The sequence below is a fragment of the Lepidochelys kempii genome, chromosome 2 (assembly GCF_965140265.1).
Source record: "Lepidochelys kempii isolate rLepKem1 chromosome 2, rLepKem1.hap2, whole genome shotgun sequence".
NCBI classification, from domain to species: Eukaryota; Metazoa; Chordata; order Testudines; family Cheloniidae; genus Lepidochelys; species Lepidochelys kempii.
Genome location: NC_133257.1, coordinates 167,993,951 through 168,115,846, shown reverse-complemented (window position 1 = coordinate 168,115,846; position 121,896 = coordinate 167,993,951). Strand labels below are relative to the sequence as shown.

The 121,896-nt window shown below is 41.9% G+C and overlaps 2 protein-coding genes across 6 annotated transcripts; one reads left to right on the top strand and one right to left on the bottom strand.

The window, feature by feature from the left end:
- Positions 1-365: 365 nt before the first annotated feature.
- ZPBP (zona pellucida binding protein) lies at positions 366-70,278 on the bottom strand. Of its 5 annotated transcripts, XR_012157019.1 has the most exons (10): positions 69,952-70,032; positions 60,480-60,665; positions 58,398-58,478; positions 56,595-56,720; positions 31,596-31,745; positions 29,233-29,451; positions 22,548-22,624; positions 15,850-16,027; positions 1,794-2,014; positions 511-594 (listed from the first exon to the last, which is right to left on the bottom strand). XR_012157019.1 is itself a non-coding variant. In XM_073329476.1 (8 exons), exons 1-8 carry the CDS (start codon positions 70,091-70,093, stop codon positions 503-505), a joined length of 1,065 nt encoding a protein of 354 aa, XP_073185577.1. In that variant the 5' UTR covers positions 70,094-70,278; the 3' UTR covers positions 366-502. The 5 variants fall into 5 exon arrangements, 2 of the variants coding, with proteins under 2 accessions (XP_073185577.1, XP_073185578.1); XR_012157018.1 differs by lacking the exon at positions 60,480-60,665 and having other exon boundaries at positions 69,952-70,278; XM_073329476.1 differs by lacking the exons at positions 1,794-2,014; positions 60,480-60,665 and having other exon boundaries at positions 366-594; positions 69,952-70,278.
- Positions 70,279-76,306: 6,028 nt separating this feature from the next.
- SPMIP7 (sperm microtubule inner protein 7) lies at positions 76,307-110,787 on the top strand. The gene is made up of 9 exons (XM_073329649.1): positions 76,307-76,739; positions 82,174-82,271; positions 83,417-83,493; positions 87,171-87,309; positions 89,131-89,198; positions 90,284-90,325; positions 90,856-90,963; positions 106,619-106,726; positions 110,570-110,787. The coding sequence occupies exons 1-9, from the start codon at positions 76,307-76,309 to the stop codon at positions 110,691-110,693; spliced, it is 1,197 nt and encodes a 398-aa protein (XP_073185750.1). The 3' UTR covers positions 110,694-110,787.
- The last annotated feature ends 11,109 nt before the right edge of the window (positions 110,788-121,896 follow it).

Here is a 121,896-nt window from a genome sequence, read left to right as displayed (position 1 = left end):
ATTTAGTAGAATATCACATTTGGATCTGTGCCCTGGGGTCCTCCTCCTCTGAGCAACTGCTGTGGAGCCTAGGCTCCTCACAGTCCTCTAACAGTCTATGAAAGGATTGGATGATCAGGTAGACTAAATTACATGTACACTCCTAGAGGTGATCCTTCTAGAAAAAGCAGAAGCACATTGGCAAGAAACTTGTAGGAAAGTATACATGCCCACTGCCGGTACTCTGTCTGTTCTGTGAGTAACTAGAGAGCTTTAGTCGTCATAGCAGTCAATCTGGCATATTTCATAAACACTAAATGTAGTTTTAAAAAAATCAAATACTCAAAAATGGTACAAGACGTAATATTTTATTAAAATGACTAGATATTACTCCTTTTTAAAACAAATTGATGGAACCAAAATTCACTGTACAAGTTGTTAAAATCATTTTATTGATATTACTATATTAAAAATGAAATACATCAGAGCTACTGAAGAGCAATGTATTCCTACTGACATTCTGCTAACATTTTGCCGCTCCATATATCAAAGTATGGTTGCACTGAAGACAGTGAACTCCATCGTGGGGATTATATGATCCTGGGCTGCAGACAACTACAGACAAAGAAAACAGAACAAAAGAAATTTAAAAAAACTAAGTGAATGATTTCTAAAATATTGCTTAGATTAGAAATGTTTAAAACCCTTTCCTTGGGATGTAATATTCAACTAATTGGCAAGATTAGATTTTTCTAACATTCTAATATTTGAATTTTTAAAAAAAGGACAAATGTAAAAATCTATTTTTACATGCCGTCCATTTGTTACATATAATATTCTTCTCTTCACAAAAGTAGTTTGTATGACGTTCTGATTCCCCATTGCTCTACCCCAAGCAAGTTTTTTCACTATTGAAAACCAGTGAGCAGCAGCTGCCAACGGATTCTAATGTGGTCAACACCCTGTAATGTTTGAACTAAATTGCTTTAGCTCCACCTAGTGGACACAGATGTACTTAAAAGGAAATTTAAAACAAAACTGATGTTTAAGAATCTATTAATAAGTAGCAAGTGCACAGAGAATACAACAAACAAGCAGACATCAATGTGTGGGGCCAAAGATGGTGTTGTGAGCAGAATAACTTTTCTACTGCTTAACTCATGCTATGCGATTCTGTGAAATCAATACACACTCAGCTAAGGACTGACTACAGCCCTACCCTGTATAGGATATGTTAGCCCCCAACATAAGTCATCAGGAGGAAGCAAGAAGGATCACAGCCAGGTGACTGGTTTGTCTGTGGTTCTCCTGGCTCCCTTGAACATCACTATACTTTGACAATTATAGCATTTTTAGAGGAAAAGGGGGACAGTGAGGGTGTTAATGCTCAGCCCCACTAGAAACTGGGAAGCTCCTACTCCTGTAGCTGGAGCACATCTGCTTCCCCACTTTGTAGCCCAAAGGTGGCCACTAGGTCTTACCCTACCTGACACCTATTAATTAAACAGGATTTGTGGAGCTTCACCCTGCCTATTCCCATTTTTATAGAACCTTAGAGAGGTTCATCTGACCTGTGGCAACCACCAGGGGTTGCCTGACTCTGCTTGTTCCTTTCTGGTGACTCAAAGGAGTTTTAGAGGTCTTCTCAAATGCCATTAGAAATGGGCAGAGCTTATTCACCATTTAGCAAGAGAGGCTTGCAAGTGGCCCTTCATCCCAACCCCAAAAATCACTGTATTAACTATTTGGATTATGGTAGTGACTAAAGGCTCCAAACAAGAGCAGGGTCCCATTTTGCTAGACACTATACAAACCTTATACGTGTATTAGACAATCATCATCCTTGATTCAGACATTTTCATTAATAAGCATAAGGGAAGCATCACAGTAACGATGATTGGTAGGAGGATTCAGGAGCCCCTCTCTCTCTGCAGGAGAGTCACAATTTTTCTCCCACTGCTGGGGAGAGTGAGGAAGTGTGTCTGGAAGTGGTACGTGAAGCTCTGTATCCACCCTTCAGCACATCTCTGTGGTTCTGCTGGAGGAAACCTTAGATATACACGCAGCTAACAGCACATCCCAGTCTCCACATCAGCTGGGCTGGTAAATAGCCTTCCTTCTCCCCGGAGTGTCTCAACAACAGAAGCAAAACTGCACTCTCCCCCCTTCTTCTCCCAGAGAATTCCGTGTTATATGATAACAATCATATAAAAAGTTATTTGTGAACAGCTCAATCTCAGTCTGCCATCTAGGGGAAGGCATGAAAAAGGGAAAAAATCTTAAGCAAACAGCCAGCTGCTTGCTGAGCTGGCTGCCAGGAAAAGATCTAAAGTTTCTTACAGTAAACAAAACTTGCCTCAGTCTTCCTTATTGAGCATAAATTCCCACTGGCCTAACTTCACCCTTCATGTATAAACATCTCCACAAAATACTTCACCTCGTGTATTTCATTTGTCTATCTAATATACCATTTCATACCTCACAAACTTTTAAGTGCACTTGACGTGTTAATTTCTTCTTGAATTCTATGTGCTGACATTTTCTGCTCTACTCCAATTTTTTGTACTATTTCAATATTTGCTTGAGCAATACATTTTATTTAGAACTTTGAAATGATTATTCTTCAGTTATAGTTTCTTTTTTTTTTAATTCACTTTTTTGAGAGAGCTGGAGAAATTCAAATTACTGTAATGGCAAGCTAAATTTGTACCTAGTCCATTAAAGCAAATTACTACAGGAAATCAAACTATAAAAGATAATGAATGAGGACAAAGACTACTAAGTTATAAATCAAGTGTGGGTTTTTGATTATATTATCCCATGGGACAGAGGTGGGCAAACTACGGCCCGGGGGCCACATCTGGCCCTTGCAGATGTTTTAATCTGGCCCTTGAGCTCGCGCCGGGGAGTAGGGTCCAGTGCTTGCCCCACTCCAGCAGGGGAGCGGGGTCGGGGGCTTGCCCTGATCGGTGCGTGCTGTGACTCCGCACAGCTCCCAGAAGCAGCGGCGTATCCCCCCTCCGGCTCCTACATGTAGGAGCAGCCAGGGGGGCTCCGCACGCTGCCTCCACCCCAAGTGCTACCTCTGCAGCTCCCATTGGCTGGGAACTGCGGCCAAGGGGAGCTGCAGGGGTAGTGCTCTGAGCACACAGAACCTCCAGGCTGCACCGCCACGTAGGAGCCGGAAGGGGGATATGCTGCTGCTTCTGGGAGCTGCTTGAGGTAAGTGCCATCCAGAACCTGCATCCCTAATCCCCTTCCCGTGCCCCAACCCCCTACCCCAGCCCAGAGCCTCCTCCCGCACCCTGAACTCCTCATTTCTGGCCCCACCCCAGAGCCCGCACCACCAGCCAGAGCCCTCACCCCCTCCCACACTGCAAACCCCAATTTTGTGAGCATTCATGGCCCGCCATACAATTTCCATACCCGGATGTGGCCCTCGGGCCAAAAAGTTTGCCACCCCTGCCATGGGATGAAATCAAGTTGCTAGGAATATATCAGGAGACCACAAAAGATATGAATTTTGGTACTGTATTTCATCTACATCTGTAGCCTAACTCCTGAAGGAAAATGAAAACATTGCAAGAACGTTTTTGAGACCAACCAATCCATTGTAACGGGGATGGGGAGTGGGTCATGGAATATATATACCTGCAACAAATCTCAGAGCCTCAGTTAATGTAGTAAATAATTGTTTCATCTTATTCTTCTTAAGTGCTTGTACACGTTTATATTCTAATGAGATTCCCAAGCAGTTCTCTTTTGGAGATGGAAACTCACTGAGGTCTATTTAAACTGCAACTGAAGAACTGTCGTTTCAAAGTTGGCCTCAGCTCTGGATGCTTTCACTATGGCATAAAGTTGAGTGAACGTATGGAAGTAGCAACTCTATAAATGTCCACGAGGAGAATGCTCCTCAGAAGGGCCACAGCAGCAGCCGGGCTCCAGTTTAATGCACAATAATACTTGGTAATGGTGTCAGATTTTAACAACTCATAATAAGTACAGATAGAGGAAGAGATCCAGTTAGAAATCCTCTGGGCTGAAGTGGCCTGACCTATCATTCTTTCCGTTTAAACTACAAAAAGTCTTGTTTGCTCTCTATAAAATGAGAGCACCATATGGACATCTGAGAGTGCAGCTTTTCCTCATCCTTGTTAGTATGTGGTTTCAGAAAAATTATCACTAGTGATATAACCACATTTAAGTGGAATTTCAAGACCATCTATAACCAGAATTTTGGATGAGGTTCTAAGGAGACCTTATCTTCACAGATAGGCTTGGAAGGATTAGATTTTTATCAGTAATTGTTGGTAAATGTTCATTTCACCATACACACAAACCAGTGCAAAACCCTTTCCATCGATAATGACAGAAATTTACAGATCGACAGAAGAAGAAAAATGATGCTTGAGAACTTAGAGTTTGATTTAAGGAGATTTACTTTATATATTTTGACATGTGATACTGCCAATGTGTGTGTTAATGGTTACAATGCTTTAACTTTTTGAATCTACTATTAAATAGTTATTGTCCCCGCCCCCAGAATTTCCCTCCATCATGAAAATTTAAATAGATACAATTTGGGGGTGGGGGGGAGTGTAAACATCTAGATTATCTGTCAATTACATATAAAAAACCCCGACAAATTCTGCCAAGACTACTTATAGAAGACAGTATATGGAATTCCTGCCATTAGAGCCTTTAATTTTCTCACTTTCTTTGGTGATGTCATTGCAGCTAGAAATGCTGTCTTCGCTAATAAGTGAGAAAGGCAGCAATATGCCAGCGGTTCAAAGGGCAGTCCCATGAGGCCTGTGAGGACTAACTTAAAGTCCCAGAGAAGGACTGGTTTTCTTGTTGATGGATCAAACTCTTATTAGGTCTTTTAGAAGTCTTCCTACTACAGGGATGAAAAAAACAGAACATCCCTGAATAGGAGGGTGAATGGTGGAGTTAGCTTGCTGAAAGTTGACCTCGCAGCTCACTGATAGGCCCAAATTCTTTAGTTCCAGTAGGTATTCCAACACCTCTTGTATCTGCGCTTTGGATGGAGACAGTTGATGATGCCAGGCCTACACTGAAAACCTCTTCCAATTAGCCAGATAAGTCTTTCTGGTAGAGTCCTTCCTCCTGTTAATAAGGATATTTTGAACTCTATGCAAACAGTTTCTTTCTGATAAATTTAGCCACTCTGATCCCTGCTGTGAGGTGGCTATTGCAAGGATTGGGGTACAAAGTCTGACCGGGTCTCAGCAATTGCGTCCAGGAATAAAGATAAGGTTATGGGAGGCTGCACTGACATAAGAACAGCCATATGAGTCAGACCAAAGATCCATCTAGCCCAGTATCCTGTCTTCCAACAGTGGCAATGCCAGGTGCCCAGAGGGAATGAACAGAATAGGTAATCACCAAGTGATCCAGCCCCGTGTCCCATTCCCAGCTTCCGGGAACCAAAAGAAAACACTAACCCAGGAACCTATCCTTGCAACAAAGCCCGATGCCAACTCTGTCCACATATTTATTCAACTTACACCATCATAGGACCTAATCACATTAGCCACGCCATCAGGGGCTCATTCACCTGCACATCTACCAATGTGATATGTGCCATCATGTGCCAGCAATGCCCCTCTCCCATGTACATTGGCCAAACTGGACAGTGTCTACGCAAAAGAATAAATGGACACAAATCTGACATCAGGAATCATAACATTCAAAAACCGGTAGGAGAACACTTCAACCTCTCTGGCCACTCAGTAACAGACTTAAAGGTGGCAATTTTGCAACAGAAAAGCTTCAAAAACAGACTCCATGGGAAACTGCTGAGCTTGAATTAATATGCAAACTAGATACCATTAACTTGGGTTTGAAGAGAGACTAGGAGTGGCTGGGTCATTACACATATTGAATCTATTTCCCCATGTTAAGTATCCTCACACTTTCTTGTCAACTGTCTAAATGGGCCATCTTCATTATCACTACAAAAGTTTTTTTCTCCTGCTGATAACAGCTCATCTTAATTAATTAGCCTCTTACTCTACCTTTTCATGTTCTCTGTATGTGTGTGTGTGTATATATATATATATATATAATTTATTTGAGCATAAGATTTCATGGGTTACAGTCCACTTCATCGGATGCATAGAATGGAACATATATATAAAAATAAAAGCTTCTTACTATATGTTCCATTCTATGCATCCGATGAAGTGGACTGTAACCCATGAAAGCTTATGCTCAAATAAATTTGTTAGTCTCTAAGGTGCCACAAGTATTCCTTTTTTTAAAAAGAAGCACTGTGTACCGGTAGTAGCAGACTCCAACTAGAAATTTTATATTTTCCATGGCTTAATTGGCTGACCACATGAAAGTAGGAATCCTGTAGCCCAACAGCAGTGTACCAGTCATTCAGATCTTAGGATGGGATGATGATGCCAGCAGGTTTGCCTGGTGCCCTCAAATTTGACGGTCTCACTGGTACGAAGGTGGATACTGAAACTACTGTTTGCTGTGGGACCTGTTGGGCCACAAGCAGAAGAGTGTCTGGGACCAGTGAACACAATATATCTTTGGCTGCTATGCAGGCCCAAGGAGAAGACAGTACTGATAGGATCGGTAAAATAGTTGATTTGTGCCAACAGTGAAACTGGACACAGCATCAGTACCAGGGCTGTCAGTACTGGAGGAAGAGATGGAATAGTCGGGGCTGGCCTCATTGGTACTGACCACCTCGGTAGCAGAGTCATTGATACCACTGTATACTGAGTCCCTGGAAACAGTACCTGAGTTAGTGACACCTGTCCCCTTTGATCAGCCAGATTGGTACCTGACAGCTTATAAGGCAAGTTTTCACCTCTTGCTGAAGCATGATGTTCAGAGCCAATGGTTCTTGAGGAGCCTTTCTTCGGTCTTGAGCTGCCCTTATGCTCTGAACAGCTAGAAGTCTTAAGGGCTTTAGATGAAGGTCCAGGAATGGATTGCTGCCTCTTCTCTCTGGAATTTTTGTGGGGCTTCCTCCTTCTGTCAGAGGCAGAGTCTTTTGGTGACAGAAGAGCAACTGAAGATGAGGTAGCTGCAGGAATGCTTCTGGAGGAGGCATAATCAGAATGATCAGCCCTGGGCATACCAGGATCAGAGCTCAGGCCATCAACCTCTTCATGAGGTACATCACAAGTCAGGACTCTCCAGCTCTTTCAGGTTCTTTTCCAAATCAACTCAATATAGCACAACTAGAACTAACAGATTAGACGCCTAGCATGTCTGTCATTTAGTGACATTACTGCCTCACGTCAAGCAATTTTGAAATCTGAGGATTTATGTACCAACACAACTAATCTGTACAGGAGTGTGGTGGAGCGGTAGGTAGATGGAGGGTTAAAGCAGCCTGCAAGGAGGCTACGCAAAACCAACCAATGGGAGGAGAGCTTGTAGAGAGCCAATCAGGAGAAGGCTTGTTGGAGCAGCGAGTCAGGGCCAGGGAAGGCCATATAAGAAGGGCTGCTCAACAGAGCAGGGACAGTCTTGCCCTGGAGTGCTGCCTTAAAGGAGTACCTTAGATAGAGCAGTGCTTGGCAGGGTGAGGGAAGCAATAGGGAGCTCCAGCCTGAGAACTGCCAGACTGAGGCCCCTGATACAAAGGACCAGGAAAGTGCTAGGGCTACCAGGAATGGCGCAGGGAAATAGGCGGCGGGAGTTGGAGCAGCATAACGTGGCTGCCGGCTATAGGGTCCCTGGGTTGGGGCCTGGAGCAGCGGGCAGGCCCGGGCTCCCCCTTCCTTTTTCCCCCACTTGCCACAGAGGGGGTGGCTGGTATTTGGACTGCAGTTTACCCCTTGTGGTGAGGGGCTAGACCGAAGGCTGCAGTAGGCCACAGTAGCAAGTGGATGGACTAGAGACAGCCAGTTCCCCCGGAATGGGGGATAAAGTGGAGTGAGGCACAGCCAGAGGGCCGTGCCCAGAAGAGGACACCGCGGTCCGGGGAGTGACACGGCTCTTAGAGGTGGAGCAGAAGTGATGATGGCGAGACACCACCAGAGGAAGGTGCACCGGCCACCAAGAGCTAATTCCCAGCACACCCAGCAGGAGGCGCTGAGGTGGTGAGTCCCACCCCGTCACAAGGATTACCACCACAAGAGACAAATGAAAGAAAATAGCCTCCTCTTGAAAGAGAACAAAATAAGCTCTTACTGAAAACTAAACTACCTATCTACTACCATGCTAAGCACTAGCTATTTACAAAAAAGCTGCTGATAAGCAAGGCAATAAATTGTGAGCTAAGAGGCATCACTGGGAGCGCCATCGAAGAAGGAACTGAGAGGCAGCTGGAGCAGCCTTGCTCTTTGTTCCCACAGTTGGAGGCACAATGATACTCAGGGCGCATGCACGGCTCCACACAGTACTGATGACTAAAAGTCTCTGGTGTGAATGCACCAGGCACACATACCCCAACAGTGGAACATATGTGTACAAGCATTCAAAGAACAACCAGAGTTTGTTAAAATACTAAATTAGCTTCTGACAGAAGTGACATCTTCTGCAGGTGCAGAGAGACTATTTTCTTTATTTCAGCTCATTCAACAAATTCAGAGCTAAATGATTAGTTCATTCAAAGTTAAGAAACTGACAGGGAATTGAAAAAGCAGCAAAGCTTGTTCTCCTCTTCCTTTCTTAAATTAAAAACTGTGTATGAGAGAATGAGATCTACTAGTTCTAAAATCTTGAATGACATGATGACCAATTCAATTCACTAACTACAGCGAATACTTCCTTTGTTTAATACATCAGGTTTTAAATGCAAAACCTGTTTTAATAAATTTATGTTTTTCTTATGTATCCAATACATTTAAAGGTAATTTTTAATAATAAAAAATGCTGTTTTATGCATTTTAATTGTATTACTATTTGCATCCAAATGCAGCTTAACACAAATCACGAGTAAAAAATGAATCCTATACTAAATAAGAAATATTCACATTTTCTGAAAAAGTGTAAAAATTAAGAATCTGAATAAAAAAATCTTAAGCTACAAACTGCTTAAATAGATGTGCACAGACACAGTTTATCCTCCTTGTTAGCAAACAGTACCAAGCTTAGAGTAAAACCTATACAGTAAAAGCTGTGTTACTCAGCAAAGCTCTATAAACCGGCATTTCTGATCTTCAATGAAAGTCCGGTTTATAGTCCAGTTGGCGCAGGGCTGGCAGGCTCCCTACCTAGCTCCCTGGAAGCGGTGACATGTCCCTGCTGCTCCTAGGCAGAGAAATGGCCATGAGGAGTTTGGAGCGCAGAGTGTGGGAACCTCAGCCAATCATAGCTGCGGGGGCAGCACCTGCAAACAGAGGCAGCGTGCAGAGCTGCTTAGCTGCGCCTCCGCCTAGGAGCAGCAGGGATAGGCTGCTGCTTGCGGGGAGATGCCCAAGGTGAGCACAACCTGGATCTGGCACCCCGCACCCTCTCCCATGCCCCAGCCCTGAGCCCCCTCCTGCAACCAAACTCCCTCCCTCTTAGTTAACCAGAATTGCTGACTTACTGGCACCCCCCATTCCCCCAACATAAGAAAGCTTTTCCTGCATTTAGTTACAAGTTAAGTTCTAATGGTTACCAACCAATGAGAATGAGCTTTTCTTTAGGAGAAAAAAAAAAGTAAATGAAAAACAAGATTAAAGTTGATCATTTAAATCAAATTTTCTAGCTTGTTGATTTAAATCATGATTTAAATTAGTGGCTCTCAACCTTTCCAGACTACTGTACCACATTTAGGAATCTGTGTTGTCTTGCGTACCCCCAAGTTTCACCTCACTTAAAAACTACTTACTTACAAAATCAGACATAAAAATACAAAAAATTGTCACAGCATACTTTTACTGAAAAACTGCTTGCTTTCTCATTTTTACCATATAATTATAAAATAAATCAATTGGAATATAAATACTATACTTACATTTCAGTGTATAGTATAAAGAGCAGTATGACCAAGTCATTGTATGAAATTTCAGTTTGTACCAACTTTGCTAGTGCTTTTTATATAGCCTGTTATAAAATGAGGCAAATATCTAGATGAGTTGATGTATCCCCTGGAAGACCTCCAGTTGAGTACAACTGATTTAAATCAATCCACCCTTTATGAGGTAGAAAGGCTTTACTGACCTTTAGTAACTCATCTTCAAATGTATTGCCTCTATAGCACCACCCATTAAGAGTGCCTACCCACATGGCCACAGAAACAATTTTGAGTAGTAGTCTGCAGTTATGAGTTCCAAGGGCATAAATACTCTGCCTCCTCTAACCGCCCTTCAGTTACTCTCTACCTCAAGAAGTCTTACTTGGAGCTGGGCCTTGAAGTTATGTTAACAGAGGGTGACTGTGGCTCTGAGATGGCAATACATTCAGAGTATAAGAATTACCTCTAATAAGTTAACAACCTTCTGTAGTTTCATGACATTGCCTCCACAGAGCCCTACTGTAGGAGACTAGCTAACCGTGACATCCCTTAAAATGCAAGCTTGTTCAACAGCAACTGAAGCATTGTCCTTCTCAAACCAGAGTCTGCTGTTGACAAAATGTCAAGGGAGTAAGCTGAGAACAGAACTCCACATATATCAGCCCTAAAATAGTTTCCATGAGTGCTCAAGTTGGCAACAGAGAGGAACTGATGGATGGTTAGAAGGAGTACAGCAATTATACTCTTGGTCCATAGAATGTAGGGCTAAAGGGAGATGTGTGTGGACCTCCTAATGCTAACTACTAATCAAAAAGGTTTTATGGCCAACCATGTGGTTCCTACAGTGGGGCTCTGTGGAGGCAATGTCATGAAGAACTATGTTTTTGTAATGTCTATATTTAGATTGTTTGGGGACCTGGGAAACGAAAAGATCAGTTTTACCAAGGGGCAGGCTAAAGGAAGATCTCTGTATTCAAGTGTGTTGCCAGAAGGGCATTCAGGGACAGTCACAGGGAGTAGCCACAGAATTACTGGGAGTCCACTCAAAATACAGAAGCTCTGAATGGGAGGCAGCCAGCAGAGAGGGGTTGAGGTGCAGGATGGACTCTGCCCCTTCTTCAGGGCTGAATGCTGCCCTTCCCAAGTGGGGTGCATAACAAGTGAAAGCTTGCTGTTGTCTCTTGTGAAGTTACCAGCAGGCAAAGGGAATTGGCTCAGGAGGAAGGCATATTCCTGTAGGGAACCCAGAGACAGAGAGAATGAGCCTCTCTCTGATGTTTATTTAACATCATACAGTCAATTCTATGATCCCAACTAATGTGAGATAATAGGGTCTATATAGCAACTACTTAGCACCAGTATGTAATCATGTGCTAGTTCTGCCTGCTTCAGGAAGGATAAGGAACAAGGCAGCTAAAAGGAAGTGTTTGAAAATTAGTATTGTTCTCCCGTACATCAAGGCTGAGGAAAGAGGAAGATTTTGATGTGAGGAAGAGCAAATAGGACCTGGTTCTGGGAAGGAAAAGGGCTTCAAATCTGGGGCTGAGACAACAACATTGCTTGGATCTATATTAAGGGAAGAAGAAATGTGCGTTAGGTAGAACAGATATTTCTATTCAGAGCAGGGTGCTCAGCTTTGGAAAGAGACTGGAAAACAGAACATTGGGGAATCTGCTTGAGCTGGTGGGAACCAAAACTTCTGGTGAATCTAGGCACTAGTTATTCTTGGGGCTTATGTACACAAACATTTAGTTTGTGGCAAGTTTGAGTGTGAACCTACCCCACACTAGCCTGCCATACACTAACTAACTGTTCACATGGACTCTGTTGATGTACACTAACGGTTCATTAATGTGCTTTATTCTACTCCCGTTTCAAAGCAGCAGGCTAGAATGAGGTAGATTCACACCCCAGCATGTCACAAACTAAATGTGTGTGTAGACAAGCCCTTGAGTTTTACCTCAAAACTCTAACAGAACATAACGAAAATATTTTTAAGAACAAAATCTGTTTTTAATTATCAAAATTATAATAATCTTTTAGCATGCACCACGTAGGAGCTGACAACAACATTAACAAACTAGGGAAATGCAACCTAGATGGAGATACCATAAGATGGGTGTAAAACTGGTTGGAAAACCATTCCCAGAGAGTAATTATCAGTGGTTCACAATCATGCTGGAAGGGCATAACGAGTGGGGTCCTGTAAGAGATAAGTTCAGTATCTTCATCAATGATTTAAATAATGGCATAGCGAGTACACTTATAACATTTTTGGACGATACCAAGCTGGAAGGGGTTGCAAGTGCTTTGGAGGATAGGATTAAAATCAAAATGATCTGGACAAACTGGAGAAATAGTCTGAAGCAAATAGGATGAAATTCAGTAAGGATGAATATAAAAGGAAAATAGGATGAAATATAGGAATATATAAGGATATATAATAGGATGAAATATAGGATATATTTCATCCTATTATATATTATTCTATATATATATAGGATATATATAGAATAATATATAATAGGATGAAATATAGGAATATAAAAGGAAAATAGGATGAAATTCAGTAAGCAAAGTACTCCTGTGGTGGGACGGCTTCCCCACACAGGGAGAAGAAGGGGTTAAAAGCAGCACCAGGGAGGCTGCGTAGAACCCACGAATCAGGAAAGGGCTTACTGAGCCCACCAATAGGGGAAGGCTTGCTGGAGCAGCCAATCAGGGCTGGCGAGGGCCACATATGAAGAGCTGCTTAGGACAGCAGTAGGTAGTATCTCCCTGGAAGGCAAAGGTGGAGGACTGGCTGCCTGAAGAAGTGCCACAGATAGAGTAGTGCTGGGTAGGAGCAACAGAGTGTGAGGGTGAGCTGCTGGCTGACCACTGCCAAGCTGGGGCCTTGCTACAAGGGCTGAGAGGGTGCCAGGGCTATGTGGGGAGTAGCCCAGGGAAAATAGGCAGCAGGTTGGAGGAGGACAGTAGGTGACTGTCGGCTATAGGGTCCCTGGGCCGGGATCCAGAGTAGCAGGCAGGTCTGGGTCCCCCTGACCTCACTTGCCAATGAGGAGAGTGGCTCGTATCCAGAATGCAGTTTGCCCCTGAGGCAAAGGGCTGGACCTCAGACTGCAGTTGGCCGCTGAGGCAAGTGGTGGGACTAAGGACTACCAGTCCCCTGGAAGGGGGGAGATACCAGAGTGGGGGCACAGCCAGAGGACCATGCCCAGAAGAGGACGCTGCGGTCTGGGGAGCAATGCAGGTCCAAAGAGTGGAGACAGCAGTGACAGCAGGCATGACACCACTAGCTGAAGGTGGACTGGAAGGGCCTAGAGCTAATTCCCAGGACGGCCAGCAGGAGGTGTGGTGGTGGTGAGACCCACCCCGTTACAACTCCATTTAGGAAGGAACAAATCTGTTGCACACATACAAAATGGAAAATGAGTGCATACGAAGGAGTACTGCAGAAAGGCATCTGGGATCATAGTGGATCACAAGCTAAATATGAATCAACAGTGTAACACTGTTGCAAAAAAAGAGAACAGCATTCTGAGATGTATTAGCAGGAGTGTTGTAAGCAAGACACGAGAAGTAATTCTTCCGCTCTACTCTGCATTCATTAGGCCTCAACTGGAGTATTGTGTCCAGTTCTGGGTATCACATTTCAGGAAAGATGTGGACAAATTGGAGAAAGTCCAGGGAAGAGCGACAAAAATGAATAAATGTCTAGAAAACATGACCTATGAGGAAAGATTGAAAAAAAAAAATGGGTTAGTTTACTCTGGAAAAGAGAATACTGAGAGGGGAAATAACAGTTTTCAAGTACATAAAAGGTTGTTACAAGGAGAAGGGAGAAAAACTGTTCTTCTTAACCTCTGAGGATAGGACAAAAAGCAATGGGCTTAAATTGCAGCAAGGGAGGTTTAGGTGGGACATTAGGAAAAACTTCCTGTCAGGGTTGTTAAGCACAGTAATAAACTGTCTAGGGAGGTTGTGGAATCTCCATCATTGGAGATTTTTCAGAGCAGGTTAGACAAACATCTGTCAGCAATGGTCTAGATAATACTTAGTCCTACCATGAGTGCAGGGAACTGGACTAGATGACCTCTCGAGGTCGCTTCCAGTCCTATGAGTCTGATTTCCAGCCCTTACACTGCCCCTGAGTGCAAGGGCCTGTTAGGACTATTGTGTTTATGGGAGCTAGCCTCTGCAAAAGGGAAGAGGAAGTGAATTCATGATAAAACTGGAGCGCTGTATACTATAAACCTTCCTAAGAGATAGCTGTACCATATCCTGGAGATTTACTCCCAAGAAACCCACAGAGCTTTCATTGTAGTTTTCCTCATGATTATGTAAAACTATAGTTATGGATATAAGTAAAACTTTCAAATGCTTCACTACATTCCTTTGGAAGAAATGGAAGAAATTCCCCTGTATGGTTAAGCTTCTTCTCACAAATCAGAGCAAATAGAAAAATCTCATATGCAAATATATTGCAGATCCTGCAGTTTTCAGGTCTTCTCATTATGTTTTCTATTTTCTTGAATAATCTTTGTTTCTTTTTTTAAAACAAAGACTCTAGATTGGATTACAACTGGAAGGCTGCGTTCTTTCCCTATTCCCTAGCCATGCAGGAAACTGCCTTCACCAAAAGACCAAGTGCAGCTTTATGCTATTCTTCTGTATATTTCTACATTACACCACACTATTGAGATTTCAGCCTCAATGTCTAACTGGAATAATTTGAACACTATTAAGGAAAACAATATAAGAACAATTTAGAGTCAAAGTAACTTTTTTAAATTATGATCCAAACCTTGGTCACTTTACTCAAGTGTGATAGCCCACTGATTTCAGTGAGAGAACTTGTATGAATAAAGTGAGCAATATTTGGCCCATTCTTTGTTTCCCCTTCTAGTATATTCTAGAATTGTCTCTTTTGCTTGGTCATTCTACAAATCTGGGGGGGGAGGTTATATATGCGCCCTATGCTGGGAAAAACTGGAGGACAAGGAAGTCTTCAAGGAACCTTTCATCTTTCCAACTTTTATTTTTGGTTTTCTAATTTCTCCTGTGATTAAAAAAATCTCTGTAAATATTTTCCTCAAATTTTGCATTAATTTTCCTGGTTTTCCACTAGTGATCTTTGCACATATTCTTTGCAAAATTCGTTAACTTTACCAGGAAGCTTCAGATAAATGATCAGCACTATTGATAAAGATCTTACATTCTGATGGATCAAAAAGTTCTATACAATGTTAACTTACTGATATGAAAGCTATTCACACCTGGATCATTTCATCCACAACTTAAATTTCAACCATTCTTGGGGTGAAACTTGAACAACTATGTAAGAGTTTATTACACATTACATACTATTTAGAACAGGAAATGTGGCATAATTTCAATTGCAACTACAGAAGGAATTTGAGTAAACCAAATGTAATTACAAGACTTGTCACATGATCAGGACACTGTGTTAATACTTCTGCTGTTACAAAGAGTGTCATAGGGGCCTTTAGTAACAACAAAGAGCAGTCAGCCTTTGTTTTGGTCTCACTGGAAAGATGGAACCATGAACAGCACAGAGACCCTTTAACACTTTGCAGGGTTATATGTTTAGCCTTAACTCACAAGGAAGAGTGTCATCTGAGGATCTGATCCAAATACCATTGACTTAAATGCACTGTGGATAAGACCCTAACTTATCAAGACTGCTTTCTGCAGTATCATGATGTTCCTTGAAAACATCAGTCTAAAATGGTAAAACAGGTCAATCTTGATTAGCTTCAGAAAGAGCTGACAGGATAATACCATAAGGTGGGTATGAATGACTACTCTGAAGTTAAACAATGTATAGAGCTCAATCAAAGTGAAAATTATCTTGAATTAACATGTATTTAATAATGTGTATGATTTGTAAATTTATCACATACCACAACAATCAGGACAATCTGGATGTATCAGAGTATTTATTCCATATCCTGGATAGCAGCGATTAACCCATACCATTTGCAGAGTACCTTCAATATAGTATATTTCAGGTAAGGGTTCAGAACGTTTCCCCAGCACTTCCACTTGTTGGTTAAAAAATCTCTCTATAAGGTTTTTTGCCTAAAGTAAAACAAAAAGATGTTGTTAAATCCTCCATTCAAAAATAAGTAAAATTATTTTTTGTTTTTTTTCTAGTGTACTTAATGCGGGAGAGGTCTTAGGGTACAGGATCTGGGAGATGTATTACTGTCATTATTGATCATTGCTGATGGTGGGGGGGATAAAGCTGGCTGGCTAGTCTATCCTATTTTAAATTCAGACTACTATAACAGTGAATTTTAATTTCCAGGAAGTGGTCAGAGCTTTGGCAGGCACTAATAGCTGTCATGAGTCAGCAAAAGTAAAGAGTACCAGCAAAAACATTCTAAAAATGAGTGACAGTTTTTCCTATATTATAATAGGGATTTCTATGATGCAGCATCAGCAAAATAGACTCATGGGTCTTCCATCTGCACAACTACTGACATACAGGATGAATCACACTTCAAATGCTCTTCTCACCAATGACAGGTCATCTGTTCAAGACGCAGACAATGCAAGCATCTCCCCAGAATAAAGCAAACTACAAAAAATTATGCTATTGTAACCGTCAAATATAACATGGGAGATTATTCCCATTGCTGGAGTGGTTTCGCAGCAATCCAATTCTAGGTAACAAATTATTTTTTCTCTTAATGCATCAATTTTAGCACTGAAAAACAGGTGGAACTCCATGGTCCATAAGCTCCAAGTAGCAATGCCCATCAAAGTGAGCCCTTCTTCAGTGCCGGGAGGAGGAGGGGTTACTTAACTGAACAGTAAGTGATGTTCTTCAAGGTGTGTAGCCTGTATTTGTATTTCACAGCTGGTGGTTACACATCTAGAGCATATGCACCAGAGATCTTTCTAGTCAGCACTATCTGCTGGGGTGACACATGCTCCATTCACATCCTTGTGTGCTCAGGTGAAGGTATAAAAAGGTATAAGGTGTGCTCCTTGTGTGCTCAGGTGAAGGTATAAAAAAACCTCAGTTCCTTCACCACTTCAAAAGCCTGTTGTCTGAAGACTCCGAAGTAGGGATGGTGGATGGGTCATGCAATATGTATACTGACTACACATCTTGAAAGACGTACAGATAAGTAAAGAATGGTTAGTTTGTACAGTACATAAGAACGGCCCTACTAGGTCAGACCAAAGGTCCATCTAGCCCAGTATACTGTCTTCAAACAGTGGCCAGTGCCAGGTGCCCCAGAGGGAATGAACAGAACAGGCAGTCTTCAGGTGATCCATCCCCTATAGCTCATTCCCAGCTTCTGGCAAACAGAGGCTAGGGACACCATTCCTGCCCATCCTGGCTAATAGTCATTGATGGATCTATCTTCCATGAATTTATCTAGTTCTTTTTTGAACCCTGTTATGGTCTTGGCCTTCACAACATCTTCTGGGAAGGAGTTCCACAGGTTGATTGTGCATTGTGATGGAGTTTTGAGAGGTATTATCCCTGGGTAATCCCTGGGTGAGGCGTGAATATGCTCCCCGCACCTGAAACTAGAAGATTTTTCATTAGTAGTGTCTATTGGTCTGTGCCTCTGCCCTTCTCCTTTTGCTCCCAATTTACAGTATTAGCAGCAATGTGGACCGACTACCTCTCCTGTTCTTCTCTACCATGAATAACCTTAAGCTAATTATCTGAAGCAGAGGGGAAGCAGGCAGGTGATGGAATATACATAGGGACCACACATTTCAAAGAATTTCTGTTACTGTACAACGTAAGTAACATTCTTCTTCTTGGGATAGTCCCTATGTTTACTCCACTCAAGGGACTCACAAGCAGTATTCACGGAGGAGGAGTGCGTGAGAAACCCTGCACTGATAAGTGGTATGCTCTGCTGAAGGAGCTGTCTGCTGCTGAAGCCTGCACCAAGGTGTAATGCTTTGCAAAGGCATGCACGGAGCCTCATGCTGCTGCTGCTCCTCAGATCTCTAGAAGAGGGATGTCCTATAGTGAAGACACACAAACTGACTGGGCTCTGAGTGTGCTCTCACACCCTGTTGGGCAGGTGTATGAAGCAAAGCACGATGCAACTCAGAATGACTCTGAATGGAGATAGCTTCTCCTGTCATACATTCAATGAAGGAGACAAATAGATCTTAAGGGTTTTGTCCTCTATAGGTAGAAAGCCAAGGCTAGTCAAACATCCAGAAAATGGAGCTTCATGTCCTCTCTGGTGGCACATGGTTTCAGGTAAAAGGCAGGTAAGTGGATGGCCTTCTTCAGATAGTAATTCCAAGATCACCTTCCAAATGAACTTAAGATGTAACCTTTGGGAAACTAACACTATGGAAGACTGTATATGGAGGGTTGGTCATAAGGACTTACAGCTTTCCTACTCTTTGCTGAGGTCTCTGTAACAAAGGCGGCAACTTTCACAGACAGATGACTGGAGGAACATGAGGCCAAGGGTTCACATGGAGGATTCATTCAGGCACAAAGATTATACTGAAGTCCCATATCAGCATAGGTTTCAGCACCAAAGGAAAGATTCTGATAAGGCCCTTCAAAAATCTCTCTGTAACCAGAGAGATAAAAATTGTATAGTTGTCCACCGGTAGGTGAAAAGCACTAAGTGCTGCCAACTGCACTTGTAAGAAGCTGAGTGACAATCCCAACATTTTCAGAGGGGAGAGAGACGCAAATATAGCTGAAATCTCAGAACCTTTTGGGGATAACTGTCAATGCTGGCACTGTATAGAAAAATTTCTTCCATTTTGCTGTATAGCATTTCTCTGTAGAGTCTCTTCTGCTGTTGCTAAGGTCTGACTATAGAGCAGCAGAACACAATTGCTCTAAGTCTGTTGTCCACCCAAATACCAATCTGCCAGCTGGGGAGCTGCTGGGTTGGGGTGGTAGAACATGGTTTTGTTCTGGGTTAAGAGGTCTGATGACATTTGAAAGCAGATGGTGCACAGTCATCTGGAGAACGCTAGTGAACCAGAACTGTTTTAGCCACATGGGAGTTACCAAGGTTACTGTCACTTTGTGCTGTCTAATCTTTCTCAAAACTTGCAGTAAGACTGGATGAGTGGAAATGTACATTACTGTTTGGGACAAAAAATATATCTTCTTTGGAATTCTGGCCTTGGGCTATTAGGAGCAGCAGGCCAGGCATTTCTTGTTCTCATCAGACACAGAGATTTCACAACAAGGTCAACACAACACTGTTGAAAAATGCTCCACATCACCAAACTGTGTAGTTTCCACTTGTGTTCACTGGCGAAGTGTCTGCTGAGGCTTTCTGCCAGCTTTTTCTGCATCACAGCTAGGTTCTCCACCTCTGACCAACCAGTTATTTAGACAGGGGAATTCCTTAATGCCTATTTTTCAGAGATAGGCAGCTACTACCACCAAGCACTTGATAAATATCCCTGATGATGCAGAAAGCCCAAATGGCAAAACCTAGCATCAACAATGATTGTTGTCTACAGTGAAACTCAGGTAGCATTTCTGGGCTGGGGGTATTGCAGTGTGAAAGTATGCATCCTGAAAGTTAAGGGCAGCATATCAGTCCTTCTGATACGGGAGATCAAAGTGAAAAATATCATCCTGAATCTGAACTTCTTGATGTAAACATTCAGGTCTCTGATGTCCAGTATTGGCCAGAGTTCCCCTTTCTTCTTTGGAATGAGAAAGTATCTTGAATAGAACCCTCTCCCTCTTTGACAGAGGAGCACCTCTTCTGTTGCATTGAGAACTATGCGGGATTGTGCCTCTCAATTGAGAGGGATCACCGAATACAGATGGGGAGGATGAGGTGGGTAGCAGGATAAGAAAGGAACTGTATCATATAGACGATCTCTATCCACATCCAACACCCCAAGATTTGAGATGATGTTGGACCAGGTGTGGTGGAAATGAACCTGATGGTTGCCAAAGAAGGGAAGTGGGGAGATATCCGAGGCTCAGAAACAAGATGTACGCTGTCCTTGTGCACAAAATCAAATTTTCTGCCTTGGGGAAGCAGGAGAGTGCTGGAACAGAGTGGTAGTTGCACCCAAGGACTTCCTTCTTGAAAACCTTTGCCTCCTTCTAGTGTGCTCAGGTGGCCTATATTAGTAGCAAGGAGGCTGTCTCTGATGCACTGGAAGCACAGTGTGCCTGAACTGCAGTTGTTTGAAAGCCAGGCGTAGACCACTAAGGATCTGAAGATAGCACTTGAGTCCCTGAGAGTTCTGATGGCCTCATTAGTCTTGTAGAACAAAGAGCATCCCTCAGAAGGTAGATCTTCAACCATTGACTGCTGCTTCTTAAGTATCCTGGGTGAGGACAGCCACAATGAGTGATGCATCATAACTGTTGTCATCATTGCCCTGGAGGCCATATCTACAGTACCCAATGCTGCCTATGCTAGGATAGCTTGAAATTTACTCTTGTGATAGTTTGTCAATAAAGCATTGCATGGTACACCAGCTGAAGTGGTGGTACTTTACTCAGACTGCTTGACAGTGTAAGGACCTGGGGAATAGAATCCTGGTCTGTAGAGCATAGAGCAACTAATATTCTCACAATGCCACCAGAAGGCCTTGTTAAGGCATAGCCAGGGAGCACTGTGGAGAATAGACACTTCAGGAAGGACTCCCTGTTGTTTTTGCTGCTACAGACTAACACAGCTACCCCTCTGAATCATGTTCTAGTGGTTAGCCTACTTACCTGGGATGTTGGTTCAAGTCCCTGATCTGCATCAGGCAAGAGGAGGAATTTGAAACTGGAACTCCCACATCCCTGCTGAGTGCCCTAACCACCACGCTATTGGCTTCTGTCTCTCTTTCTCTCTAACAACGCTGAAAGCAGCCAAAACCACTTGGACAAACCTAGGACATGGGCCACCTAAGCAGATGACCTGGTTCAGATGCCTAATTCTAGAAAGAGTTTAACAGCTGAGCCTCCCAAGGAGAGGGAGATACCTATCTCTGGGCCATCAGCCAGGTACAGAAGGCCTACATTAATGAGAATGACACATCTAAATATCCTTGAGGATCTGGGCCTAAGCCACACACTTTCTTCAGCATTTCAGTCATGGCCAACTTACAGAGCTACCTGCTCAGCTTGTTGGCTTCTGAGGATCCCTTCCCTAGACAGCTAACTGTATCCATGCATTGTGGGCACCTAACTAAGGGCTTTAGATTCCAGTAAGCAGCAGGCCACCTCGGGGTTAACATTGCAACACTGAGCAGAGCAACCCCTACATACCTGTGTGGATCTGGGCCTAAGTGCCAACAGTCTAGATCCTCAATGGAATTTGGACACCTAACTCCTAATGAAGTCAATGAGATCTGGGCCCCAGGCACTTTGAAAAATTTTACCCTAAGCACCATTATGGGCTGTCTTGCAAAAGGAGATAAATACTGAGTTGTGCTCCCCTCACCTTTTAGTTGTTATTGTTTTCTAGTGATGCATAAATGAATTAAGGACTTCTTTTAAAATTTTGGTTTTTTACCATAAGAATTATCAGGAATGTCAAGTCTAGCATTTCCTGGTTTTGCTGAAGGACTCATTTGAGAACTTGGATATGGACTACGAGTTCTTTCAGCACTCACTTGAAGAGCTAGAGGATGTTGAATTTCTAATAAAGATATTTTTCTCCAAGTGTTTCTCAGGCATTTTGGATAAACAGATGTTAAAAGTCTGGGGGCGGGGAGGGATCTTCAGACAGTGTACATTGGCACAGATTCGTTGTCCAAAGAGTTTTTTGAACAATCTGAATGATTAAACCATCTCGAGCTTGTTTCATTTGCTTGTTTTTTCTGATATTATTAATCCTACCAGTTCTCCAGTCATCCACAAAATCTTCTGGGGAAAAAAGTGGATAGATACACACAAATTTCTAATATATTAAGATTTTTTTCTGTTTATATCAATGATACAAAAATGCACAAATTCATTTTTCCTTTTGTCAGATTAAGTGAAAATCTCAAATAACTGAATTTTGAAGGTTAGTTTGATAAAACCTTTTCTGGAATAAAGAAAAACTAAAAAATATTTGTCTTCTTTGTCTTTGTCAAATATTTGTCTTTGAAATGTAGTTTAATAGTCCACAGTTCTGAAAAATATCCTCTCCATCTTATAAATAATACATTAATTAAGGCAATATTTAACTTTTTCTATTTTACTGTAGCACTTTAAAAAGTAAAGTCATGGTAAGCCACACACCAACATCAGGGTTACTTTCAAATAACGTAAAGACATGCTTTGTTGCAAACTATGGTTAGATTTATAACCATACAAACCTCTTTTGATTGTTTTACTACTATTCACACTCAATATCTTACTTTTGTGTAATTATCTCAACACCTAATATCAAACAGCTCAAGCCTGTTCTCCAAATAAAGCACAATGCAATTCACCCTTTTCACGTGGCAAACCAAAAATTAAACAATATTAATAGGTGATAAATTACATGTAAGTGCTCACTGGTACATCCATTTGCACATACGTTAACGTTTTTAATTATTATACTCATTCTTTAGATCAATTTATTGGCACTAGAAAGAGTTAAATAATTATTTTTGCTGGTCTTCGTGTTTTTTGATTTATCTACAGTACCTTCTTTAATCTCTTAGCAGTATCACAACTCTTTTGCTGACATGGATTGTTGTTTTTTTCTGTATCTAAAGAAGAAACTGTAACAAAACATACTTTACTTTACAAAGGAACAAATACACTGAAATCAACATTAAACTTGCTAATATCCCAAAAATATACTTTAAGATTTTCTTTTCAAATTTATAAAATTACATTTCTGATTATGCCTGAAGGAACTATACAGACAATATTTTTTGTATGTTCAGATGTCTGACTAGTATTACTGCCTTAAAGAAATAATCAGAATTTTGCTCTCATGAACATATAATTAGATCATGGTGCACTTAAATATTATATGATATCTCCTTTTTTAAAAAAAGTGTAATTGAAGGCAATACGTATTTGCAGATTTTGATCGCTAGGAAATTAGTAATCTTAGAAATCTACCAATGTTGTAAATATTCTAATTCTATAAATTCAGATGAGTAATCCACTTGAAAATTATTTAATTACAGTGGCTGTTTAATCATGGTATAAGTCTTAATATATCACTTTTGGGTTGAGTGTGTAGCCAGACAGGAACTCCAAAAGCTCAAAGTTCTAATCAATTATTTCTGCAAGGACCATCTTGAGCCTCCCCTGAAGAAAAGCCATGATAATCCCTAGTGCTTCCAATGATCAGTTCCTTTCTAGTGAAAGACCAATAGTACAGTAGAATATAACAAGGATTACTTCATCAACTTTAGTTCTTCAAAAATGATTGCCTTATGGATCTACATTCTTGTGAAACATGTATGCTCCGTAGGTACAAGTGTCTAATGCCTAAGCCTGATTGCATAACAATGGATTGCAGCCCTAGTTACCACTCTGTTCCTTCCATTTTCTCAGGAATCCTTATACAACTCTGACATGAAGGATGGTGAGAAGCCTGGATCCAAATAGGCAAATGATTACACTCATGCAATCATCTGCCTGTACAGATCCCCATTCTTTGGAGATTAACAAGCATTAACAACTCAGTATGATGGAGGGCCAGAAGAAATATTAATTAAATAGAGATTGAAGTGCTCCTCTCCGCCCTTTTACATTAGAGTAAGTTGCCAAATGAAGAATATGAAATGTGTAAATGTATGAATTGAACTCCTTTTACCAACAGCTTTACATTGCTCTGTAATGGAAACATTTCTGAAATACGCATTAGAAGCTGCTTAAATCTAGTAAAATATGTTCCAAGACACTGGTTCACAACAGGTTTGTTTGCACATTTTGATCCCCTTAATCTCGGATAAGAGATCATACAGTCTGTGATTTTGATAAGCCTCAGATAGTCTAGGACAGGGGTTCTCAAACTTCATTGCCCCATGACCCCCTTCTGACAACAAAAATTACTATACAACCCCAGGACAGGGGATCGAAGCCTGAGCCCACCCAAGCACAGCTGCCTCGGGTGGGGGTCGGGGACAAAGCCAAAGCCTTAACTCTCACCACCCTAGGTTGGGGGGCCAAAGCAGGAGGCCTGTAACCCTGGGCCCCACCGCCCAAGGCTGAAGCTCTTAGGCTTTGGCTCTGGGTGCTGGGGCTTGGGCTTTGGCCCCGGGTGGTGGGGTTTGGGCTTTGGCCCCGGGCCCCAGCAAGTCTACCGCCAGTCCTAGCGACCCCATTAAAATGGGGTCACGCCCCGTCTTGTGGTCCCAACCCACAGTTTGAGAACCACTGTCTAGGAGACTTACATATTGTCTTAGTCCTATCTGCATAGTCTAGATAATAGCTAAGAACTCTCAATATCTAGGTTATATAATCTGAACTCCCCCCCATAATGACACAGATTTAGAGGAGAAAAACAGCAAACTATTAATGACTGGTTTGGTGAAACATTTAGGGTTTGTTCTTTCAAATGCTTCATAAAGATGTTACAGCTATTGTGAATGGAGTCTTCAGGGGGAAAAGTAGTGCAGTCAGCATTCTGCAAGGACTTCCACATTGATCAATTTTTTAAAACCAGTTCAAATCCCAAGAATGATGTGATTCATCAACAACAGAAATGGAACTGGAGAATTAATAGAAATTTCAGCCTTCTGAGAGAATCCTTTCTACTTCAAAGTATTTCTCACCCTCCAAAAAGATCTGCTACACCTGTAACTACAACCACAATCTAAGTTGCACAACAAAGCAGCAGACAAACCAACGAGCTCATTAATTTCAGCTCTAGGTGGAAGAATTAGTCTTGATGAGATGGCAAATTTGGGAAACAGAATAACAGAACAGGAGAGTTTCAATGCAAGAGCCAGGAAATCTGAGAAAATATAATGACATGCCACAGTTGCAGCTATTACGAACTCATGGACTTTGTCTTGTTTGATCGTTCTAATGATGGCAGAAGAGCTATTGGAAGGAAGTAATATAGAAACTCCTGATGCGAATCTAGTAGAAAGTCACCTATCAAAAATTTTGGACCTCTGCTACTCGTGTATGAAGACATTTTGCATTCTCTGTTGTGACCACCAGGTTTATTTGTGCTGTTTCTCACACCTGAAAAAAATGAGTAGTTTACATTTAACACTGACATTTGACTGGAATAGACTACACAATGGATCCCTCTTGAAAACTGAGCTCTCAACAAGAAATCTGGATAGAGACCAATACAGCTACCTTGACATCTTACATCTACTGACAGACACTTGATAAATATTCTTAAGGAAAAAGATGTAAAGGAAAATACCCTATATTGAGAGAAGTTTTCACCCAAGCCAAGGTTCATAGTTTTTGATCAATAAGACAGATGAAAATATGAAAGTAGGCATCCTTTACATTGAAAGCCGAAACCTACTGAGTGAACTCTCTTCTTAGATCCAATATGCCTCTTATTTTCTCTTTTTTCCCCCAGGGGATAAGAAACAAACAAAAGAATATGGATCTAGTCCAAAGTCTCAAATGGGACTTGGACTCAGTGCTGCAGTGCCTAACTTTTAGGTCCCTGCTGCCTAAGGAATTCCACAGGCCTGGATTAGCTACCCAGGTTCCTTATATAAGGGGAGCGTCAGGGGCCTAAGAATGGGATTCACAAAAGTCAGCATACTGAATAGAAAGCTACCTAAGCTAGCCAATAGCAAATTTTGGGGAGGGTGGCAGGGCCTAAGCACCACCCCTCAAAATGAGTTACCCACCTAATTGGTGGCACGTCCCTCTGCTTGAGGTTCCCTCTGCTTGAACATTCTACCAGAGTTAGGTGCCTAAACCAAGGCAGTCCTTTCATGCAAAAAGTGGTGGTGGTGGGGCCTGTTGCCCTCCCTCCCCTGTGGTTAGTGCATTCACCCCAACTGGGGAAGACACAGGCTCAAAACCTCATTCAGCCTGCTGTTGAACAGGGACTTGAACATGGGTCTCCCATACTCCAGGAGAGTACCGTAACTAGTCAGTCATTCTCTGTCTCCCTGACCCAATGAATATTTATGTATTTTACAAAAAGTGAAAGAAAGACTGAGCTTCACCCCAAAATACCACATAGCTCAGGGTTTAGAGAAAGGAAGATCTGGGTTTAAGTTTCTGCTCTACATTAGGAAGTATAGGGATTTGTATCCAGGCCTCTTACATCCTCTGTGAGTTCTATACCCTGTAGTCAAGTGGTTGGAGGGGACACTACCACCATCTCCTCCTCCAGGGACACGTACTGGACCATGATGTGCAGATGATATAGGAGGGGAATGCCTAATTTGCAGATCCATTGGGACGTAAGAGATTTTACACATATCCACCAGCAGAATGCTAGGTGCACAGGATTTTAGGAGTCTACACGGTTAGGCAGCAGCTGCATGGGGGTTTTCAGAATCTAATTTTTTGCACCTTTGTGGATCTAGCCCTCTGAGTCTTATTTTCTTGTGAGACAGATTTGTAACAGTTAGGAAAGAGCCAGTGATGAGCTGCCAAAATCTTAACAACCGGTTCCCTATAAAAAGTTCTGATTTAAGGGATGTGCCACATTATGTATTTTTTGTACCTTTCTCCATAAGAAGTGGCAATGCATTGAGTCACTGGGAGTCATACTTAACAATAAAAAAAAATTTTACATGTGTATTACAATAGAAACAAAGTATTGCTTTATTAAATGCATATCAACATAATGAATGAGGCAAGTGCAACCCCTGTTAATAAAATAATAAACTAGACCGGGGTGGGCAAACTTTCTGGCACAAGGGCTACATCGGGGTTGTTAAATTGTATCGGGGGCCAGGTAGGGAAGGCTGTGCCCCCCCAAACAGCCTGTCCCCGCCCCCATCTGACCCCCACCCACTTCCTGCCCCCGACTGCCCCCCTCAGAACCCACAACCCATCAACCCCCCCAGCTCCTTGTCCCCTGACCACCCCCTCCCGAGACCCCCCACCTTAACTGCCCACCAGGACCCCGCCCCTACCCAACTTGCCCTGCTCCCTGTCCCTCTGACTGCCTCGACCCCATCCACCACCACAACAGACCCTCGGAACTCCCAAGCCTACCCAACGCCCCCCACCCCATCCCCTGACCGCCCCCCCCCCCCCGAACCTCCGCCCCCTATCCAACCCCGGCCCAACCCCCTTACCATGCTGCTCAGGGCAAGCGTGTATGGATGTCGCATGGCCCACTGGAGCTCACAGCCCCACCCCCGTACCAGGCCGCTCAAAGCGGCAGGAGCTGCAGAGCCGCCCAGGAGTGGTCCAGAGCGCTGGCGCCAGCAGCACAGCACACGGAGGCTCTGTGAGGGGGGGAAGCCATGGGAGGGACTGGGGGAGCCTCCCTAGCTGGGAGCTCAGGGAGCCGTAACAATTTTTAACAACCGGTTCTAAAACTGTTTCAAAATTTAACAACCGGTTCGCACAAACTGACTCCAGCTCACCACTGGAAATAGTGTGGAGCCACCTGGAGTAGTACTGGACAAAATTTCTTTTGTTAATTACAGGATTTAATTGTCCAATGAATTTTAAGGAGAAATTACATGGACAGCTGTCAAATTAGAAGATATGCAAGATAACTGAGGCAGCCAGCCAGTACAGCAACCGCTGGAAGCTCATTCATCAGCTATAATAAGAAAGGAACATAGGAGGCAACTTGTATCTCCATAGCTGTTCTGCAGGGGCTGTTTGTAATGCCCCTGCAGGAGCTGTAACTTTATGCTGTATAAGTTCCCTCTTGGCCATGTGCTTGGAGCCTGGGCCAAAGAAGGGGAATCAATTAGGATAGGTATCATTTTCTCATCTCTTGGTGATAGTTTCAGGTAGCTTAGCAATTCTTGACAATTTTTCCTGATAAAAATATACATTCTAAAGGTGATGTAATATACTCTTATTTCCACAGCTCTCCACTCAATGCTAAATAACGGAAAATGGAGTAAAGCTGGAGCAAAATGATTTTGCTCCAACACAACTATGCTGAAGCACACTGGAGGCAGAGGGATGGATTCTTCAATTTGTGATTTAGGGCTCTTCAATCCACTATCCCTCACACCCAGTTAATTTGGGGATAAAAACAGTAGCAGACTGTTAAACAGATTATTAAAGCTTTGTCACAAACCTTGCCACCAGGAGCAGAACAGGAACTGTACTGTGACTCTCAGTCACACAGTGGTCCCTCCTTACTTCAGGGAAAATCCACACACCAGCCACAGGCCTGGCACAGGTTACTTCCCCAGAGGGCTGAGTGGTGGTGTGTGGGGAGATGGGCGGGGGACACAGTGGAATGGTTTTGCTAACTCTTCGACCATGGCCTCCCTTCCTCCACACATATGCGTAGGAGGGGGAATAACAGTCACACAGTAGCTGCTCTCCCAATGCACTGCTCCTCACAATATATTAAGGGGGCATATTATATCCCTTTACTTCCCTATGTGGGCATGCCTCAGGGGTCACAATCTCACTCTATGATAAGACCAACTAAATAATTGTGTCTGTGGGTAGAATCATAGAATATCAGGGTCGGAAGGAACCTCAGGAGGTCATCTAGTCCAACCCCCAGCTTAAAGCAGGGCCAATCCCCAACTAAATCATCCCAGCCAGGGCTTTGTCAAGCCTGACCTTAAAAACCTCTAAGGAAGGAGATTCCACCACCTCCCTAGGTAACCCATTCCAGTGCTTCGCCACCCTCCTAGTGAAGAAGTTTTTCCTAATATCCAACCTAAACCTCCCTCACTGCAACTTGAGACCATTACTTCTTGTTCTGTCATCTGCTACCACTGAGAACAATCTAGATCCATCCTCTCTGGAATCCCTTTCAGGTTGTTGAAAGCAGCTATCAAATCCCCCCTCATTCTTCTCTTCTGCAGACTAAATAATCCCAGTTCCCTCAGCCTCTCCTCAAAATCATGTGCTCCAGCCCCCTAATCATTTTTGTTGCCCTCTGCTGGACTCTTTCCTATTTTTCCACATCCTTCCCCATCCTGTGGGGCCCAAAACTAGACACAGTACTCCAGAGGAGGCCCCACCAATGCATAAAAGCTCCTAACTTGGTTTGTGGGCTATTGTGAAGGATATTTTTTGGAGTCAGACATCTGAAGTTTCATAATTTTTACAAGGATTTACCACGTAAATTATTTTTGTGTGTTTTGTTACAATCTAGATAACTCTTTATGAATTAAACATGTAAAATGCTTTCAATAGGAATAGTGAAGATAATCCAGGATATAAACTTTGCTTCACCATGAAAACACTAAGCAATCTTTAAAAGATCGATAATTTTTACCTGTAAAAGTAAAGAAGATTTCATTTTGTAGACCTGCTTTCTGCATTTTCACATGATGGCACTCTGACTTGAGTAAAGTAACCTCACAAGAAAGTTCAATGACAAGTTTGCTTAGTATTTGAAGCAACTTCTTCTCAAAAGAAATATTGTAGATACTGTTGCAGGGGGCTGCATGATACCGGGCTGTAAACTCATAGTAAAAGTTAGGATCAGAATAAGCTGCAGGTGAAAGAAAATACAAGATACTGAGAGATGCACATTTAAACATGAAGGTTAAAGTTAAAGAGAACGCATTTTTGTGTAGTTCATAAACAAAATTGATTTACATCCCCACTAAAATTTTAATGAAGGATTCATGTGTCAGAGAACAATGGAAAATACTTTATAATTCATCATTCCTGTTTGTTTCCATAGATAAATATCACCTTTCATTTTGCAAAACATATCCTAACAAGGACAACGCCCCTATACATTTTTGTTTCACTTTCAAGAAATGAAGAGACTATAGTATAAGTGCTTAAAAATATAAAGGAACCTAAGGACAATAGCAGTTTCAGAAGACAATTCAACATGAGGTGCAATTTATCGTCACAGGCACTGCATTCAATAATATATAATTATAATACAGTATTTTGCACCTTTCTAGTGACAACCAAAAAAGCTTCAGGATTGATTCCTGTCCCCCAAAATGAGATATAAGAGAGCTCTAGCAACTGAGTAGTGGCTCAACAACATGTCCCTCTAGATCAGTCTCTGCGGGTCCTGCTGAATAGCTGATACGGCAGAGGGAGGTGAGGAGAGTATCTTCTGCTGCAATCTGTACTGAATTGAAGTTAGCTACCCCTAGTTCCCCACAATCACAGTCTTGCTCATGGTGAAGGGGGTCAAGATGACAGTAGGGGTCAGATATTAAATGGATGGATCACAAGGAGACAGAGGAATAATGCAAGCTAAAGAAAAAGAAGCAGGGAGGTGTCAGAGCAATAGAGAATGAAGGAAGGGAGAAGGGGAAAATTAGGGATACGAAGAGTACATGACAAGGGAAAAGAGAATGTGGAGACAGTAGAGAAATCAGGTAGCCGAGTTAAAATACAATGCCATACAGACTACATGATGGTGTATTGCTACCCATTTAAAGATAACTCACTAGACAGTTCACTGCTTGTTTATAATGCAGTATCCCATATTCATTCTGAAATTTTTTAAGCCATACCATCATGTATTTTAATACATTTATGTATAAATTATTCCTGTACATTGGGAGACCACATCTGCTTCTGTGCCCAGGTCCCATATATTCTGGAAGCCCTGTACATTTCGCTTTCTAATATTTAGATTGGAGCCTTGTTGTGGGGAACAAGCAAGCTGTAACAAGACTGGAAGATAACACTGGAAAACATGCTGGAAACAATAAATTTTTCATGAAAATTTTGATCATGAAAAAATAAAATTGAAAAGAAGTTCCCCCTTTTCAGCTATGTTCAGCAAGTTGACAAACTACTAAAACAATCAGACTTCTTTTTTAAGGTTGGAGATAGTGGGCCAAATTCAGGTGAATTTAAAATCAGGAATTAATTTGGCTTATTCTGTTCTACTCAATGTTTCTCAGCTAACACTCGCTTCAACCTAGCTCCAACTGAAGTCAACAGCAGTTTTGCTATTGGCTTCAGTTGGAGTAGAATCACGCCCTAAGAGAAGAAAAGAGTAATGAAGAAATGTAATTTTATCTGTAATACTTGTATTTCAGTAGAATCATGGGGCATTCTGCTATATTATGCAACAAAATTTACTCTGAATAGTGAAGCAGAATTAGCACGTTCAAAAAATGCTAACACTTTATATTTCATTACACAATATTCACTCAGAAGAGCAGAACTTACTTGTCAACAATGTAAAAACAAAACTGAATCAGAGCTTTACATTGGTGTAAAGTGTGTCCTAGTGACTCTCCTGGAGTCCCAGGAATAGGAGGTAAAAAAGACATTAAAATAAATCTCCAAAGGAATAATTCAGCATGAAATGAAGTTACTTTGGCATAGTTTTTAAGAATTTTCACCCACCCAGTTTTTCAATCTTCTATTTTCCAATTATGTTCCATGTCTCTTTTTAAAAGCAGAGAGCCATGCTTAACAATTTCTCAATCAAAAGACCAGAAAATTTCCTTTACGGCACTGAAAATGACATTCCATGAATTCTCTGGTTAGTGACAATTAACAGCAAATTATTGAGAGATGTACAGAATTCTGCAACTCTACTCGAATTAAATTAAGCAGGCTTATCAGAATTTCAAAACATCAACATACATTTTAAAAGTGAAAGAAAAAACATTTTTGTACTGTAAATTAACTGTTTTGATCTCTTACCATAAATAACATATTTGAGCAAATAGTTTTTTTCAGCCTGCTCTGCAGTTGGTTTAAAAACGAGGGAACAAGTGTAAATTCCACTCATGTCGTATTTGAAGTGTCTGAATATTAGGGTTCCTGTTGGTGTTATTTTCACACTGCTATTTTCTAGTAAATAAATAAATAAAATAGTACAGTGAGTTTAGCCTTACTTTTCATTATAACATGGGAAAATACAAAAGGAGGAATCTGAATGGCTATGGTTCTAACCATGCACAGAATGGTACTTATAGCCTTAATACAAGAAGGAAGCTCACCAGTAACTGTAGTTCTTTGGCTGTATTAACACTGCATATTCACCATTATACATAGGTGCCCCAGTACTGCTGAGCTTTTGGAATTTCGCACAAAGTAGTGCTCACTGGGCTGCACAAGCACCCTCACACAACACCAAATGTTCAGTTATTAAAGCATGTTATGATCCTAATCATCTCAGTTCCTTTTAGTAAACTATAATGTCTCATGATAGAGAACTCCCAGAAGAGGGGAATGTGCGCAGATAGTCTGAATAGTTACAGGCAATACAGTAAGAAAATATATACATTTATTCTACAGTTACTGGTAAGTAATCTTTCTGACAATTACCCCTGCATATTACTAGTTGTGGAAGTTTAACAATTATCAGAACTCCAAAATAGGTAGGCTAAAATATTATAGTTAAACAAAGGACCACAAGACAAAGCTTCCCAAAATAAGTATCACGTAGAGATGCTAAATTGCAAGAGCAGTGCTGTGTAAATGTGTGTACAAGACTGAAGGTAGCAGTCATACAGATTTCTAGGATGGAAACATTGCAAAGGCATGAGGCAGTAGAGTGGGCTCTTAAGATATTCAGATACTGACAGCCAGACTAAATAACAACAGGTATCAAGGCAGACTCTGAATCACTTTGATAAAAGCTGCGTGGGAATGGCTTTGTGTCGGCATTACCAAGGGCATAAAATGTTTAGTGGACTTCCCAAATATCTTAGTCCTGTCAAGATGAAACATCTGTGCTATAGACCTTAGAATTTTCTAGTGAGAGTGAAGCTTTGGGAAAAATATAGAGAAATTAATGGCCTGAATTAGGTGAATTTCATGCATCACTATTCATATACATTTGGCATGAGGACATTGGACAACTTTGTCGTTATGTGTTATACACGTTATGCAGTGAACGGAAGATCAACTATTAAAACTTGCGGTTCACCCAATCTTAACAGGTGTGACTGATTTTAAAAACTGCTTTCTTTAGTGACAAGTGAAATAAAGAATATAATAAAAAATTAGAGAGTGAGTTCTTTAACTTCAAGATGCCAGGCTGAGATTCCATATCAACACAGGTTCACAAATTGATGAGCATACCTTCACCTGTCCTTTAAGGAATCTTATGATGGTGGGTCACTGAGGACAGGAGGTATCAATTGGAAGGTTATATGCTGAGACAGCAGAAAGCTGCACCTTGGTAGAAAACAAGCAGAGGCTTAAGGAATATGGGCCACATGCTCAGCCCTCCACCCAGCTGCTCTGTGTTGTCCAGGCAGTGCAAGACAGCCAGACCAGTGCCTGAATCAAGCACTGAATCAAGTGTTACTAATTTGTAAAGATAACGTCTCCGGAATGATTGGGATTTACTGCATGGGAAGGTCTGGAAGAGCTTTCAAAATTGGCACCAATGGGCAAACCTATTTTGGCTCCTTTGAATGTCAAAATCCTACACCACTGAAAGAGGATCCAAGTGGGTGGAGCTACTAGCTAGAAATGTAAATCAAATCCTTAAAAAAAAAAAAAGGAAGGTTCAAAAGCTATTTTGTTCAGCTGCACTAAATTCTACAGAACAGATGGACAAGAACCTTTTTGCTGTGCGATGCAGGCTCTTTTACTGGTTCCAAATGACTATATTTTAATTTCAATAAGTCTACCCTTGTGTAAAAGGATAAAATAGGCAGATCAAAACTATGCTGGATATGTAGAAAACTTCAGTTACATTCCTTTCCAGGCTAAACAATATCAGTCTTTTCAATTGCTCACAATAGTTAAGCCCTGCCATATTACTAATATTTTGACACTTTTCAGTTTGCGCTGAATTCTTTTTTACTTAAGGCAACCAAAACTGAAGATAGATTGTCATTTGGAGTACTAGCAGATTGTAATCTATATCGTATCATATTTGTTTGGGACCAGATTCAGTTTCGCCTTTATGTCTGTGCACAAGGCAAGGAATCTTCTACCACTTTACATGTGCTATGAAGGATCAGCTGCAGTTGCAGCACTTGTGCTTCAGAGTGCTTAAGGATTGTTTCTTCTCTACACCCCAGGGAGGAGCAAGGAGAGCCATGCACGGACACGCCCACACTCATCCCTGACGCAGGACCAAATCAGAGAGAAGAGCAAGCTAGATCCCATAAATAATGACAGCTCCATGTCAATGTTCCCTCTAATTTTTTACATCCATGTGCAGAATTAATTTTGTTATGTGTACCAATATGGAGGTGATGTGTGGCAGGGTGGGGCTGAGGGGTTCAGAGTGTGGGAGGGGGCTCTGGCACAGCTGGACCAGAGTGTTGGAGTGCAGGAGGAGGAAGGCTCTGGCTGGCGGTGCAGGCTGCCCCGGGCCTGCAGTAGGGAGAGAGGACACCCGCCAGCCCTCTCTCGATGCAGCAGCGCTGGGGCCAGGGCCATGTGCCTCTCGCCCAGCCGGGGCCAGGGGAGAGGCACCTCTCCCTGCCTGCACAGCCCTTGATAGCCTGTTGCGCAGCCGCACAGCTTAGAGGGAACTTAGCTCCACGTTAATACTATGAGACTCAGTCACTCCAAAAGTACTCCTGAGGGCATTCTTTCCCCCAAAATTAAAAATTCTGCAAGTTTTATTTGTTAATAAATAAATGCAGAGGCTCCAGCATGGCAGTGGGGCGGATAGGCCACTGGCTGCACAAAAGTGGGAGATCACCCTGCAGCCTCTCCACCATTCACCCCAGGCACACAGATTCAGTGGTGAGGCTGCACCCGACCCTGACAAAGCACAAGGCCTGGGCCTGCCCCAGAAACATCCTGGGGCCCTGGCCCTCTGCGCCAGGCACACCAGGTGTGGGGCAGGCAGGATTTAAGTGTGGAGGGGCTCAGTGTGGGGTGAAAAGTTTCTGTGTGGGACAATCTGGGTGCAGGCCGCTCAGTACGGGGTATAGGTGTGGGGGGATCTGGATGCACAGAGGCTCGTTGGGGGGGTTCTAAATTCAGGGGCAATAGGACTCTGCAGGGACTTCTAGGCAAAAGTGGTTGGGGCTCACCGGAGGGGTCTGGGAGTGGGGGGCTCTCACAAGGGGGGTCTGCGTGCTGGGGGAGCGGGGCTTGGTGGGGTAGGAGTCTAGGTACAGCTAATTGAGGTCAGTGGCATGGGGGTCTGGATGTGGGGGGCTCACCATGGTGCAGGGGGTATCGCTCATCAGGGTGGGAGTTTGAGTGCAGGGAGATCAGTGGAGGTTCATCTGGTTACAGGGGGCTTCAGCTGTAAGGGCTGAGGTTCAATGGGGTGGGGTTTGGGTATGGAGGGCTAAGGGGGATTTGGATGTACGGGGTGAGGCCTGGCAGGGGTGTCTGGGTATGGGAGCTCTGGATGCATGGGGGTTGGGTGGATGGGGGAGCAGCTCCCTGTACAGTGACCCCTCACCTTACAGCTGAGGAGTAATGGGGGCAGGAAACAGGGGAGGATACTGAGCTTCCTGTAGCTGGGGGAGGTTTCTGGGGGTGGGTCTGACAGAGCCCCAGCTACTCCTTGCAGGAGAAGAGAAAGTCCCATCCTCTCCTGCCTCTCGCCCAGCTGGGACTAGCAGCTGATCCTGGCTCAGGGTTGGAGCCACTGGCTGGGGTGTCCCCAGCCCCGCGGTGATTTACCTCTCCACTGACTGCTCCAGGTGCCTGAAACAATGTACCTGCACAGTTAGGGAGTGGTGCATGACTGCTCTTGCAGCTTCCCTTTCTTACAGGGAAGCAAAGTCATTTTTCCACAAGGAAGCAAAGAAATTTGCCAGGGTCATGCATTCTGCACCCATTCAGTGGCACAGAATTCTCCCAGGAGTACAAAACAGATGACGAGACACAGCTATGTCTCCGTAGTCAATGAGCAGAGTTTACACTTAATGCCTTCAGGATACATAGTAGTGGCCACTTCTCCCTATCTTCTGGGGAACTCCAAGAGGTATTGTACCTCCTTCAACAATACTTCCCAGAGCCTGACTGGGCTCAATATGTGCAAGTTCCCTAAAGGCATAACTGAAACCTATTAACCAAAAAGAATTACAATGGGTGCAAATCAGCACGAGTTCTGTAGACTTCTCGCATCTCCCCTCGTCATTTTATTTAATCTTTCTTTACAACTCAGTTCCACCAGATAATCATAATTTTGATTTCTCTTTTCTGAACTCCTTCCATCCAGGGCACATAAATGTCAATGATTTTTTTAAAATTTAAAAGAAAATCAGATTTTGTAATCTACATTAAACACATTTTCTTGTTTAAAAATAAAACTATTTAAAATTGTTCACATCTGAATATGTTATCAACAGGGTGGATAAAAATCAATGATTAAAAAAAATTAAAAATAGAATTTTTTTTATTTAAATTGGATTTTTTTGATAAAATGCTTTTTGAGGGAAAAAACCTATCTAAAGATATATTATAGCTCAAAGATATCTCATCATGGAATAGGGATTATAAATTTGAATTCTATAGTATGAGAATATATTCATGTAATGTTTAAGAAACGTTTTGTAAATGAGTTCCAACAGTTCACGGATTAGGGACCCAATCTTATGGGGTTCCACAGGCTTCTGTATAGATTATTTAGGTTAATCTTTCTATCTACCCCCTGGGACACAGTGCTCAGTCTAGAAGAGACCATCAGCGGTGCTTAGTCTTGCAGTTCTCAAACAGTGGATTTGTGTCTCCAGAGGTAACAGGCTTGTTAACAGCAAAAATGTTATATATTATGAGAGAGAGAATAGACGTGAGAAATAACAGACCTCAACTCTATTGTCCCTCTGCAAATTTGTGTACATGGAGTCCATCCCTTACCTCTCTCTAAAAGTGCAAAGTTTCAAAAAGTTCAATTAATAGAAGATTGTTGGGGGTGGAATAGATCTGGACAAAGAGAAGAAGTTTGGAGATAAATGTGAGAAGCGAGAGACATATGCTTGTTTTGTCAAAATATTATAATGTTTCCTGTTGAAGAAAAAAAATCCAGAATACTTAACGTTGTTGTTTAAGCTAAATAAAACAATTTAAAATATCTGTTTGTCTGGTGATGTTCTCCTAATACAGCATGGCAAGAAAATCCTCCAAATACTAATGATTAACCTGTTGAATTGGAGATAGTTAACGTCCCAATGACGTCATAAATATCTGTTTCAATTACCTTTGGTAAATGAAATAACCAAACAATCATTCATTTTCTGATATAGCTGTAAAACTAATCTGAAGTTTTCAAAATAAGTCACTGTTTAAAAATGTAGAACGTGCACCTTCTAAAAATGAAACCTACATCTATCTCGGAGTTCTGAAGAATATGTATTAAGGTTATAACAACCAACAAGAATGCACTTTTATGTAAAAAACCATGATTAAATCAAGTCTTCCTGAGTAGTGATTTAAATCATGATTTGATTTAAATCAAATCCTCCCTGGTTGTCAATCTGCATTACATAAATATTCAAGTAGCACATTTGTCCCAAAGTTTTAAATAAACTTAAACCACTGAACTGGGGGGAAGTCACTGGCCTGGCACCTAGAGCCAGAATTGGCTGAAGTGCTAAACCAGCTTTTGACAGCAGTAACCTCTTCTGCAGGTGCAGATCATTTTTTCCCCCATGTCAACTAGTTCAGTTCAATGACTAAATTATTCAGAATTGAGAAAACAATTGAGAATTAAAAATGCAGGAAAGCTTGTTTACCTCTTCCAGTACAGGAATAAAAGCAAGCTGTGAAAAGATGAGATTTACTAATTCTAAAATCTTGAAGGAATGGTAACAAGAAACAATCAGTTCAATTTACTAACTACACATAATACTTCCTTTGTTCAATAAATCAATCAGTTTTAAATGTAAAACTTGTTTTGGACAAGCTTTCTTCTTATGTCCATCTCATTTATGCTAGTTTTATTTAATTAATTATAAAATGCTGTTTCTGTGAATTTTGTCCTCAGATCTTGGTCAATAAAAAGACATGACAGAGCAACTTTCCGAAGGATAGGTTGTGCCAGTACGTCCAGTGTTCCATTTCCACATCAAGATTGGCTGTCTGGGAGAGATGGCTACCAAGGTAAAGGAAATGCTCAACATTTTCCAGAGGTTCACCACCTATGACAATTTGTGGGAGAAGGGGGACAATTTGTGCTGGCTAGGCTGGTGAAGCATCTTAGTCTTCCCAATGTTGAAGGAAAGTCCCAGACTATAATAGGCACCTGAGAAAAGATCTAGGGTGGATTGCAAGTCAGCCTCTGTGTGTGCAAGGAGAGCATGGTCCTCTACATACTGAAGGTCAGTAACAATCCTGGTGACCTTAGTTTTTAAAGTGAAGACACCGCAGGTTGAAGAGCTAGCCGCTCATGTGACAATCCCAATTCTAGAAGAAAGGCAGTCATGAATAAGAATCAAGCTCACGACAAGACAGATGGAAAAAAGGGTTGGGGCAATAAAGCAGCCCTGCTTGACATCAGTACGGATGGTGAATGGTCACAGGGGACGGTGGCGATCATCCCATCATGAAGTAGCCTGAGAATGCGACTGAAATTCAATGGACAACTGAACCTAGAGAGCACCTTCCTTAACGCTTCATGATTGATGGAATCAAAGTCCTTCGTTAGGTCAATACATGCCATAAGCAATGGCTATACATCTTTGCTACACTTCTCTTGGATCTGTCCTGCAACAAAAAAAATTCACACTGGTGGTGCCCAAAGACAGTCTGAAACCACACTGGGATTCAAGAAGGATGTCTTCTGCAAAACGGAGGAGATGGTTCAAAAGGATCTGAGCAAGGATCTTCCTGGAGACAAGGGCAATATTTCAGTAATTCCCACACACTGACTTGTCCCCTTTCTTAAAAATGGGCACAATATTGGCACTCTTTAGGTCAGGCAGAATTTCCTCATTAACCCAAATTCTAACAAGAAGTTGATTACGTTTTTGCATAAAACTTTGAAGACCACCTCCAGGATACCATCTGAGCCTGGCGCCTTGTTTCTAATGAGTGATGGCACGTCAAACTTCCTCGGAAGATGGTGGGTCAACAAGAGGGTCTATTACTGGATGCTGAGGAATGGACTCGAAGGTGGCAGCTGAGACTTCAGATTCGCAGTTCAATAGAATCTCAAAATGCTTCTTCCAACGTTGCTTGGGGACTATACTGGGTGGAGAAGGGTGGAGCTGTCCTGGAATCGCAGAGCGGTTGTGCCGTTTGAACTTGGCCTGTAGATGGCTTTTGTTGCTTGAAAAAAAGATTCTCAAGTCATGATGATCAGAGCAGCTCTGGATCTCCATGGCCTTTGCTTGCCACCACTGATTCTTGATGTCACGCAGCCTCCTTTGAACTACAGCTTTAAAACTGGTAAGTTTCTCGTTTTTGCTGGTTAGGGGATTCATTTTGCCAAGTGCAAAGTGTGCTTCTCTTCTGATGAAAAAATACTAGGATTTCCTCATTCTCATTAAATGAATCCTGATGGCAGTGAGTGGAGTATCCACATCAATTCAGCACATGCCTTGTGAATAATGGTCTTGAACTCCTCCCAACATGGTTGGATGTCACTGATGTTGTCAGGAGGGCCAGAGAGCCTCGCCACCGAGGCGCTGCTGAAGAGTCTCGCAACTAGCATGATTCTGAAATACCCTGATGTTAAATTTCTTCTGCATTCGTCTACAGCAGTGGTTCTCAACCAGGGGTCCAAGGTCCACTGGGGGTGCCACGAGCAGGTTTCAGGGGTCCACCAAAATAAACCAGAGAGCCAAGCATTAGACTTGCTGGGGCCCAGGACAAAAAAGCCGAAACCTGAGCCCCACCTAGGGCTGAAAGCCAAAACCAGAGCAACTTAGCTTCACGAGGCCCCTTTTGGTGTGGGGCCCTGGGCAATTGCCATGCTGGCTATCCCCTAACGCCAACCCTGACTTTTAATCTACTGGATATGCAGAAAAACAGTTGTGGCACTAAATTTTTTTAGATGTTGGTTGGGCCCCAGAAAGAAAAAGGTTAAGAACCCCAGGTTTACAGTGTTGTTGTGCAAGCTGCATGTTCATGATTGATCTGACCAAGTAATCATCTGTACCTCTCATAGCTTGTGTAATATGGACATCAGTATGATCACAGGCTCTGACGATGATGTAGTCAAGAAGATGCTAGTGTTCAGAACATGGGTGTTTCCAAGTGATCTTATATTTGTCCCTCTGTCTAAAGATGGTATTGTGATAAGCAAATCATGCTCCACACATCAGCTGAGCAGAAGAATGCTGTTAGAGTTAACTTTCCCCACTCCTTCTTTCCCAATGCTGCCTCTCCAGAGCTTGGGCTGTCACCCAACTCTTCCACTGAAGTCACCCATGGGGATAAGCTTGTCTTCCTTGGCTGTGGCAATGAGGATAGCATCAAGAGCATACTAGAACTGCTCCTTGTTGTCTTCATTATTATCAAGTATGGGAGCACACATACTGATACCCATGGTATACTGGTTGTTACTCAGCTTGACGAAGAGTCAGGAGATGTTTGTTAATACCCAGAGGGAGTTCTAAAAACTGGCTAGCAATCCTGTTCTTGGTGGCAAAACCAACCCCAAGAATTTCAGATGGCTTTCCTTTCCGTAAAGAAGTTATAGCCACTTCCATCTTCTTTCAGTTGGCCTTCATCTGCCTGACGTGTCTCATTTAGGGCAGCATTACTGATGACATATCTTGCAAGTTCTCTAGCTATTATGACAATTCCTTTAGGACAGTCACTGTTTGGGGAATCCATGAGAGTGCGAACATTCTAAGCAGCAAACTTTATTACTTTGTGTGTTCTGACCGTAGATAGAGTGATTACGTTGGTCATGGCCATCCAGACAGGGTAGGGGTGGGAGTCTGAGACAGCTTATGTTCAGGGCACCTTTTCTAGGCCCTTCCCCATTCAGGATGAGCAGAGGGGATCCTAAAAAGGACTGCTCAGTCGTGGCTGCAGCTGCCGAATTGCGCTTATGTCTCACAAGCCCGAGCGCAAGATGACCAACATGCAGCCACCGCCCGTGTGTAGAATGATCCCAGAGATCGCTGTCCTCACCACCACTCATCCATCAGCACAGACTTTGTTAGTAGGAGATGTTAACACCCTTGGCAAAGGCCTACGTGTGAAATCTTAATATGGGGAAGCTGGTGTGTAGGCAGCAATCTCACAAAACTTGAGAGGAAGGAGCACTGAACCCAGTGGCAGGGAAGTCCGAGACAACCAGAGGTCTCCTTCCTCCTGCCGCCCTCATCCATCGTCACAACCACAGAGAAATAACAAGTCCTCAAATAAATCTGTTCTACTTATGGGGTCTTGAGAAGTATGGACCCCACTTCATCTGGAATCTCACCTCAGAGCTGTTCGCCAAGGGTGGCCCTACCAGGAGTACAAGACTCAGGACAACATACTTCTGAGGGTCATTGAGAAACACAAGCCACTCCACCACAACAAGGTATGCGTTCAAGGAGAGGAGCTTATATTCTAAGAACCTACAGAATAGGACTATGTCATATGAAATACACCCAGGGCTTACAACATGATGTAATAAAGGCCATATACTACAGCAACTGATTCTGTTTGAAGTACTATCGTTTTGTTATACAGGTGTATCACTTCATATAAAGTAATACTGAAAAACTGGAGAAGATAACTGAAAATTATGGCAGTGATTCTATCAACTCCTTCATTCAATTAGCACAAGCACACCTCCTGTTACAGTTTCACAGATTTACAATTGGAAGATACTGCTAGATCCTCAAGATGCAGCAATGGTCAATTGTGCATTTTCCCCATCCGTACTTTACTCTTGGGGGAATTCCACACCACTACACGTGCACAGAATTCATGTCCCCCCCAGATTTCTTTTGCTTCCCTGTCAGGAAGTCATTTTTCTGCGGGGAAGCAAGGGAAGCTCCAAAAGCAGTCGCGCACCACTCCCTAGCTGCACAGGTACATCATTTCAGGCAGCCAGCAGAGAGGTAAATCACTTCAGGGCTTGTGACGCCCCAGCCAGTGGTTTCTACCCCTGAGCTGGGATCAGCTGCTAGTCCCAGCTGGGCTGGAGGCAGAAGAGGACGGGACTTCCTCTTCCTTCCAAGGAGTGGCTGGGGCTGTGTCAGACACACGCCCAGAAACCTCCCCCAGCTGCAGGAAGCTCAGCATCCTTCCCTGCTTCCTGCCCCCATCGCTCCTCAGCTGTGGGGGGAGGGGCAGCTGTGAGGGGAGCTGCTCCCCTATCCACCCAACTACCGTGCATACAGACCTCCCATACCCACACACCTCTGCCAAGCCTTCCCCAGTACATCCAGAATTCCTCTAGCCCTCTATACCTGAACCCCAACTCACTGAAACTCAACCCCTGCATCTGGAGCCCCCCTGCACCCAGACCACTGATCTCCCTGCACTCAACCCCCACCCTGATGCCCCACCCCCTGCACCACCCTGAGTCATCACATTCAGACCCCCATGACTGCACATAGATGCCCACTCCACCGAGCCCCACACCCTCCTCAGCACCCAGATCCTCACCCTGAGACTCTGGAACCCAGACCCGTCCGCTGAACCCCAACCACCATCACCTGAAAGCCCCTACAGAGTCCCATTGCCCCAGCACCTGAAACCCCCCCGCAACAAGCCTCCGTGCATCCAGATCCCCCACACTTAGACTCCCCACTAAGCTGCCTGCACCCAGATTGTCCCACACAGAATCCTCTCACCCCACACTTGGATCCCCCCACATTGAACCCCTCCAAACTTGGATCCTGCCTAGTTGAGGCTGCCTGCCCCACACCTGGTGCACCTGGTGCAGAGGGGCAGGGTGTTTCCAAGGCAGGCCTTGTGCTGTGTCAGGGTTGTGTGTAGCCTCACCATTGAGTCTGTGTCCAAAGGGTGGAGGTGCTGCAGGGTGATCTCCCACCTTCGTGCAGCCAGTGGTCTGTGCTTCCTACTGCTATGCTGGAGTCTCTGCATTTATTTATTGACAAATAAAACCTTAAAATTCTGCAGAATACTGTACACAGAATATTAATTTTTGGTGCAGAATTTTTAATGTTTTGGCACAGAATGCCCTCAGAAGTAGTATTTGATGTGATAATGTGGCGTGTTGTTGCTTGATGCCTCCATATCATAGTGATTGACACAGCTAAAATAAATAGACAGGCAGGCAATGATGTACATAGTTTAGTTTTAAGACAAAAAGTGTGGGGCAAGACCTATCTTTTTGGGGAACTCCAAGTAGGAGAACAATAAGAGTGGCCAGGTAAGACTTTTTCTGTCTCTCCTCACCCAGAAAAAGGGTAAATTATGACTTTTACTTTTGAACATGAAATTCCACAAACCACAGCAATGAGTGATATTCCCAGGCCCCCAGGAGGCTCTCCTGCAGGACTCTGGGGTGGGTGGAGAAACTGTCCCTTGATGATATCCACTTTCCCCCTCCTCTAACACTGAGTCTATGTCAGGATGCAGAAAAGAGGGGGAATTTTCCTGCTTGAAGAGGGTCTGGTACATCTGCAACAGATCCCCTGACAAGAGGTGTGGGGGAGAAGCAGAGCCTACTGCAGGATTCCTAAATATCTTTATCAAAAGAGGACACAGTGGCTCTCAGATTAAATCTGGTGTTGCAAGCTCCATATTGGATTCAGTTGACCAGGATGAGACCAAGTTCCTTAAGACAGTTATGCAAGTCATTAAGCCATTTTGGTGAGCAGTCCTTTACAGCGGAGAAATCTCTGTATCAATGGTGCTAGACTGAGTCAGCAATAGAAGTCTGAGGTGGTGCTTCCCAATCCTTGCGAGTTTAGTTGGAGAAGATGAAGCACATCAATTACATCTGGGCTGTGACCCTCTTCTAGGCACCAGAGACTCTGAATATAGGCATCTGTAACAGACAACACAGCTTTGCATGAACCACAAGGCTTTTGAAGCTGGTTTTCTTTCATGACTGAATCATCAAAATGTGGAATTGATGGATCCAAGAAAGAGGGGGGAAAATCAACCTAACAGAACTGATATTGAAAGGGGAAGCAGCCCCAGTCAGCTGTGCTCTGAAGACACCCACAACAACACGACCAGCAGAAAAGAAAAGTGGGGATTTTCTGTTTTTAAGGAAAAAAAGGCTGGTGAACAAGCTAGTGAATTATATACTAAGACTATCATGAAAAGGAGCAAAGAAAGGAGAAAACCAACAAGGGAAGGCAATTGCACCCTAGGCAATTTATTCCAGTGCTTAACTACCCTGACAGTTAGGAAGTTTTTCCTAATGTCCAATTTAAACCTTCCTTGCTGCAATTTAAGACATTAAGACATACTGAGTGTGCTCTGAACTCTTGTACCTAGATAGTCAGAAAGATGTGTGGTTGTGCCCACTTCCCACTTTACAACCTCAGAATCCTGTGCAAGGGAAAACAGTTGCTGGGTGAGTGGCCCTAACAGATACTGTTTTGCCGAAGGTCTTGCACTGAAAAGAACCCGTACCCAGGAATGGAAATCAATTTGGACACCACCAAAACAGGTAAGGCTGGGTTACACAGAGCAGCAGTAGAGTTCTAAGTTCAAAATGACAAAATGACATAAGAGCAATTAGGTAGCCTGGCTCCTTTATGTTGCTCTTGACTCCTTTTAGCCTCTTTGCATCTTGGTTGGTAGGGTCAGAACGCTGTCTTTTAGGATTTCTACTGCAGTTTATAGAAAGAAAAAAAAGATGCACCGCAAATCCAGAATAAGATTTAAGATTAGCAATCTATGGTCTGAGACAGACTGTTGTGCTGGAAACTAGAAGATCTAGTGACATTTGAAAGGGGTTTTATTTGTTTGTTTCTTGAACCTTGAAATTTAGGGAGGAAAAAAACTGTAATTAGTAAAACATTTATGGAAATTTTGGGGCTCTGTTAGAAGAATTTCAGAGGAAAAAGGAAGGTCAGATCAAACCTGCAGACCCATTATAGTAATGGTCATAGCCATACACATTAGGACTTAGTTGGCATACTGCCATTTCAACTTCCTTTAAAACTCCATCCTTTTACCTCAATGAAACGCATGATGAAATATTGCAGTCGACGGTCACTGAAATTCCCTATGACAGGTTTCAGAGTAACAGCTGTGTTAGTCTGTATTCGCAAAAAGAAAAGGAGTACTTGTGGCACCTTAGAGACTAACCAATTTATTTGAGCATAAGCTTTCGTGAGCTACAGCTCACTTCATTGGATGCATACTGTGGAAAGTACAAAAGATCTTTTTATACACACAAACCATGAAAAAATGGGTGATTATCACTACAAAAGGTTTTCACTCCCCCGACCCCACTCTCCTGCTGGTAATAGCTTATCTAAAGTGATCACTCTCCTTACAATGTGTATGATAATCAAGGTGGGCCATTTCCAGCACAAATCCAGGGTTTAACAAGAACGTCTGAGGAGGGAGGGCGGGGCGGGGTAGAAAAAAACAAGGGGAAATAGGTTACCTTGCATAATGACTTAGCCACTCCCAGTCTCTATTCAAGCCTAAGTTAATTGTATCCAATTTGCAAATGAATTCCAATTCAGCAGTCTCTCTCTGGAGTCTGGATTTGAAGTTTTTCTGTTGTAATATCGCAACTTTCATGTCTGTAATCGCGTGACCAGAGAGATTGATTACCAGCAGGAGAGTGGGGTGGGGGGAGAAAAAACCTTTTGTAGTGATAATCACCCATTTTTTCATGGTTTGTGTGTATAAAAACGTCTTCTGTACTTTCCACAGTATGCATCCGATTAATTGAGCTGTAGCTCACGAAAGCTTATGCTCAAATAAATTGGTTAGTCTCTAAGGTGCCACAAGTACTCCTGTTCTTTTTAAAATTCCCTAGTAGAAGCATTTACAGCTATTACATAAATCTAATAAGATTGGATATCCAATTTTCTTGCACTTGTTTTGAAAATTTCAGCATTATTCCTCAGTGTTTATGTAAAGAAACTTGAGTGTAAGCCAAGAACCTTCGCACTGAACTAGAATTATTCAGTTTTATTTTATTTTCTAATGTACACTAAGAAAAAAGCCTTCTTGTACCTCAACAGGAGGATCATTTTAGTGGAATTAAGATTTTTTTAATGTTATAATTACCTGTTTGACAAGCTATAGCAGATCAATTCCTGAGTGAGTCATATCTGAGTCACTATTAGGCACAGGAGGCTTACTCTGAAGCAAAAAGTAGGTTGTTGACAATTTTCTTTCATTCCAGTTTGTTTCTTGAAAGTACCTCAGGACATTGAAATAATGTCAGATGTTTCTAAATCTGACTTCCTATGTGACATGGAACCATTTACACTTTTCTTAGATGTCTTTTGTTGTTCTGCTTAATCAGTGGATCTATGAAAACATTATGTGCCTGCACATATGATAGATGTGCCCAATATTTAAGACATTTTGGAAAGCCACTGGAGCCTCCATAAGGAAGATAAGCAGTCAACTGTTAGGTAACCCCTTAGTATTTTTATTAAATGGTCCTGAAAACTCTGAGTTTTATAAAAGCCATAAAGAACGGATCTCTCATCTCCTAGTTGCAGTTAGAATTAACATCAGCAAGGTGGTAGAAGAGGAATGATTCCTGTAAAACTGGTTATCAAGAAGTGTGAGAAATTCTGGTACAAGAAAAACTAAATCAAGTCAGTGTTCTACAGGGGAGAAGGAAAAACTATAATTGCTGGTGGAACTTTTTGGAGTCTGTTGAAGAGGGTCATTGCCCACCACCAAGAAAAAAATGGTTATTTACCTTTCGTAACTGTTGTTCTTCGAGATGTGTTGCTCATGTCCATTCCATTCTAGAGTGTGTGTGTCCCCCACATGCAGTCATTGTAGATTTTTGCCTTACCGGTATCTGTAGGGCCTTTTGTGGCGCCCTCTGGAGTGCCACACTGATGCATCAGTATATTAGGCGTCGCTGGCCCTACTCTCTCTCAGTTCCTTCTTGCCAGCAACTCCGACAGAGGGGCAGAAGAGTGGGTAATGGATGGATATGAGAACACATCTCGAAGAACAAGTGATGAAAGGTAGGTTACCGTTTTTTCTTTGAGTGCTTGCTTATGTCAATTGCATTCTGGGTGACCCACAAGCAGTTTTCCTAGAGGCGAGCTCGGAGTTCAGACTCGTGCGGCTTGCAACACTGCTCTACCGAAGCCAGCATTGTCTCGGGTCTGCTGGATAAGTACATAATGCAACGTAAATGTGTGGCTAGACGACCAGGTAGTGGGTGCAGAAGACAGTCCAAGATCACCTGCAGCGAGGCCTGTTAGGCCCGAATACCTTAGTCCAAGGTCCAGCTAGTGAACCTTTTCCATTTGGCCAGGTAAATCGTTCTAGTGGAGGGCTTTCTTTTACCCAACAAAACCTGTTGGGCACAGGCCGAGCATTCCTGTTCTTCTGCATTCAGCCATGCAGTAGCCAGGCTGTCAAGTGCAGTACCGCCAAGTTCGGGTGTAGAAGGCTGCCATGATTCTGGGACAGCAGATCCAGCCAGAAGGGCAGCTGCAGTGAAGCGGCCACCAAAAAGTACAGCAGCATCCCAAACCAATGCTGGCAAGGCCAAGACAGGGCTATCAGGGTAACCTTCACCTTGTCTTGTTTGATCTTCATGAGGACTCTGTGGGTGGGAAGGCATACATCAGAACCACCGACCACGGGAACAAAAAAATTGTCCAACAGGGAGCCCCTGTCCATCCCCCGAAAAATCAAGCAGAACACACAGCACTTCCTGTTCTGATGGGACATGAACAAGTCCACCTTGGGAGTTCCCCTTCTCTGGAAGATCACACCCTCCTGATGGAGCAAGAGAAAAGAAGGTCCTGCTGAGGCAATCTGCTAACACATTCCTGGCCCTGGGAAGTTGCACGGTCACCAAATGAATGGCATGCTGCACACAGAAGCCCCAAAGGTGGAGAGCTTCTTGGCAAATGGCCGAAGACCTGGCTCTGCCCTGCTTGTTGATGTAATACAATCGCAACAGTATTGTCCATCAGGACTTGTACCACTTTGCTCTCCAGGTGGGGCAGGAAAACCTGGCAGACCAGGCGAATTGCTTAGAGCTCCCTGATGCCCATGTGGAGGAACTGATCTTCCCATGACCAGAGGCCTTGAGTGCTGAGCTCACCGAGGGGGCCTCCCTAGCCCAGGCCCAAGGCATTGGAAACCAGAGTCAGCTACGGAAATGGGGCCACAAAGAGAACTCCCTCCAACTCCGATCTGGGGTCAACCACCAATCCAGGGACAACCATATATGATCCGGCACCATGACTGCCCGGTCTAGACCGTGTCTGATGGGGACCGACGCCAACCATGCTTGCATTGGCCAGAAATGGAACTGAGCATGACGGACCATGTACAAACATGCTACCATGTGGCCTAACAATCTCAGGCAGGTGCGAGCGGTGGTGAGTAGATGGTACTTCACATGGGACATCAGGTCCAGCATTGCCTGGAAATGGACCTCTGGAAGGAAGACTCTGGCTCGTGTGATGTCAAGGACTGACCCATGAACTGTCTGCGTTGTACCAGCCTTAAGGTCGATTTCTTTTCATTTATTAACAGGCCCAGGTCGTGGAAGGTGGAACATACCAAATCGAGGCTCCTTTGTACCAGTTTCCGAGACCTACCCTTGATGAGCCAATCATCGAGATACAGGTAGACCTGGACACCTCGACGCCTCAGTTAAGCGGCCATTGGTGTCATATATTTTGTGAACACCCTCGGGCCAACAAGAGTACAAAGGGCAGTGACATGAATTGGAAATGGTGACAGCCCACTATAAAACAGAGGAACCGCCTGTGCCCTTGCAAGATGGACAAATGGAAATAAGCGTCCTTCAAGTCGAGGACAGTGTACCAGTCTCCCAGATCAAGGCAGGGGATGATGGAGGCCAGGGAGACCACCTGTGAAACCTCAACTTCTTGAGAGATTTGTTGAAGCGCCGCAGGTCCAGGATTGGCCTCAGGCGCCCTTTTGCTTTCAGGATTAGGAAATAATGGGGAGCAGAACCCTTTTCCTCTCATTTCCCAAAGAACCTCCTCTACTGCCTGCAGTTGCAGGAGGTTCTCAATCTCTTGAACGAGGAGTTGCTCGTGAGAAGGGTTCCCAAAGAGGGATGGCAAAAGGGGGAGAGGGCGAGAATTGTAGGATGTAGCCCAGAAATAATTTCTAGCACACAGAGGTCCAAGGTCACCCCATGACCAGGCCAAATGGTAGGGGCATAGGTGGTTGAGGAAAGTATGAGGCAAGTCCAGGAAGTTGACTGAGCTCTTGAGCACACCCTCAAAATGAGTGCCTTCTGGCCCCCCATGATGCTTCACCACGCTGGATTGCACAGGTGAGCAAGAGGAGGAAGGGTGGTGAAGACTAAAACTCATGTCTCTATCCCTTCTCCTTGCAGACCTCTAGGCTGCCAAGGCCTTGGAGGCGGGGGCGGATGGAACTGCTTCCTCACCGACTGCCAGGGGATGCAGACCCAGTGAGCGGAGGGTGGCCCAAGTGTCCTTTAGTCCATGCAACCCCACATCCATTTGCTCTGCAAAGAGTTCATTCCCATCAAATGGGAGGTCCTGGATGGAGGACTAAATCTCCTGGGACAGGCCCACGGTTTGAAACCAGGAACCACGGCGCCTCATGACCACTGCTGATGCAACCACCCTGCCAGTCAAATCAGCCACGTCCCATGCCATTTGGAGGGAGCATCTTACTGCAGCTGTACCCTCCTCAACTAGGGCCCTGAATTCTTGGGCTGAGTCCTGGAGCAGGGACTCCTTGAACTTATGGAGGGAGTCCCATAAGTTAAAGTTATATCTCCCCAAAAGACCCTGGTGGTTTGCCATCCTGAACTGAAGGCTGGCTGTTGAATAAATTTTCCTTCCAAAAAGGTCCAGGCTCTTGGCCTCCTTATTTTTGGGGTAGAACTTGTTTGCCCCGTCTATCTCTCTCATTGGCCACAGAGATGACCAGCAAGCCTAGAGGATACAAGTATTCAAAATCCTTAGCTGGGACAAAATACTTATTTTCAGCTCTCTTGAAGGTGTGTGGGATGGAAGACGGGGTTTGCCAGAGGACTTTGGCTATTTTCAAGACTCCATTATGCACTGATAGCACGACATGTGTGGGAGTAGATGCCAAGAGAACATTAAACAAAGTGTCCAACTGTTCCACCATCTCCTCCACCTCCAGGCTCAAGTTCGTGGCCACCTTTTGAAGCAGGGCCTGATGCTCTTTAAAGTCATCCGGCAGGATGACATGAGAGGACCCCACAAATGCCTCATCTGGGGCAGGGGAGCAAGTGCCCACACCAAAACCTCCTTCCCGCACTGGAGATGATTCCCCTACTGTAAATAAACTAAGAGCTCAAAAAAAAAAAAAGAGAACCGCTAACCACTTGCTAGGCAAGGAAAAAAGGCACTGTGACCAACCACCCTGGGCAGTAAGAAGGAAGTGAGAGGGCGTACGGCTGGCAGTACCGAATATACTGATGCATGACCGCGGCACTCCAGAGGGTGCCACAGACAACCCTACCACCACTAAGGCAAAAATCTCTGACGACTGTGCATGTGGCCATGCACACACCCTAGAATGGAACTGACATAAGCAAGCACTCGAACTACTTTTGAATAGTTAGGAAGAAACCCCTTCAAACAATAGTCAAAATTAAAACTCAAAATTAAGATACTGAAGCACGGAAAACAGGAGTATAAAGGAGAAAAATTTAACATGTAGAGTTTTGACAGGACAACATAATACATTTTAGTTATGAAACTTATTTAAGAAAAACAGAAGTTTGGACCCAAATATGAGATAATAAAAGACTAACCAACATCACCAACTGACAAGACAGAGGAAGAAGATGAAGAGTAGAAAAGAGTAGAAAAGCTTCAGCCACAATATGTGACCGATACCACAAAGCTGAAGAAAGTAGAACGTCCCATCAACACAGCTTTAGGGATTTCTATAGGCCAATTTATAATCATGTATTAGTGTATATACGAAGTTTATCTCTATTTTAGGTGTAAAACAAGTTGTTTTTTTTAACATAAATGATAAAGAATGGCTTTGTTAATAAACAAATTAAGGTAAAAAAGAAAACCTACATACCATAATCTGTTTATGGGGAAGACTTCAAAATGACAAGCCTGCCACAGAAATATATCCTGGCACTACGGGTGAACAAATCTCTTGCTTAAGCTAAAAGCCGATCATCATACAGATATTGTAAGTGTACTGAGTTGGGGGAGGGGAGACACTGACATTGATCTAAATCAGGTGTTGGTCACTACCAGCCAGTCTTATTAAATTTGATGACCTTATGGTCCTACTTGTATGACAAAACTTATGGTTCAGTGTAACTTCAAAGCAAAAAATAGTGATACCGTATTTAAAGACCACTGAAACTGTTAATAATAAACCCCCTTATATTCAAGTATTTTTTCATACTGTTCGTTACTTCTACTATATAAAGATGTGGAGCAGACATTTTGTCAGATACTAGACAAATATTTCCTTGAGAATATTTTGCAGTCAAATTTATAAAGGTGGTGTATTGCTTCTCCTTCTGTATCCCCCCAACAGCAGATAAAATAAAAATTTACAGGAGAGTAGAAACTTTTTTCCTCTGCAGTACAGTCCAACAACACACCTGCCTGTGCAAGGCAGATGACTTGTGAGTGTAGAGATAATGTAATATTCTTCCCCAAAGGGCATGAAAAGATGATTGGATCTTCTGCAAAAACAGGTCATCTGGGGGACAATTTATCAGTCTGGATTTGCAGCAGACCTGATCACACAAATAGCTGTTAATTTTGGCTTCTCTGAAATACAGAGTAAAAAAAAATTCAATGTTGACCACTGCAAATGATAACAAAAATGGTTCAGAACTACACAAAATAGTGGAAAGTAAAACAGAAATAGTTTAAAACTGTCCAATTATTTGACAATATTAGAAGAATTTAAAACTCTTAAATATTATTAAATAGTAAAACCTACTCTATAGTAGTGCATTGTTGCCTTCTTATATCCTTGGAAGTATCAGCATAGGAATGTCAGATAACCACTGATTTAATCTGCCCCGTATCCACTGTTTGGGCCTGATTCTTTCAATTATACTTTGCTTTAAAAATCAAATGAGTGTCTCCAGAATTATATTAGTCTAACTCAGATCAGATTCTGGCCCTCGTGTGTAGCTATATTCAGCTGCCCCTTCATGCCTCCTATGCAGATAGGAGGAGGGGGCACTGCTGAGCAAATTTATGCTCCAGCAAACCTTGACTGTTGCATGGTTCCTTGTCATAACAATGCTCTATCACAAAGTCTGGAAGAGAAAAGCAGACGGGAAGAAGGATGGGTAGTGGAAACCCATAGGGATACACATCTCAAAGAACTCCAGTTATTGCACAAGATAAGTAACCTCTCCTTCTTTGAGTAGTGTCCCTATGGGTATTCCATTTTAGGTGATTCCTGAGAAGTATCCTCATAAGGAGAACGGAGTCCAATACTGAAAACAGTGAACAGCACTGCCAACTGAAACATCTGATTTAGAGGCATGAACCAGAGCATGGTTAGGAGAAAGCATATACTGAAGTTTAAGTTGCAGCTCTGCAAGTTTCAGCAACTGGAAAAATCTTGAGTAGTGGGCTAACCCTCTAGAAGGAAGCTGAATATTGGCAGAATCATAACTAAATAATCCATCCAGAGACCAATCTTGAGTCTCTGGGTGGAGACTGTAGAGCCCTTGGATTTGTTTGCAATTGAAAGTCTGGGAGAGTTGTTCAGAAAGCCTTCTATCTGGACAGAACTACACCAAACACCTTCCTGACATCCAAAGTATAAAAGGCAGATTCCTGCCTCATCTGTTGTGGTTTCAGGGGAAAAAAATGAAAGGTGAATGATGTATCTAATTCAAAAGACACTTTAGGCAGAAACCTGGGATGTTGTCACAACAATATCTTTTCCTTAAAAGACACTGTAAAAGCAGGGTCTGCATTGAAGGCCCAAGCGCTCTGTGCCTCTGGGCAGATGTGATGGCCATCAACAAAGCTGTTTTCATGAATAGGTGGAGCAGTGAACATGGAGCAATGGCTAAAAGGAGCATTTCAAAAGGCAAGTAAAAACAAAATTCAAGTTCTATACCAGGGTAGGTTCCCTAGTCTGTCAAAGTTTCATCAGTCCTCTAAGGAATCTTGACACTGCTGGATAAGCAAATATACAAACTTTCCACAGCTGAGTGAAAAGCTGTTACAGCCACCAACTGAACCTTGACAGAACTCATAGCAAGACCTGATATTTTAATTCCAACAGGTAACTCCAGAATAATGGAAAGAAAAACTTGAACAGGAAAGACTAATCAACAGATACACCAGTGGTGTAATCTCTTCCATTTCTGAAGTATTTCATGTAGATGTCTCTTTTCTATTTAACAGTACCCCTGTTGAGCAGGAGGGATCTATCCCCAAGAACAGTTGAGGAATCATACCAGGAGTCACAGTACTTTGAGGTTGGGGCGAAGAATCTGATCGGCATTCTAAGACAACAGATGCCAACTGACAGTCTCAGTGGTGGACAAGAAGCAAGTCAAATAAGATAAGGATACCAAACCTGTCTCAGCCAAGTCAGTGTAATTAAAAATGACTTTGGCCCTGTCCTGTTCGATCTTATTCCACACCTTCAAACGTAAAGGTGAAATAAGGAAGGTACCCCCTAGTGATTAAAGGTCTCATCCCCCTCTAGAGCAAAGTTCCTTGAAATTTGTGTTGGCGGCAGTTGAAAAGACGTTCAACTTCTGGAAATCCATACATTAAAACTATGATATTGAGTACTCATGAATCAAACTCCCATTTGTAATTTTGGGAGAAGAGCCTGCTGAAGTCATCAGCTGTGGTGTTCTATACACCCAGGAGGTAAGAAGCTAACTATCAGGTGACTATCTGGTTGGCTATGCAGAGAGTTTTATTGCTGCAGCAAAGTCCTGCCCTGTTGATTGATGTAGAATATGCAGGCCAAATAGTAGGTCATGATCTTGATGGATATGACTCTGATCAGAGGAAGGAAGTGAATGCAAGCGTTTCTCATTGCTCTAAGTTCTAAACGATTAACGTGAAGATGCTCTTGTGACAATTTGCCTTGGATTGTGTGTGACCCTGGATATGTTTCCCATCCCAAGAGGGATGTGTCTGATCTTAAAATGATGGTAAGAGGAGCTTGAACAAAAGAGAGTCTGGCACAGACCCTTTGGTCCTTCCACTAGTTGAGTGTTTGCAGAATGCAGGTGGGTACAGACACCTGTTTGTCCAGGCTGTGCTTGTTCGGTATACATACTTACACTGTCTTGGGCCATCCTTGAAGGCATCAGAGATGTAAGCTTGAACCTTCGTAAACCAACACTCCAGATATCACATGCTGCAGTAGTTGAAGACAATTCCTTAGTGAGGTTTGAGGGCTGAGTTGGATCTTTGAGATGAGATTCCTTAGGGTGAGAAATCTGTCAGGCGGTTGGTAAGCACTGCCCACCACCACATCCAAAAACCCCTACGAAATCTATCTACTGTACCGGTGTCAAAGCGGACTTCAAGGTTTAATTGGACTGTGTGTTCTCGCCACATGCATGGGTGCCAGAAGTTTTTCCCTCAGTGGTATCCAGAGGGGACCTGCTTGCACCCTCCGGAGTGGCGCACATATGTGCTGGTATAAGGAGCGCACCCAGCTCCCTCCCCGCTAGAACACCGACGGAGGAGAAGGAGGGTAGATCATTGAATGGACATGAGCAACACATCTCTAAGAACAGTTACGAAAGGTTAGTAACTGCTTTTTCTTCTTCGAGTGCTTGCTCATGTCCATTCCATGTTAGGTGACTGCCAAGCAGTATCTCTGGATGCAGGTAGGAGTTTATGGACGTGTCGATTGCAACACAGCTCTGCCAAAGCCAGCATCATCTCTGGCCTGCTGGGTGATGGCACAGTCCGTTGTGAAGGTATGTACTGACGACCACATTGCAGTCCTGCAGATGTCCTGTATAGGGACCTGCTCCAGGAAGGCTGTCAATGATGCCTGAGCTCTAATAGAATGGGCCATCAGTGGAGGCATAAGCTGTGCCATCTCATAGCAAGTATGGATGCAGGTGGTGATCCAAGGCAAGATCCTTTGAGAAGATGCCGGAAGGCCTTTCATCCAGTCAGCCATCGCGAAGAGTTGAGTTGATCTGCGGAAGGGCTTAGTACCCTTCAGACAGAAAGCCAGGGCATGCCTTATAGGGTTTGCAGACACCTCTCTTAGTTGGACGGGTGAGGCCTTGGACAGAACACCAGGACGAAGATGTCCTGGTTAACATGGAAGTGCAACACCACCTTTGGCAGGAAAGCAGGATGGGATGCAACTGAACTATATCCTTGTAGAACACCATGTACGGGGGCTCCAATGTAAGGGATTTAATCTCGGAGACTCACCTCGCTGAAGTGATAGCTACAAGGAAAGCGACCTTCCACAACAGGTGTGAAAGAGAGCAGGAGGCTAGAGGCTCAAAGGGAGGGCCAGTCAGCCTACAGAGGACTAGGTTGAGGTCCCATTGGGGAACCAGGTCCTGGACCGGTATAAAAAGTCTTTCAAGGTCATTCAGGAACCTGATTGTCATCTCATGGAAGAATGCTGATCTGCCTTGGCTGTGGAGACAGAAGACTGATATGGCCACCAGGTGCACCTTGATCAAAGAGAAGGCCAGGCCCTCGTGCCTTATTAAGTAAAGCAGGTAATCCAGAATGGACTGCAGAGGCGACCTGGTCAGGTTGATATTCCACTCCGACACCCAGCAGAAGAAGCACTTCCATTTTGCCAGGTAAGTCACTCTCATGGAGGGCTTTCTACTTTCCAAAAGAACCCGCTGGACAGGACTAGAGTAGGCCTAGCATGGAATGGACATGAGCAAGCACTCAAAGAAGAAATACTTTTTTCGCCACCTTCCCCAATTTTTTTTTTTTATAATTACATATAGTGTGATACAGGAGAGCCAGGGAGCAGTGGGAGAGTGCTAGAGTGGAAATATATAAACTCAAGGCTAATTAAGGCATGGTTCCCTGTAGACTAGGGAAGGTGGCTGCAGGTTAATTGGAGCACCTGCCATCAATTAAGGCCCTGTTAGGAACCTAATAAAACCCCCTGCTTCACGCAGACAGAGGAAGAGGAGAAAGGAGAGAGGACTGGAGCTTGGAGGTGTGCTGTGAGACCTGGAAAAATCAGAGAACTGAAGTAAGGGGGACCCTGCCCAGTAGGGGAGGGAGATTCCCTTCCCCAGCATCTAAGGACGGCAGGTACCCCACCCAAGGGGAAAGAGGGTTAGAACACACAGGGGTTGAGAGGGGCTTGGGCTCAGAGTGAGGAGCAAACCCAGACCTCTCCCCCGCTTCCCTCCTTTACTACCTTCCTGGGCCACTAGCGGAGCCATCGACGCCCCAAGAACAGGGGCAAGGGGTGGTATCTTAGCTCCCCGCCAAGAAAAGCACAGGACTCACCAGACTAACATCGGCCATCTTGTCACAACAGTTACTTCAATTTCATCTTAAAATTTCTGTTTTACCTTTCCCTTCCACCTACGTGGTTTAGGTGCAGTTTTGTTAACCATACTTCTTTTTTAAAAACTCTTTGAGAAGCAGGAACATAATAAATCCGGTAAGTAATATTCCATCCCAAGTTAGATATCAACACATATACCACCATAGGAAAAATTAAGAATGAAGCAAGAAAACAAATCTCTACCTGCAACAAGGTCACCTCCTGGTCCATGCCATTGGAATACTGGATCTATCAGCTCTGAATTTCGTAGCCGATTTGTTACACATAGAATACGTGGACTGTTGTGATTCAACTTGACATAAATTTTGACTGAAAATACAACATATGGTAATTAGCAAGTTTCTTAGGTAATAAATTGTCTGTACAGTCAAGTAAGATAATAACCACAATCTTAAAATATATGTTTGAAGAATGACCCAAGATATTGGGATGGGTCCTCTTATTTCCATCACCAGACGTGAAATGTTAAAAACATTCTTTTTCTGTCCTACATGAAATCAAATGAAAAGCACTGGAGATTTGTTCCAGTTCTATTTCATATTCTTCTATAACATCTAGGTCTCTTCTACCTGACTTGATTTAATCTAGTTCTCTAAAAAGAACAGTACCTCCTAGTGCCCACCAATGACCCTTTTGACAGAACAGAATATGTTTGCATATTAATCCAATGGGTTCTCACTTGTGGGGTTCTGCAGAGTTTTATTTTGTCTCCCCTAGAGTTCAATTTGTACATAAAGTCAATGTGCGGGGACAGAGAGTTAGCTTGGAGCCTGGGTAATTTTGCCATTATAATAGGCTCTTGCAGTTCTAGCTGGCCTGTGAAAATGTGGATTGGGGGCCTTCTTTGTGCCCTTTCAAAAATTTATGTGGAACCATCCATAATTTTAACAGTAAGAATCTAACTCAGGAGAAGATAGGTGTATAGGAAGTACCCACAATCCCACAAGAACCTTTAGAAGCTGCTTTCCTGACCTTATGTGGCATGGAACATAAACTTTGTTGTGTGTGATGAATGAGTATTTCTATTCCACAAAAAAGAGAGGTTTCAGAGTAACAGCCGTGTTAGTCTGTATTTGCAAAAAGAAAAGGAGTACTTGTGGCACCTTAGAGACTAACCAACTAACCAATTTATTTGAGCATGAGCTTTCGTGAGCTACAGCTCACTTCATCACTTCACTCGGATGAAGTGAGCTATAGCTCATGCTCAAATAAATTGGTTAGTTGGTTAGTCTCTAAGGTGCCACAAGTACTCCTTTTCTTTTTACAAAAAAGAAAGATTTAGTTAAGGTATTAAGGTTGTAAGTATGTTACAGTGAAATCCAGGTAACTCCAAAACACAGTATTACATTTTGTTTACCAAAATTCTATACCTTTTAAATAAACCAAATGTTAGGCTGGGAAATTAACAATTAAAGGATCCAGCTAGTTCTCCAGTGCCATATTACTCACCACCTCCCACTTGGTTTACATTACTCACCCAATCTTAAACTTAATCCTTTAAAATTTGCAAAAAAAATACAGTCATAGGTCAAAACACAAATTATAGGGAGAATATAAAATCCCATTTCCAATCCAAAGGCACAGGTATTTGGCAAGGTCTGCATCTGAGGGAGAAAGTCACAACTGTTGTGCAAAAACACCGGTGGGGAAAAATTATCTCTAAACTACAAATCTCATAAATGAAGGATGGGCACACCTGCTTCTCAATGGGAAAAGAATCCATCCCCAGCATGCTCCAGATCCTTCCCCACAAGACATCTTTCTTTCTTATTTGGATAAAGTATTAGCCAACTCACTCTTATGCAAATCCCTATCTCGGCCAACCAAAAAGGAAGCAACCACACTCCACCATCTGGGTCTGTTAAAAAGGGGATATAGGAGTTGCTTGCTATTAGCATACTAATGGCAAAATAGTGACCATAGTCCCCATAATTATTATTTTAACCATCAGTAAAAACTAAGGTTTATTATTCCATTTATGAATACCTGGAAATGTGGTTGATCCTACTATTTTCAAATCATTATGTTTTGGATTTGCACTTCCAGAGAATCTCCTTGAAGACTGAACTGTCAAAATATAAAAATTAAAATAAGAATTTAAACTTATCTGGAAAAGCGAACAGTGAATTTATAGGCTGATTCTAAGCTTTAATAGATGTGTTCTATTATTTGTAGTGGGGTAGCACCATTAATACTAGGTCTGAATAGAACAATTTTATACAAAAGTACCTCCCATTAAGTCAAATGACTAAGGCATGGATTCATAAAAGCATCCCTATTATACACTGCACTAAAGCACATACTTAACTTTAAGCACATTCTTAAATATTACACAAGTGCATAAGCCCTGTTCAGAATAGGGACAGATTTAAACATGTACCTTTCTGAATAGGTCCCTTAATCTGTGTACTGACCATTAATAAAACAAGTTTAACCATATTTATTTTATTACGGTAATCTCATAATTAGAACCAATCTGAAATAAATGTATACACTACAAATTTAACCATTTTCTGCATTTAAGAATGCTGTACACCAAACAGCAATACATAAGAATCAATGCCTGCTCACCTTACACCAAACTCCCCTTGAATTCTGACTTCCCCAAACAGTAACTTGAATACATTACTAACCTATATTAAGGCACAATTTAACAGCATGTATATTATACCCTGCAACTTTGGTTCCTCATCCCAGGCCCCCGTTTCCTCAGCTCTATGTCCCAATCTTCCCACCACCCCCAAACCCTTTTCCTACCACCTCAGGGAACCCGTCTACATTCCAGTCAAGTTGCTTCCTCCCCCTTGCTCCCTGGGAGCCAGCATGGAGACCACTGAGAGCACAGAAGACCCAGTCTTGCTGCTATCAGTTCCTGTTCCTGACACCCCCAGGCTCTTAATAGTGAGGAGGAGCAACTGCAGGGAAAGCCTTGCTCTGCTCCTTCATCCCTGGGCTGGAGCATGCTTAGTACAATCTTCGAAGCATTGCCAAACGTGTTAACTGAGATTTTCTGGGGCTCATAATTTGGCCAAATTTTGGCAAATTTTCATGGAGATGATCAAGAGTATCCCTGACACAAGGGCAATACCCCATGACAAATCTTGAGTCCCTGCTCCAAAGAATGGGGCACTAGAGCATCTCAATTTAACAGTTTTAAGAATTTTTTAACATAGACAGAACAATGTATTTTTTCCACAATTCTTGTTCTAAGAAACGGTTGAACCATTTTTGCTAAAATTTTCAAAAACAATTCAAGCTAAGGTAGGCATCTGGCATGGAAAATTACAGCCCAAAGGTTAAAGTTTGACAAATGTATAAGAAACTGAAAACAGCATCTTATAGTGGAAAGCGTTGGGCAATTTTAACAATAGGTATCACTACCTACACTGCCTTTCATATACAAACATGCATGACTTTGGGGGGGGGGGAAGGGGCAGTAACCACAGCATTATAATGAAGGCATTTTTAGTGTTTGAGGCCACAGATTAGATTAAACTGATTTTTAAAGACAGGATTTTTTCATATTTTCACTTTCATGGTGACACTACAGGGCAGAATTAAGGATGTTTGAATGCCTTAATATTGTATTTCCATACAATAACATGTTTTTGGATCTCTCTTAAGTATAAGTTTAACTCTCAATTTTCCAATTTGTAATGCTTGGTTTGGGGATAAATTACAACAGCTCTGTATTTTTTTAAAATCACTAATTACTGTTACATACTCTCAGTCTTACCTCCATTTTACCAGTATTTTATCTTGGAATTTCCTTGGTTTATTTTAAAATTAAAAGCTAATGAACATGAACACTAAATAAGAAATCCAACGAAAATGCAACCATGTGCTATTTCTAGTTATTTGAAGAGATGTACTGTTAACTTTAAACCTTATCCACTCATACATCAGAGCAGCACAAAGCAGCCAACCCATTTAAACCAGGTTCACAGCAACTTTGCATCACTGGAACAGCACAGAACAGCTGGCTATTATCGTGCAACTGACTTATTGGTTATTGGGCAGTATTAGTGAGACTGGTGCTATGTGAGAGGAGTGAAGGGTGCCCCGTACCTGAACCCCTGTGTCTCCACTTCGAAGGTTCCCACTGTATTCCTATGTCAGATCCCCCAGCAGAGTTGTCTGGATGTGCAGTGGAGCTGTGGCAGCAGTGCCTTGAGGAGTTTTCAAATACTGATGCCAAAGCTAGCATGTGGTCTTGGAACTTTTAAAGAGCAGTGACAGTTGGGTCAAAGTAATCTGCCAATAAGAATTCATGGCACATGACCGCAGTCTATCCCATACCACTGACTCCTTACAATCAAAATAACCATTGCATGCAAATTAACTGCAGAAGGATGGTGATGGAGTGAGATACTTCTGAGATAACAATGGCCCATTTAAGAGTTACCTGAGTTGTTTACCTGACTCCATATGTTCATAAACAATTAGGTACAACACTGTAATTAAGTTAAATTATTAAATCTAATTTTTTCAAATATAGCCTATGAACAAGATACCATTTTTAACTATGTGGGAAATTCAGAGTGTTGTTAGTCTGTTATCATTTAGAACTGAGAAAAAGACTCACGCTAAATTTCTTAAAGGACTCAGTTTTTAATTACTATTATTAGCTCACACTAATTAACAGATTTACTTGTAAATGCTCAGAAATTCATGCTGTACTCAAATAGTAAAATGATGTAAATCAGCGGACGATATGCTGTATTGTATTTATACTTATGAAGGTTGAATACATGGATTTAAGTGCAAAATAGAACTCAATCTTAACTACAAAGTCACGACTGGTGACAACATATCTAGATATAGATGTGTTACAAAACAAGCAGCTCTTACAACTACAGAGTGAGCTACAATTTAGAATCTACTTTATTTTTATGTTTAAATACTCAAACTTAAGGTTGCAACCATTGCATTAAATTTAATTGAGTCCTTATAGTAGACCAATCCATTCTTAACTCTGAATTTCCCCCTTAGAATTAGAATCAGACTTTTAAAGTTATTTTAACCTGTGAGTACTATATATTCAAGCAGATATAAAGCAAGTAGGGCTATTGATTAATCGCAGTTAACTCACATGATTAACTCAAAAAAATTAACTGTGATTAAGAAAATTAATCGCAATTAACTGCACTATGAAACAATAGAATACCAATTGAAATTTAATATTTTTGTATGTTTTTCTACATTTTCAAATATATTGATTTCTATTACAACACAGAATACAAAGCGTAGAGTACTTTGTATTTCTTTATTGTAGTTTTTATTAAATATTTGCACTGTAAAATTGATAAACAAAAGATATAGTATTTTTCAATTCACCTCACACAAGTACTGTAGTGCAATCCCTATTGTGAAAGTGTAACTTACAAATGTAGATTTTTTTTTTGGTTACATAACTGGACTCAAAAACAAAACAATGTAATACTTTATAGCCTACAAATCCATTCAGTCCTACTTCTTATTCAGCCAATCACTAAAACAAACAAGTTTGTTTACATTTACGGGAGATACTGGTGACTGCTTCTTATTTACGTCACCTGAAAGTGAGAACAGGCATTCACATGGCACTTCTGTAGCCGGCACTGCAAGATATTTATGTGCCAGATATGCTAAACATTCGTGTGCCCCTTCACGCTTCAGCCACCATTCTGGAGGTCATGCTTCCATGCTGGTGATGTTTGTTAAAAAAATGTGTTAATTAAATTTGTGACTGAACTCCTTTTGGGAGAATTTTATGTCTCCTGTTCTGTTTTACCCATATTCTGCCATATATTTCATGGTATAGCAGTCTCAGATGATGACCCAGCACATGTTGTTTGATTTACGAACACTGTCACTACAGATTTGACAAAACGCAAAGAAGGTACCAATGTGAGATTTTTAAAAATAGCTACAGCTGTCGACCCAAGGTTTAAGAATCTGAAGTGCCTTCCAAAATCTGCGAGGGATGAGGTGTGGAGCATGCTTTCAGAAGTCTTAAAAGAGCAACATTTTGATGCAAAAACTACAGAACCCGAACCACCAAAAAAGAAAATCAACCTTCTGCTGGTGGCATTTGACTCAGATGATGAAAATGAATATGCATCGGTCCGCTGTGCTTTGGATTGTTATCGAGCAGAACCCATCACCAGCATGAATGCATATATTCTGGAATGGTGGTTGAAGCATGAAGGGACATATGAATCTTCAGCGCATCTGGCACGTAAATATCTTGCGACACCAGTTACAACACTGCCATGTGAACGCCTGTTCTCACTTTCAGGTGACGCTGTAAACAAGAAGCAGGTAGAATTATCTCCTGCAAATGTAACCAAACTTGTCTGTCTGAGCGATTGGCTGAAGTAGTACCGAGTGGACTTGTAGGCTCTAAAGTTTGACATTGTTTTACTTTTTAATGCAGTTTTTTTACTACATAATTCTACATCTCTACATTCTGTAGTGAGATTGCACTACAGTACTTATATTAGGTGAATTGAAATATACAATTTGTTTTGTTTTTTTACAGTGCAAATATTTGTAATCAAAAATAAATATAAATTGAACACTGTACGCTTTGTATTCGGTGTTGTAATTGAAATCAATATATTTGAAAATGTAGAAGACATCCAAAAATATTTAAATAAATGATATATTATTGTTTAACAGTGCGATTAATCGCTTAATTTTTATAATTGTGCAATTAATCGCAATTAATTTTTTAAATTGCTTGACAGCCCTAAAATCAAGTTTTATGAGAAACAATCAGGTCTGACAGAAATATAAAACTTCTGAAGGAAAGACAAAAAAAATATAGTCAGTCATTCTAGTACAAGTCAGACAAGCCTTTCTGTTGTACACCTGCTGGAATCAGAAATAAGCAAGGGTACACGGTTAACATTCTTGTTAGGCTTCGGTTACCCATTATTCTATGTTCTTTGTCTCCACCCATTATTTGGAAACAACATAACCGTACAACGATGTAAGATATGTACCAGTATATAATTTTAAATTAGGCAGATTACTTGGAAACTTGTAAGAAGCCAGATAAATTAAGAAATAAGAATACTTAACACAATTTAGAGGTTTAGCAAAAATATTGAAAATTTGAATACATCAATATAAATATTAATACAATTTTATAAATTTATCCAAAGTAATTATAGTTTTAGCACAAATAATTTGGTGTGAAAAACAATCACTTAAACTGGTCATCCAATTTTTTTTTTGCAGTGTTGATCCCACGACGTGAGATAACAACATCTTTTACTGGACAAACTTCCACCAACAGAGAAGTTGTTCCAATAGAAAATATTACATCACCCACCTTGTGTGTCTCATATCATATTTTAAAGACCTTGTACAATGCAACATTTGACAGTACAGATTAACAACATGCACCATTTCATTCCCCTATATTCTCAAAGTAAAAGCAATGATGAATAAATTGATTACTCTGTAGGAAAACAGTCATATGTGAAAGGTACTTGTCAGGGACATAGGAGATTTGGGTTCAATTCCCACCTCTACCATAGGTTTCCTGATAATGGGCAAGTAACTTCATCTCTGTCCCTCAGATCTCTATCTGCAGAATACGGCTAATAATACTTCACCACATAAGGTAGCTGTGAAGATAAATACTTGGGAGGAACTCAGATCTTGCCATGATGGGAGCCAGATAAGTATGTGAGATACCATCTTTCAACAAATTTGTCTGTGTCATCTCAGAAGGTAAGCACAACTCTCCACAGAGATGTGCTCAGGCAGTAGAAAGCAACAGTCTGTCTTCCCTTGGAATTTGTCATTCAAAAATGCAGTCATAGCCATCACAGAGTAGACACATTCCTGATGAACTTCTGTGATTAATAGTTCCATTAATTTTCCAATAGTTCTTTATACTTTGTCACTTTCACACTTTGCTTGAAAGGACCACCATGTCAAATAAATTTCCTTTCTCCCAAAAAGACATCCTGAAGGATTTCAGCCTTCTTACACCACTGTTAAATTTAGGTCTCTTAGAATACTGTTGCACATATACAAGAGCTGAATTAATCTTCTCATTAAAACATGGACCTCCAAAGAACAGAGGACCAGATTCTCAGACAATGTAAATAAGAACAAGTGCCTTGACTTCAATGAAGCTATGCTAGTTTACATCAATTCATAATATGACCCAAGGACTACAGTGATTTTTATGGACTCCTTTTGCCTATACTATGTAATGTATAATTTGGCTGGGACAGATTAAGAACATTTTATGGACTGACACCAATTAACTTATACGCCATGACTAAACGTTTTAATGTTGATTTAACTAGAGCAGTAGAATATAAAGTAGGAATGGATGAATCCAGGTTTTTATTTGTTTTTTCTTTCCTGTTGAATAGCAGGTCTGGACCTAAATAACACAATATCTTGACATCACTGGTTAACTTGCACAATAAGATGAACATAAAAAATTGTAAGCAGCTGAAAACAGGATTATAACTGAAACCCTCAGGCAAACTTCACTATACCTAGGGACCTACCAAATTCACGGCTATAAAAACTGCATCATGAACTGTGAAATCTGTTATTTTGTGTACTTTTACCCTATACTATACAGATTTCACAGGGGAGGCCAGCATTTCTCAAACTGGGGGTCCCGTCCCAAAAGGGGGTTCGCAAGGTTATTGTGTGTGTGTGGGGGGGGGGGGGTGTTTTGTGGTATTGCCACCGTTACTTCTGCGCTGCCTACAGAGCTGGATGGCCAGAGAGTGTCAACTGCTGGCAAGGTACCAGATCTGAAGGCAGCAGCAGCGCAAAAGTGAAGGTGGCAATACCACGACTCCCCCTACATAATCTTGCAACCCATTCCCACAACCCGCTTTTGGGTCAGGATCCCCTATAGTTACAGCACTGTGAAATTTCAGATTTAAATGTCTAAAATCATGAAATTCACAATTTTTAAAATCCTATGACCATGAAATTGACCAAAATGGACTGTGAATTTGGTAGGGTCTTAACTATAGTGAATACTCCTGATTTAATTACACATACACATATTTTTCTTTAAGCAAGCTCTATGGGCAAGTTAGAGATTAGTTATAATAGCAGTTGCAGTTCTAATACCACAATAATGACAAACTAGCAATATGGAAAGCTGCCAGCAGAGCAGTACCTTGGTGGTAATCACTTTCTCTTTTGTTTGCTTCCTATGGTTGTATGAGAATATTACCCAAAAAGTTTTCACTTTTAACTTTTCAATGCTGACTAATTTATTGACTTGATATTCAAACTTATTGATAAATTGACACCTGTTCACAGAACTCCTCTGAAAGAGCTGCTTAACAATGCTTAAAATTACAATATATATTTTTTCAAGGTTTCCTCTATGTCCCTGTCGGAACCCAGAGAACGAACACACACACACACAATCATCTTAGATTTATATCTCCAAGCACCACCTTTGCCTGTCTGGGCAAACAAGAGATTGGAATCAAACTAGAGTCCTTCATATGTTAGGGCAGAGCAAAATAATACAACAATCCCAGTGTGAAAGAAATGTTCCACATATCTGTGAAAAGCCTCTAAAACTCATTTAGATGTTTCATTGCATATATGCAGCTAGAAAGATGGAAACTGACAAGCTGAAAACAGATGTATAGTATTGATAGGGGGATGTTCTTGCTGTACTTAATGAATACAATCCTGGGGAGAATATTTTACATTAATATATTACACCCAAAGATGGAGCTCTTGAACCACTGATATAAAAAAAATTGAAAAAAGTAAAGGTTATGCAGTTGTGTATACCAGGGTGTAGAAGACAAAGATTCTAGAATTATCCGATTCTCCCTCAGAACAGGAGATAATTTAGACCAGAGGTGGGCAAACATTTTGGCCCGAGGGCCACATCTGGAAATAGAAACTGTATGGCAGTCCATGAATGCTCACAAAATTGGGGTTGGGGTGCGGGAGGGGGTGAGGGCTCTAGTTGGGGTTGCAGGCTCCGGGATGGGGACAGAAATGAGTTCAGAGTGAGGGAGGGGCTCTGGGTTGGGGAGTGGTGGGGGGCCAGGGGTCTGGCAGGGGGGGTGGGCTCTGGGGTGGGGATGGGGATAAGGAGTTTGGGGTGTAGGAGGGTGCTCTGGGCTGAGGGGTTTGGAGGGCAGGAGGGTAATCACGGCTGGGGTCTGGGAAGGGGTGTAGGCTCCGGCTGGGGGTGCAGGCTCTGGGGTGGGGCTGGAGATGAGGGGTTTGGGGGTGAAGGAGGGTGCTTGGGATTGAGGGGTTCAGAGGACAGGAGGGAGATCAGAGCAGGGGTTTGGGGAGAGCTTCAGGGGTGCAGGCTCCAGGCGGCACTTACCTCAAGGGGCTCCCAGAAGCAGCAGCATGTCCCTTCTCCAGCTCCTACATGGAGGTGTGGCCAGGCGGCTCTGCACGCTGCCCCGTCCGTAGGCACCACCCCTGCAGCTCCCAATGGCCACGGTTCCCAGCCAATGGGAGCTGCGAGGGCGGCACTTGGGGTGGGGACAGTGTGCAGAGAGGAGCCCCCTGGCTGCCCCTACGCATAGGAGCCAGAGCAGGGCCATGATGCTGCTTCCGGGAGCCACGTAGAGCACTGGAGTGGGGAAAGCCCCAGACCCCGCTCCACAGCAGGAGCTCGAGGGACAGCTTAAAATGGCTGGTGGCCCGTAGTTTGCCCACTCCTGATTTAGACCCCCAAGAGCCATGCTGACACTGTGTGCCAGATTTTCAAAACACACCTTAGCTTTTGTTCCTTCAGTTGTTTGCAGGTGCAGCTTAGTCATTTTGATGTCAAAGCCCTAACTTCATGCATTGCATATTTTTTGACAACCTTTGAACCACATTTGTCTAAGTTATTCTTCTCCAGCTTTTTTCAGATTTCCTACTTTATTTGAATTCCTTTTCCCTCCTCCTGATCTCCATGAACCCAAATGCTCCTACTGCAATAGTCTGGAGCACAGAGTCCTCTTCCCACTCTCACTTCCAACTGGATTCATTAAAATTGGATAGGTTGAACAATTCAAGTTAACTTTAGTCACAGAAAGTGAAAAACTAAAGTTTAATTAAAGCCACCAAGCACTGCAGAAAGGACAACAAAGTTCACTGTGGAAAAATCAAGGAAGCAATTTTAAATTTGCCTTTTTTTAAAAACAATCTTTGAGCATCCCCAACCCAATCCAGCTTCTGAACTTTACAGGAAATGCAGAAGCTTTTAAGTTTTATCCATCCTAAAAAAGTGAACTGAGAGTTCTGAAACAGCTCCTAAGACAGCTTTCAAAGCAATTTGCCTTGTAATATCTGTGGAATGCCACTACTACACTAGAAACCTCAGAGGGCCTGATTTTCCACTGCCTTATACTGTACCATCTCTGACTTCCTCAATCATGGGACCAGCCTGATACAACATAAACCCCATCACTAAGTTTTTGCAGCCTGCGTGGGAGGGACCATTGCAGCAGGTAGTGATCACTGAGGTGCTGTGGGCTCACTGGCCATGCAAAGAGGAATCCACACCACCTGAATTCACTGATGAAAAATTCACTGGGGAAATTCTCAGGACAGCAAATCCAACAGCATTGTGACTGCTGTGTGCCTCCAAATCAAGACCAAGGATCTGTCACAGTAAGCGCAATATGGATAAAATACTAGCAGTCTGCTTTGGAAGCATTTTAAACCCACTCTGTACTCACTTTACACAGGTGTAAATACTACACAACATGAAAGGCAGTAGGGAATCTGGCTCAGTTTCCCTGATATTTTTCTGTAGGGGGCAAATTCCAACTCTTGACCAAAAGTAACAGATGGATTCCCCCAATATCTTATAGACCAGGTCTATCTGTGTGGAGGCCCTGCATTTCCAAACTGGCTCCTCTATTCTTCTCCTGCTTCCAGATAGTAGAGCTATGATGCTGTCACACAACCAGGGCTTCTCCTGACAATTGCTGTCCCGAGAATCTTACTTTGACATGGAGGGAACACTAATAAAAAAAAAAACAGGCTATATAATGTAATTCTATCAACCCTATAAAATATTATTATTAATTCTGCAGTCTCAGAACAAAAACTAAAATCAAATAGTAAAATTACTCAACTTTAAAACAATTCATCAGAACATTAAATTTGGTCTGAAAATGGTAGTGGCAAAAAATAGAGTTTAAAGATGTGTTTTGAATAATTAAACTATTAACTAATAAAATATTATTACTAGAATGCTAAATTGGCATAGTTTCAGTTTATTTAGAAATGAAAATTCTTTAAAGTGATGGAAAATGTTGGCACAAGACTATGGTAATTACTACAAAATTTTAATTATGTTTTGAAATGATTCTGTAGCGATTTCTGCAGCAAATATATATAGCTAGCTAGTTTACTTACTCTAATATTCAAGTATTTTCCTTGTGATTTTAATTACAAATGGTATTTCTCAGCTGTCTGATGATGGAAATGATTATGCTGAAATGCTATCATTTTAGCAACAGAAGTATGAAAGCACAGTGGGAGAGACTGAAATCCAGTTTCCATTCTGCTCTAACAGTTTAATCATAAGAATTCTTATACTTAAAATGTTTATTTAAAAAAAAATCTATAAATCTCTCCTTTGACTGCTACTCAACTACTAAAGCAGTTTGTATATTAGTTTGGAGTCCCTTCCATAGCACTGTAAGAAAGCTAGTGTCAAAAATGACAGGTTTCAGAGTAACAGCCGTGTTAGTCTGTATTCACAAAAAGAAAAGGAGTACTTGTGGCACCTTAGAGACTTACCAATTTATTTGAGCATAAGCTTTCGTGAGCTACAGCTCACTTCATCGGATGCATACTGTGGAAACTGCAGAAGACATTACATACACAGAGACCATGAAACAATTTCAGTGAGATGGACACCCAAGGCAGATAGCTCAAATATGCCAACTGTAATTAAGACATTTTAAAGAAACATTTCACACTTCACTATGGCAGGTGTGTCACATCTTTGGACTTTCTAGATGGCTTGGCCTGACTAAAGTTTTTCTTTAAAAATATAAAAGGCACAGAGGATTATGCCTTTCAGTAAACTGGAGACAAAAAAATTCTTCAAGGTTCTTTGTCCTCTTAAAGCAATCTAAACTCAGTCGCCATCAGCGGCTCCCCCCTGTAATAAATGGGGTTCATTATTTGCAATAGTTTTATTATCTATCATGTAATATTTAAAGTTACTGAACTTGTTGTCAGTCTGTATCCTCAAAAAGAAAAGAAGGACTCGTGGCACCTTACAGACTAACCAATTTATTTGAGCACTGCATCCGATGGAGTGAGCTGTAGCTCACGAAAGCTTATGCTCAAATAAATTGGTTAGTCTCTAAGGAGCCACAAGCCCTCCTGTTCTTTTTGTGAATTTACTGTGTTATTCTATTGTATTAATTATGACTATCCACCTATTATGATGTTCTTTATTTGCACCCGCGTTATTGCAGCACTTAGGACCAAGACATTAGCGATAAAAAAATTAAGATCACGCCTCTCCCAGGCCGCGCCAAAGCCGGGGGATGGGGGAAGGTACCTGCGGGGGGTCTCTGAAGCAGGAGGAAGAGGAAGGTGACGCCGAGCGCTGGAAGGCGGAAGGCCGAGGAGGGACAAGCCCCCACCCACCGCCTCCTACCCCGGCCCCGCCGGCGCGCAGCCCCGGGGGGCGAGTCCGCCATCCCTAAAGCCCCAGCGCCTCGCACCCCTCGGTCCTGTGCCTCGTGCGCGCGCGGCGGCCTAAAAGTTCGTTAGCCGGCGTCGAACGCCGGTGGCGTCACGCTGGCGCTCGAGCGGGAGGGGAAGAGGGCAGCGCAGCGAAGCCGGTGAGGCCCGGCGGCGGCGCGTGCCGACCGCGTGCGGCGCCCGCTTCCGCTCGTCAGTTCCGCTCCGTCCCCTGCGGGCGCCGCCGCGCTCGAAGCTCGAGACGGCGATTTCCTTTAAGGGCCTGAAGCCGCCGACTGGGGAGAGCGCCGTACTTTGTGACCTTCCATGACAAAGTGGGGTGGCCGGTGTTCACGGCCCGCGCCGACTGGCCGCGCTCCCCATTTGCCCCCCATTTGCGCTCCGCAGCCGGGCTTGCGTTCCCTGCCCCCGGGTCCGGCGGCCCAGCCCTTCCTTGGCAGGTGGCGCCGGCGCAGTGGGGAGCGTCCCGCGCGAGGGGGACTGAGCAGCCCAAGGCCCCGTGTCTCTGCAGCCAGGCTTTGACCGCTCTCCCCTCCCGGGCCCGGCAAGGCTCTGCGTGGAGGGCAGCGAGCAGCTCTGTGTGGGGAGCAAGCTGATCTTGGCGGGGGGGACAGATTCGCGAGCTTGGCTGGCTAGTGGGCCCCGGGGACCGATTAACTTTTTGTGGGCCTGGCTCCAGACATATTTGTGTGGGCCCCTGGGGAGTGATTGCAAAAGCACAGCGGGGCGGGAGGAGCTAGGGTTGGTCCCTGGGGCAAGGGAGGGGCTAGGGGTAAACTACAAGCACAGAGGGGGTAAACAGGTTTCCCTCTTCCCCCCTTCCGCCTCTGCCCACATAGAGCGGGTACCTACCTTCTCCCTGGTTCAGGCCCATTCTCTTCCTCTGCACTGAGCTGCTCCTCCTCCAGTGTGACATAGTGGGAATGTTCTTAATGTTTTCTCTGACTACTGTGTGGGTGCCTCAGTTTCCCCTAAGCATTTCTTAAGTATCTAGCTGGTGGGATAAGGGGGTGTGATTGTTGCAGAGCCCTAGGGAGGTGTGATGCTGTCTGAACAGAGAATGGTTGACACCCTGTGTCCTGGTAGCTGATGGCCTGGGCCCCTCCCCTGCAAGGTGCGAACTGAAGGTATTGGAGAACAGAGATCAGGTGGCCTCCTGGCCCTGGAAAGAGACAAAGGACAGAGGAGGAGCTGGAGGGAGTTGTAGTTTGGAGCTGGCTGGGGAAACAGAGGAAGGTCCAGCACTTGTGTCTGGGCTCCCTACCCCACAAGATGGACCTGACTGCGGGGTCCTATTTTCCATACCTACAAGCTCTGCTTTGACTGTGTTCCTTTCATCTAATAAACTTACTGTTTTATTGGCTGGCTGAGAGTCACGGTGAATCACAGGAAGTGGGGGGTGCAGGACCCTGACTCCCTCACACTCCGTGACAGCCAGCAGCAGCAGCAGGACAGATTCTCTTCCAGCCCTCTGGGGTGGGTGTTGGGAGTGGGAGGAGCGGAAGCTAATGTGGTTACTCCTATAACCGGACTTTTAGTTTCCAGTCAGCACTGCTAACCGGACACCCAGGTCTCATTTTCTACTGGAGTTTCCAGTCTAAAACTGGATACCTGGCAACAGGGATTCTAGAAAAGCCTGAAGGGGGTAGGAGGGGCAAGCATTCTTTTTAAAAGTGAGAGTGCTAAGCCTTGAGCCTTAAGCTGTGGGAAGTAAGGGGTGGGTGGGCTAGGGAGTGGAGAGGAGCAAATGGGCAGGGCCATGTCTGCTGTACTGCCCAACTAGGTTGGAGACTGTGGGGATCAGCTGACACAGTATCCCTAACCCAGGTGATGTGACAGCCAGTGGTGGATTAGAGTTAGTGGGGCCCCCTGGCCCTGTGCTCAGCTTCATTTTTGGGGCCCCTCCTTGGAACCCAGCCAAGAAAAAGAACATTCTCTCTTATCTCCCCCTGCCTGCATTTTTCATTCCTTTTTTCTTCATCCTCCTCCTATAAGTAATAGCAAGTAAATGAAAATAAAGTGAAGTACCTTGATTGTTCTTGTAGTCTAACTTGTTTTTCCACAGACCACTTGAAAATTGAAGAGGGTCTCAACAGACTACTGAATGATCTTTCCAAATATTGTAAAAAAACATTGGGGTGCGGGTCTAGCCAGGAGATAGTCCCCTCCCTCACCCTCAGGGTTGGGGCAGGAGGTTGGGGTGTGGAGCACTTACCTGGAGCAGCTCCTGTTTGGTTCGAGGGGTGCAGAAGCTCCCTTTTGGTGCTCAGGATTGGGGTGAGAATGGCGGGGTTCAGGAGTCAGGGCATGGTGGAGGCTGGGTATGTGTTGGGGGTGCAGGAGTCAAGGCAGGGGGCTGGAAGTGTGGGGGGGCAGGAGTCAGGGCTGGGGGATTGTGAGGTGGTGCAGGGGGCTAAGGGGTGTGGGGGATGCAGGAGTGAGGGTAGGGGGGTGGGGAGGTGTGGGGGGGTGCAGGAGTCAGGGTGGGCAGAGGGCTGGGGATATGGAGGTGCTCATGGCAGGGAGGTAGAGAGGGTATGCCCCAATTCCAGCCCCTTCGCCAAGGTCCTGCCCCCTTTTCTCCTCCGCGGAGCGGAGCAGCGAGCATGCTGAGGCTCTGCTCTTCCCCCTCCCTCGTGCTGGCAAACAGCTGATCGGCGGCAGGGAGGGGAGGGAACATAGCACGTTGGGGGAAGAGGCGGGGGAGGAGTTTGGCTACCAGCAGCGTCCGGCAGCACAAAGCTTCTGCCCCCACAGGGGTGGGCGGAGAAGAGCGGGCCAGGCTGGGAGGCCCTTTGGATCATGGGCGTGGTGCCATGGTAAAGCTGGTACCGCTGGGCCCTGGGAAAAAGTTGGCACCTCCCTTTGTAAATCAACAAGGAATCAAAACAAGAAAGAGCCATTCTTTGGGCATCTTAGCAAAAATGAGCAATTATTCAATTGAGCTGGTATGGGGTCAGCCTGAACAGATATGAGTGGTGCTTGTATCTAAATCCATAGGGTGTGCTTAGGAAAAGTGACTGTGTAAAAATGGCATCATCAGACTTAGCAGATTTATAGAGCCCTGGAAGTCTGCGGATATCTGCGGATCATTTTTGCAGATTGCGGATCAGATGTGGATACAAATTTTGTATCTGTGCGTGGCTCTACAGGTTTACTCTCTAAACTGGGGATAGTCAGAGCAATACTTTTGTCACTGAAGACCAATGATAAGTTTTAATTGCTTTTTATTCTTAGTAGAGCCAACACAACAAAGATTGAGTGAGTTGTGAATTCTGTTCCATCTTATGCATCATCAACAGATTCTCTATTAAATTCCAACTATTTGCAGCTACATAAAGCCAGTGTACATGAGAGAACATTCAGGGCCTGTTTGTTCAATCACATCTCCAAGTGTCTCCTAACAGAATAATAAACTAAAGTTTTAAGTCAGTATTTTCAAAGTTGGGTGCCTAAAGTTGGGCCCCTAAATTTGTGTTTAAGACACCCAATTAAAAATGTCTTGATTTTTGAAGGTGCTGAACACTTGCATTTAGATCAGTTGGGGGTACTAAACACCCCTGAAAGTTAGGCTGCTTTTTTTAGATTCCTTAAATATAACTTTCCAACCTAACATTAGGAAATCAACTTTGAAAACTTTGGCTTCAGCCTTTAATGGATCATTGCCATTACTCCTAAAATAAGTTACAGTAAAAACAACTGGTGAAACTCTAGAGCAGTGTTTCCCAAATTTGGGACGCCGCTTGTTCATAGAATCATAGAATATCAGGGTTGGAAGGGACCTCAGGAGGTCATCTAGTCCAACCCCCTGCTCAAAAGCAGGACCCATACCCAATTAAATCATCCCAGCCAGTGCTTTGTCAAGCCTGACCTTAAAAACTTCTAAGGAAGGAGATTCCACCACCTCCCTAGGCAACGCATTCCAGTGTTTCACCACCCTCCTAGTGAAAAAGTTTTTCCTAATATCCAACCTGAACCTCCCCCACTGCAACTTGAGACCATTACTCCTTGTCCTGTCCTCTTCCACCACTGAGAATAGTCTAGAACCATCCTCTCTGGAACTACCTCTCAGGTAGTTGAAAGCAGCTATCAAATCCCCCCTCATTCTTCTCTTCTGCAGACTAAACAATCCCAGTTCCCTCAGCCTCTCCTCATAACTCATGTGTTCCAGACCCCTAATCATTTTTGTTGCCCTTCGCTGGACTCTCTCCAATTTATCCACATCCTTCTTGTAGTGTGGGGCCCAAAACTAGACACAGTACTCCAGATGAGGCCTCACCAATGTCGAATAGAGGGGGACGATCACGTCCCTCGATCTGCTCGCTATGCCCCTACTTATACATCCCAAAATGCCATTGGCCTTCTTGGCAACAAGGGCACACTGCTGGCTCATATCCAGCTTCTCGTCCGCTGTCACCCCTAGCGGCGGCCAGTACCTCCCTCGGCCCGCGCCACTTCCCACAGCCCCCATTGGCCAGGCACAGCGAACCGCGGCCAGAGGGAGCCGTGATCGGCCGAACCTGCGGACGCGGCAGGTAAACAAACCGACCCGGCCCGCCAGACGCTTTCCCTGCACAAGCGGCGTTCCAAGTTTGGGAAACACTGCTCTAGAGAAAAGCAATATTTTATAGAGGAAATAATGTTAGTGCCAGTGATCAATAGAATTTATTTACTCCTAGTAATAATATTTTTCTTTTGTATGTTTAATAACTCATATCAGTTGTCATAAATATAAAGGGAAGGGTAAACCCCTTTGAAATGCCTCCTGGCCAGGGGAAAGCTCCTCTCACCTGTAAAGGGTTAAGAAGCTAAAGGTAACCTCGCTGGCACCTGACCAAAATGACCAATGAGGAGACAAGATACTTTCAAAAGCTGGGAGGAGGGAGAGAAACAAAGGGTCTGTGTCTGTCTGTATGCTGGTTTCTGCCAGGGATAGACCAGGAATGGAGCCTTAGAACTTTTAGTAAGTAATCTAGCTAGGTATGTGTTAGATTATGATTTCTTTAAATGGTTGAGAAAAGAATTGTGCTGAATAGAATAACTATTTCTGTCTGTGTATCTTTTTTGTAACTTAAGGTTTTGCCTAGAGGGGTTCTCTATGTTTTTGAATCTAATTACCCTGTAAGATATCTACCATCCTGATTTTACAGGGGGGATTTCTTTATTTCTATTTACTTCTATTTTTTATTAAAAGTCTTCTGGTAAAAAACTGAATGCTTTTTCATTGTTCTCAGATCCAAGGGTTTGGGTCTGTGGTCACCTATGCAAATTGGTGAGGCTTTTTATCCAACATTTCCCAGGAAAGGGGGGGTGCAAGTGTTGGGAGGATTGTTCATTGTTCTTAAGATCCAAGGGTCTGGGTCTGTAGTCACCTAGGCAAATTGGTGAGGCTTTTTACCAAACCTTGCCCAGGAAGTGGGGTGCAAGGTTTTGGGAAGTATTTTGGGGGGAAGGACGCGTCCAAACAGCTCTTCCCCAGTAACCAGTATTAGTTTGGTGGTGGTAGCGGCCAGTCCAAGGACAACGGGGGGGAATATTTTGACCTAAGCTGGTAAAGATAAGCTTAGGAGGTTTTTCATGCAGGTCCCCACATCTGTACCCTAGAGTTCAGAGTGGGGGAGGAACCTTGACATCAGTTAAATCTGTTTTTATTCTGTTCCTATTGCTTATGTAAATGTCAATTTTGTAGTTTACTTTAAAAAGTACTGATACAAAAATACTAAATAATTCTTGGGAAAATTAAAAACATTTTATTTGTGTGTCCGTGGAATAAATAGTTGTACTCTTATTTAGAGATATCAACTGTGTTTCCTCAAGGGATCAGATTATTATGATATACACACTTACAAGTTTCATTGTGTGCTAGTGTTCCACCATTGCCAAGCAACCAAGAGACTCTTTGCTCATTTGACAGCTTCATTCTTTCTCTGACTGGATCACTCACTGCTTTTCAGGGAAGAATTCACCATTTGAACTCCTGTCTTGGCTTTTATGGTTTCTGTTCAGTAATTTTTTGGAGGAGGATCTCTAGTTTTACTGTGGTTTGTTGGACAGGATTTCAGAAAGTCCAAGAAATAGAAGAGAGCGGAGTCTTTTTAATTTACTATCAGATAAAACAATAAAAGAAAATGACCCTGGTTTCTCAGGGAACTGAAAGGCAGGTAAATGCCTTTAAAAGCTCCAGTCGGTCAGCTGAGCCACTTCACAAGATGGATCACCATCAGTATCGAAGCCTGTTAAAGAAAATGTACATGCCTTTTGTGAGAGGACCTGATGACAAACATGATTTTGCCAGTTTCCAAGAGAAAGACAGTAATTCTTTTCTTAAATTCAATCCTTACAGCCCTCCTGTGGGGCCAGATTACCCTTTATTCCCACACCGGGACAATGTGCCTTTAGCTGATCCCTGCTCAGGATTCATGAGCCCAGGAGCTGATGCTGATTTGCAGCCCTGCTGTGGCAGAACCATTGAGTCCCTGGTGGATTACAGTGATGTGAAACCTCACCAGCGGGTCCCCATCCCAGAAAAGAGTGCACAGACTTCACACACAAGGCACGTCGTCTTGTTGGAGGAGGTGAGCCAGGACAGACGGTGGAACTCCAGGGCAGTGTCAGATGCTTCTATCAGGGCAAGACTTGGAGGTAAAGCAAATTATTGTTATGTATTATTTGTTAATCACCAAAAAAGGATGGTACTGTACAAGACACAAGTAAAGACAGTCTTCTCCCCAAAGAGCTTACAAACTATGAATTTAACAAAATATGTTTGCACTGGATGCTTCCACTGAAACCAGCAACTAGAAAGAAGTAGAATAGTTGGATGATTAATTGATTTAGCTGAAAGCATCAACCAGGTGCCAAAATAGCAAATTGTAGCATACATTGACAGAGCAGAGGTCTTTGGAAATAATTGATGTTTAAAAGAATTCATATTCTGTAAACAAAGAAGTAAAATAGAATAACTAAAATGAGTCTCTACTGTAATGCGAGCTGATAGAGCAGATTATTTTGGAGAGTAAGGAAATCACCCTGTACACTTCTGTGGCATTTTAATGTTTTCTGGCTGATAGTGTTAAGTGATTCATATTTAGGACCTGTTCAACATCTATCTCCTTGGATGGGTCATTACACAAAGTAAAACTATTTCCCCATGCTTATTCCTCTCCCTGCCTCCTTCCTCAGACGTTCTTGTCAACTGCTGGAAATGGTCCACCTTGATTATCACTACAAAAGGTTTTTTCCGCCCTCCCGCCCCCCCTCCCCCCCCGCGCTCTCCTGATGGTAATAGCTCACCTTACCTGATCACTCTTTTTACAGTGTACATGGTAACACCCATTGTTTCATGTTCTCTGTGTATATAAATCTCCCCACTGTATTTTCCATTGAATGCATCCGATGAAGTGAGCTGTAGCTCACGAAAGCTTATGCTCAAATAAATGTTAGTCTCTAAGGTGCCACAAATCCTCCTTTTCTTTTTGCATAAAATCTCTGAGTGCCACAAATTGTTGCAGTGTTCTTAATGTCTGGTTTGTGTCTCTTAGAACTTTTCACTTTAAACCTAAAACTTTAGGCATACTATGACCCTAAAAGAAATATAATTTTTTTAAGATAGAAATTTGAAAGAGAAACATAGCCTTTATAGGGCTGTCAGCCCTTTTTTGTTGTTCTGATTTACCACTCAGACTCAATTTTTTAAAGTTTTTACTCTTTTAATATTTCTTTTTTATATATAGTTGTAAAATAGAACTTTGCAGGGGTCAAAGACTGGTAAAATGCTGGACTGCTGCTAGTTATGGAGAAGTGAAGGAAGGTTGGAGACACAGAACTCCGTGGAGGAGTTATGATTATAGCCTCTCTAGCAGGCAGACAGCAGACTTTGCAGCTGGAGATGATTTCGAAGGGATAGAGAATAAATCTAGAACTCTCTGTGGCCAAGTCAGTCATTCAATTCTCAGTCAGAGTAGTGACCTGAAATACAGGCACAGATCATCAGGGGCTTTTCTTCAGACACCCAGTAGGGTCCAAGCTTTTTCTTGCTTGAAGTCCAGCAAATCCCATTAATATCAATGGGGCCAGGAATTCACGCTTAGAGTCTAGTTTAGGAAAAAAATCTGTATACACCGCAGAGATCCAAGAACACAGAGAACTCCAGCACCAGTTTTTAAGGGAGGCTGGACAAAGGTTTTGCAAACCTAGTTTTTATATTTAGAAGTTTACCTGTGGTGTTGGGGTGGCAGCTGGGAATATACAAATGTAGTTGGCACGTAAGAAGTGGTGAGATTATAAACTGCTATGTTTATACATAGCTGCTATGTTTCAACAGGATAGCAAAAGCAAATTCCTCACTTTAGCCTCACAGTCCAAAGACCCATCAAGCAAGCCCTGGTCAGCTCAGCATGTGATGAGTTAAGATTGGTAAATTTTACGAATTTAGGTCCAGAGACATTCCACAGCTTGGCTATTTGGAGAATGCCTGCTGAAAAAGATGACTCTTGCATTATGTCCTGGAGGTTGCCAGACATGGGTTTTTGCTGTTCTCTAGCAGTAAGACGTTCTACCGCCAAGGGATCCTCACAAAGAACACCATTTTTAATTCCTTGTGTGTTCTGGCCTGGTTTTGTATGACAGTCTGTATCCCCTATGTCCACCTGTTTTTCAAGACTGTGATACATTTTGTACAAACTATGTTTTGTAAGGTATCATCTGAAAACTCATGATATGCTGATCATCATTGTCCTGGTGGACAGTGAGAGTCTGGCTACCTGGGCACGGCAGCTCGCTCCCCACTGCAAAGTACACTTACCCAGAGAGGGGGACTCTATCACAGCCCTCTGTGATCTGTAAGCACAGCTCTGGAGTTGGCAGGGGAGGTGAGTGTAAGCCACCTTCCCAGTTTCCAGATTTCAAGGCAACTGGAGGAGTAACTTAACGTAAAGGCTACTCTTAAGTGCATGCTGTTTCTGGCCCTAGCATGCCTCCAGCAGTAGTTCGCTCATTGCTCTTAGGTTAGTAATAAGCCCATTGGGCTCGCCTGTAGTGTTCCCTTTCTCTCCATCATATGAAACTGGAATTTCAGTCTCAGTCCCCTGTAGAGCTCACTTAAGGTCCCTTCACACTGCTTAGTGTGTCCCAAGGATTTAGCCCTAAGTGTATACTTCTACTGGAGAAGCTCAGGTTCAGGAAACCTTGTTGGATCCAGTTGTAAAGTGTTATTCAGTTGCATATGCCTGAGACAGCTGTGTGGCTGGCAGGAACACCCGTCTCCATTCAACCACCAGGAATCTGGATCAGTGTTTTGGGAGGTTGGGGTAAAATACCTCCTGTTCACAGGAATCGGAAAGACAGCTGGAGGTGGTCTGGTAAGGAGCATTTGTGACCCCTTTCCCCCACTTGAATCTGAGGCACCCCTAGGAATTGGGGCGGGGGAGGGAACAACCCCCACAAGAAGATGGGAGAGAGTAAGGGAACACTAGAGGCAAGCGTTAGATCTTGTTACTGACCCCATCTGTGAGCACTGAGCACCCTATTCCTGCTGCTGTAGAGCTGACTGTGGCCCGCTACACTCCCCACCCAGTAGGCCTTTGATCTGCCACTGGGAGGGAGGGAGAGAGAGGAGTTCTTCCCACCCCTGGAAACCTCTCTCCAGGCTTATCTGGGTAGATACTCCACACTTGGGTGTGAGGTAGACTCAAAGGACCCACCGTCCCAAAGAGCAGATGGAAAGGAAGCACTAACCCCACCAGCTCTGCCTTGTGCAATGATGTAGATATCTACCCAGATGAGGTGTATACCTGCAGTTAAGAAGAAAAGGAATCGGGGACAATCAGAGGCAAAAATGTAAACAAAACCAAAAAAGCCCCAAAACATAAAATGAAAACATTTTTTTTTTAAAAGATCAAGCCTGGCCAATCACTCACCAAATTACCATAGATTACATAGTTCACAGTCATTACCTTGTACTGCAGTATAAACAGAGTTAACCAATAATTGAAAAATGCCAGCTGGTACTAACCAAAATAAATGTTCTTAAATAATTATGAAGCATGCATTCAAATGTGTAATAGTGTTCCTGCTAATCCTGTAAGTAGCTCATCAAGAAAGTACCACATAAAAATCCAGAGTAATCCCTTGGGGATCCTGTGCTATTAGTAAAACCAATTGTATTTCCTCAAGGGATTTGATTATTATGATTTACAGTTACATATTTCATTGTGTGATTCTTTTTTATTGGTACCAAGTAACAGAGAAATTCTTTGCATCTTCAGCAGCCCCAGTCCTTCCCTGTTGCTACTCCTATCATGAAAGTCTTTACAAATTAAACTACCTTTTTTTATTTTTACGTTTCTCTGAAATCATTTTTCAGGGGCTGATCTGTAGCTTCAATTTCTTGGACAGAAATAGAGATAGGAGGAGAACAGCCATGGGGTATATTTATTTTCAGTTATATCAAGCAGTACAGTACAGTTTACACAGAGATAAAAAAATAAAACACATTGCTGCTTGATTAAATGATTTAGCTCTAGGGCTTCAATCACTTCAACAAGGCGGGATGTGAACAGCATTACCTGCTGTTAGGGTCTGATCCTGCTCCCTTTAAAATCAATACCAACAATCCCATTGACTTCAGTGGATGTCCAGTACGGTGCATCACTTTCACGAGAGGATCGCACTGTTGCCAACTCTTGTAACTTTGTGACTCTCGCAATATTAATTGTTTTTCATAAAGCCTCAGCTCCTGGTTTTATGTGATTACATAAGAACCACAACTTTCACTTAAAAAAATAACAAACAACAAGCCCAATTATTTATTTCTCGTAGTTGTGCAGAAAATCTTGAAACTGTGACTCAAAAGCACCTTAAAGAGGTTCAGGCTCAGAAAACATAAGACAAATAAAATGGACCCAAAATGTATTATACATATCATTGATCCCTGCAATGTGATGGGTGAAGGCCAACTTCAAATAGCAAATAGGATCATTAAGTTCTTGGTAAATAAAAGTGTTGTTGCCACTGAGTGGTCCAGAGAGGCCAGACCATACCATCTTCAATCCTGTGGGATAAGCAAGACCAGGAGGGACATTGGGAACTCCAGACACTTGAGCTCTGGACCAGAATTACTACAAGTATGCTGAATCTCTCCACAGAAACTAGAGAGAGAGAGAGAGAGAAAAAAAAAAAAGTGAGAAGATTAATTATCCCAACAGCAAAAACCAGATGTGAAAATAGCAAAGTATAAGATACTGCAGAGATCTCTGAAAATGTGTGTTCAATTAGTAAAGCAAATTTAGAACTACCTGTGTCTTCTGTATAAAACGTGTGGCAGCACAGCTGTGATATTTACTTTATATGTACAGCATGTGGAATAATGTTCACAGGCTTTGAATCCAAATCTACATTCTTTAACCAAAGAGCTGAAGGAACAATGTTTTGGCATAACCAGTAGACAGTGCCTATATGCGTATATAAGCAGGTCTGCTTCTCTGCAGTAGAGGGCAGTAGTACACATACATACCAATTAATTACAGCATTACAGGAATAAAACTATTCATAGCAAGGCTCCCACATGAGTGTGTTGAGTTTACCTGGTCCCAACTAGTCTTGAAATTCACAACACACTGAGGCAAATGGGGATGACTTTCACTGTGCTGTAGTAATGTCCAAATGGGATGTTGCTGTGCAGCAAGCTGGAGTGTTGCAGATTCATACCCTAGCTTGCTGCACAATAGCTCACTATATAGATAACTTCCTTGTGAAGTTTTACCATAATTACTGATTTGGATATTTTTCCTGTGTACGTTAAATAAGATACATTGCATTTTGTTAAGTAGGGCCAAATCACAGCAGATGAAATGCTAATTATTGTTTCTTTCAGCTGCCTTTTACTTGAATGACTTTTGCTGAAGGTCTGTAAGTAACTCTCTCTATAGAGTCAGGAATGGGTACATATATATGGATGTACTGTATTATAATCTTTATGGTAATGTACAAACTATTTCATTTCATTTGTTTAATTTCTGTTAAAGAAATTAAGTACAGTTGTAGAATGAATAGCACAATACCAAGTCTTTTCTTTCAGGTTGGACAAGTCCAATGAAAGTTACTCCTGCTTCATCTAAACAAAGAGATTCTTTTCAAATTCATAGCTTTGCATTTCATGTGGACCCAAAACTTAAGGTAGTGTGTCTAGTACTGTTTGTTTCAATGATTATACAAGCCTGGATGACAGAACAGACTTTTAAATCATGTATCTGAAAACTTCCAGTCTTCAGAGGTACCGCAGTCAATGATCAACTTTTGCCAACATTTACCATGCAGTGGTGTAATCTAGGATTCCACATTCTTTTCCTAGTCTAATTACAGATAAATAAGCATAATATTTCAGATAACTGTATAGTACCTGTTGACATACTCCCTTTGTAATGTTGACCACTGCCCCTGATTTTTAAAAAATCTTCTTTTATCACAAACCATGAATGAATGCTTAAAAGTAAGATTAATACGGGTGAGATGATTTCATCAACTACATGCAGCCCTGATCCTTGACTGAGGTTTCTAAGTGCTGCTATAAGCTAAATAATAATAATATACAGAAGGCATATATATACCTACATGCCCACACCACACACAGAGCTGATGCAGATTTCCAGAATTTACATAATGTGATACAATTGAAATTAAAATAAGCATACCCTGTTTATATCAGTTACTTCCCCTTTAGTCTTTTGCTTCAAACAGTTAACTTCCAACAGTACAATTCTATAGTGAAAAGTCTAGTGGTCTTTCATCCTTCCACATCAAGGTCCTGATCTTATTTAAAATCAATGAGACTACTGTCATGCTTATAGTTACACAATGCCTAAGTAGTTTGCTGGATTGTGGCCCAAGAACATAATTTTTTCTGGTAACAACCAGCATACACTATAATAGGCATATGTCAAGAGCTGAGAAAGGTAAGTTTGCACTGCCATTCCCAAAGAACATTAGAAGTGGAGTCAGCTGGTACATTTCAGATGATTAAAGAGGTGAGCTGACTGAGAATCAGAAATATCAATAAAACACACAGGAAGTAGAGCCAAATAAAGAGGCATCTTGCATAGCCTTGTGTGGTGGATGTGGGATAGTTTGTGAAGAATGTGAAACTGCCTGTTTCACATTCTGATATTAGAGGAGATTAAACATTTTACAGGAAGAGACCATAAATCCCATTCAGCTCATCTTTTTAAAAAAAAAAGTTCAGAATTTTATGAGTGTTCATGGAGTTCCCAAAACTAATTTGGGCATCCTGTCATATGCTATCTCTCATATTATGTTCTCTCTAGAAATCAAGTGATCCTCCTTCTGAAAGTTGGCGAGAAGAAAAAGCGAGGGACTATTTCTACATCTCAAGTACCCAAAAGTGAGCAACTGTTTCTATCAAGAAGAGATTTTTTGTTACTTCATGTTTATTCACCTTCTTCCTCTATTCATCTTTCAGTAGCTGTACATTTAAGAAATTCATTCAGTTGTTTCCTACAACCCTAAACTGCATATGTTTTAAGGAGTAGTTACAATACGTGCAGAAATTCAAAACTGGCAGCAGGCATGCTATATGCGGACAATGCTCTCTATTCCTTTTATATTTCAATTAGGAAAGGCTTTGAATAACTTCTGCCAGTGAATAACTTTGAATAACTGCTGCCAGTCAAGTGTCCCTATTCCTCAAACTCCAACACCTTTTATGGGGCGATTTCATTACAAATTGTGTATTACTTTAGAATTTTCCTTTCCCATGAAAATAAATGCTCATATTTATTTCTCCCATTGTCTTTGTTTGTCACAGAATTGTCGGTTTCCACCCAAATGTTCTGATTAAAATTTGGAGAGCTTTAAATAGGTCCCTATGAAATCTAGGTTAATAAGAATATGGAGGGAATCGCGGAATCAAAACAATAACATGGAATCCAGACTCTCCCCAGCACTAGGACCGCAACAGCAGATGGGCAGCAGGGCTGAGCCATGTGCAGCCACTGGAGATAAGAGACCAGTGGGGTGGGGTGTGTGCAGGGGGCTAGGAACGCAGGGGGCATGGGGTGGAGGTGCAGAGGGCATGGGGAAGGAGTGCAGGGGGCTAGGGCCACGAGGGAGTGCAGGGGCTAGGGGAGAAGGGCTCGCATCCGGGATTTAAGGGCAGCTTCTGGGATCTCCGTTCCTTGCTATGTCATTTTCATGTCAGGAGCTGGTGTGCTCCTCTGGGACACTGGCATCACATTAAGGGAGAAGCTGAAATTCCATTGGGGTGCTGTGTCAATAAAAGTATTCAGTGCCCAAGCAAGCACAAGTTCATTTGAAAGAACCTCTTCATGCTCCTTTATGTGGTATCGGTGTCCCCCTTCTCAAAGACACACAAAAGGAGAATGCATATATATGTGTTATGAAGCGACGAGTGCCTAAAGTAGCAGAGGTTGCCCTACCTTACATCTTCTTCCCTGTCAGCTCTGTAGCCACAGAGAGGAACTTTAGTAAATATTAAAACCTACTTGTCGACAAGAGGGAATCAGTTTCTGAGGAAAACACTAACAGGCTAACCATAATGTATCACAATGGAGATGTCTGCCAGATATGGCAAAAATAATGACATTGAAGTTTGTCACTTTATATTGCTACTCAGCAATAAACTATTGATTTGATAGTTTGAAATTATTTAATGAAATTTGAAATTAATTGAAGCATTCCTTCAGAATGTAGGAAGCTTGAAAGTACCGAGTTTAATTTAAAAGGCAACAATGACTGCTAAGGATGAACTATTTTATATTTAGTGCATTATTTTTTTAAATTTTAATTATTCAAATATGAATTCAGTTAAATGATACTGTAATAGGCTCTTCTGTGGACTTCTTGTGTTACTGTTCAATAATGTTAGTTTGGTCATATAACTGAGTGCTACTTTTAAAAGTGATTTAGAATGTGTTACTTTCACTGTATACTGTATATCTGCAGAATGTTTTGTTGAAATTGTAGGGGTTTCTTTTGTAAAACCACTTTTTCCTATTGCAATCCAATTCTGAACATTTTTGTGCATTTATAGGAAGGCTACTTAATTGTTGTCAATGTATCAAGCAATTTTGATTAAAAAAATATAAAGAAAGAACTATATTTTTAAATGGAAACAAAACACAATCAGAAAATAATAAATCTGAAAATCTACAATAATAAATTGGATTTCATAGGGCCTTACTTAAAAGAAGCATCCATTTTGGTCATAAATTTATAGCTCATTTTAGATGTGCTGGTACTAGAGGCTTTGCTGTCCCTTTCGCTAGCAGTTACTTAATCATATTATAAACTCTTTAATGTCTTCTAACCTCGTAAATAACTGTCCTCCCTAGAGTGAGGTTATTATCATTTTTGCTGAACATAATGGGCTAATAACAGGTTGCATATGTCTTTATTCTATGCTGAAAATCTAACACAAATGTTCCACAAATCCTGGCAGCCAGAACAGAATTCCATGGTCCATGCTGATGGGATACACAGATGGGTTAGTATAATGTTGCTTGAAAAGAGCAACATGGTATCCCAACTAGGACATGCTTCTTATCCATAGTATTCTCTGAAAAATGTAGCTAATTATGATTTACACTTACATGCACATTTTAATCTGTGGATGTAAAGATGCATGACAAAGGTGGGCATAGAGTTCCTAAAAACTTACCCAAACACCTAGATCTGATTCTTTAGGAAATGTTCCAAGGCCTTCCTCTTTTAGAAAACCTTTCCATCATAAGTGATACAATTCAAACACCCCTTTTATGGCCAAACCTCTACTAATTCTCCAGCCCCTCTCCCCCCTCCTCCACCCCCCAAAAAAACAAAAACCTAACCCAAGCAGAGTTTTGACACCAAAAAGAGAGATGTGCCAGAGATTCCATGAAATCCAATAGAGATTTTTCTATTGCTTTTTTTTTACATGGAAGGTACTCATATACTATGGTGGTGGATGACTGTATAAAACCTTCAACAAAAAAACTTCAAAAACAGACTCCAATGAGAGACTGCTGAATTGGAATTAATTTGCAAACTGTATACAATTAACTTAGGCTTGAATAAAGACTGGGAGTGGATGGGTCATTACACAAAGTAAAACTATTTCCCCATGTTTATTTCTCCCCGACCCCCCACTGTTTCTCAGACGTTCTTGTCAACTGCTGGAAATGGCCCACCTTGATTATCAAAAGGTCCCCCCCCCCAGCCCAACTCTCCTGCTGGTAATAGCTCACCTTAAGTGTTCACTCTCTTTACAGTGTGTATGGTAATACCCACTGTTTCATGTTCTCTGTGTATATAAATCTCCCCACTATATTTTCCACTGAATGCATCTGATGAAGTGAGCTGTAGCTCACGAAAGCTTATGCTCAAATAAATTTGTTAGTCTCTAAGGTGCCACAAGTTGTCCTTTTCTTTTTAGTATAAAACCTTAAGATAGACAGGTACTTTTTTTTTTTTCAGAGAGGCACTGTGGCTTAATAGATGAGATTCTGCACTGTCATCTGAGACTTGTATTTACTCCCAAACTCTGCCACTGACTTCATCTGTAATTTTCGGCCACCTCTCTAGTCCTTATTTACTCTGTTTGCAAGATAAGAAGATATGGTATTTGCCTCTTGTAAAGGAAGGGTGGGAAATGCGGAGCCTGCTAAGGGCGTTCAGTGGAAGAGAAGATCTCCTGGATCCTAACTCAGTGCTCCTTCCCATAAACTAAGGAGTATTTTGGTAAAACATGTGTGGCCACTTTAACTAGCTTTAGCGGCTCACAGTATGCTAAAAATTCCTCTTTCAGGAGGCAAGTCTTTGTCATTCATTCTCTTTCACTGAGCAGCAAGAAAAAAATCACTCTTTCTCTGCAGTTTCTGAAATATGTTCTCATGTGCAGATCCAATATAATGTTAGCAGACTATTAGGAGATTGCATTACAAAATCTAATCCTCACATGCAAAGTACATTTTAATCCCCTAGTTATACATGTCACACCATGCATCACTTCTAATGATTGTTTTAAATATGTTCCCTTTCTTCTTTTTTTTATTAATGGTCTAGAGCTTATGAAGAAGTTCCTTGGGATAAGATATTACCATCCAAAATCCCACAGCTAGAATCAACAGTAGAAGTGATGGCTGATCCCATCTCCCAGTGTTTTACACTAAAGAGATACAACCCTGCGCCAGAAATAAGCCAAGTCAGTGAACCTTTTTTTAAAATGACAGTTTATGGTTTTTGCTCATGAAATACGCACAAATTATGGCCTGTGGGTCATAACCTTTTAGAAATAGGCCCAAACCAATACCCTAAATCCAAACATTCCTGTAGTTTGGGAAAGTCAAAAACTGGATCCTGACTTGATGGCTAAAGCCTATCTTTTGTTTTGTTACTCTGTATCTGACAAAGAAAGGGGTAGTAAATGAGTCAGTTCATGAGAATTCAAGGATGTGAAACTGGAGCATTTACAAGCCACAAAAGCCATTTACTGAAAATCCAATGCCCACTGAAGTCAATCAGAACCTTTTCTTTAGAGCTGGGCAGAAATGGGCTCTTTTCCATTAAAAATGTCAGTGAAAATGGGAAAAAATTGTTTTAATTGAAATTTTCTTCAAAAAGTTTTGAAGCCAACAGAGACCAAGTTTTGAATTGGCATGAGAATGAGCTATTCTCTCACCCCTTCAGGACAAGATCGAGGCACTTTTGGGTGTACAGTGTGGGAAGTCTCCTCCCTCTGCTTTATACACAAAACCTGTAGCTTACTTACCTCCCCAGTCAAATTAATTGCATGCAAATACATCACAAAACAGAAAACAAAGTGCCATGAGGCATGCATCAGGCTGCTTAGAAAATCAGTACCAAAACTATGGGATTCATGCTCACAAATGCAAGGATGTTTCCTTTAGTTTTCAAAAGTAAAAAGCAGGGTCACTGTATTCATAGAGGAGACTCTACCACTTGACTCAGAAAGCAGCATTTCAGCTGGCTTCACAGGGACTGGCATCTTTTTTTCTCTTTTCTAAAATAGGTAATACATGCAAAGTGTCAAAGAAGAGAAAGAAAAACATCAGTGAAAAATGAGAGCAGAAATTATCCTGTAGCATGAAAAAGCATATAATGTATTTATTTCATGTAATTATTTATTTTAATTGTTAAAATAATGGGTCCTAAGGTTACTGCTATAATATCTACAAATTGCCTGAGGACAGAGGAGTTTATTTGTGATAACCTAAATCACTAAATCCTTTGAGGGAAAAGTGCATGAGAAACACAGTTCATTTTGAAATTTTCCTGTCAGGAATCAGGGCCTGCAACAGAGCTAGTCTCCCTGAAGCCTATCAGTGCAACTGGCCTGCAGCAAGCTGCCTGATTAGCCATGCAACCTAACTGGCTGCAGAGGCCAGCAGGCTGGCTCTTAGGCCAGCAGCAGCCACAGTTTGCTGTCTTCTCTGTGTTTGCTCCTGTGTTACCTTGTTCCTGCTGCTCCTGCCTTGCACCTAGCCTTGCCTCTGTCCTGCCCCTGCCTTGAACCCCTCCTGGCGTGATATCCTGCTTGGTCCAGTTCCTGACCTCCAGTTTGACCCTTGGCTCTAGCTCCTGACCATGGACTCCAGCTTGACCCCCAGCTCTGCTAGATCAGTTTCTGCCTTCCGGTTTTGATCCTTGGCTTTGGCTCCTGATGATAGACTATGGCTCTGACCCTGGCCACTAGGCTAGACTGCCCTCATCCCAGTTGGCTGACACTTCCAATATGTTAACAACTTGATTCAATTTAGTCAGCTCTCAAAAAAAAAAAGAGGATTCAAAACTTCATATCTTTTGGTCTAGACTGTACACTACCTTTTGGTTGTCTAATTAATGATATTTTGGGAACTAAAGCCCAGTTTTGCAATTGGGTCTGCGCAGGCCAGCAGATCTGATTGCAGGATCAGCACATAAAAATATATCCGGCTTACCTAATTAAGTGATATTGTGTTACACAGAGCTCATGTTTCAAGAAGCATTCTGATTGTGATTCTAGATTGTTGGGGGCCTCTGGGACAGATTTCAAACAAGATCTTTTACTTCACCACAAAAACCAATTGATTTGTAAGTTTCTTTTTTATATTTTAATTGTCTTTTAATCACCATGTTTCCTTTATGTTTATCTCCACCATGTTTATCTCTCTGTGTATGGTATAGTTCTTTTTTCAAAGATAGTTACACAGATTCCATGTTGTGTATTGTGATGTCAGCTGAGCTTGCAGTGATTGTACATTTCACCAACCTGCTGTAATCAGAGAGGTTAAAGATATTCCATTAATAATTTTATTGAAAAATATACCTGAGATATATCCTGTGGGAGGATTAGACATGAAAACGTAACTAGAGAGGTTCCCAGTAGCTAGTTCCTGTATAATTGCTGCACCTCTGACTGTTTCATGGACAGGTGCGTTTTTATTGTAAAGATTTTACAAGTAGCATATATTTACAAAATCCAAGACTTTGTCCTTTTTCGTAGTGTTAGAAATTATCAATGCATTTCAGCTGAACAGTAGGAGAAAACAGGGAAAGATCAGTAGGGGCTCAGAGGGCGAGTCAGGGACAAGTAAAGAGAGGATGGGAAGTGAGCCAGGGACAGATTAAATAGAAGACGGTAGGGTGAGGGCGGGAGGAGAAAAGACAGGTAGGCAGAGTGAGAAGGGAAGGACAGCAAAGCCCTAATGTGATGGATCAGAACAAGAGGGACAGAGTGAGAGAGAGAGAGCAAATTCAAGCCTGATGTTAAATTGATATATCTCCTATTGAAGTCCATGGGATTTGAGCTTCCCTCTGAAGAGCAGCTCAGTTATTAAAATGCTTTGTCACACAGTGACTGAAACAGCAATTACCTGTGATATGGTTTGAAACCCCAAAACTCTGCCTGCTGAATAGGGACATTCACATATATGCCAGCCCCGCAGCACAAAGATCATTCACCACTACTTGATCTCATCCCTTCACCCCCGTCATTCCAAAAGCAAAACTTGGACTTGTCTCTGCCACTCCTGTGCATCCTCAAAAATAGGTCTCTAAGTCACTTCCTCTTTATCTTTTCATGTTTGCTGCATAAAAAGTTTGCTTAACATAATAATCAGTTAAATCAGTTCCATCTTTTTTCTAATAACTAATATATCTTGCATTTTTCTTCACAGTGTAAGCCCAAGCTCTCGAACTCAACATATTCCTCTCTACACGTAAGTAAAGATTTAGCAACATTATGTATTTTTTCAGTTTTGATTTAATGCAATCAGCCCATTTGTCTCATCTTCGTAATGCAAGGTTTGCAGCTTGACTATTCTCCTCTGCTTATTCTTGGGTAACTCCACTGACTTCAGTGGAATTACTCCTCATTTACAATATTGTGAGTTAAGAATGAGGATCTATTGTGTCCTCATCTCAATGGTATCATACTTTACTATGGCACAGTATAAACGTCAAAAAAAAATAGGGATGACAGATGTTTCTCACGTTACTTCCAGCTTTCCCGAAACTGATCACTGCACATATGTGGTAGAGTTGTCATTAATTATATGCTCCTGGTTCTGTGTGTTTGTTTTTGTCTTGGGACATTACTGCACAAAGGCTAGTTCATCTCCATGTATTTTCTTGTGGACCATTTTAATAAATAACTATAGATGTGGAGCTTGAAGTATGATTCAGCTGCCTCTGCCAGCTGTCTTATGAATAATGTATATGTCTTTGCTTTTCCTTTTTATTCAAACAGTGGCTGTGCTGGTGCAGAGAATTTTGAAGACCTAGACAATGCCAGTGTAGATGTGATTACTCTTGGCAGTGTTCGAACTTCAAAACCTCGCTACACAAGAACTGCTCAGTATGTTGCCTCTATTACCTTGCTTTTACTATAACTACTGCTGGAGTTTTAGTCATCTTGAAAAGAAGAAAAGGGCCCAAGGCCCTGGTCTTGCACAAGAAAGGACATAGGATTTTCCCTATCCTGGATGGAGGGATCTGTATGAGGGTCTGTTGCACAAGTGATATTGTTGGGTTTTAGGTACCAGAGGGTTTTCACTGTGTGGCTCACTGAGCACACCAAAGGCCATTACAGTCAAAGGAAAGATAGCCATTGACTTCAATGGCCATTAGAATACAATGTAGTTAAACATGGATCAATTTGAGCCAATTTAAAAGACAATTCTGTCTGGATACAAAAAATGTAGTCACAGCAGCAGCTACAAGATGGGGGGAGATTTTGCTAATAGGATTATCTTGTACAGTGTGGCAAACTTTATCCTTCATGTTTGTGTTAGATTATATCTCCCACCTGCAGCCTAACCTATGAATGAATTCATCACAGAACCCTAGGGCTTGATTCTCCATTACTCTACTCCAATCTGGTGCTGAACAGTGCTACTCATTTTTGTAGAGGTGATGTAATGTAAAACTGGAATAACATTGGCCCTTCAGAAATTCAGAGTAAACCTTTTTCCATCTTTCAGAAACCTGATGCTTTTTCAGCTGTCTTGCTTTTTTTCTCTCTTGCCTCTTTTTATTCATTATCCAAATTAGACTTCCTGTGGTATAGTTGTTCCTGAAACTGCTTTAATAAGCACTTCAGAGAAAATGAAGTTAAGCAGAAGCTTCTGTTTTCATTAATTTACAATTCTATAGATGGGTTACTTTGGAAAAAGATAAATAAATTAGAAGCACCTCTCAACCTCATTAATTCCTGTGTTTCACCAAGTGTATATTCTGTTGGATAAGAATTATTATGGCAAATATCATACTGTATGTCTGCTTAATACTGTCACTCCTCTGCTGGCAGATATTAGGGCAATGCAGGTTGATTCCCTATGGAGGAGAAATGAGTGACATGGAATCTGGGCATTTTCTTGTAACTATTTTACTCCTTTTCATGGAACGTTTAATTGATATTTTGCTAAATGACCTTGGTTTAAATATGTAAAGAAAAATATCTTTGTGATTGGAAAACATTTGTACTAATGTAAGTTAAATATGTAAATTTATATCCATCCCTCAGTAGTGTGGTGTTATCCATGATACTAGAACATGTTTGTAATAGCTTACCCACAGTTGTCTGTCAAACTAAATCTGCTCTGATAGTGCAGACACTGGGAGGTATAGACTACTTGCGATAGTGCCTATACACCATTGTGTCTCTATAATGTGTTATTTATGGTCCAGCGGCTATGGAACAGTGTTTGGAGCCAGAAAACGTTATATATAAGGGATTATATATTCCTTCCTTTGCTGTTGATCCACTGGGGAAAAACACTTAGGACCAGATTTACAAAGGTGACTTCAATGGAAGTTAGGACCTAACCTGCTTAGATGCTTTTGAAAGCCCCACTATGCATCTATCTGTGTGTTTAGGTGCCTGAGCACCTGTGTAAATCTGGCCATTAGGGCCTCACCCACATCTACTACTGAGTCAATTGAAAGACTGCTCCTGTTAACTTCAATGAGGCTTTGGATCATGGCCTCAGACCCAGTTTTTCACAAGTAGTTTCTAAGTTTGGATGCTTCTGTTTTCAGGTTCTCAACTTTAGATATCACAGGCCTGATTTTCAGAGGGGCTAAGCATCCAGAACTCCAGTTGAAGTCAGTGGGAGATACAGACACACCGTACCCTTAAAACCAATTTCTGGGGCCAACATTTTCAAATTTTACTTTCCAAAGTTAGGGGCCCCAGTCCAAAGTCCCCTGAAGTCTTGAAGTCTTTCCATTAATTTTAATGGGCTCCAGATAAGGCCGACGCTGAGCAATTCCCACTGATTAAAATAAGAGCTAGAAATTGGCACTAGAAGTGCTCATCACTTCTGAAAAGTCACTTGTTAGGTGTCTAAATATGAATAGTTGTGCTTGATACTAAGCACCTGAGTTAAAAATTTTGTCATATGTGTATAAGGTTGGACACCTAATACCTACTGCTAACTATAATCTTCTTGACGCTGTAAACCTTTCAAGGCAAAGATTTAGTTTTTACCATACTTTCAATAAACATAACAGGGTAAAGTCCTGGGAGAAACAAGTATAAGAACTCAATAGTTTTGGAGAAGAATGTAGCAATTTATGTACGCTATCACTCTGCATACATAGGATACATGGCTATATAGCCGTATTCTTTTGTGACATGCACAGAATCACAATATTAAACAAATAAAAAGTCAAGTCACATCAGATGCATTTAATACAACGTCCTTAACAAAACCACTACAAGGAGATGTAGAATTTTCTGAGGCATACTACAAGGACGGCAATTTCTGGAATTCAGCATTCTGTTTTTCCCCGCGGGGGAGAGCGGGGGGTGAAGGGGGAAGAGTAAGGAAAAGTCCAATCCTAAATTAGTATATAACTGACTATTACTGTGTTACACTGCAATATTAATGAACAAGTCCATAGATAGAAAAAAGAAGGCATTGTTTCTAAATGATAATTAGGAGCCCTAGAAATCTGTTTGTCGTGGGGAAAAACACAGAATTTGCATTTTTACAGAGAATCTTTAGTTTTTATGTTTTGTGAAAAAATGAAAACATATTAACTAATTTTAATGAAAGTTAGGGTGACCATATTTCCCAAAGTGAAAACAGGATACTGCACAGGGTTGGCCTGAGCTGCCTGGGGCAGGGACTGACAGCCCAAGCCCCCACAAAATGTTGCTCTGTGCCCCCCAACGGCAAAACTGGGCATTTGTCCCATTTGCTTTTGCCCAGTTTTGCCAAAAAAGTCAGGACGTCTGGGACAGGGCTTAAAAAGGAGACTGTCCTGGTCCAAAACAAGAAATACTGTTATCCTGGTTGTGGCTAAGGAAACTAAAGTTCAGCGTTTCATTTTAATCATGGAAAAATGCAGATTTTAATGTTTTTTTACCAGAGAATTTTGGCTTTTGGTCACGGAAAACTGGGATGTCTCATGATAAGATTGAGTGTTATAATGCTAAACAAGTGAGTACTAGCTTTGGCCACTAGATGTCCTCTGAGTTTATAAAAGCTGTTTATATTCTATTAAATATATGATTTCCTTTTACTTACATTATGAACTTGAAAATATTTTTTTTCTTGTTATGTCCTTCCTGAATTTTTCTTAAGCAAGCTGAGCTGGTCAGAAGCACTTACCTGGAAAGCTGGGGTAACACATAAAGGTGGTAAAACAAAAGATGAACAAACTTGTTTTTTGTGTAGTTTCTCATTGGCTAGATCTTTTCTTTCTATAGTTTTCAGTGATCTGGGGTAGTCCACATTTGTAAGGAAACCACAGGAGGTATATTTTTTTGTGGTAAAAATAAGCTCTAAAAATGTCCCCCCTCTCTTCTGCAGAAAAGGCAAATTCCCCTTGTCAGAGAGATGGGCCTGCATCACAAATTTCAGAACATATGCTAAACAAATGTCTGTAGCAGGTATGGGGATGGCTGGTTTTGTTGTGTTCTCTAGTAATCATTAGGTCCAGTCATCTCTATTAATTTAATGCAGAATGCACATTACTTTAAATAGCGCCAAGTGCTGCTACCCTTACTCACTCTGAGTAGCACCTTACTCTTCAGGTAGCCCTACTAATTTCAGTGGCACTATTTGCAGATTAAGATGCTATTCCCTGTGATTAAGGGGATCAGAATCTGACTCCTAGTATAGACACCATATCCACTAAGCCTAAATAAAAGATTCTAAATTTATAGATCTTAAGGGCAGACATGACCATTATGATCATTTAGTCCGTCCTCCTGCATAACACTGAATTTCATCCAATAGAATTTCATCCAGTCTTCATCATTCATAACTTCTGGTTGAGTTGAAGCACAAAAGAATAGAAAATGGTTATCCTGAAATACATTTTTTAAAATATATGGTCACTATGTTAACCCTATGGGTATGTCCACACTGCAATAAATCACCCATGGCTGACCCATGTCAACTGACTCAGGCTCACAGGGCTTGGTCTGCTGGGCTATAGAATTGCAGGTGGACATCCAGGTTTGGGCTGAAGCCCAGACTCAGGGACCCTCCCCTGTCACAGGGTTGCAGAGCTCAGACTCCAGACCAAGCCTGGACATCTACACTTCAGTTTTATGGTCTCACAGCCTGAGCTCCAGAAGCCCCAGTCAGCTGACATGGGCCAGCCGTGGGTGTTTTATTGCAGTGTAGACATATCCCTTGAAACTGAAGTGGTGGCACTGTCCAAATAAGCACCACGTTCCCTGCCCACATTCCCAGCATTCTCTATTTGCCATGTCCCTCTTTTCCTGCTTCTCAGAAATATAAACTGTTACTGTAGGTGAAGTGGACTTTTTGTAGCCAGAAGGACTGACAAATACATAGCTGGAAATCTCATAGGCTGCTGTAGAAAGCAAGAGTCTTGCAAATCAAACTTCCATCTGAGAATTCTGTACCCACTATTGTTAGGCCTTACCTACTATTTGGTACATACTAGTATTAAATGGTAAGCTTACTGTAATTTAAACAGATAACAGAAAAATAATTTTCTGTTTTTTTCCCACTGCATTTGACACAGTTTATATAGTAAGTCACTTTCAATGTTTTGTTAAAGATCAGGTGCAATTCCTGTGTCAAGCACTAAGGTGATGACATCACTTTCATGTAGTGCTCTGGGGCAAGTTCATGTTCTTCCCCAGGCCCTGCAAGAAAGTATTTATCAATAAGAGCAGTAACAAATCTGAAACCAGTTCTTCAGGGGCAGACAGTGGGCCAGATTGCAGAGACAAAGGGGAAGAGAGGTGGTGAGCAGGTTAGTGTATTCCTCTTGGGCCCATCCGTTCTCCCCTGTTGGGGAATAGAAAGCCATCTTTTTACTTTTAAAGGAATTAGAAAAAAACAAACTCTGGTCATTATTATTTGTACTGTGGTACTAAGGACCCCAACCAAGATTGGGGGCTTATTGTGTAAGATGCTATACATAGACATAATATAGTCCTTGCCCTGAAGAGATTACTGTGTAACCAGGAAATAGTACTATTCCAATTTACAGATGGGGAACCAAGATGCAGAGATATTAAGTGATTTGGCTGAGTTGGACAGAGAATTTGTGGCAGACCCAGTAATCAGACCCACATTTCCTGAATCCCAGTCCAGTGCCTTAATCACGAGACTGGAATTCCTCTATAATACTGTTTTAAGCGTGGTCTGTTAAAAAATTCATTGAGCGTGAAATACAAATAAAGATACAGAGATGTATTTGTTCTCATAAACCATTTTTTCCCTGTGTGAATCAGACACAAAATAACTAGTGGAACCCCACTCCCATATAAGGAACCTGTGACTTAGCCACAGATGCTAAACTTCTGAACCTATATTTATATTAATCCAAATCATATTTGTGGTCTGGCTCAGTGACCTAGCATGATCAGTCTGCGTTGCCATGAGAGAGACCTGGAAATTGATTTCTCAATGTAATCTCTTGCTCCTCGTCACCCAGTAAGAGATCCCAAATGGCAAATGCACTGCATATCACCAGGCCAGCCCTGAGTAGGCCATTGTTAAGGACATTTTGTTTGCAGTTTCACTCCCGAGCTGGCTATAAACACACTGGGTTTGATCCATCCTTCCTCTTTCACCTTTATTACATTGGAACACATGTCTGAGGACTGGAAGCACCTAGGATTTTAAGAAAGGGTGAAATACATGTCATTAGAAAAGCAAACGGGCAGACATAAAACTTTTCTGTGTGTGTGATAGTCAAGTGAGCTTCCAAAGTAAATGTTCTGGTTATTTATTGCCAGTTTTCTATATAATTTTGCCCCAAAAAAGTATGTTGGGCAACACTAACACCATGGCTGTTAGGTCTGCTCTTTGTGTGTCTTGTCCCTCCCCGTCACTTTTATCTGGCTTCCTCCTGCTCTTCGCACTTATCTCCTTACTTCCTGTTTTCATATTTGTTTTCTTTTCCTTCTCTTTATCTCTTCTCCCTGCCCGCAATTCATCAAAGCACTTACACTCCTGCATAAGTCCCATTATAGCTGATGGGACTCACACAGGTGTGTAAGTGCTTTGCTTATAGGGATGGAATTGACCACATGTTTATGTGCTTTGACGGACTGGGGCCTTTGTCATTTATTCTGGAGCTACTTTGGGGTTTGAAACAAGCTGAACTAACTAGTTTGCTTGTTTTTTTATTTGTTTGTAAAAAATGAATAATGAAGCTGTTTTTGTACATTACGTAGCTGGCCAACTGTCAGGCAGGGAGAAGTTATGAGTAATGAGATAATGAGAAAAGTGGACTGTGGTCCAGATTTTCAAAATAAATCAACAGCTACAGTTAGGGCCAGATTTCCAGAAGAGTTCAGTATGCTGGATGCTTGTTGGGTGCTGAGCTATTATGAAGAACTGGCCCAGTGTCATAATGAGATCTGTTGGCTGTTGAGTATTTTTCAAAATTTGGCTATGTCCGGGTGAACTCCTCTTGCAAACATGCATACTGTGGGATTGCTGGTGAAACTCCAATTCCTGTGCATTTTCAAAGAGTAAGGCAAGTCATGTGAGCTAGTTACACAAAGGAGGAGATTTCAAAAACATCAAAGTGATTTAGGAACCCAAGCCCCACTGAGATTCAATGGGATTTGTGCTCCTAAATTCCTTAGCTGCTTTTGAAATCCATCCTCCCAATAAATAAAAAGAAAATGATAAGAACATAAGAACGGCCTTACTGGGTCAAACCAGTGGTCCATCCAGCCCAGTATCGTGTCTTCTGACAGTGGCCAGTACCAGGTGTTTCAGAGGGAATGAACAGAACAGGGCAATTATCAAGTGATCCATCCCCGGTCGTCCTGTCCCATCCCCCTCAGTCATCTTTTTTTTCCTAAAAGGAATAGTCCCAGTCCTTTTAATCTCTCCTCACATGGAAGCTTTTCCATACCCTAATAATTTTTGTCGTCCTTCTCTGCACTTTTTCCAATTCTAGTACATCTTTTGTTAGATGAGGCAACCAGAAAGGCACATAGTATTCAAGATGTGGACTACCATGGATTTATATAGTGGCATTTGTCTATTTTCTGTCTTTTTATCTGTCCCTTTCCTAATGGTTCCTAACATTCTGTGAGCTTTTTTTGACTGGCACTGCACATTGAGCATATGTTTTCAGATAACTATCCACGATGAGTCCGAGATCTCTCTTTTGAGTGGGAACAGCTAAATTAGACCCAATCATTTTGTATGTATATTTGGGATTATGTTTTTCAATGTGCATTACTTTGAACTTATCAACATTGAATTTCATCTGCCATTTTGTTGCCCGGTCACCCAAGTTTGTGAGATCGCTTTGTAACTCTTTGCATTCAGCTTTGGACATAACTATCCTGAGGAATTTTGTATCATCTGCAAATTTTACCACCTCTCTGTTCACCCCCTTTTCCAGATCATTTATGAATATTATAAGTAATGACACAATTAATTTTCATGTTAATTAACAAACAAAAATATTTCATTCAAAAATGCATAAGAAGGTTAATTTTCAATACCAAGAGAAAACTCTGTTCTAACTTTAGCACATGGATTCATGACGCCACCTTACTCTGTTTATTTAAATGTCTTTATAGGTCTTTTTCTCCTCCATCTGCCAGCCACCAGCTTTTTCCTTTATCTGACCCCTTCCCCCATCAGCTGTTGCAATGAGAGTATGGTCTAAGTGATATTTTAGTTCTGCAGGTGTTCTAAGGGTCAATGGAAAAAACTCCCACACTGTTGAAGGGGATTTCCTCTGTAGCATTCATGTGGGGGGCACCAGTAAACGCTTGGTGTGACAGACACTGCATGAACAATTTTTTTTTATTCCTGGCACGGCTGTAACTAACTAATGCATGATGTAGTAACACTTAGTAAATTCCAACTTACATAGCAAAGTTTCTTAAAGTGAGAGCTAACAGATCGCCTGAAGTGGCAGCTTTAATGCTGCATCTGTCTCTCACTGTTTTTGTACCTTACATATTGTAACAAACATCACTTTCTGTTATTCACACTGCTCCGTATCACAGCCTCCTGGAACTACACAGCAGTCAGGACAGAACTCAAATTCTCTTGCTTCAAAGCACTGGCCCTTGCCTCCTGAGCTAAATAAGGTTATCTGGCACTCATTAACAATATAAGGCAGGGACTGGCAAACTACGACCCAGGGGCCGCATCCGACCCTCCAGATGTTTTAATCCAGCCCTCGAGCTCCCGCCGGGGAGTGGGGTCCAGGACTTGCCCTGCTCTGGCACTCCAACCAAGGAGTCGGGTGGAGGGCTTGTCTTGCTCCACACAGCTCCCAGAAGCAGTGGCATGTCCCCCCTCGGGCTCCTACGCATAGGGGTAGCCAAGTGGTTCCCCATGCTGCTCCCACAGCGACGATTGGCTGGGAACCATGGCCCATGAGAGCTGCAGGGGCGGCACCTGTGGTCAGGGTGGCACGCAGAGCCACCTGGCCGCGCCTCGCACATAGAAGCCGGAGCGGGGACATGACACTGCTTCTTGGAGCTGCTTGAGGTAAGCGCCGCCCAGAGCCTGCACCCCACCTCCCTACCCCAGCCCTGATCCCTTCCCTCCCTCTGAATCCCTTGGTCCCAGCTCAGAGCACATTCCTGCAACCCCAACCCCTCATCCCCAGCCACAGCCCTCACCTCATAGAGTCGTAGAATATCAGGGTTGGAAGGGACCTCAGGAGGTCATCTAGTCCAACCCCCTGCTCAAAGCAGGACCAATCCCCAATTTTTGCCCCAGATCCCTAAATGGTCCCCTCAAGGATTGAACTCACAGCCCTGGGTTTAGCAAGCCAATGCTCAAACCACTGAGCTATCCCTTCCCCCAATCCATGCAATCCACCCCCAATTTCGTGATCAGTCGTGGACCACCATACAATTTCCATACCCAGTTGTGGCCCTTAGGCCAAAAAGTTTGCCCACCCCTGATATAAGGCCTGTGACAAATAGATCAGCAGTTTTCATTCCCTTCAGTAGAGGGCAGTGCTACATGCAGTCACTCACTCACACCCACACACTGTTTAACTAACATTTAAGACTTTCTGCTTAGCAGCACTTTTCAAGTGTTAACTAATTAATCTCCTTAACACTTCTGTCCAGTAAGAGTTACACTTATTTTCCAGATATGAAAATTGAGGAAATAAAGTTAAATGACTCGTGCAAGGCCACAGTTGATGTTGGTGTCAGAGGCAGAATTAGCTCTTCGAAGACCCACTCCTGCAAGCTTTTGTTTGCAGTGGGAGCTCTGTACATGCAGTCTCTAAAGGATAAAGCCCCTGGAGTTCCAAGTCCTGCACTCAAACCATTCTCCTCCGATAACTTATATTCCCTTTCTTTGTAGATGTTCCTCCAAGTTTATCAGCACCCTTACTGTCAGTGCCCTAAACACACTGAGCCAGATTATGATCTCACACGTGACTTTAGTTGTGTTACTCCAAATATACACGTGGGTTGAGATCAGCCTCTAGCTCACTGTTTTTATGTGTCCCTGAACCATCTTCAAGTCATAACAGAAACTTCATAGACCATAATTAGATAGACACAGGGTCCTTCCAATGTCTTTCACCTTGTGTATTCATTTACTAGAACTGGTAAGAAATTTTCTGAGTAACATCTTTTTCATCAGAAAATGACAGTTTGGCAAAACTGAAACTGTTGCGGGAAAGGGTTCATTTTGATGAATCTCCCAATAAAAAAATTATTGGGTTCAAAATTATCAAAAAGTCCTGTTTTGACATTTTCAAAATGAAAAGTTACATTTTTCTGTTCAAAACTATTTTTTATTTCAAGATTTTAGTTCGTGTGTACTATATTTGACCCAGTCCAGGATTTTTTCGGATGATTAGTTTGTGAATATTTTTGTGATTTAGAACTTTTCCCTCCATTTTGGGATGGGAAAAATTTTGAACTCTTGAAAACTCTCACAGGAAAACTGTTTCCCACCCAGCTCTATCATTTACACTAGTGCAAAGTGAGTGTGAAACACTACCAAATCAAAATATGCCATTAGTTTATGGTAGTGTTTTTCATCTGCTTTTCACAGTTGTAACTAACAAAATACCCAGTTTTGATCTTACATGTATGTAAATCAGAAGTAAGACCACACACTAAATAAAACAGATATAAACAAGATCAGAAGCAGACTTAGGTACTCTAACCTACTGTAGGTGTTCTTTAACGCTTCATGTGAGCACATTATGGCTTTATTCAGTGCTTTCTGTTTGTGGAACTGAAGCACTAGGGTCTAAGAAGGAATAAGGAGCTGTGGGAGCTCTTCCCTGCTCTAAGAGCAGTGTATAATGATCATTTAGCAGTCTCTGTGAAAGATTACTCTTTTGCAGAAGTTTCTGTTTTGCAGGGAGAGTTAACAATGACCATGAACCTGTTTACCACTCAAGCTAAAGCACAGGGAACTTTAAAACCTACATTTTCAAAAGTGATTACTCTTTCTGAGTGCCTCAGTTTTCAGGAGCCCAACTTAAACCACTTTCTGATTTTCAGAGAACAGTTACCGAGCACTTTCTGATAATCAGGCCCCTTTAAAGTGTCTCAAAATGGGCAACCACAAATGGATGCACCCAATTTCTGTTTGAAATCTTAGGCCTTGTACAGCTTCAATTGCTTATGCATTGAATATGGTGGAGGCTTGTTTTGTTTTTTGTGGGGAGTGAGGGCTGCTAGTGTAATAACAAGGAAGCATCTGAGCAAGATGAGAGAAACGTCATGGTGACAGAAAGAAAACTTGATGACGAGAAGCCTAACCACAAAGAGTGTTGCATGTTGCCAGTTGTAGCCTGGCACTCAGTTGTTTTTTTCAGCAGAGATGATCTGGTTCAACATCTCAGCAAAGAAAACACAAGAGAACTAGACAGCGTGATCCAAAAACAAAAACCAAAGGGGTATTTTTTTAACCTCAGTCTCTTCTACCTTATCACACGCATAACCGCAGCACATTTCTGCATCCCTTCTTCAGGTTCCCATGAGGGCAGCTGGTTAACGTAGTGTAGGCTTTCTTAGTATCCTGGTACTTTTAGCTTCTCTTTACATAGCCTCCTCCTCTTTCAGTGTAACATCCTTCAGCATGCTATGAAGTATGTTAACTCTGTGAATCACTTCTAAAAGGCAGACAACAATCTAGAACAAATCTGAATCTGGGACTGTCTCTCGCGCTCATTTTGCTGTTTGTATAGCACATTTGGATATTCATGTTGCTTTTCTCTTATCTTCTTTTCAAGGAAAATATGTTAGTGAAAGAAATTAAATTGTGTCACTAGCAGTGCTAGGTTAGGTGGTTTTGCAAGCTTTAAAGGTTGGAAGATTTTACAAATCAGATGCTTCACAATGCATAATAAGACTCAGATGTCTACACTATTATACAGTTGTTATGTGAGTTAATTTCAACTAGCCTTATGATATATTGCAAGATATTATGAGATTTCATGCAATGGCCCAAATTCTCTGTCACACTGGTGCAATTCCATGGAAGTCATTAGCATTTCATTCTATAACTGAGAGTCTAATGAACAATTCTTATATGATATCTTATTACAGTAGAAACCTCAGAGTTATGAACTGACCGGTTAACCACACACCTCATTTGGAGAAGTACACAATCAGGCAGAAGTACACAATCAGGCAGCAGAGACACACAAAGAGACAGAGACAAAATATTATGATTGTTCTTTCAAAAGTTTACAACTGAACATTGACTTAATGCAGCTTTGAAACTTTACTATGCAGAAGAAAAATGCTGCTTTTAACCATCTTCATTTAAATTAAACAAGCACAGAAACAGTTTCCTTATCTTATCAATTATTTTTAAACATTTCCTTTAATTTTAGTAGTTTACATTTAACACAGTATTATATTGAAGTGGTTCTCAAACTTTAGCAACCCGAGGACCCCCATTTTGATTTAAAATTTTTCATGGACCCAGAAGCTGGCTTCTAATTTTCCCCAGGGGGTGCTCAACCCCCACTCAGCCCCAATCATAACGTTTTGATCAGAGTTACGAACATTTCAGAGTTCAGAACAACCTCCATTCCCGAGGTTTTCATAACTCTGAGGTTCTAATGTAAGTATCACATCATCGGGGTAGTAAAATTCCAATCACAGTAAGATTAAAAATAGTCCTTATGGACCAAATGATCCGAGATAGCTAAATGCATGTGTTTGCACAAATGTATCCATTGTTCTTATAAACCCCTGTATTTGAATACACACATTAGATATTTTCACATGCAAATAAGTATATGTATGTGCTATTGCCTGGTCTGCACGCAACCAGATCATTGTCCATTTGTCCACGAAAAGGCAGAGTTTTGCACACACACCATTGTAACTATTTCAGAAAATGTACCCCAATATTAGCCCAGATCCTCAGGCCTGCTAAGGCTGCTTTGTGCTGCGATGGTGCCACAAAGCAGCAGAAATGCTGGTTTGACCAGCTATGTGGTGATTCCTCATAAGTAAAGGGAATCCTCAGGTGGCATAGAGTTGCTGTCCTGGCTGCAAGCCACCTCTGCTGATGTAGGAGCATGACAAAGGAGATAAGAAAAAAAACTCATGAAAAGCCCCTTGGAGCCATGGGTAGCTAGATATAACATAGAGCACCCCCAAAACTACTCCTGTGTAATACTGTTGACCAGATCAGCCTTCCATCAGCCACTGGATCTGAGTGGGCATGACATAAAATCCACCTTTCCCCTCTGATGTTCCTATGCTGAGCACAGCTTAGCTGGTCCAGAGGATTGAATCTCTTGTGGGACAAATGAATTTTCCAACAAATACGTCATGTTTTATCTCTGTGTCACATACTCTATAGATGCAGCATTTTAACATTATCTCTACCCCAATGAGAAATTAGAGTAAAAAATTGCCTAGGTACACAGCCAAAGAATTATTTAATAAACCACCTCTCCCATAAGTCGATTCTTGAATCCTGCACTGAATTTAGCTTAAAGGGATTTCTGGTCATTGCACTGAAAATTAATAGCTATGTACTATCTCACGCTCTAAGATTTATTTTTCTAGGGAGCACACGGGTGTCAGAAAGCACCTCGGAAGCAGTTCCTAAATGGGCATTGTTGTTATTTGCAGAATGTACGAGCCCACAAAAGGGTTTATAGTCCCTTGTACTTTACAGTCCCTTGTACTTAGCTGAGTCACAGGCTGAAACAGCTTGTCATGAAAGACTTGTCTGCTTGTGTATGGGCAGTCTGGGTAAATATATAGTTCAATGGTTACCTATTTTGAGCTGGCAGAACAGGAAGTAGTTAACTACTGATGTCAATAACTGGTTGCCCCTAATTCTATATCATATAAAAATGGACATTTTTTAAACTATGCATGGGCTCCCTCTCTGACCTCACATGCTTTTACTCCTCCAGCTCTCTTTCAACCTGCTTCTGTCTTCTCTCCTTCCCCTCCCAACAACTCTTGCCATTTAGGAGTTGATCTTTCAGTTATGCTGCCCTCTATAGCTAAAAATCTTTCCTCAATCTGTTTGCATCTCACATGAAAACTTTCCTTTTCTCTTTATCATTGACTGTCAGTGTATTTCATTTTGTATGAATTATCAAGTAATATACAAAGGCTCAATCCTGCCAAGTATTGAGCACTCTTGCCCATCCAACAAAGCATTTAAGCGAGTACTTATCTTTAAGAAAGTGAGTAGTCCTAACCAGACTACCTATGTACTTCAAGTTAAACATGTGCTTAATTTTTTTGATGGATTAGGCCAGTGGTTCCCAAACTTGTTCCGCCGCTTGTGCAGGGAAAGCCCCTGGCGGGCCGGGCTGGTTTGTTTACCTGCCATGTCCGCAGGTTCGGCCGATCGCGGCTCCCAGTGGACGCGGTTCGCTGCTCCAGGCCAACGGGAGCTGCTGAAAGTGGCGCGGGCTGAGGGACGTACTGGCTGCTTCATCCAGCAGCTCCCATTGGCCTGGAGCAGCGAACCGCGTCCACTGGGAGCCGTGATCGGCCGAACCTGCGGATGCGGCAGGGAAACAAACTGGCCCGGCCCTCCAGGGGCTTTCCCTGCACAAGCGGCGGAACAAGTCTGGGAACCACTGGATTAGGCCATAATCCAGGATGGATTCCCTGAATCATATTGTATCATTGCACATCTTTGTTTCTTTTCTTTATATGGATAGCTAAATAAGATTAAATTAAAGACACTAGTAAAAATTCAGATGTTACATTGGATTTTTTAATAATATACGTCTAACATCTTAAACTGCTTGTATAAGATAAAAATGTATTGATGCTTCAATGCTTTGTATCCAATAGAACAGGAGCAATGTAAATTTTTTTTTAGGAAAATCACCCAGAATAATATACCAGAAATCATACCTGAAATTTGCAAAACTGTAGAATTGTTGTCGGATGTCGGTTTTCAACTTGGGGGAACCCCTTCTTGTGGGGGAGGGGGCACAAGGAGTTTAGCAGGGCACCGAATGACCTGACTAGTTACGGATTTTTTCTTGTTTCTTCAAAATATTGTTGATAAAATAAGAATATGTTTCACTATCTGAGTCGCCAGCTCCTGCCAGGCTGGTAGCACAAGGAGGAGGAAGGGTACAAGGAGAGAGGGGGAGTGGTCTCTTCCTGGGCAGGGAGTAGGGGTGACTCAGTCAAGCTCATTCATCTCTTCAGAAGCGGATGTGCATGGGTCCCCTCGGGAGGTAATTTCTCCCTGCCAGCACAGGCCCTTGCTTATGCGTGCTGGGGATTGTGCCAAGGCCACAGAAGCCTGTGGCCTGTCAGTGACACAGGGGAGTCCTAGGGTCACAAGGAGAGGGGTGAAGTCCAGCTTTCGGTGTCCTGCTGGGATCACCCACCTGGAGCATGTACCTGACAAGGGATGCTCGCGGGCTGGACTCCCAGACCTCAGGCATCCATGGAAATACTGTTTCTTAGAAAGAGGCAGCTGCACATGTGACATGAACCTCCAAAGCACAGGGAGCATTCAGCAAAAAAAGTTTGGGAACCTCTGTTGCAAGAACTTTGGGCATAGGCCAAAAATTTCAGACTGAGCTGCCAAAAGGAGGTCACCTAAGTGCCATGTTTGAAATTGGGACCTAAATCCCACCGAAAATGTAATCCATGTTTGAAATATTGGCTTTAGTGCTTTTGTGAACCACTTTTTCTAGTTCTTTCCTCTTGGTGAAATGTTGTTCTTGGTCATGAGTAATGTACAGACAATCAAATAAAACCCATCATTTCAAAACAAGATGAGAAACACTGGAGAATGGATTTTTGCCCTCTGTAATCAAAATTGAGCTTGTGGGCCAGATCTTCAGGTGGTGTAAATTATTGTGGCTCCATTGATGTCAAAGAAGCTATGACAATTTATATCAGTTGGGGATCAGGCCCGGTGCTTTCATGCAATATAATATCACACATTTACACCCTGTATCACCTATCTACCTTGGATATAGAAATACAAGCTAGTGGTTTTACAACTGTCTGTGATTGATTATTTCAAGCCTGTACTCATTTAATTTAGTCCTTTTCTGCCCTTCCCCCTTTTAACTTTTTCCTGTAGCACTCCGAATATCCCTGGATACACTGGCAAGGTTCATTGGACAGCAACCCACCCGGCAAATTCTAATCTTCCATCAACATCCCCATCGATAATTGCACAAATGCATGGGTAAGTAAGTGTAAGGCGTATTACTCAATTTGTTCAGATACATTAGAGGAAAAGTCCTAATTATAGTTATTTAATTAAAGAACAATTAAATTTGAAGCATGACATTTCCTTGGTTTAAAGAAAAATATTGCGCGTCAAATCGAATCATGTGGCTGCCAAGACAATCTAAGATCGTTCCTGGTTTTCACGATTCCTTTTAAGCTTTACCACAGGAATTCATTAAAATGTACATTAATGCTGAGTTTAACCAGGAAATAGTGATTGTTTCCACGTTACATGATTGGATATGTTGGCTAGATTATGACCCCTGTGTTTAAGTTTTGGTTGAGATCTGTCTGTGCTGAATTTTTTTGGACTATATTACATTTAATAATGCCAAATATGAGGTTGCATTTTGTTGGCGGGTCTGAAGCCCTGAAGACATGGATGCTTTCCTCACAGAAAACTGTTACAGTTTTCATCACTCTGTGTTCCCCTTCTATACCAGGTTCATCACTGCAGTAGCTGAGCGCCTTGCCAAGCATTTTCATTGTAAAAGTCCCTCCTGTGATTCTCTATCCTGCTTTCCTCCCCAGAAGCAGCTGGAGAATTATTTAATAATTATTTGTTGTCCTCTCCCCTATATGCTTTTGTATCTCCCCTTTAGATCATGAACTATTTTTTCTCCCAGAGTGATCTAAGACTTTACGATGACATTGAAGTCTCCACTAATTTCTAAGACATTCATCTTTTAAACACTCTTTTATTTTGATTAGTTTTAAGACAATATACACTTTCACCAGTACAGGGGGAGCTGACTGGCTACTAAAGAATTCCTCTGTCAAAACGGTTCGTGACTGAGTGTGACATACTGGCACTCTCTCCTGATACCTCTGCCTTTTTCTTCTGTGGCTATACTTGGAAAATAGGCATTCTTCTATAATAGCAGTTTTCAGGTTATAAAGATTGAAAATACACAACCGGGTCTTTGAGATTTTATAGGCTAATCGAGCTGAACTCAATCAGCTTGCTGTAAGACCAAGTTACTTTTAAATGTCACACACATGGATGCTGATGTGCCTCTGCAGAGATCACTGGCAGCATTCAGACAAATATCAAATTTCAAAAGCAAAGAATCAGGTGCAAATGCGATCTGAGAAAATAAAATATGTCTGTTATTTCCTTTGACTTTCTGCGGGGTTATCATGCAAATGCAGTAAGCAGTGCAACTAAGCATTTCTCTGGTTCTACAATTGGACTTCACTCATTAAAAATAGGGACAAAATTTGTCATGACATTTTGCAAAAATTAATCCATATGGCAGCGCATGGATTTTTTTTTCTGTAATGTGTGAAAGGATTCTTGTCCTGTGCTAATGGGGTGTTTCTGGAAACCAGGCAGAGTCACAGGGCTTTTGTAACGGGTGTGTGTGAGAAAGACACAGAGAGTATAAACAGGCACTGTGGACTAGATTCTGGCACCATTACTCATACTGAGAAATGCCTTTCTCTATGAGTAAATAACAGATATATTTTACTTTTAGTAGGATTACTCATGGAGTGAGATACTATTCACCATGAGTTAAGATGGCAGAATATAGCCTTATATTTGAAACTGCTGTGTTAAAAACAAAAATGCAGATCCTCTGAGTACCCAGGAATTGGTCAGCACACTACATATTGGAGAATAGCACATACGGTTTCATCCTGCACTTTTTTAAGTTAATGGCAAAAGTCCCACTGATTTCAGTGGCACAGGATGGGGCCATTAATGACCTGTGATGGAGAGGTGAATTCTGGTATTTCTGGGTCCGATCACTCTAACCAGGAAATGGAGTGTATTTTTTAATGGACCCATAGTCTCCTTTTGTGGGGAGGTTATCTCATCCTCTTATTGCTTTCATGGATGATGATCCATTTTGTTTCTACATTTTGGTCTTTATGGACTCCCCTTATTGTAACACTATTGATATGTAGGACTCTCAGTGATGGATATCTTTGTGGCTACCTCATTTGACATAGCACTATAGATTCATTGTTCTGTAACTCCCACTTAAAGACAATTAAGGGCAACACAGGAGATTACTGTAGTCTTCTGCTAATATACTTTTTACATGAACGTTCATTAAACTTTCAGCTGTGGACAGACCAGGCAATATTCTAGACAACTTCTGCACTTTATTTAATTTGAATAGAGATGCACAATATCTGGGGTGAAATTCTTTAGGCTGCTCATAAATCTGCTGAAATCAATAGGGTCACATGGACTATCCAACAGCACAAAATTGTCCTTTCATCTTTGAACGTGAATATCATTCTTTTATAAATAAAGTATTTTTATTATTATTATTATTATTATTATTATTATTATTTGTGTGGTGCTCAGATACTGGGGTGTTGGGTAATAGATCATTTCAATGTCTTTTAGTGCAATTGAAATATGGGAGCTGAATACTGCATTAGAAATATTTTGTTGAGACATGATCTACTAGGGAATGTTACAGAGAATGTAGAATGTTTTTGTTTTGCAACTTTTAACGTTTTGGTCTCTGTTTGAAATATCTGTCCATAGCCATTCATCAAATAAAAATCCACATGGAATACATAGTGTGGTATAAATATGATGATCTTATCATTACAGTAGACCCTCAGAGTTATGAACAACTCAATAATGGAGGTTGTTCGTTACTCTGAAGTGTTCGTAATTCTGAACAAAACATTATGGTCTTTCGTAACTCTAGTGTTCATAGCTCTGAGGTTCTACTGTATAAGCCTTCTTATCTTTTCAACACAGGGTTGCCACTGATTTTGTTTAAATAAGTAGTAAACTCATAATTGAGTGTGCATAGCATTTGATTGCTTTTGGAGAGAAGGATTGGTTCCTTTCAGCATGCTGTTTGTTGGATTTTGAGCAAGTGGCACTTTGTAAGAACACGAAAGGGAGCTTTAAAGAAGAGGAGAACGGATTTGTTTGGGGAAGTGCACAAAAGGTAAAGTAGGATTTAAAAGACATAGGACCACATTCTGCTCTGATTTACACCCAATGCAATCCACCCATTGAAATCTGTGGGGTTATACAAGTGTAAATAAAGGCAGAATTTGAGTCACTCATGTGTACGTGTGGTAGGTATCCCATAGGTACATACAGTGTAACATAAATTAATTCTGCTAAGGAAAATATGGGAAAGCAGTAACAAATTTGGTATTCTCAGTGAAAGCAAATGAGTTGGCACTCATACAATCTGTAAAACCTGAGTCCGCAGCCATTGCTCCCACCACAAGACATAATGAGCCAGGTTCTGTCCTACAGCCAATCTGGGCTTAGTGCAGGAGAAGCAGGGGGAGCCAGGAAGTTACAGCTTCTTGAATCTAGTCTTTTCTGCACCAACCCAGGCCCTGATGAGAATTACAATAATTGAGAAATTTTTCTAACTTTCTAAACTTTCTAAATCTTTCTACATCACAGGTATAGGGTCCTTAAATGGCCTGTATGCCAGGGATTGGGGACATCTGGTGTAGGAACTGCCTATGCCAGCTTTATGCTAGCTAGGAGTTCTCTTATGCCAGGGGGATTCACTGCTAGCTACATACTGTCAGAATCTGGCTCTATGTCTTCACCATAACACCTCAGAATACAATGGAACACTTTGCCTGGGCTGGATGTGGGAGAGTGCCACCAAAGACAACTTTGATGAATTTCCTGCCACCATTGTTGAGCTGGCTGAATCTAATAGTGTGGAACTGTTGTGAATTGTATACATTTTCTCCAGAGTCAGTGGTCACAACGGTTAGCAAAGAATGTGTTTCTGAGAAATATGAAAAAAGATTATTTTTAAAAGAGATTTTCTTCTTTTTGTAATTGCAGATACATAGCAAAGTGTGGCCGCTCATCTCGATTCAATCACCAGGGCCCTTTGTCTCAAATACTTACTCCAGTTTATCCTCAAAATTCTTTCAACAAGGTGGAAAGAGAAACTATAAAGGTTTAACAATACCAGCCCTGCTGCCAGTGTGACTGTGAGTCCCAATGGCTAATGGTGGGAAGGAAGGAAATGTGTATAGTACGTACACCTTAAAAATGGAACCATAGTAAAAGAATACAGAAGTGGGTGTCTGTGTGGACATGCTAGTCTTTATTACATGTTCTTACTATACTCAGTATTTATGACTTGCTATTTTTTATGGTTAAAATAATTTGAGAAGTAGGAGGACTCGTCACGGTTTGAACTATAATTACTGTATTGAATTTCAGTATTAAGGTAGAAAGTGATGTATAGAAGGGCTACCCATATATACTGTATTGCATATGCAGTGTAGTCTGTGTATATAACATTTTTTCAATTTAATAAAAAATAGTCATCTTTTGTGCCTCTCATCAGTAGCTCTCAGAGTGCTTTACAAAGATGGGTGTCATAGGGTGAGAGTCTAGGCTACGCCTCTTGGAGATGCAGCACAAAACAGCTTTGGGAAAAGGGAGAAGAAAAGGTGCCTTTTTTACTTCTTTACAGCCTTGGAATTCCAGAATGATCCAGGAGCCAAAATGGCTGCCTTTATAGTTTAGACAGCCTGCGGTTCTGTGCTAGGTTACAACAACCTATCCTGGACTCCCTGTGGGTGGCAGCATTGCCAAGAATGTGCATCGTGCTATGCGATCACTCATTCCAGTCCCTGGCCATCCCCCTGGCACCATGGTCTGTGATGGGCCTGTGTATTCAGCATATCTCCACTGAGGGAATTCTCCTACAGCCAGCTAAGAGGATTTCTATGACTCTTATATACTGCAGAGTGATGTACAGAGTCCAGTCCTGGTCATGTGTCGGAGAGAAACCCACCCAGAGAATCTGAAAGATATAGAAGTTATAACCAAGGTCACAGAGCAAGGCAGTGGCAAAGCTAAGAAAAGAACCCAGATCTCCTGACTCCCTTTCCTGCATCCTCACTCCTAGATCATACTAGCTTCCTTTATTGGGGCCACAATGGCATGTAGTCTGGTGGGTGTTCTCGCCTTCTTCACAGCCTCTCGTTAGCACAGTTGGCTTAGAAACAATAGGATTTGAGGTTCATATAATGTTGTTATGATTACTGACTTGTCACAACTTGCCACCGGTGTGGAGTGTGGGTAAAGCATAAAAGGGCCAGATCCCAGAGGTAAATGAGACTCAAGATTGTGCAGTTGTATCTTATGCTTATAAAGGAGGAGGAGTTTGAAGTCTTTGCAGACTGAGGTTCCCCCCACCCAGCCTTGTGGCCTCTGTCACTCCATTTACCTTAAGCCCAGGGAGGGTCTACCCCAAATTATTGTTTGATTTGTGGTAAAAGCCTTGTAACCCACTGTGGAACCAATTAAATGCCTGGTATATGAGAACTGGGGCAGGCAATATAATGCCCTCCCGAAGGTATAATTAATAAAGTTGTGGCCTGCTGCTTAAACCCATCCAACATGTCTGTCAGTTATTCACCTGTTTGTTCTGGTCAGTTTACACATGTCTGTGTTTACATCTACAAAACAGACATTTTAATTCACACGTGAATTTGCACATCAGGAGAGTGAATGCTCAGGTGCACATTTGATGTACAGTTACTTGGTTTGCTTGTACATGTGGGGTTTGCAAAATTGGGTGTGCATATGACTTTTTCCGGCATAATTAAGAGACTCTTTTGCAAATTTCGTCCTTTGTGTTCCATTGAATTAATATGTACCTTACAAAGGTGCTTGAAAGTTTGTAGTCAGCTCCAAAAGTTATGCTTGAGAAGGAGAGAGACTGGTATTCAGATTAAATCTTCTAGGGCCCCGATCCTCCCCTGTGCCTGTGCAATGCCCCATTGGGTGAAGGGGTATTGCAGGATCAGGGCCCAAGTTTTGAAAAGTTTGAGTTCCACTAAAACAAACTCTGCTAATGTTTTAAACTGGAGATGGGTCAAACCCACAAATATCAAATAGAAATCCAAACTTCTCCAAAGTTCAAGAGGGTTCAGATTAGGTATTTAGCTCATCTTTTTTGTATTGTATTATACATGACAGTCAGACACACACAGAAAGTCCAGTGGTTTAAAGAGATAGTTGTCAAGTTAAAAAATATGGGCCATGTTCTAGATGGTGTAAATTAGTCTAACTCCCTTTGATGTCTATGAACAGAAACAATGTTCAATGACTTTAAGGAACTTTGGCAATTTACAGCAGCTGAGGATCAGGATCTGTATATTTTTAAAATAACAAAACGAATGTCCTTACCTCTGTGTTAGAATGATGACCAAAAATAAAAAGACTTCTAAAAGGCTGATTTACATTTAACTGTTAATGCTGTTTGACCAAACTGAGAGAAAAATAAAAAAGTAAACAGTGGAAAAAGAGGGTCAATGAAATGTTGTTAATATCAGTTTAAAGTCACTTTCACTTTCTGTAAGACATGCCTAACAGGCAGAACCCTCCAGCTTTTGGGTTGCAAACACGGCAGAGCAATGTTTACATCCAAATGACTCCCTCCCTCATTCTCATTTCACTGGCAAAAAAAGCTATGCACATGCTTAAGCACCTTGCTGAATCAGGACCTTAATATGTGTCTGCTGCTCATAAAGCAGTGGAAATTTAAGTCACTAAAAAGTCACTCCTAGACCTGCCCTGTTATGCTATGCCATTGGTACCTAGATGAACAGGAACAGAGTTGGCTTCCGGTGTGCAGTTAAACCACTGCAAAACAATGCTGCTGAGACAGAGCCAGTTTCCTGGGTAGAAATCGGTTGTTTTTCTTTTAAAAATAAGAATTTAAAACTGATCATTTAGGGCACCCAAAGAAATACCATTCCACTCATAAAGTGTGGCGACATCATTACTGTTTAAAATGCAGGCTTTGAAAATGAATTAACCTAAAGTCACTCGGTATAAAATAATTATCATGACACTGTGAGCACGTTTTTAATAGAGCAACCTAAATGTATACAGTGAATAAGTATGTCTTCAACTACTCCATTCTATACCTCCTTAAACATCTTTAAACAAGTCCTTGTATGATTTTAAAATGCATGCGTATTAAAAAAATCTCAAATATATTTGTTCTTCTTTTTGCATAGTATGCATCATAATGAAACATTTTGACATGGAAAAAAATGTAGGCTACAGCAGAGAAATTATTTTAACTTTAAATAAAGTTTACAATCCTGTCAGAGTAGATTCTTCTCTCTCTTGCTCCTTTCAAGGCCAGGATCAGAAATATGCATTTTAAAATATTGGTTTCCTTTGGTTTGTTTGTTGTTTTATTCCTAATGCTTCTCGTCTGCCATCTAGTAAAGGTCACAGAAATATTAATGTACTTCCAAAACAAGAGGACCAAAATGCTTAGCTTTCAACATAACTTAGAGTGTGGTGATGCAAATTGCAAAAAATCAGTGGCCTGTGTCTTCTCACAGAATTATTTAGTAATGAATATCCAAGTGAAAGAAATGTCTGTTGGGTAAACAATACACATCAACAACTATGGTAGAAAATGATCAGATATCAGAAAACGTGGCATTCCTGATCCTGAAATCCAAAAATGATTTTGGAGAATATAATATACTTAAAGAGGTGGGGAGGGAGGAGGATGATAAACTAATCAAAAGCTTCATTTCATTTCTTTTTTGACTGAAGCATTTTTTTATTTCCTAAAATGTGATCAAAAATAAAAAAGCAGAAATCTAATGTGGCAGAAATCTGTACAACCTTGAGAAACAATTTGAAAGTAAAAGCATCATTTAATTGGAGAAAGACTGGCAGACTAGATGGTAAAACTAAATGGTAAAGCAAAGTGTTGCCTAGTTGGTGGCTAAAAGCCCCTGGTTTATGCTGAGTTTCAATCAACTACTGTTACCTTTTTTCCCTTCAGCATTACCTAGTAGTAGGCAGAGAGATCCACTCTGGTGGGACTGGAATTGATGGAGGTCAATAGAGGAAGAAAAATATTTTCTCTGTGCATGGAGGAAATCTGGAACAATTGGTACAGCGTGTGCATGTGGGAACCCCAGAGAGATTGCCTTTCAGGAGGCACTGACTCTCCCAGTGCTGAAACAGCATGGCTCCTCACCACCTGCTCCACAGGGCTCTGTGCAAAGTATACTGAGATGGGAATAATATGTTAGGAGAGGAAATGCATGAAGCAGAATAGTGTATCCAACAAACTGCAGAGTAATTTGAGGTTGGGAAAATATAATTGTCTGCACTGGAATTAAGGCCAGGGCACTGTGGCTAGCAAAACCACCTTCTCTTACACAAATTGTCATATGACATTTAAAGAGAAGCAGAGGTCAAGACCTCAGCTTTATATCTCATCTGAAAAATAGCACCTTGCTTCAAGAGCAGAACGGGGCATTGGCTTTGTATTGACTTGCAGATCACCACCAGCTGAATCATCCCTTCCTGTATCACCCTGGATTTTTATTGAAGGTTTCCCATCTAAGTAGTGAGTGGGCCTGACCGCTTAGTTCATGAGATTTGACAAGATCACTGTGTGAGGTGGCATGTCCTTTGCAAGCATTGGTAATGTGCATAAGAAGCATCTTTCTGACAACGTTTGTACACTATGGGTTTGTCTACAATGCAACTGAATACCTACAGCTGGCCCATGTCAGCAGACTAGGGCTCACAGGGCTCGGGCTGGAGCCTAGCCTTTGGGACCTTTCCCCCTCATGGGGTTCCAGATCTTGGGCTTCAGCCTAAGCTTGAACATGCACACTGAAATTTTATAGCCCTGCAGCCTGAGCCCTGGAGGCCTGAGTTAGCTGACACGGGCTAGCCAAAGGTATTTAATTGCAATGTAGACCTACCCATAGCTAACTCTGTTTTCGTTTTGTAGAATTTATTTGTAATGTTGGACAGCTACTAATTGTTCAATGGTTGTGTATCAGTAAAGAGTCCTAAACAGTCCTTTGACAGTGGATTGTATTGCACACCTGCTGTTAGTCCCAGATCTCGGCCATCTTTTTTAAAATCAAGTTCCTTTTTTTAAATCAATGATGTGGCCCCTGGTTGTCATCAATTTTGAGCAAGTTCCTTTATCTCTGTCTCTCTCTGACTCAGTTTTCCCATCTATATAATGGGGCTAATGATACCTGCCTTTGCAAACTGCCTTGACACGTGGGATAAAAAGGGCTAAATAAAACCTAAGTGACATTATTTTATTAAAATTAATTTCAGAGCAACACAAAGCTAGTTTCTTGTCCTGTATTCTCCACATTGCATTTCCTATTTCTATGTTCAACCCTAACTTGAAGAGCTGTTAGTGGAATTTTACTGCATTTCCTAGGCTCATTTTCATATTTTTTGCTGACAGCCTTGCTTGTGGACAATTAAATAATTTGGGTAAGCAGTCACCCTAATCATAATGTTTTTCCAGCTAATTAGCAGATCAGATATCGGTGAAAAAGCATATAATTGTATTAGCCACAAACAGTTTGACACGGTAAATACACTAGTATTTACACAGCCGAAACAATGGTACAGTCAGCAGACTGTAAACCTAACCAACTTGTCCTTAAAATGATTTGAGAATGAAAGAGAAATGATTGAAATAACAGGGTCACATACATTCATGAGAAACAAGCAACTTCCACTTGTTTTTAAGTGCTTAATGGGAATATTGATAAAATTGTCTCAGTCAAGTTTTTCTGAGCCCTAGACATGATCCAAAGCCAAATTCCAGATATGACTAACCCTAGTTATAGGGAAAGTTTTGTCCAAATTGCAGCTGACCACTGAGGGCCTGATCCAAAGCTCATAAAAAGTCAGTGAAAAGACATCCACTGATATCATTGGACTTTGGATCAGGCCTTAACTCTCTAATGGCCAAATCAATATCTTGGATCCAAAAATCAACCCCAACTCCAACTCTGGTCTAAAGGAATGTTTGAATCAGGGCCAGGGCCAAACTTTATGTCTCAAATCCAGTCTTCCTCAAAACTATAGAATATATACATGACCCCAATCCTGCAAACATTTAAATGTCCTTACCTTTATTCACATGCAATCATAGTGACTATACATGAGAAAAGTTACGCATGTGTTTGTGTTTGCAAATCAGAGCCTCCATGACAATGAGTTACCTGTCCTGCTACTTTGCAAACCCCCAAAGCTAGTTCTGTCTCACAGAATATGTCTACACTGCAATAAACACCCATGGTCGGCCCATGTCAGTTGAATTGGGCTTGTGGGGCATGGGCTGCAGGGCTGTAAAATTGTGGTGTAGGCATTCTGGCTTAGTCTAGAGCCTCGTCTCAGGTTCCAGAACCCAAACTCCAGCCTGAGGCTGAACATCTACACTGCAATTTTAATTGCCTGCAGCCCAAGCCCACTTACATGGGCCAGCCGCAGGTGTTTTATTGCAATGTAGACATGCCCACAGATTCTGATCTGAACTGTTTTCCTAAAGCAGCTTCAAGCACTAGGCACTATTCAATAGCGATTGACTTGCAACAACTAGCTTGCTTCCATACAGACTCTGCTTGTGGGCGGTGAGCAATGAGTTTCCATTATATCAGCCATGCCTAGTTCTAATTTATCTTTTAAGTGGGCTAATGAAATCCAGTGCTACCGTTCAGCCTTATATGAACTATTTCTAGAGTACTGAATTGCAAAGAAAAAAAAATCAAATGTGACAGAGATGATCGCCCATCATATTTGTAAAACTTTCCCAGGAAGGAAATCCTGTCAACTTTCAAAAGTTCCTCATCCATCCAGACATTTCAGTTAGAGCTATGTTTTTTGTGTATAATAAATTGCTTCTAGTTGGCTGAAAATCATTTTTTAGCCCTTATCTCTGTGATCGGTTACCTTGGCTGTTCTTTAATGGACTTCACCTCATTATGCGACTAGTCATTAAAAGCTTAGTATCCAGTACAATGGTATCTTATGTAAAGTGATCTATGAGAGCTTTATATAGGCTTACCAGCCGCAGCCTTAATTTTACTCATTCGTCTTAATTTTTTGTAATCATTTTTTGTAAAGAGGGTATAATGTCAGGCATGCTACCCTGCTACTGACAGATCCAATCTAGCAGATAATTACCATAAGGAAATTGATGCTTTAGTGTGCAGGGGAGAATTTAATTTACTCAGACATCCTACAGTACAATGCATTCCAAAAGATATGAGGATTTAAGTTTTTAAGAAATTAAATTTCACTATTTAACATGATTACTTATGTTGAACATCATTAACTAGCTTTTTTTTAACTGTTTGATATAATTACAAGCACAGTTATTTGGTCCAAAATCCAAAATTTTCTTTAAATAAGGGTTAAAGATCCATGAAATGTAAAAGAGAAGGCTGTAGTCTTTCCCCCACCCCTCTAACTCTGGCCTTCTAGCAACAGCATTTAAATGCCTATAAAGGCTAACTGAGACCACGGATTCTTTGAACTATAGAGCTTTTCCCAATGATGTTTTAATAGATCCTTTACTATCAATCCATTCCAGTTCAACTCTGTTGGCCTGGAAAAAACATTCAGAAGCATTTGAAAATACTAACTGCAGAAGTGTAGAAGGATACTAGAGGCCACAACAGGACACATCTTTGCCAAAGTGGCAATACTGGTTTAGGCCCCAATTCAACAAGGTACTTAAGGATGTGCTTAACTTTAAGCATGTGAATAGTCCCACTGAAGTCCATGGGACTTAGATTTCAATTCATGCTTAAGTGCTGTGCAAAGTCAGGGTCTTTAAAATGTTTAAAACTTCTGAGGAAGCCTTCTCCTTAACCTATTACAGAATGTGAAAGCAGGAGATGTGAAAAGCTACCAGGAAGGTCCAAAAAGTAGTTAGTTCTAATTTGGTTTATACAAGCTCTGAGATTTCTGCCTCTGCCCAGTCCCATTGCTTATTTTTGAATTTCTGTTATTTCCTTGTCTGGAGAATTACCCCAGCTAAACTCTGGCTTTAGCTCTTTTTATTGTCTTTTAAAGCCAAAAGCAAGAAAAAATAGGAAGCATGATACCATGTCAAGATGGCTGAAATTTTCCAAATTTCAATATTTTGATGAAATAATGAATCCAAATTTTTTAATTTCAATCAAAAAAGAATGATTTTTTTGCAAAAAAAAAATAGGAAAAGGTTGGTTTTTTTTGTTCGTTTTTTTTTTTAACCAATTCTAAGATCTAAAGTAAAGAAAAACTGATTTAATCTGAGTAATACTATACAGGATATAGAACAGACATCTGGGAATTACCAATAACATCATCAACTTCCCAGTTCTATGAGCTGATGCACACTCAAAAGCTCCCATTGGCTTAAACAATGATTGTACTTCAGATTTAAGAAGATCAGAACAGCCATATTAGGTTAGACCAGTGGTCTACTTAGCCCAGTATCCTGTCTTCTGACAGTGGCCAGTGTGCTCCCAAGGGAATGAACGGAACAGGTAATCATCAAGTGATCCGTCCCCTGTTGCCCATTCCCAGCTTCTGACAATCAGTGACTAAAGAAGTAGTCTTTCAAGAGAAGTGGTTTAAGTCCCTATTTTTGGGACATTTAAAACTAGGCTAGACATATACAAAATAGACAATATTTTACTTACTAATATGCTCTAGTTCTCTCTCAGTGGGGGCAATCATTTTTAAAAATACTTCCAGGCACAGGCTCTGTTTGATAGCGCAAAATAGAATTGCAAGGCCTGAATTCCCCACTGCCTTGCAAATTGTGCCATCATTTACACCTGTGCAATGTGAATCCTGATTTGGTAACATTTTCACCCACTTGGCACTTCCCTTTGCCCAGGTGTAAAGGCAAGGGTAAATCAAGCCCAAAGAATTCACATCCAATGAAGTGAGCTGTAGCTCATGAAAGCTTATGCTCAAATAAATTTGTTAGCCTCTAAGGTGCCACCAGTACTCCTTTTCTTTCCCTTTAGAAAGCAGTGTCTATGGAAATCTTCAAAACTGTTATAAGGTGAGTACCCTGCATGTTAAAAATGTGGGTTAATGTAAAAGTTACTTACTAACTTGAAAGTTAATTTTAAAAAATGGTCTTTAAAAATTATAAAACTTTTTTTCCCAGCAACTTTGGAAATATGATTCCCAAAGTTTCCTTTCAGGGAAATAGGTCTCTCACTTCTGTTGAGCACGTTTAAGCTGTCAAGCTTCTAACTTCTTTGTTTGCTTTATTATATGGAAGACCCTTTGAATTGTGTTGGATTTCTTCTTCCCTAACCTTAGATGTAGTGATTAGCTGTGAAATCTCTCGTTTCACACTGGAGTTTTCGATTAGTGTTACTTCTATTGCTGTAGTGCCTAGGAGCCCCAGTCATAGACCAGGACTCCATTGTGCTGGGTGTTCTACAAATGCAGAACAAAAAGACAGTCCCTACTCTGAAGAGCTTACAGCGTTAGGCTCCAAGCCTACAAATATTTAGGCATGTGTTTAACTTCACTGCCATTAGTTGTCCTATTGATTTCAATTAGACTACTCATCATAGTAAACTTAAGCATGTACATAAGTTCTTGAAGGATCTGGACCTCAATAAACTACTTCTCCTAACAGTGCTAAATACATTCAAGTTTTGGTTTTTGAATTAAAAACTGAACTCAAAATATGTTCAGTTTTGAAAAATGTTTTTGGTTTTAGCTGAAAATGTTTGCTGAATTTTTTTATTTCTATTTTTCATTGAAAAACCAGAAATTTTTTGACCAATACAAATATTTTCCATAGGCAAAAATTGTTTTGATAAATCTCAATCATTTCTACTTGACAAAGTGCCAGACAGAGGGAAGGGGAGGCAGAGTGGAGACAGTAGTAAGCGGGTTAAAGAACAAAGGGCCAGATCATTCCCCTACTGGTACCTGGGGAAGGGACAGGAATCTCAATAAGGCCACCATGGGAAGTAATCTTGGTGTGCTTCCCTCCCCGCCCAATCACTGAGGAACAAGGCAGTGGTTTTTGTTTCAAAAGCATGGATCCCCTAATTTCTATGTGATCCGCTAAGGTTATCTGCTTGGAACTCCCTGCTCCTTTCTTCCACAACCTTGTCTGCACAAGAGCACTGATACCATGCTGAGAAGTCTTTCACCTGCCACGCAGCTGCTCCAGGAAATCCATTCAGAGGGGGAATTCCACAGGTCAGAGGGGCTCAGCACAAAATGTGATGCAGCCCTCCTTCCCCAGTTTTGTAAGTAACCTTCTGCAAACTTCCTACTTGTTTTGGATAAATGACTACCTGAGAGAAGGCATTGGAGAAGGTAACATGGGCCAGAATTTTGCCCACTGAGTGACAAAGGAAGGAGAGCTTGGAGCGGCCCCAGGGACAGAGAAGGATATCGTGAAAGGGAGAGAAAAGAGATGGGAAAGATTAGCCAGAAGTGAAAGTTGTGAGAGGAGATTGAGGCTGAAGCTGGCATAAGTGAGAATGGAGAAGGATATTGAACCAGATTCATTAAACTGCCAAAGGAATGTCTGACCCTGGGAAAAGGTTGAAATTCTTGGGCACTTGCCCACACAGAGCTAAGGGGGCCTTGATTTATATGGTCTCCTCCTAAAGACAATCAAACTCCAAACTACACAATAAACAATTGATCCATGTTAGCAACAACTGAGCCAATTGGACTGGGAGTTGACCCTGTGGTTCAGGTGTGTAATTTCTTCACTCCCTGATGCTTAGATCCTTGAGCTACCTCTTTCAGGTAAGTCAGATGCAGAACGTTCAGTTTATCACACACGTTCAGTTGCAACAAAACACAAATGATCACAAGAAGAGTTTTCAGTCCCATGTATGTTTGTTCATCAGCTCACAAATACTATATGCTCAATGGCCTGCAAAATACTTCTAGTCCAGCCTTGCAAAATTCCATTCACCAAGGCTCTCTTTTTTTGATGGGTGAGTAAAATATCTTTATATTTTCATTATAATTCAATCTATGACAAAAGTTGGACAAGTAGATACTGGGTACAATTTTCAAATGAACCTAAGTGATTTAGGAGTCTAGGTCATGTTTTCAAATGTGACTTAGGAGCCTAAGCTTCATTGAAAGTCAAGGGAATTAAGCTTCTAAATGCTTAAGTCATGTTTGAAAATGGGAAGTATTCTCCTAAATCACTTAGGAGTGAATGCTTTGGAATATTTTACTCATCGTGTCTGGGTTGGTTAATTTTTCAGGCCAATTTCAGCTGTGTACTTTAGTCTAACATAAATTTTAAAGCAAAGAAATAGTGTAATAAACTTGGCTAAAATAATGCCACA

Excerpts from the sequence above, each read along its gene's own strand:
- ZPBP (XM_073329476.1), bottom strand. The coding sequence starts at position 70,093 with ATGGCGGACTCGCCCCCCGGGGCTGCGCGCCGGCGGGGCCGGGGTAGG. Across the intron at positions 29,452-31,595 it reads GCTCAAATATGTTATTTATG|CTTATTCTGATCCTAACTTT; the intron begins GTAAGAGATCAA and ends TTTCACCTGCAG. Across the intron at positions 595-15,849 it reads AGATTGTCCTGATTGTTGTG|TTGTCTGCAGCCCAGGATCA; the intron begins GTATGTGATAAA and ends CTTTGTCTGTAG.
- SPMIP7 (XM_073329649.1), top strand. The coding sequence starts at position 76,307 with ATGGATCACCATCAGTATCGAAGCCTGTTAAAGAAAATGTACATGCCT. Across the intron at positions 76,740-82,173 it reads TATCAGGGCAAGACTTGGAG|GTTGGACAAGTCCAATGAAA; the intron begins GTAAAGCAAATT and ends CTTTTCTTTCAG. Across the intron at positions 89,199-90,283 it reads CCACAAAAACCAATTGATTT|TGTAAGCCCAAGCTCTCGAA; the intron begins GTAAGTTTCTTT and ends TTTTCTTCACAG.